The sequence below is a fragment of the Eubalaena glacialis genome, chromosome 12 (genome assembly GCF_028564815.1).
Source record: "Eubalaena glacialis isolate mEubGla1 chromosome 12, mEubGla1.1.hap2.+ XY, whole genome shotgun sequence".
Lineage (NCBI taxonomy): Eukaryota > Metazoa > Chordata > Mammalia > Artiodactyla > Balaenidae > Eubalaena > Eubalaena glacialis.
The window spans coordinates 13,857,068-14,001,246 of record NC_083727.1 but is presented as its reverse complement, the minus strand read 5'-3'; the positions used below and the strand labels follow the sequence as shown (position 1 = coordinate 14,001,246).

The window sequence follows — 144,179 nt, the reverse complement described above, 5'->3', positions numbered from 1 at the left end:
CCAACGTAAGAAAGTGTTGACCTAATTATTTTCTTAGTGGAAAGTATAAATCTAAAACCCCACAGATAATGTAAAAAAGGTAGTTAATACAGTAAAATCGTATAATGGCCACAGAATGTGTAACTGACAAACAGAAGTATGATTTAAATAAAAACACCCTATCAAAAATGTCATGCAAAAAATGCACATGCATTGTAGAACAATATATAGAGAAAAATTATAAGGAAAAACAATTACTTATATGATCTTACCCAGAGACTATAAAGCTATATTCTTCCAAACACTTTTTCTGTGTGAATTTGTGTGATGGAGTTCTATGCACACAGGAACAGGAGAGCATGATTGCCTAAGGGTTCTGAACATAAGCTCTAAAGCCAGACCGCCTGGTTTCAAATCCTGGCTAAACTGGGAACACATTAATAAAAGCCTTCTTTGGGGTTGCTTTAGGGTTGTCGTGAGGTTTCAATAAGATAAACCCATATGAAGCACTTACAACAGTCTCACGTAAGTTTCAATAAATATAGTGTGAGAGAGAGAAGGAAAATGAGACCACAGATAAAATCATATTATACTCTAACTTTTTCTACTTAATTTATCTTGATGTCAATAAATATTAACAGATTCTTGGTTATCCTTACATTTTTAATATAATGGTTAATATAATAATGTAATATTTATATATGCTCACACCCTCTTACATATGCAGAGTACTTCTGGGATGAAAGTGTTACATATGCTTCTGCATCTTCACATTACACCAATACAAATCTTCCTCATTTTTAAAATGGATGCATAATATTTCATCATATGGATACATTTTACTATTTATAAGGAACTCCCTATAGGGAAAATTAGAATTTTTATATTTTTATAAATATATATATAAATATACATCTATATGGATGTTTATATATGTATAAATTAGGATATAGATATATATATATAGCCAAAAATGCTGCAATCAACAATTTTGCAATACAGCTTTGCATACAAGTGCATGTACAATACATCCAAGGGATAAAATCCTAGAAACAAAATTGCTGACTGCATGTTTATACGCATATTTACTTGGATGCCTAAATGCAGATGTTTTCTTATGTCCTTTGTCCATTTTCTACTGGCTGATTTTCTTGTACTGATTTATAAAGACCTTTGCGATTACAAAATTACATAACTTTTGTTATATATCTGACATATTCTTCTCCCATCTTTTCATTTGCTTTTTGTATAGTTATACACTTTGTTATGCAGATATTATTACATACTCAAATGTACAAATCAATCCCTTTTTGGTTCTGAGTTTTTGACAAGAAAGGATTTCCCCAGGACTAGATTATAAAAGAAAAAATTAAACCTCTATAATATCTTTTAAATATGTGGTTTCATGTTTTAAAATGTGAGTTAAACCATGTGAAGTTGCCAGGAATCAAGTGATGTTAGCCTATAAAATGTGAGTTTCAAACAAATGTATTTAAACCTTTGGTCTACTTGAAATTGTGTGTGTGTCTGCGTGTGTGTGTGCGTGTGTGTGTGTGTGCACCCGCGCTTGTGCATGCGTGAGGTGTGAAGACATGAGGAAATAAGTCAACTGGTTCCCTCCCTGTTCCCCATGGTCATCCAACTGTCTCCAAATGATTTAATGAATATCGATCTCTTACATATATGAGCCTATTTTGGACTATATATTCTGCTCCAGGATATATCTGTCTAAATGACTGTGGTTGTTAAATATATTTCAATATCTGGTAGAACTAGTCTTCCTTCATGACTCAATTCTTTCTCAAATTTTTTTCTGGATATTAATATAATGTGTATTTTTTAACGAATATCATTTTTATTAATTCAAATTTTTAAAAAATTATTCCTAATATCTTTCTGGAGAGTGCAATTTGGGGTTAATTTAAGAAGATCTGACATCTTTACAGTTGAGTTTTCCTGTCCAAGAAAGGGTGTATATTTAATTTAGTCAAATTCTCTTTTACATATTCCTCAAAAGGGTGTTCAAATTTTTCCTTATACAATTCTTCCACATTTAAAACCTACTGCTTACTGAATTCTGTTACTGTTTTTAACAGTTTCCAATTGCCTTTGTGCTTTCCAGTCATCCATGCATATTAATGCAACTTATGATGTTTGCCATAACAATTCAAATATTTATCTTTTTTAATTCTTGTTTGATTGAATTGGCTGGTATGTGATTGCTGACTAAAACTTATTAGCCCTGATGCTGGCTATACACACACTATGAAGATATTTTAAAAATCAGAATTAAGTGCCAGTTTTTTATAACTTATTTTGCATTTGGATGAGTATTTGGTTTTTCTTCTTTGAGTTATTACTAAAATAAATTATATTAATAACATTCATAATACTGAATCAGCCCTAAATTCCTACAGAAACCCCATTTGATGGCATATTATTATTTCAATAAACAGCTAAGCTCTAGTTATTATAGGTCAAAGAGAATAAAAGTATCTTTATGGTTTTTTCTTTAACCACCTGATTCTCTGATGTGCTTCAGTGAAGAAACAGGTCTGAATAAGAATGTTCTCCACATCTACAATGGCTTGCCATGCTCAGTCAGGGAATCTTTGTAAAGAATTATTTCAGGACTATGATGCTTCCTTTTTGAGAGGCCCATGCCTTGCTTGAGCTCTGAATAAGTGTGTGTTGGTTCTCAATGTCCTTCTCAATGATCCAAATGTCACTATTATTTGGCAGACATTTTTTTTGGAGGGGGGGAGTTGGGGGTTGGATTTTGACTAGTATTTTCAAGTTTACTAAAGTTAAATTTGTTTCCATTATTTTTACGTTCTTTTTTGTTGCTTTTGTTAAGTCTCAGGGAGAGATATAAAATAAAAAATATCCTTCCTCACAATCTTTTACCAGAACACCTATTATTCTAAAGGCTGTCCAGTGTTCCATTGAACAGCTGTATTTAATTAGATATTTAGGTTGTTCCAAATTTTCACTGTGATAGAAATCATTGAAAAGAAGGAGCATTTCAAAAGACCAGGATCAGAGAAAATCCAGTTCAGTTACACCAAATAATTACTTGCGGAAAAGTAGAGGATGCCTGTAGAATAATGAAAAGGGTGCCAACTAGTACTACTTTTAAGGGGCAAGCTACTCAGGCAGAAAGGAGCATAAAGAGGACAATCTCTTGGGCAAGTTCCTCTTACTTAATATCGTCTCTTTTTTTTCCTTCCCACATCCTCTCTCATACAGGCAATATTGCTGTGAGAGATTAGAATGCCTCTCTCACTCGATGTGTAAGATGCTAAGATACCAGGGTTCCATTAGTAATCACAGAAATGTTTTTTAGGTCAGACTTATTGCCTGGAAGAAATTCCTTTTATGCCACATGGAGCTCATCTACCTTAAATTATGATTATGAGGATATTACATCAACTTAAGAGTCAGGTGGATGGTCACCCTGAATGAAAGAGGCAAGTAGGTACAAACTCCTACCTTGGGTTTGTATGTGCTGTTTTGTTTAGGAATACTGATATCAATATTTTATTGGTCACCTATCTTAAAGACAAATGCCACAGAATTTTTTAAATGTTCCACTTTTCTCCTTTATTTTGAACCTATAGACAACCAATCTATTTGGCTTTTAAGACTCTGTAACTCGAACCACCCATCTACTGCATTAGATACAGATGCCTCAAACCAAACTGAGTGCTAAAGGTAGACAGTAGAGAATCAAATATCAGTGTCAACAACAAAAATCATAGAAACTTTTAAATAACTGCTATGCTGAGGCTCTGTGCTAGGAAATAAAAACAATGAAATGTATGATATGATCTATGCCTCGAAGAGTCTTACACTGTACTGGATTAAATAGATCACTTCCATACAGATGACAATTTACAATATGTAAAATATTCTAAAATTGAAATGATCTGTGATATAGTATCACACAGAAAGGCAGGAAGTATTCTACAGGTTCTTTTGTCCGAATTGTTTTATGGCTTCACTCCCTGAGTAGATATAAATTGGACAGCCAATAAGAGGCTTGACCAGTGGTTGACTGGGTTCTGGTACAAGGAAGGTCAAGAAGCATCTAGTACAAGGAAGGAAGATACATCCTCTCCGAGGGCCATTATGGATGCCGGTGATAACGGAGGAGGGAGGGTGGGTTACAGCAGAGAGACCAGATTACCAGCGGAGCTCTTTGAAAACACACATGCCTAGGCTTCCTCCTCTTGCAGTTCTGGCAAACTTTAGCGGGGTCAGGGGGGAGACGTGCAGGCATGTTTTAAAGAACTCCCTCCCTATTCTGCATCCATATAGGCCTGGGGCAGGGGTGGGTTGGGGGTACTGTCCTGAAAAGATTCATCCAGTTGGCCCCCCGGGAGGGCGCCCAGCACTAACCGCATCTTCCAAGACAGCCGTCTTATCCCTCTACAGCCACGTAGTAAGCAGAGAGTTACTCAGCTAGTAGACAGCAAAAGTAAAACTGGGAAAGCCCAGAGTTTTAAATGTTTCAATTTCAATCCTTCCTTTTAACAGAGATTGGGAGTATCTGATAGCCATTGCATGAGATTATTGAAGAAATATGTAATAAAGCTATGGTCTATTAATAGTTTTGGTTATCTGAAAAAAGTCTACTAGTAATCTCAGAAAACCATTTCCTATCAGGAAATTTAATATGAATCTACTTGATTTTAAGTTCTTATCTTCTGTGAGCTTTAAATAAAAACCAATTAATGTGAAAATTTTTCATCCTCTTACCAGAAAATTAATCACAAAAATGAGTTTGGGTAATAAATGGATCTAAACAGACAGAGGTGTGCAGCATAAATTATAATTTGAAAGGTACAAAAATAGAACTGAATGGGAACCTTTTGTCCGAGAAGTCTGCAGTCAACATTTTATCCATCAATTCACACTGCCATTAATATTTGACAACTTTTGAGTCAAGCAAGAATCATATTACCAATCCTGAGGGATGTCAGGGGACAGCAAAGGGCCATGTGATAGTCTAGTGTGGTTTTCTTAACTAAACATGAAATACAGTTATTCACCTAGAATATTAATTCAAAATGAAATAAAGGATTTAGCAAATCTTAGTTAAATCAATTACTTTTTCTCATACACAGTCTTTCATATTTCACCAGTTTGTTTGTTTTTGCTAGTTTGAATCTATAGTCTTAATATATAAAAGTATATTTCACTTAACAGGGGAATCAGAACTAATAAAATAAATTTTATTTATTTTTTATCACCAATAACTTTGTAAATTGCGTTCATCTTATAAAATAATCACCTGAAGATATAACAAACAAGATCTTAGATTACAAGAACACTTTTAAGAAATTGATGGGGCAAAAATCCATCAATTCCAAATAGGTCATAGCATATTACCTATTCCTACCTGTTAAATAGTTTCATACAGTGTCAAAAAAGACAAAAATAATTAATTATTCTTATAATAATTACAGGTGTAGTTTCTCTTAACCACAAAAAATTACAAAACCCGAAAAACCATAAGCCTCCTATATGTACTGAAGTCATTACTTTTTAAAAAAAATAAATCCTGTATGGTTTCCTGTTACCAGCTGCAAAATAACAGTCATACCTTTGTCAATATGGTCCTGGCTTTCCTAAGTTGTTTGTCATTGACCTCCAGGATGCATCCTTCTCTCTAGCTAAACTAAATTATTAGATATCCCCTGACTTATCTGAAGGTTTCCCACCTCTACCCCATTGCATATGCTGTTTTCGAGATGTGGATATGCCCCCCCTCCATGAACAATCTCACTCACTCATCCTTTGAAACTCATCTCACATTGTTCATGAAGAATGTCAAGGTCTTCCACCTGATCATGCCCTCCCCACCTCCATACAGATCTAGAGGCAAGAGAACTTATTAGTGCCTCTCTTCAGGATCGTCCATCATATTTTGCCTTATACAATTATTTTTATGTGATTTAAAAAAATTTTTATTGATGTATAGTTGACTTACAATGTTGTGGTACTTTCTGCTGTAGAGCAAAGTGACTCAGTTATGCACATATATACATTCTTTTTCATATTCTTTTCTATTATGCTTTATCCCAGGCTATTGAATATAGTTCCCTGGGCTATACATTAGGACCTCATTGTTTATCCATTCTATATGTAATAGTCTGCATAATTATTTGGGTTATCTTTTCCACAGAGCCATCAACCTCTTTGGGTCAGGGATTGAGTTTTTCCCATCTTAGCACCTTCCACAGAGGCTTGAATAGTGTCAGACCCAGAGAAGGTGCTCGACAAAAGAATATAATGAAATATTTTAGAAAATAAAACATCTGACTAGTATAGTACCATGAAGAGCATACCATAATAAAAAGTATAATAGAATGCAATGTGTTAAGAAATGACACATCTTAAAGAACCACAGAAAGAGGAAAACATCCAAGGTGCTCCAAGCCTGTGATCCAAGTACATTGCCAAGTACCCAGGTCAAGTCTAAGAGAGACTCTGAAGTCAGACAGACCTTGACTTTAATGCCAAAGCTGCCACTTTCAAACCAGGTGACTTTGGACAATTTACCCAGAGTTTCTGGGCCTTTATTTCCTCATTTACTAAGCAGAGATTAGAGACGTCTGCTCACAGGGTTGTGAAAATTATACACAACCACTGTGTGAGCATCTGGATGTGTTCTCAGCACATACGTAACATGGGGTCCCACAAACAAGGGATCCGTAATCACGAAGGTCAGGAGAGGACAACAGTGCTGCCTCCTCTAAACCAAACTCTCCACCGAGAAGCACCCACTCACCTTCTCAGTAACTTCTTTTTACCAATATTTTAGATCAGAAATACACTCATTTCCTCCCCACCGCCACACCCCACCTCGCCCATGCTGTTCAATTCCTGTTCATTTGGATTCCAGACAGACTTAAGTGACTGAATAGGAGAGTCATTTTTAGGAAGAGCTGAAGTTCCACAGAGGAAAGCTGCCGGTTATGCCATAGTATGTGGGACCTGGGCCACTGGAAAGGAATGGTTGTCAGACTGGCGAAGGGATCTGAAAGCATATTATACAAAGAGTGGATGGGGGATGGGAGTGCTGGCCTGTAAAAGAGAAGTGCCAAGGATACCAGGGTCACCTTACGTGCAGCAGAAGCCAGACAACCTTTGCGTGGCCCAATGGGTAAAACTAGGACATCCGAATGAAGTTACAAGAAGAGAGATATCTGTTTGGTACACACGAAGAATTTGTGTTTGACTCTGGTCTGTCCAAAGATGCAATGTGCTGCCTTATGGGCAGGGATGTTGGTCTGAGAAGAGGTCAGATTCTTCTTTTTTCTTTAAATTTTTTATAAATTTATTTATTTATTTATTTATTTTTGGCTGTGTTTGGGTCTTCGTTGTGGTACGCGGGCTTCTCATTTCCCTGGCTTCTCTTGTTGCGGAGCACGGGCTCTAGGTGTACAGGCTTCAGTAGTTGTGTTACGCAGCGTCAGTAGTTGTGGCTCGTGGGTTCTAGAGTGCAGGCTCAGTAGTTGTGGCGCACGGACTTAGTTGTTCCGCGGCATGTGGGATCTCCGCAGACCAGGGTTCGAACCCATGTCCCCTGCATTGCACCAGGGAAGTCCAAGGTCAGATTATTCTATCTTTAGGATTTATTTTAAACTTGATGTCCAATAAATTTATGAAAACTTTAGGGAACTTCTTTGTGTCTGATGGTGCACAAGATTCAATTTATAGCAAGCAATGCAAATTATTATATATGGAATGGACAGACAACAAGGTCCTACTGTATAGCACAGAGAACTATATTCAATATCCTGTGATAAACCATAATGGAAAAGAATATGAAAAAGAATGTGTGTGTGTGTGTGTGTGTGTGTGTGTGTGTATATAAATATAAAACTGAATCACTCTGCTGTATGCAACATTGTAAATCAACTATACTTCAACAAAATAAATTTTTAAAATTCTAGCAAACAATGACTATAAAAATCTATAGTCATTTATTTTAAATTATTAAATTTTACGGTAAATTTGTTGAAAAATCTCTTAAAACATTCACTAAATAAATACCTCCCTTTAATGTCATGTCTCCCTCCAGCTACCATCAATTTCCCTACTCTCTTGTACTGAAAAACTCTTCCAAGGAATTTCTAGTACGTCAACTTCCACTTGCTTATTTCCCAGTCTCCCTCAAGCCTAATCCAGTCAGACTTTTATCCAATGAAAACACTCCTGTCAGTGCCACACCTCCGCCTTACCAAATCCCACGCTGAATTCCCAGGTCTCAGAGTACACGACCTCTCAGCACACAAGCATTGCCAGGTACCCCCTTATCCTTGAAACTCTGTCAGACTTGGATTCCAGGTCATCCTCTTCTCTTGTTTGTTTTTTCCCTTACTTTCCTTTCCAGTCTCCACTGTTGTCTCCTCTCTTTTTGCTAAACTTCAAATATTGAAGACAACCAAGTGAGCAGTCATCACTTCCTTTTCCATTGACATTCTACCTTCAGGAGATCTCATCCAGTGAAATGTCACCTATATGCTCCTGAATCGTAAACATCTATCCCCAGCCTTGAATTCTCCCCTGAGCTTCAGCCTGTTTGGTAAAACTGCTTTACAGACATCTCCAGTGGATCTCATAAAATCTCACTGTGAACAGTTCTAAAGCACAGCACTTGATTCCATGCCTCATCTTCTTTTTTTTTCTAATTATTATTTATTACTATTGAACAAGACTATCTGCTGTGCACCAATCCAGTTCGCTGCTATGTATAAAATTGACATGCTCCTGGCCCTGACAGATCAATACCTTCTATTGCAGACTATATATAGAGATGACTTTTGTCCTTTATCTGTCCCCACTCCCCATTTTCACAATGGGAGATGTTTAGAGTAGGACAGAATTTTCAGTTTTTGGGGGGTTTTTTAGATATAACAATTCTTTTCTTTTCTTTTTTTTTTTTTCCTGGACCAGGGATTGAACCCCGGCCCTCAGCAGTGAAAGCACCAAGTTCTAACCACTGGACCACGAGGGAATTCCCCATGCCTCATCTTCTAAACCCCAGATATAGTGGACACATTTGTTCCACGGTGCTTTATGTTTGTTGTTTACATGGCCTAGAATGTCCTCCCCATTTCAAGGCTCCATCCTTCTTGTTCAGGTCTCTGATCAAATGTTATCTCTTACACATGCCTTTGCTGACAACCCTATTTCAAGCAGTGTTGTAGCAGTTTATTAAATGGTTAGTGAGTGAATAAATGAGCAATCACTGATCTCTTTTTTATCATAATACTGAAAAATGCTGCCACTAGCTATATCAAACTGCCTTGCCAGAAATTCTATATTCTTTTCTGAATTTGGAAATACTGGAACAGAAATCTGTTAACAGAGCTGCTGTGGGAAAATGTACTTGGCTCTACATCTGCCCCTAGAGGGAACTCTGGAAACTTTATAAAGGGGGTGTGACAGCAGCAGCTAACACAGAGTCCAGGCTTCGACAAAGCCCGAGACTTCAAGGCCACAGTTGCGTCACCTATAAGATGCCACTGTAGGGTCTATGCTGTTTACGGTCCCACCAGTTCTAAAATTCTACACTCTCATGTTTCAAATACACTATGTCCTAAGTAACTAATTGGGGATGTTGGCCTTATACTTGTACATAGGAATGAGATGAAGGCTGAGCTGGCTGCTTGGATCAAGACCATTGAAGGTGGAGGGCTGAGGTTGACCTTCTTTACTACTCCTTGCACCTCTCTCTCAAAAGGGTGTATCTGGAGCAAACGATGATCTTAAAAAAAAAAAGACAGAAAAGATGGCCCCCTCTGATCCGTGGGGGAAGTTCGCTAGAACTTCCCTAGAGAAGAATGAATTGTCTGTATATACCTAAAGGCCAACTTGGCATGATGAGATATTTTTCAATTATTCTCTTTTAAAAAATCTTACAGTATTGTTTTAACTTGATCCTCTTTCTATAATACTTATTTCTTTAAGCCTTCCACTATATATGGTGACTGGAAGTATTAACTGTTTAGCTCAACTCAAGGCAAATGTTATATGGAAGCAGAGTGGAAGAAAAGGGTACTGGAAGCATTATTTTTATAGGACTGTTTCACTTATATCATCTGAACTATGGGCTGCATAAAACAAAGCTTTTAAAAATTAATTGGAAAAGAGATCTTCATTCCTATTATCTTCCCTTCCTGTTGAATTTAACAACCTTAAGTAAAGTTGGCATTACAGACTAACTTACTGGAGCACTGGTTTATTTCATAAAGCACTGGTTCTCTATAAACGCACAGAGAAAGGCACAGCAAAAACTGTTCGACCTCTGTGCCAGGAACGTGAGTGCTTTCATACGTCCGGGGAAAATGTGGATGTCAAATTGGTAGATAAACTAAAGTCCAATAAAACCATTCTTATCAACTTCTTAAATCACAGATATTTATTTAATGACATGAATGGTTTTTCTTAAATTGAATGTGAAATGGTGGATCTTTGTTTTCATGCATTGTTCTGGGTGATATTTTAGTAAACGAACAGACATTTGAGTTTTTTGCAACATGATGTTCTCCCATTAAGCATATGTAGGCAAATGTGTCCTTATATATTAAATAGACGAGCATCTTACAGTAACTAAAACTCCCTAAAGCGTTTTCCTCTTTGGCTCAAACTTACCACCTTATGAAATGTATGTGGTTTAGCAAGTGCAAGATAAATACCTGCTGAATTGGATTTGATTCACCAGCCCAGGTACCTGTGACTCTAAAGACCATATTATTGACTATCATCCAATTGCAGAGTGCATGTCTAATGAGAAAATAGCCACAGGTGACAAATTCTTTCTTTAGTTGTAAATATTATGAATATATTCATAAGAAAAAAAATCAAAATACATGCTTGAAAATGTAGTACACATTACAGTCAAATGGAAAGTTTTTCTCCTTTAGAAAAACTCCCTTTTTCTTTCATAGTCCCCATGGCAACTATGGTATTAGTATCATTTACTTTTTATATGATGATGATTATTTTATAAGTATATTTATTTCTTCTTTTTTTTCTGAGACTAGGAATTGATCCGTGAACTCCCTCTAATTTAGTAGCAGAATCACTGAGTAGATGAAGCGGAGCAAATACACTTCCCTTTTATTACACTTAAACAAGGTAAGAGAGAGAAAATATTTCCTGGGGTTTAGGGAGAAAAGAGCTTAGGCTTAGAAGCTCAAATTCAGGAATTGAATATACACATTAGAATATTAAAATCATTCTTTTTTAAAGAATTAAATTAACTCACATTTGCCAATTTTTTTTTCACAAGTCCCCATGGTCTCTTAGCAATATCTCCCAAAATAAATATGGTTTCAGCTTCAGGATTTTCAAAATAACATCACGTGGACATAGTATACTCTTAATTTTCAAGATTAAAAGAAAGCTTACCATTTGCAGAACACAAGAGGAAGGGGCAATGTGGCAATTACTCATGACTGTTGAATAATTGAGTAATCCAGTAATTGAGTAATCCAGCCTCTAAGAGTCTGGATAAATCTGCTCTTTTTATGCAGAAAAAGAATCAGGTAATCAGGAGATGCTGATATATATCAGTAATATATACACATACACTCAGTATTTGATCTATATCTGACAGATAAAGATCACTGACCAAAGAGAGTATTTTATGACATGAGTGTTATTTTTCATCTAGCTGCTCTTCCTTGCTAACCAGATGTTTTGTTGCTGTTCATGTGTGTGACAGAGAGAAGCATAAGTAAATTCAAGTGATGTCATTCTCTTTTGCAAGAGATCAGAGGCCTTTTCTATGTCTTCCACAATATTCAAAAAAACAAAATGAGAACAAACATAGGAATTTGATTTTCAACCTTCATATGAGATAAATAAGCAAAACGGTCCAGGAAAGTTTACTGTCCCTTTAATAATTTCAATAATGAAAATTCACAGGAGAGAAAAACTATCACTTTGAATCTATTTAAAGCACTAAGTACAGGCTCTTGTGAGTCTCTCAAATCATCATAAATTTTAGACTGGAGACCCCACTGGCTGATAAATGCTCTACAAGTCTGCCAAGGAAAACATCACTGTGGCTCACTCTAGTAAGTGCTGGGAATACAGAGGAAGGATTTTTTTTTTTTCAATCCTATCTGTATCTTCTTATCTGATGGCAATAGGTTATCACACACCCACATCTTTCCAGAACTCCTCCCACTTCCCTCTCTTGAGATGCTGAGCAATCCCACATAAGTGACACTTTCAGATCAATGAACTAAAAAAACTGTGGTTCCTAAAGAAATGTCATGCAGGACTTTTATTACATTGAATATGAAATGGTGGCTCTCGTTTAAATGCACCCCTCTGGGAGGCTCTAGATATGTTAGTAAACCAACAGACATTTGAGTTTTGAACATGTTTTCCCATTAAGCATAGGGAGGTAAACCTATTTTTAAGCATCAAATAGACATGCATCTTGGAATTAGTGCTCTAGACATTATCCACCACGACCAGATTCATCACTGTTTTTCAATTACTTTACAGATAAAGATGAACAAACTACAGAAAAGTTGCTGAGGCATGGTCAATTCCTTTGGTAAGAATCTACTGATTAAAAAATTGATCATTTACATAACTAAATTTCTACTGCTGGTCTATAGTAAGAATTAAAATTCATTGGTTGGGTTCACTTGAGTCAAGTGTATTCAGGGACATCATTTTATTTATACCACTAGGTCTTCTATTGCTTACTTATGCTAAGAAAGCAATGGCAAGCATTAAATTGTATATTTGCCCTCTAGCCTTGAAGGTTAGACACAAGCACTCTAATCAGATGCTACAAGTCAGCAGATGAGTATTAATACCTGGAATGATATCTGGTAGGTTAAAAGTGAAAGATAAGGTAAGTGGAGACACAAGAACTACCTGGATGATGAAGAGCACTACTTGAGATGAACCTCAAAATAATGTGGGACTTGAAAAGATTCAGTCAATTATTTGAAATGTCTCTCTTTTAGTAGCAACAAGAGTCAGTAAAGCCCAGTAATATTAGTTGGGACTGACCAATATATTAAGTGTAGTAGCAGTTGACAAGCCCTGAAACTGGACATATAGTAACAAAGACGAACAGGTGAACAATAAGAGGACAGCTCTGATGTGGCAAAACCTTAGAAGAGGTGACAAAGCAAGATAACAGATGGCGAGAGGCTACAAGGAGCAGATGCCACCACGCAGGTGACAAGGGACTGACAGTCCAAAGGAATCTCACCTTTGCATAGCTTTCTTTTAGACAAAGTACAATAAAATGTATCATCCAAACAAGATTTTTATTTAAGTGGCTAGTAAATGGTAATAATTGTGTTTTTTAAAAAAAGTTTCCTAATTTAAAAAACAAACAAAAAACACCCCAAACAGAAACCTCTTTTAGGTGTCCTCTTCTCTATCTTCTATGGAAAATAAGAGGCAGAATTTTAGCATTGGTCCTGAGCAGGTAGAAGCTATGGTAACTTTTCTCCCTTGTGGTAGAACTGTTTGTGAGCTGGCAAATAGTTAAAAAAAAAAAAGAAGCAAATGGATCTGTGAAAATCTGCCTCTGTATTTTCCTTCTGACTAATGACAATCTTTTAGCTCCATCTTCTATGATCAGTTTCCTCTTTCTTCTTGGCTTTGACCTCAGGCAGTCTCAATTCTCCTTGATGTTCAGAGAAATTGGGAGATGGGACAGACTTGGAATCACTGGAGGAAAGTTTTCCTCTACATGGCTCTTTACTTCATGAGGGAAAAACGTAATCTATGAAGTTCTTGGACATTCTGGATATGAATCTATGTACCGTGAAATTAAAAAGCTCTTACTTAAATGTAGCTATGCTAACAACAATATTTCAATAAGGAACTAAATGTCCAGTGAGGGTAGGAACAAATAATTTTCCTCTTTTCTTGATGGAAACCATGCTTTCGTTTTCCGATGTCCTAAAGTTGAAAACCTAAAATTAGATAATTTGGGAAGATCACCTTCCAAATCTAAGAAGGCACCGAAGAGAACTTGGGAATGAGAAAAACATTGTTGGTGTGAGGTGAGGAAGCCTCGTTCTCCACTAAGCTAGGGAGCACTTATTTATACCAAAAGCAGGAACGTTGGTAGATGTTCAACAGGGAGTTAAAGCCTTAAAAATAGGAAGAAGAGAAGCATTTGCTGACAGTCAAGAGACGGAATTTATGGATGATGGTGCTAGTTGTAAAGACCTTGAACAACAGAGATCTCTGAACACTCTGATTGGTTCAAGATGGCAGAGTAGAAGGGCTCACTCCATCTTGCGAGAGCACCAGAATCACAACTAACTGCTGAACAATCATCGACAGGAAGACACTGGAACTCAACAAAAAAGACACCCCACATCCAAAGACAAAGGAGAAGCCATAATGAGACAGTAGGAGGGGCTCAATCACAATAAAATCAAATCCCATAACTGCTGGGTGGGTGACTCACAAACTGGAGAAAAATTATACCACAGAGGTCCACCCACTGGAGTGAAGGTTCTGAGCCCCACATCAGGCTTCCCAACCCGGGGTTCTGGCAATGGGAGGAGGAATTCCCAGAGAATCAGACTTTGAAGGCTAGCGGGATTTGACTGCAGGACTTCTACAAAACTACGGGAAACAGAGACTCCACTCTTGGAGGGCATACACAAAGTAGTGTGCATATCAGGACCCCGGGGGAAGGAGCAGTAACCCCATAGAAGACTGAACCAGACCTACCTGCTACTGTTGGAGGGTCTCCTGCAGACGCGTGAGGGGGGGGAAGGGGGTGGCTGTGGCTCACTGCAGGGACAAGGACACTGCCAGCAGAAGTTCTGGGAAGTACTCCTTGGAGTAAGCCGTCCTGGAGTCCGCCATTAGTCCCACCAAAGAGCCTGTACGGTCTAGTGCTGGGTCACCTCAGGCCAAACAACCAACAGGAAAGGAACTCACCCCCACCCATCAGCAGACAAGCAGATTAAAGCTTTACTGAGCTCTGCCCACCAGAGTAACACCCAGGTCTACCCACCACCAGTCCCTCCCATCAGGAAACCTGCACAAGCCTCTTAGATAGCCTCATCCACCAGAGGGCAGACAGCAGAAGCAAGAAGAACTACAATCCTGCAGCCTGTGGAACAAAAACAACATTCACAGAAAGATAGACAAGATGAAAAGGCAGAGGGCTATGTACCAGATGAAGGAACAAGATAAAACCTCAGAAAAACAACTAAATGAAGTGGAGATAGGCAACCTTCCAGAAAAAGAATTCAGAATAATGATACTGAAGATGACCCCGGGCCTCAGAAAAAGAATGGAGGCAAAGATCGAGAAGATGCAAGAAATGTTTAACAAAGAGCTAGAAGAATTAAAGAACAAACAGAGATGAACAATACAATAACTGAAATGAAAAATACACTACAAGGAATCAATAGCAGAATAACTGAGGCAGAAGAACGGATACGTGACCTGGAAGGCAGAATGGTGGAAATCACTGTCACAGAACAGAATAAAGAAAAAAGAATGAAAAGAAATGAAAACAGCCTAAGAAACCTCTGGGACAACATTAAACGCTCCAACATTCGCACTATAGGGGTCCCAGAAGGAGAAGAGAGAAAGGCCCCGAGAAAATATTTGAAGAGATTATAGTCAAAAATTTCCCTAACATGGGAAAGGGAATAGCCACCCAAGTCCAGGAAGCGCAGAGAGTCCCAGGCAGGATAAACCCAAGGAGAAACATGCCAAGACACATAGTAATCTGACTAACAAAAATTAAAGACAAAGAAAAATTATTAAAAGCATCAAGGGAAAAACGACAAATAACATACAAGGGAACTCCCAGAAGGTTAACAGCTGATTTCTCAGCAGAAACTCTGCAAGCCAGAAGGGAGTGGCATGATATATTTAAAGTGATGAAAGGGAGGAACCTACAACCAAGATCACTCTACCCGGCAAGGATCTAATTCAGAATCGGCAGAGAAATCAAAACCTTTACAGACAAGCAAAAGCTAAGAGAATTCAGCACCACCAAACCAGATCTACAATAAATGCTAAAGAAACTCTAAGTGGGAAACACAAGAGAAGAAAAGGACCTACAAAAACAAACCCAAAACAATTAAGAAAATGGTAATAGGAACATACATATCAATAATCACCTTAAATGTAAATGGATTAAATGCTCCAACCAAAAGACACAGGCTCGCTGAATGGATACAAGAACAAGATCCATATATGTGCTGTCTACAAGAAACCCAATTCAGACCTAGGGACACATACAGACTAAAAGTAAGGGGATGGAAAAAGATATTCCATGCAAATGGAAATCAAAAGAAAGCTGGAGTAGCAATACTCATATCAGATAAAATAGACTTTAAAATAAAGAATGTTACAAGAGACAAGGAAGGACACTATATAATGATCAAGGGATCAATCCAAGAAGAAGATATAACAATTACAAATATATATACACCCAACATAGGAGCACCTCAATACATAAGGCAAATGCTAACAGCTATAAAAGAGGAAATCGACAGTAACACAATAATAGTGAGGGACTTTGACACCTCACTTACACCAATGGACAGATCATCCAGGCAGAAAATTAATAAGGAAACACAAGCTTTAAATGACACAATAGACCAGATAGATTTAATTGATATTTATAGGACATTCCATCCAAAAACAGCAGATTACACTTTCTTCTCAAGTGCACATGGAACATTCTCCGGTGTAGATCACATCTTGGGTCATAAATCAAGCCTTGGTAAATTTAAGAAAATTGAAATCATATCAAGCATCTTTTCTGACCACAACACTATGAGATTAGAAATAAATTACAGGGAAAAAAAAACATAAAAAGCACAAACACATGGAGACTAAACAATATGTCACTAAATAACCGAGAGATCACTGAAGAAATCAAAGAGGAAATCAAAAAATACCTAGAAACAAATGACTATGAGAACACGATGATCCAAAACCTATGGGATGCAGGAAAAGCAGTTCTAAGAGGGAAGTTTATAGCAATACAATCCTACCTCAAGAAACAAGAAAAATCTCAAATAAACAATCTATCCTTACACCTAAAGGAACTAGAGAAAGAAGAACAAACAAAACCCAAAGGTAGCAAAGGAAAGAAATCATAAAGGTCAGAGCAGAAATAAATGAAATAGAAACAAAGAAAACAATAGCAAATATCAATAAAACTAAAAGCTGGTTCTTTGAGGAGACAAATAAAACTGATAAACCATTAGCCAGACTCATCAAGAAAAAGAGGGAGAGGACTCAAATCAATAAAATTAGAAATGAAAAAGGAGAAGTTACAACAGACACCGCAGAAATACAAAGCATCATAAGAGACTACTACAAGCAACTCTATGCCAATAAAATGGACAACCTGTAAGAAATGGGCAAATTCTTAGAAAGGTATAACCTTCCAAGACTGAACCAGGAAGAAATAGAAAATATGAACAGACCAATCACAAGTCATGAAATTGAAATGGTGATTAAAAATCTTCCAACAAATAAAAGTCTGGGACCAGATGGCTTCACAGGCGAATTCTATCCAACATTTAGAGAAGAGCTAACACCCATCCTTCTCAAACTCTTCCAAAAAATTGCAGAGGAAGGAACACTCCCAAACTCATTCTACGAGGCCACCATCACCCTAATACCAAAACCAGACAAAGATACTACAAAAAAAGAAAATTACAGATGAATATCACTCATGAATATAGATGCAAAAATCCTCAACAAAATACTAGCAAACAGAATCCAACAACATATTAAAAGGATCATACACCATGATCAAGTGGGATTTATCCTAGGGATGCAAGGATTCTTCAATATATGCAAATCAATCAATGTGATATACCATATTAACAAATTGAAGAATAAAAACCATATGATCATCTCAATAGATGCAGGAAAAGCTTTTGACAAAATTCAACACCCATTTATGATAAAAACGCTCCAGAAAGTGGGCATAGAGGGAAACTACCTCAACATAATAAAGGCCATATACGACAAACCCACAGCAAACATCATTCTCAATGGGGAAAAACTGAAAGCATTTCCTCTAAGATCAGGAACAAGCCAAGGATGTCCACTCTTGCCACTATTATTCAACACGGTTTTGGAAGTCGTAGCCATGGCAATCAGAGAAGAAAAAGAAATAAAAGGAATACAAATTGGAAAAGAAGAAGTAAAACTGTCACTGTTTGCAGATGACATGATACTATACATAGAGAATCCTAAAGAGGCCACCAGAAAACTATTAGAGCTAATCGATGAATTTGGTAAAGTTGCAGGATACAAAATTAATGCACAGAAATCTCTTGCATTCCTATACACTAACGATGAAAGGTCAGAAAGAGAAATTAAGGAAACAATCCCATTCACCATTGCAACAAAAAGAATAAAATACCTAGGCATAAACCTACCTAAGGAGGCAAAAGACCTGTACTCAGAAAACTAAGACACTGATGAAAGAAATCAAAGATGTCACAAACAGATGTTCTTGGATTGGAAAACTCAATATTGTGAAAATGACTATACTACCCAAAGCAATCTACAGATTCAATGCAATCCCTATCAAACTACTAACAGCATCTTTTACAGAACTAGAACAAAAAATCTTAAAATTTGTATGGAGACACAAAAGACCCTGAATAGCCAAAGCAATCTTGAGGGAAAAAAACGGAGCTGGAGGAATCAGACTCCTTAACTTCAGACTATATTACAAAGCTACAGTAATCAAGACAATATGGTACTGGCACAAAAACAGAAATATAGATCAATGTAACAGGATAGAAAGCCCAGAGATAAACCCACGCACCTATGGTCAACTAATCTATGACAAAGGAGGCAAGGATATATAATGGAGAAAAGACAGTCTCTTCGATAAGTGGTGCTGGAAAACTGGACAGATACATGTAAATGAATGAAATTAGAACACTCCCTAACACCATACACAAAAATAAACTCAAAATGTATTAGAGACCTTAATGTAAGACCAGACACTATAAAACTCTTAGAGGAAAACATAGGAAGAACACTCTTTGACATAAATCAGAGCAAGATCTTTTTTTGACCCACTTCCTACAGTAATGGAAATAAAAACAAAAATAAACAAATGGAGCCTAATGAAACTTAAAGCAAAGGAAACTATAAACTAGACAAAAAGACAACCCTCAGAATGGGAGAAAACATTTGCAAACGAATCAACGGACAAAGGATTAATCTCCAAAATATATAAAGAGCAGCTCAATATTAAAAAAACAAAAAACCCAATCAAAAAATGGGCAGAAGACTTAAATAGACATTTCTCCAAAGAAGCCACATAGGTGGTCAAGAGGCACATGAAAACCTGTTCAACATTACTAACTGTTAGAGAAATGCAAATCAAAACTACAATGAGGTATCACCTCACACTGGTCAGAATGGGCATCATCAGAAAATCTACAAACAACAAACTGGGAGATTGGGATTGACATATATACACTAATATGTATAAAATGGATAACTAATAAGAACCTTCTGTATAAAAAAATAAATAAAATAAAATTCAAAAAAAAAAAAGAAAATCTACAAACAACAAATGCTGGAGAGGGTGTGGAGAAAAGGGAACATGCTTGCACTGTTGGTGGGAATGTAAATTGATACAACCACTATGGAGAACAGTATGGAGGTTCCTTAAAAAACTAAAAATAGAATTACCATATGATCCAGCAATCCCACTACTGGGTATATACCCAGAGAAAACCATAATTCAAAAAGACACATACACCCCAATGTTCATTTGCAGCACTATTTACAATAGCCAGGTCATGGAAGCAACCTAAATGCCCAATGGCAGACAAATGGATAAAGAAGTTGTGGTACATATATACAACGGAATATTACTCAGCCATAAAAAGGAACGAAGTTGGGTGATTTGTAGAGATGTGGATGGACCTAGAGACTGTCATCCAGAGTGAAGTAAGTCAGAAAGAGAAAAACAAATGTCATATATTAATGCATATATGCTGAATCCAGAAAAATGGTACAGATGAACCGGTTTGCAGGGCAGAAATAGAGACACAGATGTAGAGAACAAACTTATGGACAACAAGGGGGGAAAGTGGCGGGGGGTGGTGTGATGAATTGGGAGATTGGGATTGACATAAATACACTAATATGTGTAATATGGATAACTAATAAGAACTTGCTGTATAAAAAAGTAAAGAAAATTCTAAAATTCAAAAAAAAATTTCCCTTTAATTAATTAATTAATTAATTAATTAATTTAATTTAATTCAAAAAATAAAAAAGACCATGAACAATAGTAGACCTAGCTGGGCACAGGTTAACTTAATTGAAGAAACTGAGGCTCACCTAATTTGGTATTCATCCTTAACTTGGGCTAATCAATACATTTGAGACAAACCAAAGAAGAGGCAGCAATAGTTTAAGGTCAACTTTCAACCACCAGTGGCACTAAGAAGCAAGTGGTAGGGGTAAATGAAGCAGATGAACGATACAGCCTAAGTCAGATGAGAAAACCACAGCACGATAAGGATGTAAATGCTTTCCTTTCCTGAAGGACAAAGGATCCTGGCAGGATACAGCCCTGCTGAATAGCTAAAGTGTAAAAATGAAGTTCAGGCCGTGGGCAGAGGGCACCTTGGACACCCGTAGACAAGATTACAAATCATGATCTGAAATGATTTGAGAGTCACTAGACTTAGCAACAGTTCCAACAGGAATGAAATCTAAACAGCACTGAGAGAAATGGTTCATATGATGAGGTCTAAGCATTGGGCAATGTGAGACTGTTTAAACAAAGAGTGAGGGTGAGGGTATGTGTTCCCTACTGATTCCATCCTGAGTCCTTTACAATCAGTCACAGGCTGCATGTAGAAGGCTACAAAGGCTTTCGGAATTCATCCCCAGTGTCCCCAGTCACTTTGTTTATCCAAATGTTCCTTGTCCTGGGTTGTCTTGCCCCTTGATGTCCACTCATTTTATGCTCCTTCAATTGATGCCAAAGTCTGGCGCTCAGCAACCTGGAGATAAGACACTGTGCATCTTCTCCACCCTCCACTCCTCCACCATCCTGACCTCTTCATCCCTCAGCTGGAGACAAACTTGGACATTGCACGAAGTGAAGAAGGAAGGCGATGTTAATTAGTACTTTCCATTGGGTATCACTTACTCGCTTCCTCATTTGAAAACAAATTGCATTGGGTTGTGTGTATTTTTGTTATTTTCAATCCTTTCTGGAACAAGTAGAATATAAATAAAAATTTCTCATGATCTGAAACCAGACCCAGAGGTGCTTTATTTTTTGGTTAATACCTGTCGAGTTTTAAGTAGTTACTATTCAGAGAGAGAGAGAAGTCAGGGAGGCAGGGAGGGAGAGACTAAGAGACTGAGTGAGTCCTACCGAAAGAGCTAACCTGGGGGGAGAGGCACCCGCTCTGTGGCCACTAACCTTGAGTTGAGGAACAAAACAGGAGTAACTGTGAGACAGGGCAGAATGCAGAAGCAGGAGCAGGGGCCAGCCAGGGAAGAGGATCTGTGTATTTCACACTGAAGGACCTGCTCGGCAGGGGAAATAATCACTGGCAGGAATACAAGGCAAGATGGTAGCGTCTTGGCCCCTATTATTTTCCTGACTTCTTGCAACTTCTCCCTCCCGCTCACAGCATCAAACTGAGAGCTGAGCCAGTGGTCTGGGTGATTCAAGGAAAAGGAAAATAAAACTCCAGTACCTCAACTGCCTACATATTATTACATCAGGGTTGGAGATTATTTTTTGCCCTGCATTCTTGATTTCAAGATTCTATTCTGCAATATAAGGACTAAATTCAGTGTAATTATAACACAGGTAGTATTGTTTTGCAAAAATGTTTGTGTCATTTTGAATAAAATGCTACTGATGGTGCTGTCCTTCGCTGAATGGGAATCAGTCTGGTCATAGGAAAGGAAGCATCAGCTCCTGACATAAATCTCCTTTCAGAAGTTCCCATTTAAGTCAGATGCAGGTACCAGGAGAGCTACTCTCCTTCTGGATTAGGTAGTTTAACTATATCTGGAGAAAATGTTTGGGAACTTCATGCAAAAATATTCCATAATAATGGGGAACATACCAACTTACATCCAAACTTTTAAGTCACTGATAATTAGATTTTTACCATCTTATTCTTTTGAAAACTTGCTCACTAAAATGATTATACAACTGATTCTTAAAAAGCATAAACTATATCACATTTAGTCTGTTTCTTAATGTAAAATCCAATACAGAAAGAAGAGCATCCTACGTCAAAAGATTATTAATCTTACTTATAATAGTGAAAAGTGAGACCCAAAAGAGGATTAGTTAAACCAACTATGGTGCATATCTAAAATGGAATATTATTTAGCCATTCAATGTCAATGTAGATTTATATTTATTGACGTGTGAAGAAGTGCACTATATATTGCTCCATTAAAAAAAAACTACAGAGAATAAAAGAGTATTCACAGTATATAGCTACCTTTTCTCCTCTATAGGTGTGTGCACTGAAAAACACGTAGAAGGATATCCACCAAAATACTTAGATACATCTATCTGTCATCTATCTATCTGTCATCTATTCATCTACCTCAGTGAATTGGAGACATTATCACTTTGTTGTTTATACTTTTCTATGCTGGTTGAATTTTAAGGAACATATTATTTGTATAATCTGAGAAAATTAAGCTATCTAAATTTTGGAAAAAAATTTAGAAACCTGTCTAATACATTTTTTGGTTAATCTCCCTGATAAAATGCTAAAAACAATTACTATAGTTTATGAAGAATATTTTTGCTTAAAGTATAGCAATCTTACTAGCTTTCCATTTGGACTTATTTCTTTCAGCCCATGTGGCTAAAAAAGTAATGATAAAAATCTCTGTATTTTCTAGACATCTATCTTAAATTACTAAATAGCCAACTAGCAATGGAGACGTTTTTGAAAAATGGACTCATGTTTCCTCTCTCAAACCAGAAACAAAAGCCACTTGGTATTTCAAAGCACTGTTTGTTCTTGAAATGTAAAGGGAGTGTCTAATGTTCTGCATTGATAATCTGACCTACACAGAAGCTATTTTGGATAACAGGAAATAGTTATCTTTATCAAACACATAAAAGCTGTCATTAATGTATAGCTGGTTATGAAGCAACTCTGCCAGGAAGAAATGCATTACAGCGCTTGAGTCCAGTGGTTTGCACTTAAGCCTGATCCAACTTTTCCCTTATAAAACTCCCTTTCTGAAGCATCAATAACGGAGCCAATTAAAACCAATGTCAGGTTAGAACTGCACACAGCTTTCTGGGTAGAAAGGCTTTCTTTATAGTTTGGAGCATAGGAACAATTTTGTTTTTCTAAACACAGATGTTTAAAGATATTTTTATAGTTGCGATCAAGGACTGGGGCTTTTAGTAATTTAAAAATTATTTTAAATTACTCTTACAGCTATATGTGTTCATTAGAGTAATGCTTGGTTTTAAATAAAATGGGCAGAGTATGCCATTCAACTAGTTCATACCTTCCCCAAACCAAAGTTAAAACACGAAGTTCAGGAAAGTAATAATTAACAATTACTATTCTAAAAGTCTTGGACACAGAACAAAAGCCAACTTTTCCTGGTATAATGAAGACTAGGTTAACGTTAAAAATCTGTGGCCTAGATGCACTGTGGATGCACCATGGGGAAGAAAAGGAGCCACAGTTTGTTGTCCACAACCCAGAGGGCCATCTGGAGTGTGGCGAGAAGGGGAGCTCATCGGCAATTCTGTCAGACTGTGGCCTAGTTCCCAAAAGCTGGCATGAGAATTAACAGGAGGAAGGGCCAGTGCCCGAAGCAGAGCATCAGCACAGTGGTAGCCAGGGAGGCTCCTGGGGCCACGGCTGGCGTCAGACCAGGAGGAAAGTCAACCTACTTCCAAAGCATCCTCTGCCCCCTGTCCAGAGTGACCCGTGGCCAAATTCTTCAATTGTGGTTACAAACTGGTTACTAGCTTTGATGTCCCCTAAGGAACAGGACACGACTGTCAGTTTCAGAGTAAGATCCTCTATGCTTAACACAGTATCTGGAACATAGGAGGTGTTCAATTTATATTTGTTGCAGGAATGGAATATCTACTGAATGGCCACTCGTTACTGTATTTCACAAACAAAAGATCACACAAATGCAAAGAAACTAGTCAATTGCATGGCAAAACTTTCAGAAGAAAAAGCATCCTTGAGAATAACATTATTTTTTAAGCTACAGCCTATAGTTAATAATTTCTAGTTCAAGCGACTACAGCAAATAAGTAGTCTCTACAGAGAAATTTTTGCAATAGCCCTATTGAAGCAACAGTTAAAAAGTCAAGTGATGAGCTCTCTCTCTCCCCCTGTCTCCCTCTCTTCTTCCCTCTCTCGCTCTCTCTCTCTCTCTCTCTCTCTTTCTTCAAAGGCACACTGCAGAGGAGGTGAATTTACTAACCTAATATCCATTCAACAAATGTTCAGTGAACGTTTACCATATTTTGCAAAGTTGAGACAGACGTTGGCTATGCCCTCAACAGTTCCAGCTATTTGTAAAAAGTGCTCTAATTAGAGGTAAATACAAAGTGTAAGTTTTTATGTGAACTAAGCACACACTAAAATATCAACGCTTTTCAACTCAGAACAAAGCTGAAAAGGCAATGCTTATTAATGAGCCATATAATTTTATCATGAGGAGAAAATTCCATAATTCTGGAGAAAGTCAGATAATCTAAGGTCCTAGTCCGATTTTGCCTTAACCAAATGCGTGACTTTGTACAAGTTGTTTAATCTTTAGGAATCTCAATTACTCATCTTTAAAAATCAGAGTTAGACAAGATCTTTTAAGAGTTTTCCCTCAAAAATGATAAGATTCTATAAGCCTGGGCTTCCCTGGTGGTGCAGTGGTTGAGAATCTGCCTGCCAACGCAGGGGACACGGGTTCAAGCCCTGGTCTGGGAAGATCCCACATGCCGCGGAGCAACTGGGCCCGTGAGCCACAACTACTGAGCCTGCGCGTCTGGAGCCTGTGCTCCGCAACAAGAGAGGCCGCGATAGTGAGAGGCCCGCGCACCGCGATGAAGAGTGGCCCCCGCTTGCCGCAACTAGAGAAAGCCCTCGCACAGAAACGAAGACCCAACACAACCAAAAAATAAAAAGAAATAAATTTTTAAAAAATTAAAAAAAAAAAAAAGATTCTATAAGCCTTTCAGGACACTTAGATTTCAATCACTGAATGTTACCTAGGGAATCTAAAAAATGCAGATTTTTATGGGTAATGTTAAACAGACAAATGATATTTTTAATATAACTGGCCATCTTCCAAATATTTATAGATACTTGATGGAGTTTTATGTGACCACTGCTATCATCATATTAAACTCAAAAAGTATGTCTAAGACTCAATGGTGTCATGAAACTGTTCTTTTTAAAAGTACAAAGTATCAAAAGAAAAAAATAAACAAGGCTTTAAAATACATCAGAACTACCACTCTTTCTTTGTCTGATTATTGTGGTGGTGAGCTATTTTTTTGAAAAGGTGCCGTTTTATCACAAAGGTGAGACATGTATTTCATAGAAAACAGACATTATAAAACCAAATAGAAAATGTTAAAGAGTGTTATTTGTAAATGGGCAGAAGACCTAAATAGACACTTCTCCAAAGGAGACATACAGATGGCCAGTTGGCAAATGAAAAGATGCTCATCATCACTATTATTAGAGAAATACAAATCAAAACTAAAATGAGGTACCACCTCACACCAGTCAGAATGGCCATCATCGGAAAGTTTACAAATAAATAAATGTTGGAGAAGTGTGGAGAAAAAGGAACCCTCCTACACTGTTGGTGGGAATGAATTGGTACAGCCACTATGGAAAACAATACGGAGGTTCCTCAAAAAACTAAAATCAGAGCTACCATATGATCCAGCAATCCCACTCTTGGGCATATATCTGGACAAAACTATAATTTGAAAAGATACACGCATCCCTATATTCATAGCAGCACTATTTACAATAGCCAAGACATGGAAACAACCTCAATGTCCATCAACAGATGAATGGATAAAGAAGATGTGGGGGGGGTGTGTGTGTGTGTGTGTATATATATATATAATGGAATACAACTCAGCCATAAAAAAGAATGAAATAATGCCATTTGCAGCAACATGGATGGACCTAGAGATTATCATACTAAGTGAAATAAGTCAGAGAAAGACAAATACCATACGATATCACTTATATGTGGAATCTAAACTATGACACAAATGAACTTATCTATGAAAGCGAAACTGACTCACAGATATAGAGAACAGACCTGTGGTTGCCAAGGGGCGGGGGGGAGGGATGGATTGGGAGTCTGGGATTACCAGATGCAAACTATTATATACAGAATGGATAAACAACAAGGTCCTACTATATAGCACAGGGAACTAAATTAAATATCCTATAATTAACCATAATGGAAAAGAATATGAAAAAGAATAAAAAAAGAGTGCTATTTGTATACACGTTTCCAGTCTGATTTAACTATGCTTTATATTAGTTCATTAAATTCCTTAATTATGCATAGGTGTCTACCTAGCATAATTATGAAAATAGAAAAGTATCATAACATTAGAACATGAAATGATCTCAGAATATTTGACACTCACTGTATGAGACCCATGAACTTGGCAATGCTTTCACAACTAAATGATTTCATGCCTTTTGACTTGTAAACACAAAAGCCATGCACTCTTTAGGGATTTTTCACAACTTTACTGAATAAGATGAAGTCAAGAGACAAGAAATTTCCACCAAATCTTTTTATACGGCCTGTATCACGTTTCTTACAAATTTGACTGTAGTGCTACTAATTGTAGAACAGAGATATTAAAGGGATATAATTAGCGTGAATACATCTAGAAATAAGAAAATAATTCCTAGTTTCTCATCATGATTATTCAGTACAACCTAAATGTTTTTGGTAGAAAACTGGATATTAAAATAATTAATAATCAAAATGATCTTTCCTTTTGATGAAATGTATAAGCAAGCTTCAATTCGCTAAGTGGCCATGAATCATTTTTTTGATAAGTTATTTTGAAACCTAGAAAGATAAGATTGTAAGTGATGGGAAGGCTCCCAGGCCCCCGGTATATTTAACCCATGGACCAGCTGATTGATTGCGCTCAAGTGCTCAAGGACTAGCTTTGTGTTCCGGTCAAGGAAGAGTTGAGATGAGGTGAGAGAGACAGTCCTCCTTTTATACAAGACTGTTCCAGATACAATTTTGAGATAGCTAAGGGGTCTCTTTGATGTTTTGCTTCCTCTCCTCTTCACCCTCTTCCACCTCTTAATTTTGCTTTTGCGGTGGCCCTCAGGGTCCGAAGTTCTCCAAAGTCTGATCTCCTACCAGTGCTGGCCTCATGGGTGTGTGACTTGGGTACTGTATGGGGCCCTGCACCCAGATGGGCCCTATACCCAGATTGGCCCTACACATGGTTCAATGTTCTGCTGCATATTAACTGTTCTTAATAACTGTTGAACAAGGGCCCACACTTTTATTTGTACTAAGCCAAAATAAAAAATTCCATAGCTAGTCTTGTCTCCTATCCATAATGATCCAGTCGATCATTAGCAACTATGCAAAATAATCTTGAAGGAATATGCACCAATGTATGAAAAGCAAGTTACCCCTCAATTTTCTCAGAGGTTGGAGTTCCTCATATATCTACTTATGACCTCGGCTTATCACTTCACTGCTCAAGAACTCTGTTACTTCATCTTCAAAATAAGAACATCAAATTATAAACGATACGTCACTTCCAATCTAAACAACCACACCAGTTCTATAAAACTGGGACCTGGGCTTTTAAGAATAAGGTGTTTTCAACTCAGGCAGAGTAAAAGATTACATGAAAATAATTTAGACCATTAAATGGTCTGCTAGCCTGGTCAATTTACTTAATTACATCTGCGTGTTTTGTGCAAATTTCATTTATTCATTCATTTATTCATCAAACATATACTTACACATCATATCTATCACCCAGTTTCTAAATTCCTTGTTAATTATCACGTCACTCTAGTAGACTACAGCCCCACAAGGAGAGAAACCCCATATATCATATTCACATCTGTAGTCAGAGGACTTGGACACAGCAGATGCTCAAAAAATATTTGTTAAATGCAGGCATGCACAATTGGATGAACTGAGTACCTACTACATGTCAAGTTTTGTGCTCAGTACTGGATATTTAAAGGTGACTAAGACAAGACCCCTACCCTCAAGGTTCGAATATTCTAATGGGACATGGAGAGAAAGAAACAAACCATGACAGACTGATATAATCAATACCTTAACAGAAGCATACTGAAAGTAGAGGACAAAGGAGGAGTCATTTCACTTTGGCTGGTGGCATTGGGAGAGTGGAGACAACGTGTTATCTGAGTCTTAAAGCCTGAGTCAAGTCTAGGTAAATAAAAAGAGAAAGGGGACAGAGAGAGAGAGAACATGCAAACACATAGAAGTGAGATGGAAATTAGCTTGAGGAAAACCAGAAGTGGTTCAGGGTGGTGGAAACAACATCATTTACAGAGGGTGATCAGAAACAAAGATAGGAAGTTAAAAGGAGCCACATAGGAAGATCCATTTCGAATAATGAATTTATCTTAAAGGTTATGATGAGTCATTGTAGGCTTTGAAACAGGGGGAAAGACCCAACTGGAGTTGTATTTTGAACAATCTCTTTCATTATATCAGGGGTACTGTTTAGTTTAGCTCCCGGGTTTCTGGGTAAGAATTCTACATTTTTCTCTTCAATATTAGAGCAATGAATGCTCATTTCAACCACAAATGGATAAAAATCTGTGAGAACTCTCAGAAAAGTAAAGGAGCTGAAAAATGTGACCATGAGTATGTAATTAGTGTAATTCTTGGCAACATGAACACTATGGCCCATAAAATCATAAGAGTGTCAGCAACAATAACAAAAAAACCCACAAGATAAGCCCTGGAAATTTCAAAATTCTTCCCAAATCAGTAAACAAGTCATCAGTATAATAAAGAATAAATAGATAAAAGGGATTCAAAATGCCATGTGAACAATGTTGCTGACACGTGAGGAGAAAGGAAGCAAAAGAATGGAGAACAGCTGTATAATTCAAGGTAAATAATTTTTTTAAAACATGGGTGGGGACCAGTGTTTACTAAACATGAAAGATTAGTATCAGCAGAGGAAGGAATTGTTTGTTTTCAATCCAAGAGGTCATTGTGAACAATGAGGAAACAAAAAGAACACAGGTTACCATAGAAACCATTTAAAAAATACTAAAGCAAACTTCACTACATCCAAGGAATTTAAAATCTTACATAAACCATTTCACCTTGACTCTGTTTGAGGCAGCTGTCAATTCCTCCTTCTCCCATTTTCATTCATTTATTTGAGGAAAACAAACAGAAAATTATGATTTGCCTATCCTCAGAATTATGGCAAAGCGGCATATATTCTTACATGATAACTTCCAGCTAAATGAGTACATGATTAACTGAATCCTATGACTGATAATTGCTTAATTACAAAATGTCATGCAAAGATCATGAACTATGTATTTAGGTGTGAATACCACATAAAAAATGTGTCAATATTCTCATTAGCTCCAATTAGAAGGAAAATATAAGAGAAAAATAATAACCTGGGGTGTGAATTGTTTCTATAAGGCTTTTAAGATATATCAGGAATATATCACATGACATTTCAAGTCCAGCACTTTTTCCCTTTATCGGTATCTATTACCTAAATTATACATTCATGAAACTCTAAAGTTCACGGGTACCTGTGTGGCCTTCATTTTCTTACAGAGGCCAACCCACGGCCCCAGGTCTGACTCAACACAGGCGGAGTTAAATAGCTACCAGCACAATGACTGAAAGAGTTCTCCCAAATGCAAACGTAGTTTTCCCAAATTCAGTTACAGCATTTTGGGGAATGGTACCTACCACCCCAGTCTCGATGGAGGGGCAATCCCAAAGTCGTCACAAGGATTCAGATAATCCAAACACCTTGAATGTCATACTTTCATTATGTCCTAGAAGATCTAACTCGACAATGACCAAAGCAGTGAAAAGAGATGACACCGACTCCATAAAGACTTTCTCCAAAACAGGAGAGGAATGCTCTTAGTTTTGTTATGTGGAATGAGTCTAGAAAGATAAAGTCAAGGGGTGCAAATGGAGATTTATGAGGGAAGGAGGTGCACTGAGATGCAAGAGTGACACACAGGTGTCCAAAATGGCATCAGTGGACGCACCATTCTCACGAGGACAATCCTTCAGTTCATAGCAGGGCCCCCAACTCCACAAGGATGGAGAACTGATTAGGGCCTGAGTGAGAGCTATTTTATCCTTAGGATGCATTATTGATTGGGCTCAACATCAATACAGAATTTTATTTATATAATTAATTCCTAAGGAATTGCTCTTATCCAATTAACTTCCAAGAACCTTGCAACTCTTTACAGGCAACACACAGGACCATTCTTTTATTTTTCCAGAAATGATTTTGAAACTATGTGCATCAACTCAGGCCTGATATTTATATATAAAAAACACATAATCTTTTTATGTGCTATAAACACTGAAACCTGCACATGTAAAGAACATTAACGGCATCAACACAATTGATCGCTCCGTCCTTGAACTTTCTCCTTTGGCTGCCAGGGAAGCCTTCTGTCTTCTTTTTTCTGACCACATAGGCTGCAGCTCTCAGTCTCATATGTGGGGCTCTCCTCATCCTCCCGCCCCTGATGTTGGATGTTCTAGTTCTCAAACCTCTTTTCTATCTATTCTTATTCCCTGGGTGGTGTCAGCCCATCCCACAGCTTTAAATACTCTCTGTGTGCTTATGATTTCCAAATGTTTTTTTCCAGCTGTGTCTTCTCCCTTGATCTCTACAGTCACAGACATTCAATTACTATCTTGGATGTCCACCAGGCATCTAAAATGTAACATGTCCCCCCAGAGCTCTTGATTTTCCTTCTCAACCTTATTCCCAACAGTCTTATATATTTCCTCATTTCCAAATGAAAAATGAAGGGGCCAACTTTCACTCCCCTCCCTCACACACCACAGCCAATCCATCAGCAAAATCTTTTGGCTTTACTTTCGAAATATACCTAGATTTTTACCACTTCTGTCTCTATCCACTGTTTAATATCTAGTCGAAGTCACTCTTATCTCTCTTCTGAGTTATCAAAGTTGACCCTCCTAGTCTCCCTGCTTCCACCACTGAAAATCAGTCTGATATTAAGTATTTATATTATATTCACTCAACAAGACTTATGAATTGTCCATATTATGAAATGCACTGTGCTAGTCAATGTATAGGGCACTGACATGCATTTGACCCAATTTCTACCTTCAAGGTAGTTGACATAATTTTAGCATTTGTAAACTTTTGTGAATTTTGATTTAGCAGTTTTCTTTTTCTATTTGAGAGCCAATATTTTTACAGGCCTTTAAAAATCCTGAAGGCTTCAAGCACTTTCTCCATAATGCATAGTGGATAAAAGGCTCTGCAAAAGGAAAGGCTTGGAGGATAGGGCATTATACAAATGTAAATGATTTAATACATTTAATAGTAATGAGAACGTGTAATATATCTTTAGGAAGGAAAAATGTGTTTAAAGCACGACAGTTACAAAAACAACACACATATCTGAGGGGTCAATACAGTCACCCATTCAGACTGGACAGGTGTCCTTAAAATGATTTTATGGTCAAAACCCAATTTTGATTAAAATTCAGATAAAGATTTTTTTTAAAGAAAGCAAATTAAGTAGGAGCCAATTTAACTGGTTTCTTCCTTTGTTTTAACGTATGTTTTGACTTATCTCATCTTCGATTCCTTAATTTAGGGATCATGATTTATCTACTTGTTCATCAAATATTTATTGAACTATGATGTTCCAAAATATCATTGTTTTGTGTTCAGTTTTGTGTTATATTTAAATTTGAGATGCTGTCATATAATGTCTATTATAGGAAGAAAGAGATTAAACCAAAAGGAGAATTTCAGCCTAAATATGATAAATGGATTTTTGACACTACTTTGTAGTTTAATAAGAAGATTCATTAAGTCAAAGCAACAAAACTTAATCTTTAAAGCACTATAAAAAATCAGAATCTTCACAAGATGGTAAATTTTTCCTACCAATGCTTATTTGATGTTAAGCTAAAAGAAAATTAAGTCTTCATTAGTTATAGTTGTTTATTCTACTTTTCAGTAAGCTTTTTTGTTAGTCTGAGGGTTTTTTTTTTTTTTTACAGTAAAATGGATTTATAGGAAATACTATATTTAACCAAAAAAGTTCAATGTTGATCATAAAAACAATTTTAGGGGAAGGTCATGATTATTTTTTTTTGAACAGTTAGCAAATTTCATAGATATATCTCCAAGAGTAAATGTTTACTCCTTTCCTCATTTGTTTCTCTTTGATTTTATTCACAAGGTTTAAAAATCAAAGTTTAACCTTGCAGTCAACAATCCTTCTTTTTTATTAAATTGATCTCTATGTGACACACTAGCCTGCCCATTTGAGTCTTCTCTGGCATTTACCACTTGCTCTGTAAGGTTGCATGGATGCCACCCTGCCTTGAAATAATCAACACTGATACTTTAATTTAAAAATCCTAGTAGATGATCTTCAAATGAAAAAAATGTAATTGATAAAAGTCAGTTAACAAACCCTTTTTAAGCAAACGTTATGTAGAAGCACTATGAAAAATGACAAAAGCCTTAACCTCTTGTCACTATCTTAAATCTGAACAGTTCAACATTTATTTTTTTAGATGTGATTTTAAACTAAAAAGACTCCACAAGCCACCTGTTAAATAGATTCCCTTAGTAAGCCTTTAAAAGCAGAAAATGTATATACTAATCATGTGCATTTAAAATTTAAAGCCCTGTATTATGCCAGTGTCTAATATTTGCTTTTATTTAAATATTTAAATATTAAATTGCTTATATTTAAATGGATGAAAGTTACAGAAACATTCATTCTTCTTAAGAGCAAACAAAACTCTGCATTGCAGTCTGTCTGCTCATCCATAATTCAGGATCCCAGCCTAAAACATTATGCCCAAACAAGTACAAATATTGGCAAAGGTGAAATACTGAACTGCTACAGTAGCAGCTAAATTATGTAGCAATCTATGTGTGTGCCTTAATTTCATAGCACTGGAAATAAAAAGTAAAAGCAGAAAAACAGTCAACAATTATGGTTGTAAACTAAATAAGCAAGAGAAGAAAGCCAAGTTGCCATTATTCAATGTTACATGCTTTTTATTAGTTATGCATGGAGCTGATATGACAATAAAACCCAAGAGGGGGGGAAAAACGTTAGTTACGTGGATTATCTATCCAGGCAAAGAAAAGAGGATTCTAGAAGAATGTTATTATAGATTTGAACTTTGAAAATAGCAACTCTGGTTCTATTTAAGTTAATAAAAATTTCCTGTTCCTCAAATAAATTCCCACACTTGTCTTAATTATCTGGGTAATAATGCCAGCCCTCCGTTTACTAGGACCTTGGTCCCTGGTTTGGAGGTTCTAGCAGGCAAGAAAAGTTACTCAATACCCTTGGCAGAAGACAGGTCTCCTCTGGCCAGCTGACTCTTGTTTGGGTTCAAAGCCTCAGTAGGATGCACAGTGAGAGCTGAGATGAAGAGGAGGCCTTGCCAGCTGAATCGGCAAAATTAACCCAGCAGCTCAATATGTTAACAGACAAATCCGCATATCACCTTTCCTTCCAGCCCTGTCATTTGGCTCTCACTGTTGCAGGCTAGATGTGCTGCATCTTGTACAGACCTTACATTCTGTTGTCACCAATTACCTATTTTATGACATAATTGATGCTAAAAGTTAATGATAAGTATCTAGGGCTCAGGAATTTTCTCTCCTTCTGAATTGTAAGGTTTATTGTTCTAAATTTGTCAAGTACCCTTAGGACATGTTATAACTCTTTCTTATACTAGAAAGGAAAAAAATTATACAGCAAGTATAGTCCCTTCATTATGTAATAAAGTTACCTGCTTTATGCAATACAGAATATATAAAAACGGTTAACATTCCTCCCCAAATCTGCATGACTAGTCCAATTTGCAACAAACTGTCAGGCCTGTGCCTTCTCATCCAATTTTCTTCCGCGACAATCAGAACAGCTGACCATATGACAGTATTTATAGCTTTTAAAGCACCTTTTGTCTATTACGTCACTGAGCTTGACAACAATCTCGAGAGGGCTGAGCAGGGTGAAAACAGTCCACATTTTGCAAGTGGGGTCCCTAAACACATAGATGCTAATTAGGACATTTACCGTCACAGGCCTAGGGTGAGGGGAGGGTGGGACTCCAGGGCTTTCCCCCACTCCACCCACCTCTCAAGCAAAACCATCTGTACATCCACGAAAACAAACAAATGAACAAAGCACTGAGCCATCAGTACCCTTTTCTCTCCTCTCACCCCTAACCATCACCTTAATAAAAAAATTTTTATTGATGTATAGTTGCTATGCAATATTATATCAGTTATTACAGGTATATAATACAGTGATTCACAGTTTTTAAAGGTTATACTCCGTCTATAGTTATCATAAAATATTGGCTATGTTCCCTGTGTTGTACAATATATCCTTGTAGCTTATTTATTTTATACATAGTAGTTTGTACCACTTACTCCCCTACCCCTATATTCCCCTCCCCACTTCCCTCTCCCCACTGGTAACCCCTAATTTGTTCTCGATATCTGTGAGTCTGATTCTTTTTTGTTATATTCACTAGTTTGTTGTATTTTTTAGATTCCACATATAAGCAATATCCTACAGTATTTGTCTTTCTCTCTCTGACTTATTTCACTTAGCATAATGTCCTCCAAGTCCATCCATGCTGCTACACTACAAAAAAATAAAATAAAATAAAACACTGAGGCATCAGTACCCTTCCCTCTCCTCTCACCTCTAACCATTACTTTAATAAAAGAATTTTCATTCAAACCAAAATAAGTATAAAGAGTAGAGTGCTGGTAGGACCATAATCTGATTCTGAATTAAGTGTTTCAAACTTACTTTCTACACCTTTCCTTTGTTGTCAATATGCATCTTATCCACAGAATTTTCACATTTAATCACTCAAAGGAAAATCTGCTTCATTACCTAAGTATCTTCCCACACTTTTGCAAAGGACCCTAAGTTTCCATCCCATCATTTTGAAGCTGAGGTTACTGGGGCACAAAATGGTTCAGTCATTTGTACCCAGGCAAACGGCAAAGACGGGCAAGACAGAGTAAAGAACTCCAAGTTCAGTGTTCCATCCACCCAAGTAAAGATGTACAACTTAAATTGGAGGTCCTTGGCAATGGGGAGACCCAGTCAAAGGTTTTTCAGCCTATGGAGGAGATTTATGCCCACATATTCAGCAAGGATCTGGTCTTTTACCCAGCCAGGTTCTTTCCAGCATGACGAGTGCGATTTTTCAACAATCAATGGGAAACAAATGCCGCTTGCACTGAAGCATCACAAATTAGCCCAGGCAGATGAACAGGGGTGGGGGTCATGTGACTGCAGGAGCTTCAGTCAAATTGGTGGTCTCCGGTCAGACAAAGAAAAACACCCATTCCCACTGATAGCCTGATTTTCTATAAATGGGAGCATGAGCCGGGTCATGAACAGCCAGAGGTAAGAGTTTGGTCTGTATTTAAAAGTGAAAAGTGCTTAACTGGAAATGACTGCTTGTGCGCATATTAAATGCATTATAAGCCAGGAAAGTGGGGCTGTGACAGATTAATATGATGGCTGCGGTGCAAAGCCACATGCTCTAAAGCCAAGCTACAGTATTATGTTCAAGCTCTCTTGACAAAGCCTAGAGCAAAACACTGCTAAGTATGGACAGTTTTATATCCTGAAAATAGCCATTTGAAGCCTGAGAGAAGTAACATGACGACTGTGACAAAAGAAGCAATATTTTCATAGAGGTGTAGATGATGATTTTTTTTTTCTGGTTCAAGGAATACACATATTAAAGAATTTAAAAATTCACACTTAGGAATTCATCTATGTGCTGCCATAACATTTCACCGTCAACTTTCTTGTGTAAAACTATTTGGTGCTGGAGAAAGAACACAGGTGAAGGACGGGGTTCCAGGCCACACAGGGCCACTAGCCATTAATCTCGTCAGGTCGTGACACCCCTCTGGGCCTTTCTGCCTCTTTTTGCTTAAAGACTTTCTAGAGGTCCAAGAGCTTTCTCGCTGGGATAAGTAAACCACTGGTTTACTTATTTGACTGTAGCATATAGTTATTTGTCCACCATGGTCATGATATCCTTATCAGGGCCTTGTCATGGTGCTGTATCGTCATTGTTTATTGAAAGACAGTTTGCCGATGACTCAGTTCTCAGCCAGACACTGAACTGAATAGCCATTAAGGTCACACTAATGCAGACACAAAACCAAAAAAGGAGCTCTGTCTTTCTTCTACTTAAAGAAGACAGCATCTTAAAATAGCATGGACTAGTTTGAAAACACTAGGATAAAAGCCATCATGGTGCTATTCCTTGCTGCAGCTTCATAAAATTGAATAAAAATGCAAGCAAACCGAAGAGAATCTGAGGTAGGTCGGCATTTAAAATTTAAAGCACACGAGAAAACAAAGCAAAAAACCCCTGACGTTTCTGCCCCTTACCTTGCAGCCTTTGCATCACGTTGGCGATGTCCCGAGAAGCCCGCGAGGCTGTCCTGGAGGCTGCCATGGCCTCACCTTGGCATGGAACCACCACTGGAGACTCTTGGCCTGACGCAGTGCAGCCCTAGGCCCCTCCAGAAAACATACTTGAACTTCTTCAGTTCTATCGAGTCATGGACGAATCCCAGGCACTCACAGCAGTCAGCGAAGAGATCTCCCAGAAATCCAACCACTTATTTTTTCTTCTTTTGCTTTAAGACTGTCCTCTTAGATGAACTCAGGAACCTGAAAACCAAACAGAAAAGGTTCAATATTTTTAAAACATCTATATAGGTCACTCGAGTGCAAAAAGTAGAGCTATCTTTATTCAATTTGAAGAGATGATTCATCTCTTATTTCTGAAGTGAAATAACTAATGTAAAAATACTTATAAACTATAAAGTAGTAGGCAAACATGAGGAATTCTCATGGTCCTTGATAAACACATAATCAAAACATACACAGTAAAATTGGTTGCTAAAAGGAGAAATGGTCACTTTTTTCCATGTTTTCTTTTTAAACTAGACCTTTTTCATTGATCTATGAAAGTGAAAGTACCTGTATTCAAAACGCCGGTTCTACTTCCTAATATTCACAGGTTCTCTTATCTGGGCTATTTTAGCCTGCTTTGCACACCTATTTTGCTCTGTTGTGTTTGTACACTTTTCAGGAATGAGATCAGATCTTAGCTCCTAAAATCTGATGAATTGAAACAGGATAAATATAAAACTATTTCATTCTAGAAATTCAAATTTCAAATCTTGTCATTTTAGAAGACAAATGGGTTTGATCTAGCTTTTCCCTCCCCATGGAAAGATTCTAAAGTAAGTTGGAAGGCTGGGGTGGGATGGGGGGCTAACAGAGAGGACATTTTCCTTCTAACCCCTTTCCTTCCTGTATTCTCTGCTTTGGTCAAGTTTAATTCATCATGCTGGACTGGGGGAGGTAAAAAAGAGATAAGAGAGTAGTTGATGAAATCTTGACATGGAGACATGTACTTTGAACACGAATTTCCTAATCCCAGGGTTAGCCGAAGAGGAGGTCTTGCCATGAACAGGACAATTAATGACAGAAAGAAGAGGAGGGTGAGAAATGTACCCAAAGAAAGAAATTTAACCAAGACACCAAACCAAGGGGGCTTATGTGAGCATGATACTTTTACAATTCATACTCATCTCTGGGCTATGATGATGAAGGTGAAGAAAAGAAACAGGGCGGGGGCAGGGGAGGATGGCAAAAGCAAGACTGTAAAGAAAACACAGCGCATCTATGTGTGTGGTCCACCTTCATCTATGGGATGGTCCAACTTCGGCAAGGAAATAAGAGGAGTCTATGAGGGCTATCAAACATTATAACGTGAATGTGTGGTCATAAAACTTGTATTATTTGTGAAGAATTGGTTAAGTAATACAGTGTAATTACAGATTACAACTGATTTTTTAAATGGCATTAACACTAGTATATACTGGTATCTAGTTAGATTCTACGAATAAGCTGATAACATCTTTTTAGACCACTACCTCAAAAAGGATGTAAAACATTGCACACTGCTGCTGCCCTGCACATTTCTGGGGCCAGAAAGGGTGTACTGGCCACTTAGCAAGTTAGGGGTCAGTGGTGCAGTGAATAGCACTGACTGGTAAGAAGGCAAAGACAGACTTCTCCTGGCTGCTTGCAAAGATACAGGAAGTAGGGCCCAGTACTTGGCAGCTTCTAGGCTAGAGAGGTACCTCTCAGTGGGTGGTTCCCCCAGGGATTCTCAGAGGAGAAATAATTACTAATGGCTGGCCCTCATGCCTCAAGGCCTGCAGCCCTACTGGAGCTGTGCACCCATTAGCAGCCTTCATGTCCTGGGGAAAAACATTCCACCAGCCCACATACCAAAGCTACCTGAATTTGAAGACTGACAGACAGTGACAAGTGCCTAAGGGATCTTACAAATGGCTCCCCTAAGCTGTTAGAAAGTTAGGTTCTCCAAATGCAAGAACACAGCTTTCTGAAATCTAGCCAGTAGCTACATATATACTAAGTAGGGATGCGGGAAGAAATTCATTTTAATTTAGCTACCCCATGCCAGGCCCTGCTCAGCACTGGAGTTCACAGATGATTAAGACGTGGCCCCCACCATCAATCAAGAATTAGAGAATTAAAAGAATTAGAGAATTAAAATCAGAGAATGGCCTATGAGCCATTACATTGCAGATCACCACCCTCTTACCTCTCCTAGTTCACATTCATGTTCACAATAGAGTAATCCTGAAATACTTCCCTCTCTCCCTCCCTCTCTTTCTCTCCCTCTTTCTTTTGATGCCGCATTAAACTCAGAATTCCTCTGCCTGTGTCCAACTTTAGCTGATATACCCAGTCTTACTTCCACAGTATAACTAACACATTCTGAGTGTCAGAGTTCAAGGCTGGGGGAACAGGATGAATATGATACACAGCTTACTGCTTGAGGAGCTTAGAACACAGTGGAAGATATAATATAGAAAAGATATTATAACAAAACCATGGGTACAAGCAAATATAGAAATGAAGGATACAAAGGATGGGCACTAAACCAATTTGGAAGTTCTGAGAGTGTCCTGGGAGGGAGCTAGCCCCTGACCTGAGCCGTGGTAAAGGGGTTAGAGGTAGTCAGGTGAAAAATACAAGATGCATTCCAGGCAGGATGGGTAGCTTGAGCAAAGGCATGGACACAAGAAACAGCATGATTTGTAGGTAGAACTGCCAACAGTCAGTGAGGGACTCTACCAGGTGACATTTTGGGGCTGAGGCTGGCAAAGGAGGGAGCAGCCGGATGGCTGAGCCCTGTGTGCTCTGCCCAGAAGCTGGTCCTGAGTCTCCAGGAGGCAACAGGAAACCTTGACGGATTTTGAAGCTGGACGTGACCACGTGTAATTGAGATTATTCTAGCTACATTTTTTTTTTTTAAGTACATTGCTCTTTTTTCTTTTTTTTTTTAATTTTATTTATTTATTTTTGGCTGTGTTGGGTCTCTGTTGCTGCGCGCGGGCTTTCTCTAGTTGCGGTGAGCAGGGGCTACTCTCCCTTGTGGTGCGCGGGCTTCTCATCGCGGTGGCTTCTCTTGTTGCAGAGCACGGGCTCTAGGCACACGGGCTTCAGTAGTTGTGGCACACGGGCTCAGTAGCTGTGGCTCACGAGCTCTAGAGTGCAGGCTCAGTAGTTGTGGCGCACGGGCTTAGTTGCTCCACGGCATGTGGGATCTTCCCGGACCTGGGCTCAAACCCGTGTCCTCTGCATTGACAGGCGGATTCTTAACCACTGCGCCTCCAGGGAAGCCCATTCTAGGTACATTTTTTAAGGGTGTATTGAGGTTGACAGCTCAAAGTTCCAGGAAGATCTGTTAGGAAGGTATCTCAGGTGCCCAGGTGGAAGATGATGAGAGACTGAAACAGGATGGTGAACGGAGGGTAAAATCCAAACAAATCTTGAGGAGGCAAAACGTGCAGGACTTGGTGACTGGGGGGAGACAGGGAGTGGGAGGTGAGATAGTCAGGGGATCGTGAATGACTCTCAAGGCTCTGACTTGAGATTCTGTGGGCCACGGTGCCATAGGCTGCGCTCAGCAGTAGAGGAGCTATGCAGGTTACTATTTCCCCAAACTCTGCAGTTCATACCCTCACATCCTTGCTGAACAGCATCTTAATTATCCCTCCACATGCTCAGCTGAGCAAATCCAAAGGCTCGCTGGACCCAGCCCAGGACCCACACTCTGCGCGAAGCCACCGCTCACACAGCAGCACACTTTCAGCAATTCCCTCCATTCCTCCAGCACCAACAAGCCACACTATGCGAAGTAAGACCTGTCTTATAATCCTTACCAGTTAGTCTTATCTCCCTCTAACCAGACCGTGAACATCTTGCAGGCACAGAGATTATAACTCTTACTGTTTTGACATCCCACCCACTGATATTAACTAGATCCCCGAACACATCCTAGCCCCCAGTACATATTTTTGTTTTCTTGAATCACTTTCACTCTCACTCCCTTGCCGGAGTGAGTCACATAAGTGTCTAATTTTACATTTAATTATTGTTTTCCTCTATTCATCACTAAAGTATGAACGTGTAGTTCTCTACAGGACCACCCTCAGAAAACTCCTTCCTCCCCACTGCAAAAGATGTTGATGCAACATCCTTCCCTTTTTAGACATAACGTTAAATATTTTGCTTTTACCATTCATGTACACACATATTTCCTCTTTTGTGAAATTATGATATTCTTGCTTTTTACTGATAACTTAAATTTAAAGGGCCATGTGATTTGATAAAAATTTCAAATTAATCAGACAAAGATAATAAAATGAGATTTTTACAAGATATGTGTTCTGGATGTTAGAAGATATGAGTTTAGACTTAGCTGTGTTCTGACTAGCTGGATGATTTTGAGCTGGTTCTGCGTACGGAGGTCCTCAACAACCACCTGACACTGGATCGTGGTAACGGGAAATGCACAGACTCTGGACTAAAAAAGACATGGAGCTGAGTCTTAATTCTGCCTCTTTCTGTCCATGTGGGCATGACCTACAGAACTAGGACATGAGAGGAATGCCCAGCACCATCAATGATCTCACTAGTCCCAGGCTAATTAAGAGTTTTTAATCAGGTGCAGGATATTGGGGGGGGGGGAGGAGGAAGAGAGGGTGAGGGATGGGAAGGGAGACTTAGGGAGACACTGATAGGTTGTGTGCCAATTAATAGTCCTTGCACCATCTTCTAATCATTTCCAGAGAAGGAACTAAGATTACAAAGCAGCTAATTATATCCACCACACCTAGCAGAGAGGTAAGATTCCTGTATTTATTATGTCATACAGCAAATGTATTGAGAAACCACGTGTAAAGGACACTGGTACTGAGTTAATAGCAGTGAACAAGACAGATAAGCCCCTCTTAGAGTTTATGTACCAGAGCGGGGGATGATACAAACAATATGACAACAAAGTAGGTTGCGTATCATAATGGAGAAATCCAGGGTACTGTGGGAGCAAAGAGAATACCCAAGCGCTACCATCTGCTGCATTTATCATGCGGGATGCAGAGGGAAGTTACAGTATCTGCTATCTGGGATTCTCCTATCTGAACAATGTACTCTTCTTAACACCAACACCTGTGAAAAGCACGGGAATGAATCATCACAACTTGACTTTTCCAGTCTCTAAGCAGAATGGACAACTGCCTGCTAAAGCAGTTTCCTATCTGTGCTATTAAAAAGGAATGCAGTAGGAAAACACTAGAAGAAACACTGCTAAGCCTCAAGGCTACATCTTCAAGCAATGCAACTCAGGTTTTTAATATTAGGAAACTGAAGCAGAAAGTTCCAGCCCCTGTAACAACCAGAGATGATATGGCTCATTTCTAGCTGAAAAAGATGAACTGAGACCATAAAACGTAAACCGATTCACAACCCTATGAAGTATTACTTCATTACATGTCTAAATATGTCCAATAGCACTCCTATTAAAATCCACTACTGAACAAAAATTTTAAAAGCTAATGAATACATTTCAACCCCCCTTCTATCTAAGTCCTTTGCTGGAGTGAGTCACATAAGTGTCTAATTTTACATTTAATTATTGTTTTTCTCTATTCATCCTTTAGTAATGGTACTAATTAATGAATGCTAAGATGGCTAAATGGTGGGGAAGAAGAGGGACATCCCTGCAGTTAATACAAAAATATTACTGATGCCTGTGTACGGGCTATCAGTGAATAGTGCTGGTAATTATTCACTCATGAATTTTATAGGGTAACAAATAAAAATTGGTCTTTTCCCTGGAAGAACGAGAATATGTAGAAGTAATCAAAAGATGAAGTACAGAGCTGATCAGCATGACAGATATTATGTCATGATTGAACATGTTTTTGTAAGCCTGGAGTATAAATCTTGCCCAAAGATACCTGCTACCTTCCTCCCGTGCTTTGCTAGAGTCTACATTGCACTTTGTGCCAAACGTGAGTTCTCACTGGTTTAGACCACAAGGAAGGACACATTTAACACATTTCAGAGAAGGAGATACGCAGACTTCCTCAAAGGGGAGCCTTGGGTCCTGCACGCCTGTCTTCAGACCACAGGGTGTGACTGCTGTATCTAGCGCTGGTGCCGTCTGCCCTGGGGAGAAATTGCTACCAACCTTGCCCAGTCATGGGTTTCTTACATCCGGTTTCAGTGACACCTCCCTTCATCTCCAAGTAGCTGTGTGGGCTGCATAATTATCAGAGAGCAGGTCCTACTGTAGCACCCTCCCCACTTAGCACAAGCAATTCTTGAACATTTTTAAATGATAAACTACCTTTTCTCAATCCTTACTCCTTTGCACAGAAGAATCAAGTGGAAAGAAATTCTTACGTGGGGGACGAGGACAGAAATAAACCAGTTTGTGAAAAAATCATTAGTTAAGACAGATAAAAGTGAGGCTATAATGTAATAACTGAGCAAATATTTTCAAAGGCTAGCAATATTATTATCTGAGTCAGTCTGAAGATGTGCCTTTATCTTCAGCCTGAAATATATTAAGCTAGTGTTGATCTGGCACATTTTGTTCTAAACTTGCCACAAAGTAATAAACAGACTCAAAAGTGCAAGAAAAAAACAGATATGTTTTTTATTACACTGTTCTGGTGATGTCAGGAACTTTTTATCCATCCTATTAATCTTTTTCATCATGGAGAACAGCAAGCCTCTCAAAGAACAATCCTCATGACTCATGGTTAAATCAGCATTTTACGCAGATGTGGGTCATATTAATAATCTTTGCTTAATTGAAAATTATTATACTTTCTCATCCACAAGTCTGGCTCCTGAATACAAACGCTTTCTTTGGAAAACTAGCTCTCAGATGAAGACAAAAATAGATACCCATTAAAGAAGAGAGACAAAAAAAAAAACAACATTCGTTTTGAACTCTCTTAACATTTACAGAAAATTTTCAGATGCATACAGGTTTTCTACCCCAAACTGAGAAGCTCAGAAATGAACATTCTGGGATGCTAAGACCGGTTTCACAGCTGGTGTCTTTTTCTCCCCAGGGTTGAACCTGACTCTATTTGTGAAAGAGGGCCTGAACTTGCAGCCTTCAAGCTCTGTTATCCCAGGCAGCCCGCTAAACCCCGTTTCCCAGCCGGCTTTCTTCCCTTGATGGCTAACAGCTGCTTTATTTTGCATATTTTCCTGCCCTTTGCCATACACCTGCCGCTCTGTGAACCACCATTTCACAGAACTCCCTCCGGCAGTGATGCAAAATCTGTCTGAAACGTGTCTTTCTGGAGAGGAGATGAAAGTTATCTTGCCCTCTAGCGTAGGGTCCGCCTGCCAGAAATCGCAGGGCGACAGCTGGAGTAGAGTCTGAAGCCCCGGCCTCCGCAGTTCTTCAAGCCCCGGGCCTTGCTACCCATTTCCCCTCCCCCAGCCCTTCCTAAAATAGTCGGCAGTGGAGGAAGGGAGGCTCCTGGAATTTGTTCAACGCCCTACATCTCCCATCTGATAGTAGCAACAGTCTCGACCATCGCAATAAGAGGGTGGCTGCCTTTTTCTTCTGCATCACTGGACCCCAGAAGAAGTGCCACAAGCGGAAATGACAACTCAGAGGGGGGATATTAATAGGGGTATCTACGCACGAGATGCAAGGAGGACGCTCCCCACCTCCGTCTCTCCTCATCCTTTAGTATCACACACGTACACACACCACCGCCACCATCACCATCCTCTCCCTCCCATTAAGCACGCACGACCCCGAGCACGCACGTACAAACTTGCTTACAATTTGTCTGCAATTTGTGCTGCTTGCACCCATATTCTCTCTCTCCTTTCTCTCTCCCTCTCTCCTTCCCTTTACCTTCTCTCTCTCTCGGGCTCGTTCTGGTTCCAGGTAGCGCAGCGAGCGCAGCGGCGGTGCCGGTGCGCGCTCTGGGCCGGCCGCGGTGGCGGGAGGCGGGGCGCGCGGCTGCAGGGCTGCGGGGCGCCGGGCGGCCCTGGTGACCGAGTACAACACGGCGGGCCGGCTCCCCGCCGGCGGCGGATCCGCGGCCGCGCTCCCGGGCCCGCTCGCACACTCACTCACTCCTGCGCCCAGCTGCTCGGCGGCTCTGCCCTCCCTCTGCAAGCGGTCCTCCTTCCGGGTGCACCCTGGGGGTTCAGGCCTCCTCCCACTCCCCCGCCCCCGCACTAAAGCGCCCTTCGGGAAGGTTGGCTAGGCGGGCTCAGCCCCCAGGCAGGTTCCCGGCGCGACCCGTGCGCCGCCACGCCCCTCCGCGCGCCCCGCGCCCGGCTCCAGGATGCGCTGGTCCCCGGCGGAGCCAGGGGCGGGGGCCCGAGCCTTTCTCACCCGCTTCCCTACCTCCCGGAGAAGTACGGCCTCCGGCGTCTCTCCGCAGCTGCAAAGCCTTTCCGTGAGCCTCCCTCTCCGGGAGCCGTTCCACGGGGTCCACCTCCCGGGGGTCGAGGAGGAAAGAAATGGCCGAGAGCGCTGGGAAGGAGATTCGCTGCCCCGGCTTGCTAACTTTGCCTGGGGTTTCCACTGCCCGGCTGACCTTTCTGAGCAGAACCTATCTTGAAAGGCTGGGGAGGTTCCCTGATGGTCCCGGGAAGGAAGTGGTGCGGTTCAATGAGGACATTCCTCTGGCTCCTTTTAAATCAACTTTCAAAAAGATCCTAACGGCTGACCTTTTGGCTGTCAAATCAGTAGCATATAATTTTAGGGAGACTGGTCAGACTATAGATTTTTGTTCTTGTGGTTTATAAGGCTTAGATTTCCTGAGAAGACACCCGACATCTGAATCGTATTTATTCTTGGTTATTCGTTAATGACGCTGGAGAACTACCTTCAGGTTCTTCCCTCACGCTCTCTGTGAGGCTTTCATCACAAGTCCTTCTCATGGTGTAGAGGAAAGTCTGGGGTTGCCTAGTAGCCTTCGGAAGAATTTATCTTGTTGTGGTTTTATGGTTTCCAAGCAAAGTCAAACATAGTCTCTCTTCACCAGCAACGAAGCCCAAGTCCAACAGGATTGTGGCAACTCAAATAATCGAAGCTATGTTGCAAGAATCTTAAAAATAATAATTACCTTCTCGAATTTTCTATCTGAAAATAGTTTTTCCTATTCTCTACATTTGCAGAATGGAAGGATGGGGCTTTAAAGTGGATGAAGTTTTTCTTTGCCTCCTGCCTTTCCCTCACTTGCTGCCAACACTCCACTGATTAGTTTTGCATTTCCTTCAAATTCTCTTCCTTTTGGATTCTATCAAAATAATATCTGACATGAATCTGGTAAGCTCACCTGATGTGTTATCTTTCCTTGTGTTTACATAGTTCAGAGACCAAAGAATGAATCTCTAAGTACAGCACTGGTTGCACTAGGGAGTCGTGCCTGGAGAGGGGATGTTTGGGATCACTCTCAACATATCCTGCCTCTGCCTCAGGGTGACACTCACTGTGGATGCCCAGAGCTCCTTTTGGAGATAACCGGCCAGAGCCTAGTGGGGCCAGTGAGCTCCCTCTGCCTGGGTGGGACCAGACTGAGGTCCAAGCTGCAGGCCTGCCACTCAGGAGGAGAGGATATGACTGAGTTCTTCCCCTCTGTCTGTGCTTTCATCCAACCAACTCAACCCACCAACTGAAACTCCCTCATTAGACTTAGCTGCTCTTCTCCCAGGCACAGACAGGCAGAAGCCTAGGGCTGTCTGGCTGGCATTGGTTGCCTGATGAACTGAATGTCCACTCTCAGCTCAATTTTATCCTCCACAGAAGGACTAAACACATCATCGACTTTTGGAAGAGGCTTGCCTTTTTTTTTTTTTCTTTCTCCATAAACCCCAGGGAAGTGTGTTGTAGCTTCATTTATTCAACAACTATTGTTTGAACACCTACCATATACTGAATATTGTCCTAACCATTGGAGCCACAGTGGTAAGTAAAAGCGGACCTGGTTCCTGCCTTCACAGAGCTTCCAGTATAATCAGGAAGAGAGACATTCATCAAAGAGCCACACAAATTATTATAAAACCTCAGCCTCCAAGAGAAGGAAAAAAAAAATGAGAGCCTTCAGTGAAAGGAATTAATTTAGTTTAGAGATCAGGAAGACTTTGCTAAGGAAGTGACCTTTGAACTGTGATCTGCAGGAAAGGCAACATTAACTAGGAGAAAGACAGGTAGGTTGGGGTCTGGAACAGCGCTCCAGACAGAGGGCACAGTGTGCAAAGGATCAATGGAGGAAAAGTACATGGTGCATTTGAGGAAGTGAAGACCAATGTGGCTGCAGAAGAGAAGGCAAGGAAGGGGACAGGATCTACACGGGGAAATGGGCCCCTTGAGACCCAAAATGAAGCGAAGGGCAGATTGTGCAGGTCTTAAAAACCAGCCCGAAGAGACGGGTCTTTACATAAAGCCTTTACAGTGTTCTCAGTAAGTGGTGCAATATGATTACATTTATGTCTTGAAAATTTCCCTTTGGCTACAATGTGGAAAACAGATTAGAAGTAGGGCCAAAATGGGTAAAGGTGGACCAGTTAGGAAGTTGCTACAGTAATCTTTTAGAAAGATCATAGCCCTAATTATTAGAGTGATGGTGATGGGAAAAGTGCATGGATTTGAGGGATGTTTAATAGATAAAGTGTATGGGACATAAGGTCATGGGTGGCAGAAGGAAGTCAGAAGAGTATAGTGGTTAAAGTCTTGGGTTTTGAAGCGAGAAAGGGCTACGCTTGAGTCTCAGCTCCATCATTAACTACCTGTGTGATTTTTAGCTAGCAATTTAACCTCTCACAAGTTCAGATTTCACAAACCTGTAATCAGGATGATAACAGCATATCTCACTCATAGGGCTGTTTTGGGGACTAAATGAGCTAATAATGGCAAGTACTTCATACTTCAGAGCCTGGCATGTGGTCAGGAAACACAATATAATTAGCATCATTATTATAGTTATAGTTATTATTACTATTATTCTCGATGTTTCTGAATTTGGCACATAAAGGGACTACCGACTCTACTTTGCAACAGGCTGATTGGCCTAGAGCACCAGTTTCTGAGAGCAGCAAAATATAACCAGGGGGCCATCACAGGTTGAGAGACAACGGTCTGGGGAGCAACCTGATTTCCTCCTGCATGGAGCCCAAGGTCTGTCCTCCTCATCTGTCTCCTCTTCATACCCTCTGAGTTTACACAGAATCCTATTCCTATACATCATGGCATCTGGGCCCCCAATACCTCCTCCCTGAGTTAATAGGAAGTGGCAGAGAACAGCAAAAAATGCCAGTTGATTTTAGTTCAGCGTTATCCCAATGGCTGCATCATTGTGTTCTATATATTTGTAAAATAAGTCACAGTGCCCATATGAAATCAGCAAATAATCCTTTATATGTCTATCCTTTCTCTTTTATGTAACTGTGTTAACACCATGGCAGAGATTTACCACATTTAAAAATATGTTGTCGATTTATCAAAAGCAGCAGCCCAGAGTCTTACAGAGGTGCATCTTTATGGGGATGAGCCCACGTGCAATTCAACAAGCAGGTCTCTTCTTCCACCTCTCTCCATTAGTCTTAAGTCCCTTCAAAACAAACTTCTATGCACAGGGCAGGGAAACTAAACAAAATGGCTCCTATGTTTCCAAGGTAAAGGGGCTTTGTATCGTCATGGTCTGGACGCAGTCAGTAATGGTCTGGTTGGGTTAGGCAGCCCCTTACTTGGTAATTGCCTCTGCTGGAGTTCTCACAGTCTGCTAACAAGAGAGGAAAGACAGACAGGGAAGGAGGGGCTTACCTCTCCTGGCCAGGAAAGCTCAGGAGGATTTGGGGTCCAAAGAACTAGGATTCAACCAAATCCTCCAAAATGCCCCTTTTGCAATTCTCAATAAGGGCCATGACTTTCACATGAGAGGTTCAGCAAGGCTCTGAATTCATCTTACATTATAAATTTGCAACCTGCAACAACACACCTTAGGTCTGATTTTTTGGCTCTGTCAACATTGTAGCTGCAAGGGTAAGAGCCCTAGAAGCTGGCTGGGTCTCTGACCATGGCTTGATCCAAGATGGTAAAGTTTCTGAACTTGTCATTTGCTTTTCTTTATGGTCTTCATTGTCAGAAGTAGCTGACACACCCCATAGTTCTTCTAGTTCTCTTTCCTACTGTAAGATTCCACAGCAATAGCCAAATAGGTCTCCTAAATTCTTGTCTTCAGTAGGCCCTTAATTTCAGGTGTTAATTTCTTCTCCACTACTTGCCATGTCTCTTTGGAATTCTGTTTTGCATTGGAATCATATCATCACTGTATGTATGTGTGAACCCAGGCAGGTCAACTAACCAACTTGAGATTCTCATCTTTGAAGGTCTGGACCCAGACATGGCATGAAATATTGTGTCATCTAGGATTCACTAAAGAAATATCAAAACAACTTGAGGATCTGAAACAGGGATTTAGCTGTTCAAAGTTTTTGATAAGGCTAGAGAGGTGACCGTTAGTATGGCTGCTTTTAGCTGTTGTTGCACCTGCCATTGCAGGTGCAATTCAGAACTCAGCAACTCACTGCTGCCACCTAGAGGTCAAGATGCTGCAGCAAATGGCGAGCAGCATCACAGCTGCCTCTGCGCTGACTCCTGCTGGTGGAGCTTGGTGCCAGCCACTGTAGAACTACTGTCATTGCTGCTGGAGGGACAATTTCTCTATGTCCCATTTGCCTTCCAAATCTCATGTGAGAGCATTGGCAGAATGCACATTTCATCCACCCTACCCGGCCCCACCCCCAGGAAAGAGCCTGGGAAAGGTAATCGTCAGACTTCCAGCCCCTGAGATACAGGGAGAGAGAGCATAGCACGGATTGATAGTGAAGATTGTTTGCCAATGAACGGTATACAGTACAAACACAGACTTGGGGAGAAAAGCAAGCATGTATTCAAATTAAAACTCATAGTAACTCCAGTTTAAAACATTAGGTCTTTTTAAGCTATTTTAACTCTCATATTGATATTATTTTAGAATTTTACGTGTTAGGATTTTAAGACTATTTTTTAAAAGAACACACACACAAAACTAGCATTGCCGATAAATTTTATGAAGACATCATTGACTACCCAGTGTAGTCTTCTTGTCACTTTCTCCCTATGGTTCCTTCAGGAGCTGTTCTTAGACCACTATTGTCTCTCCCCTACTTTAACCATGCACTCCCATGATCATGGTCTTGGTCTAGTCATTATCAATAATAACAATTATTTGATACTGATAATCTCAGTCGTTAACACTCCACTCTTCACCTCCTCTTTTGTTTCCAGCCCACTTATTCTTTTGCTTCAATTCCAATAATCCCTCAGCTGAATAGAACCTTATAGCCATTGATAAGCCACTGCCAGCCTTTATGATGCCTTTGTATTAGAGAGGGAGCCTTCCTCAAGATGCTTCAACTCCTTCTTTTGGAGACTATTATAATAGACCATTTCTGAAGAAGTAAAACTGTCACTGTTTGCATATGACATGATGTAACCGAAAGTGGGGTCTGGCTGCCCGCCGCTCAAAAGCCAATAAAGAGGCAAGGTTGGTGGAAAGGAAAGTTTGCTTTATTCTGCATGCCAACAATGGTGGGGGGAGGGCAGACACCTGTCCAAAGGCCAACTCCCCCTGACTGACAATCAGTGGGCAAGAGCTTTTGTAGGTGGAGGGAGGGGGCTGCATACAGAAGCAGCACTATCAGCTCTGACAGTCATCTTGAAATTAATCATGAGGTGGTCTGATCAGCGTCATCTTGATTGTTTTAAGTACAGTTACTCTTCAGTTCCAGGGTCGGTTTGTTTCCATTTCCTTGAGGCCAGTTCTTGGAATTGTGACAGCTTATGTCATGGCTACAGTCTGGTCATCATGTAGTTAATTTCTTCCACCTGGTGGGGGTTTCAGTATCTATAACACAGCTCACAGGATGTGGCTCAGAATATTACCTATAGCCCTTGAGAAGGAACTAAAGGTCCTTGACTATGCTTAATGACTAAATTATTATTTGGTCTCCTTTGACTGTTTTCCTTTGTTTCTGTATTTTCTCGTTTCTCTGATTAAACTTATTCTTTGGCTAAAGTTTTTCCACAGACAAAAGGCAGGCTGAGGGCGTGGGGTAATAGACCGTAGGGCCCTGCTCCGTTTCAATGATACTATATATAGAAAATCCTAAAGACACCACCAAAAAAACTGTTAGAACCCATCAATGAATTCAGTAAAGTTGCAGATACGAAATTAATCGACAGAAATCTGTTGTTTTTCTATACGCTAACAATGAACTATTAGAAAGAGAAATTAAGAAAACAATCCTATTTGCAATTTCACCAAAAAGAATAAATACCTAGGAATAAATCTAACCAAGAAAATAAAAGACCTGTACTCAGAAAACTCTACGACATTGATAAAAGAAATTGAAGATGACAAAAACAGATGGAACGATATACTGTGTTCATGGATTGGAAGACTTAATATTGTTAAAATAACCATACTACCCAAGGCAATCTACAGATTCAGTGCAATCCCTGTCAAAATACCAATGGCATTTTTCACAGAACTAGAACAAATAATCCTAAAATTTGTATGGAGCCACAAAAGATCCAGAATAGCCAAAACAATCTTGAAAAAGAAGAACAAGTCTGGAGATATCACACTCCCTGATTTCAAACTATACTACAAAGCTACAGTAACAAAAGAGGATGGTACTAGCACAAAAACAGACCCATAGGTCAATGGGACAGAATAGAGAGCTCAGAAATAAACCCACACTTATATTGTCAATTAATCTATGACAAAAGAGACAAGGATACACAATTTGGAAAAAGACTCTTCAATAAATGGTTTGAGGAAAACTGGACAGTAACATGCCAAAGAATCAAACTGGACTACTTTTTCACACCATATACAAAAATAAACTCAAAATGGGTTAAAGACTTAAATGTAAGACCTGAAACCATAAAACTCCTAGAAGAAAACAAAAGCAGTAAGCTCTTTGACATTGGCCTTAGCAGTGTTTGGAGGGATATATCTCCTCAGGCAAGAGAAACAAAAGCAAAAATAAAATGGGACTACATCAAACTAAAAAGCTTTTGCACATTGAAGGAAACTATCGACAAAACAAAAAGGTCGTCTACTGAATGGGAGAAGATATTTGCAGCATTATTTACAAGAGCCAAGATATGGAAGCAACCTAAGTGTCTGTGGATGGTTTAATGGATAAAGAAGATGTGGTATATATATACACAATTAGTGGCCATAAAAAAGAATGAAATCCTGCTATTCACAACAACATGAATGGACCTAGAGGGTATTATGCTAAGTGAAATAAGTCAGACAAAGAAAGAAAAATACTGTATGGTTTCACTTATATGTGGGATCTAAAAAACAAAACAAATGAACAAACATAACAAAACAGAACAGACTCATAGATACAGGGGACAAATAAGTAGTTGCCAGAGGAAAGAGAGTTTAGGGGATGAATGAAATAAGTGAGGGAGTTTAAGAGGTACAAACTTCCAGTTACAAAATAAATGAGTCACAAGGATGAAATGTATAGCATGGGGAATATAGTCAATTTTATTGTAATATCGTAGTGTGGGATATAGGGTAACTAGATATATCAAGGTGATCATTTTTAATGCATAGAAATATTGAATCACTATGTTGTGTACCTGGAACTAACATAGTATTGTAGGTCAATTGTACTTCAATTTTAAAAATATGTAGACACTGGGAAGAAATGCATCGAAATGCATCAAAATTCTAATTATGGTTATATGTGGGGAGTAGGGATTACGGGTGATTGTTAATTTTTTTTACTTTATTTTTTATGTATTTGTAGTTATCTGAAATGAACATGTATTGCTTGAAAAATTATAAAGAAAACAACAAATGTCATAAAAGGCCATTTTTTTGGATGAAACAAGAGTTCCATCCACCAAATAATTATTGTAATAAATATACAAATCAAATTTCAAATATGAATGGCACCCACTTAGAAGGGGTACCCTTAGGTGTATATAGTGCATAGCCTACATCAGTCATATGTGGCAGTTCTGTGACTATTGATCCTACCATTTTTTCATTGTCCACCACCCCTTTTATATTTATTCCTCTTAAAATGATTTAGATTTCATATTTACTTTAAAATTCACCTCCTTGCATTTATCCTTAACTACCTTTCCTCTCACTTTCTCCTACTCACTTGGCTAAACCACATACCTTGTTTAAATTCAACTCCGCCTACTTGGTGCATGCACTCACAGTGCCGAGCATGGGTGGAGAAAAATCCAATCATGCTAGCTGTTCTTTGCATTTATGATCACTAAATCAAACGCCCCTGAATACTCTGCATCTCTGATCAATACACTCTCCCACTTTCCTGCACAAATTTCATACATTTCCCCGGTTCCACAAACTTCCAACATCCTTCCCCCAACTAAATTTTCAACTGCCAACTTTTCTTCCGATTTCTTTTGCACGTCTTAAGCAATCAAGAAAATTTCCATAAGCTTCCACTAACATCTGCACTATTTGCATCAGTGCCTTATATAATATTCAAACTTGTCTGCTATTGCTACAAAAGAGCTCTTCAAGCTCCTAGCTAAGGCTAATTCCTCCACTTATATACTCAATCCATCCTTCCTGCCAACAATATTTTCCTCTCTTCCCAGAATCATTTATTTCTTTTCTCTTTACTAGTTTATGCCCAACAGTATGGGAACATTCTGCTATTTATCTCAAACTAAAAAAAAAAAATTTCTCTTGATCACCATCTGAGCACTAAATACCACCCATTTCTTTCCTTCTTTTCAAGCAAACTTCTTGAAAGTGTTGGCTGTACTCACTGTTGGCCATTTCTCTCCTCCCACTTGCTTCTAAGCTCACAGCACCTACCTTATCTGGGTTACCAGTGACTTCTTTGCTAAATTAAATGGTGGTCTTTGTCCCTATCTTGACCTATTAGAACAACTTGACAAATTTTATTTTTTCTCTCCTCTTTAAAGTGCTTTCCTCACTTGCCTTCTGAACCCACCACACACACACTTCCCTTGCTTTAACGCTTCTTCTGGCTACTCCTTCTTGGCTTCTTGGTATTCCTTTTTTTTTCTTCTTTTTTTGGGGGGGAGCTGTGCAGCTGTGGGATCTTAGTTCCCTGACCAGGGATCAAACCCGGGCCCTCGGCAGTGAAAGCCCGGAGTCCTAAACACTGGACCACCAGGGAATTCCCCTTCTTGGTCTTCTCTGCTACTTCCTTCTCATTTCCTCAACCTCTAGTCTTTGGAAGACCACAAGCTCCAACTTTGGAGCTTTTCTGTTTTCCAGCTGCACTAATTCCTAGGTAATCTTACTCGATTTCATAGTGTTAAATATTATGTATATACTATGAACTCCAGAACTGAAATCTTTAGCTCAAACCTCTCTCCTGAACTCCAGACTTGAATATCCAATCGTCTACTTAAGATTTCCACTGGTTCTAAAGTTTAAAACGTATCCCAAATAAAATATGTCCAAAACGAAATTTGCCATCTTTCCATCTTTCCTTTCAAACCTGCCCCTCTTCCTGCCTTCCTCACATTAGTTAATGATAACTCCATCCTTCTCAGTTAGTTGCTCAAGCTAAAGCCTTGGTGTCACACTTAATTCTTTTTCTCATTTCTCACCTTCTGCCAATTAACAAATTATGTCAATTCCTTCTTTAAAATATATCTATAGAATGTCCTTGTTCTTAGTAAATAAGGTCTGAAATATGTAATAGTACTAGAGCATGGCGTATCCAACATACTCTCAAATGGTTCAGAAAAAATAATATGATGAAAGATAAAGAAGAATATTCATAGGAAGTAAATGAGGTAAAATGTAAACAATCGATGAGTCTGGTTGAAAAGTATATGGGAGTTCTATGTAATACTCTTGAAGTTTTCTCTAGGTTACAAAAAATGTACCTAAAATCCATTATTCATCAGCTCCACTGCTACTACCTGGACCATCACCTCTTAACTTCAGGCTAATCTCAATATAACAGCCAGGTAAATCTTATTACAGCACGAATCAGGTACTTCCACGCCTTTGCTCAAAATCCCCCAATAGCGTTCCATCTTACTTAGAATGAAGACTGAAGTGCCTTTATGATCTATAAGGCCCTATGTGATTTGCCCCTAAGACCCTGTTAGCCCTCTAGTCTCAACTACAACTCTTCCCTTCACTCTCTGCCCGGCAGCCACATGCACTTACTCCTTGATGCTCCTGAAGGGGACTAGGCAAGTTGCTGCCCGAGGGCCCTTTCAGGTAACATTCCTTCTGCTGAGAAATTCTACTCTGAAAATTATTCACAGGGCTTACTTCCTAACTTTTTTCAGGTCTTTTATCAAATATCACCTTCTAAGTCTTTCTTGGATGCCCTATATTAGATTTTTAAATCCCCTCCACTCTACTTCAAAATTTCTTTCTTTCCACTTTTTTTTTTTCCTCCAGCACTTAACACCAACATTGTGTATGTATTTACTTACTAATCTAGTTTATTTTCTATCTACCCCTAGAATGTAAGCTCCACAAAGGCAGATATTTTTGTCTGTTTGTTAACTCTTATATTCCTAGCATTTAAAACAGATGTATAGAATGTACTCAGTAAATATTTGTTGAATAAACTAATGAATAATTTATCAATCTCACTATCTATGCCTTATGAAATTGTACAAATCATCAATTATACTGTGACATTATTATCAAACCCACTAGAAAGTGGTTACCCAAATCTCCAGGATATCTGGATCCTCAGTGGGCCATTAACTCAGGATAATCCCATGCTTCATGATGTAAAGGGGTAGAAAATGATGTTTTTCTTTCTTTTCAACTCTTCATTCTATCTTTTCTTTTTGGTTCACAATTTTGCAACTACTCCAAACACTTCTGTCACTGTGCTTTTGGCTCTGTTTGGATATATAGTTTTATGCCTGACATGGCTCCTGATAAGTAGACATCTCTGAAATCCCCTGATAAATTCACTTCGACTTTGTGCTCTTTTCCTATTTCCCTTGGGTTTGTGTCGCAGTCTAGGCATATTGGAGTCTTTTCTTTATTCTTTGTCTTATATTAAAATTATCTATCCTTTCTCTGTCCTTATTTATCTCTTTTTCAGAAGGTATTAACATTTTCTGGATACTTTAAAAATTAATTTCATAGGCCGCCACCATTCTGCCTCACTTTGGATAATGACTTTCCTAAATACTGTTTTGAATTGACCCTTTGTTTACAAAATAACTGTGCCAGTAATGACATCAGGTTGTAGATGGGTTTGCAGTGGGAAGAGATCATGTGGATTGAAGAACTTCTTAATTGGATTCCTACAAAGAGTGTTCCAGACTGGCTGAATGAGCTCAGTGGAACACAGTTTTTTTTTTTTTTTTTTTTTGGAACACAGTTTTATTGGCCACTTGGAAATACTCCAAGAAGCCTCTGAGAAAGGAGAAGAGATAGTTACTTGTGAATGTCTTCTTCCTGGTTTATTTCACTACCCATACCTACTTACAGCTGAAAAATTTGTGGGAAATCATCAAAATCAAGTTTATATGTGACCATGTTTCAGTTCAGAATCATTATGATGCAAGCAGCAGAAAAGCCAGCTGAAACTGGCAAAACTCATAAAGAAGATTTATTAGCTTGTGAAAGTTCGAAAAGTAGGTTTCAGGATTCACCCAAAGTTTCCATCAAGGGTTTGGTTTCTTTCTTTTCCTCTCTTCTGCTGCCCACATGTTGGCTTCACTCTAAAGCTGATTGCCCTAGTGGTTGTAGACTGGCTACCTACGTCTTGGTTCACCGATTAGAAAAGAGAGTACTTGTGTCTAGAAGTTCAATGCAAGGGTTCTAAAACTTACCCCAGATGGACTAGCTTAGGTTATGTGCCCAACATACTCATCCTAACCAACTTCTGTGGCCAAGAAGAATAAAATGTCCTCATTTAGCCAACCAGGACCCATCCTGGGTATTAAACTTGACAAAGTATTTTCCCAAAGCCAATGGTCTTCATGAACAAACTATAGATATTTGTATTCGTCAGAGTCCCCAAAAGAATCAGAAGTCACACTCTAGATTAGGATAATTTGAGGTGAGGTGTATTTGTTTTTGCTTTTGTTTTTGTTTTATTCAAAAGGCCAAATAACAAAGGGGTGTTGTAGAACCATAAGGCCTAGCACAGGAACTTGGAGAGAGCAACAGCAGAGCCATTACTGACCCTGGGACCAAAGGAAGAGGGGAGGGAACCTGGAAGAAGAGCCTTGTGGGAGAGAGTGTGCTGAAAGGAGCAGTGAGCCATTAGGAACACAGGTAACTTCAGAGGAGGTTGAGAAGGATCTAGGGGAACTAGTACTCTGACATCCTTGTTTTCTCCTGTTTCTGCTCGGGCTTCCCATTGTCCAAACCTAAACAGCACTGAGGGTACAGGAGGTCTGTTGATGTGGCCCATACTGGTCAGCCTTCCAGGGCAGGGTGCACAATGGAAAGGGGCAGAGAATAGAGGTGGGAGGACAAATGGCTCATACTCTGCACAGTATCTGAATCAAACTTTGGGTACTGTGAGGAAAGTGGAAGGAGATAATACATCCTGAGGAGACAGCCGGCCAATGTTCCCTACAGACCAGAAGTATTTTACTCACTAATCTTACTAAGGACTCCTAAGATACTTAAGGAAGCACCTGTATTCCAAAAAAACAGACAAAGCCTCTTAAAAATACATACAGTATCACATTATACGCATATGAGAATTCTCCTACCCCAATGACTGGAAGCATGGACCAACTATTTTTCTTAATTAACCATATTTATTGTCATCATATGTATCAACAACTACATCAAGAATATTAGCTAATTGATGAGATATATTGCATGACTTCTAGGAAAGCTTCCTAGACAAAAATACTTTGCACATGAAAGATTATCATGTGGATGAGAGAGACCTCCTATTACCTATCTTTGGTGAACATAAAATAAGAGAAAAGGAAGTTACTTTCAGCATGAAATATTTAGATTAAATACAGGGAGAACTTCTTGACAGTAGGATCTGTTAAATCCCGAAGTTTTTACCCCCTGAATTTTTTTGAGCACAGTTTTGTGATTCCTCTGCTTATGTTCTAAGATAAATCTGGCAACCAACAGGGCCTACAATGGATATAAAAATTAATTTTCCTCTCCAGGCGCAGAACCAGAGCCCTCAGATTCCTCTCCAGCCTTCACGTGGCATGACAGGGACACAAGCATAGAATGATAGTAAAGACCAGAAAAGGCAAGACTCAAAATCCAGGAAGATAAGCAGAGTTAGGGCTCAGAATATTCATTCATTCATTCATTCAATATTTACAGAGTGCCTACTATGTATAGCTCAGGCAATGTTCTTTGTGCTAATTAAAGCAGTGAACAAAACAGGAGACATCTTTGCTTTCATGAAGTTATCTTCTAGAGGGGGAAGAAGACAATATACACGCAAATATAAACTATACTGGATAATGATAGATGCTATGGAGAAAAATATAAAACAGAGAAAAGATAAAAGTTGTGCCCAATAAATGGCTGAAATTTTAGTTAGGGTGGTCAGGAAAAACAGCACTGAGAATGTAACTTCTGAGAAAAGTCCTAAAGGAAGTAAATCAAGAAGCAATAGTATAACTGGGAAAAGCATCCCAGGGGGAGGAGAGAGCAAGTACAAAGGCTCTGAGGTTGAAAACTTGTTGTTCTATCTGAGGAATAGGTAGGAAGCTGGAGTAGCTGGAGTGCAGCGAGTGATGGGGAGAGCCATAGGAGATGAGCTCAGAGAAATGCTGAGCAGTAGTGGAGGACAGATCCTTTAGTCCTGGTTAGTCATTTTGGGACCTTTGTTGTCACTCTGGGTGATAGAGGAATTCACTGGACAGTCCTGAGCATAAGAATGGCATGATGTAACTTGTATTTTAGGAAAACTCTGGCTACTGTGTTGAGAATAGCCTGAATTATCAAAGGCAAAAGCAGAAAAACAAATTAGGAGGCCATTGCAGCAGAACAGGTGAGAGATGATTGTAGCCTGCAGCAGCATGATGACAGTGTGGGTGGTGAGAAGTGATTAGATTCTGAATGTATTTTTTTTTAATTAATTAATTTATTTATTTATTTTTGGCCGTGTTGGGTCTTCATTTCTGTGCGAGGGCTTTCTCTAGTTGCGGCGAGCGGGGGCCACTCTTCATCGCGGTGCGCGGGCCTCTCACTATCGCGGCCTCTCTTGTTGCGGCGCACAGGCTCCAGACGCGCAGGCTCAGTAGTTGTGGCTCACGGGCCTAGTTGCTCCGCGGCATGTGGGATCTTCCCGGACCAGGGCTCGAACCCGTGTCCCCTACATTGGCAGGCGGATTCTCAACCACTGCGTCACCAGGGAAGCCCCTGAATGTATTTTGAAGTGAGAGATTTTAAGATTTATTGACAGACTGGATGTAGCTCATGAAAGAAAAGTCATTAGGACCTTAAGACCAGCAGAGTGTTTCCAAAGGATTCCATGAAAACATGAGTTCTAACAGGTCTGAAATTGGAAGTGGGCCATTCTCCTGGAGCAATTAACAAGTGAAACTCTGGGCCAGTTGGGATGGATAGACTAACAAAGTTTCTTAACCCAGGATAAGATCCAGAGTTTGTTAAGGTGAGGCAAGAATGGCTGAGGAAAAAGTGATTGGCAGATCTATACCAGGTGATCAACACAGTTTTAGTCAGGGAGGCCTCAGGATGCCTAGAAACATGAATCATGATCATTTTGACTCTAGTGGACTTTGAGTATTGGGCAGCAACTTGATCATCATGGAACAAAGAAGCAATTCATTGGTTCTGAAAGAGATCTAGTTACAGAGAATCAGACATGTTGCTAGGACACCCAGGCTGGAGCTGGTGCAGCATCATGACCAATTTGATGCTTAGATATTGAGCTATTGTCCTAATGCTCTTTGTATTGTCTCTGCTAAGCCAGGGCTGATCTCAGAGGTGAGGCTGGGATCAATCCAACTGGAGAGTAAAGCAGATTACATGACTGGAAGCCAAGTAAGTTAAGACCCTGAGGCTTATTGCTCTCAAAGACTCGAGTGCTACCAAGACCTGAAGGTCAACAATAAACTACAGAGGGCGTTTTTGTCCTTCTGGGGCTTCCGCAGCCTCTGCTGCCTTGGCTGCTGCTCCAATGACTTTCTGGCGGTGCATTCAGTCTGGTCACTATGTATATCATGGAGGTGGCTCCCTGGGACTTCTTTGGACAGGGTTTCTCCCACTCCCGTTACTGAAGTTGGAGAAAAGAAGTGCATTCCCAGATAGAGAAGCTCAGACTATGAAAGCCATGGAAGTAAAAAATTATTTCGCATGTGTAGAAACGGTGAGGAGTCATATTTTTTTGAAACATGGGGATGGTGAAAGGTAAATCCAGGAAGAATGCCTTTAAAGACCAGGGTGAGAAATCCCTATGGGGAGTCATTAACACTTTGGGAGGAAGAGACTAACAGTATGAGTGCTGCAGTTTAAAAAGCATTATCAACCATCTTTGTGAAGGTGTCTTAGTCTGCTGAGGCTGCCATAACAAAACACCACAGGCTGTGTGGCTTAAACAACAGAAAAACATTTCCTCATAGCTCTGGAGGCTGGAAATCCAAGATTAAGGTGCCAGCAGGGTTGGTTTCTACTGAAACCTCTTTCCTCGGCTTGCAGACAGCTGCCTTCTTGCTGTGTCTTCACATGCACACTCATCCTTGGTGTCTCCTCCTCTTCTTATAAGGACACCAGTCATATTGGATTAGGGACCCACTCTTATGACCTCATTTAACCTTCACTACCTCTTTAAAGGTTGTATCTCCAAATATAGTCTCATTGTTTAGGGCTTCAACATATGAATTTTGGGGAGATACAATTCAGTCCATAACAGAGGGGTGTGAAAACAGAGGCAAGGATACAATTGTAAGTTTCTAAGTGGGAGGAAATTGGGATCTGAACGAAGGTAATCATAATGGAAAGGAAATGAAGATGGGTATGAAAGACATTTCCTAGGTAAAAGCTACAATGACTGAGCAATTGGTTGAATACAGAGGCCAAGAGAGAGGAATCAATGATAAATCACAAGTATTGAGCCTGAGTGACAAGGAGAATGATATTGTCCTTAAACAAAAATACGGCCTCTTTATATGTATATTTGCCTCTTTCACTTTGTCCTTCATTTATTTTCTCTAGAAACCATCTCCACCCCATTATCTTTCTCTACTTCCCATCTCCAATTTACTACAGCAACAGAAATTCTGACATTCTCTACAAGGTTAATCTTCCTTAAGACAATGCCAGGAAACAAATCTTTCATGTCACTTTTACTGTACCTTTTCTGCCCCTCTTCCTACATTTTCAGGCATTGCAATTGTTTCTTTTGATTGCTTTATTTGTTTACTAATTCATCTGTCTTTCTTGGTTAACCTTCTCCCCTCCCATCTTTGCTGTCACTTCTTATTATTGTCCTTAGAATCATTATGTCCAAGCTATTGCTGGACAGTGTGCATGTAAAGAGATCATTTTAAAAGAGGGAAGCATAATACAAATAAAGAAGTATTCCTTTACAAAGTATGAAATGTGCTTTTGAAACTAAATTTTCCAAAGTGCTACTGACTAAAATATGAATCGGTTAATATAAACTCAGGAATGAGGGAACGAACCCAGGTAGGATATTATAAGAATGAGGGCTTAGATAAATTTGTGCACAATTGTTAGAAAACAGATTATAATGGAAATTGTATTATTTGAGGGTATTTTCCTAAATTTTTGAGATTTATGTAACAGCAATATTTTCCAAATACTATATCTCAATAATCTGGGGATCTTACTAGAAATATGGGGGGGTTTTTTGGACCCCCAACCTCCTACATTTTGATTTTCTAGGTCTGAGATAAGGCATGGAAATCTGTACTTTAAATAGACTCAGGAAGTCTGGACACCTAGCCTGGTTCAGAATCAATTACAGAGAGGGTAACTATACTCCAGTGGCTGACGTAAGAGCCAAATACTGACAATGCTGGTTTTGATCTGACAAGTTTAGAAACTATTGTAATTTCTTCATACTAAAAATGGCTGATGAGATATCCTGCTGACTTTGCTATCTGAAGTTGACAAAATGGAACCATCTATAGGCAACTCTAGGAAAGGAATGTCATGCTAATAGAGTGAAAAATGAGATCCCTGCCCCCAAACAAAAACAAAGCAACAAAAATTAAAAACTGTTGCATCTGGGTAAAAATACCTTCTCATTATATTTAGAAAACTCTGATCATAGAAGACAGACAAAAGTATTTCTTAGTGTACATACTGTTTGTCAGGTGCTGAAGATAAAAAATAAATAAGCTTCAACTTCATTTGTAAGACAATCTAACCACTCCTACCCCTATTATATAGGAATTGACAATTAGAAATTAATATTGACAATAAATCTTACAAAGAATTCTAACATTTTTGAATTGCACAAAAATATATGCCAACGTATTAACACTTAGCAAATTAAAACTTAAGCGTGCAAATGAATATTGTTGTTGTGCTTATTGAAAGAAAATTTGCAGTGTCAAACATCCATAAAGAGTAATTACTATGATACTGCACATGATTCAGCCAGGATATTTGATTCCATCGAATGTGAAAGTAACCACCCAAATCACCCTACAATCTGAAGATACATTTATCTGCTCCTTTGTTACTGAAAGCAAGACAAAAACAAAACTCAAATCCTCAGAAGTATTACTTCCTTTTATTTTTGCCTCCCCAGAGCCATCAAGTTGAAACACTTATAGCTATGTTTAATTTGTATTTATCTTTAAATAACATGCTTATATTGCTAATTCTTGATTTTGATATATTAGGCATTATCTGTTGACTTTTCACCATGGAAGACAAGCTTTTAAACCTATTCCAATACTCCTCTCTACCTCTCTTGTACACACATACACTTCCTGTCCTCTGTGTTCCTAATAGCTTTTAATCATAATTCTACTTTGATATATATCCAGAATTTACGATATCATGGCCAGGTGAGTGAAACTCACAGTTGAACCACAGATTAAGCTGTGACTATTCATCATTCCCTGTACAATTCCTTGGTTTCCCTGGCATTAACAATTTCCTTGTTACTTTGTTAGTGTATTTTTAATGAATTTTTTACAGTCTCAACACCCAGGTTTCCCTGTCAGTAGTCGAAATCTCCTCTCAATATGCACAAATGAATCAAGTATCCCATCGTCTATTGTATCTTTGTGGGGGGAATGACAAGTCAGTCATATTCCTCCAAAACCTAAAATTTTAGCCAGACTCATGTTTTTCATAAAAAGGGCCTGGAGAATAACAGTGGGGAAAAGAAACCTTAGGAAACACAGCTACCACGGCCATGAAACCTAAGTGGTTTCTCTCTGCTGGCACCTCAGCTGGATAGATTTTTGCCTGGTGGGATGACCCAAACCTTCATTCTGAAAAATCTGAGCTCTTGGTGGTATTGTCTTTAATGCATTCCTGCAGTGCTCAATTTAGCACTACTAGGTAAGGGAATACACACGACATCCCAGTAAATCCCCTAGGTTCCAATCATAACTCTTCATGTCTCATTGAATAATAGCAACACAATTGCCCCTGGAATTGGTGCTCAGTAGGGAAACCCTTTTCTTTCTTCCTGTTGCAGAAGCCCAAGGAGCCTGCAATGGCCAGTGGAGAGTATCAATTTCCGATTCGTTGGCATCACAACCATGTTTCCTGGTGGACTCACTCCTCTTCTAGGCCATGGGACCTTCAGACCCACAGTGTGTAAGGTTGTGAGCACTTTAAGCAAAAATTCTTCCAGTGACGATTAGATATACATAATACCCAGTTCAAGGTATGTAACCCAGACGGTGCAGTCACTTGTTGTGTTAGTTTCCTAGAGCTGAATTAACAAAGTACCCACAAACTGGGTGGCTTAAAACAACAGAAATTTATTCTCTCTCAGTCTGGAGGCTAGAAGTTCCAAATCAAGGTGTTGCCAGGGCCATGTTCCCTGAAAACCTTTAGGGAAGAACCTGTTCCATGCCTTTCTCTTAGGTTCTGGGGTTGCTGACAATCCTTGGCATTCCTTGGCTTACACATCACTCCAATTTCTACCTCTGTTGTCACATGGTGTTCTCCCAGTGTGTCTGTTTTTGTGTCTCTTCTCTTTTTATAAGGACATCAGTCATGTTGGGTTAAGGGCCCACCATGCTCCAGAATAACCTCATCTGAACTAATTACATCTACCATGACCCTATTCCTAAATAAGGTCATATTCCGAGGTTCCAGGAATTTTGGGAGACACTAGTCCATCTCGTATACCTCTGGTTCCATGGGCAGGTGTTTAGTTTCTATCAGGACCAAGAAAATTCTTTCCCAGTCAAGAATGGTTGTTGGTAGAAGAGAGCATGACCTTACTCCCAAATCCTAAGGGTCTGCACTGCCATTCTCTTGACTGGGGCTTTTCAGAGGCTCCACACAGAATCTGTGTCTTTCCAGATACTTCTATTACCCACTGCGTCATAAGGGCCAAGGGTCAGGCCGCTGCCACAGCCTGGACCTGCTGCAGAGCCTTTTCTTCCTCTGAGCCCTACTTAAAACAATCAACTTTATGGGTGGCGGTAAATGGGCTGGAGCATCTTGACCAAATGTGGTGCGGATCACCTCTAAAATCCAAGGAGGCTTCTGGAGGGTGAACACATGGAGGTGCTGGGAGGGTGACATTTGCCTGGAGAGGGCAGGGGAGCCCCTCACCCCATACCTTACCCCGTGAGTCTCTAACATTTGGCTGAAGTGGGACCAGTCCTGTGGGGCTGAGCCCTTACCCTGCGGGGTCTGCGCTAACCCTGGGGAAGTCAGTGCCAGCACTGATGCTGGGACACCATCTACTGTCCATGCAGAATCCGAGAAGCTCTCCAGGTGGAAACCACACCCCCTTGGTGTCAGACGCATTGTGACCACAGCAACGAGTGTCTTCTTCGGGGGAGGCTCAGAGAACGGCACCTTTACCCGCACTTATGGGGGACGTAAAGCCCTCAGCCTGCACTCAGAGGAGGAGAGACACAGACACAGAGGAGAAGCCACGTGAAGATGGAGGCAGAGATGGGAGGGATGTGGCCACAAGCCCAGGGATGCCTGGAGCCCCTGGAAGCTGGAAGAGGCAGGAAAGACCCTCCCCTGGAGCCTCTGGAGGAAGCGGGGCCCTGAGACACCTTGATCTCAGACTTCTGGTCTCCAGGACTGGGGGAGGATAAATATCTGTTGTTTAAGCCCCCAGTTTGGGGTATTATGTTACAGCCGCCCCAGGACACTCACCCACTGATAATAGCCCCACATTCATTCCCACGTCCCATCTTTCCATGTGTGTAAATCCTTACTCCAACAGCGAGAAACAAGATTCCCGTCACCCTCATTAAATCCATTCATTAGCTTAAAAAAAACCAAAAATCCAAGGAGACTCACTATTACACAACCTGCCCCATGGTGGGCTGGGCAAGGTACAGCAACACGTCTCTTACTCTGGAAGAGATATTCTGATTGCCTCCTATCACTGGACCTCTAGAAACTTAACCTGTGAGGCAGGTTCTTGAACATCTAGAACACTTATCTGCCATCTTTGAGTAGTTAATATATATTACTAAAGAATTTAGGGTGCTTACTACTTCTTGCTCACCCAGTCCAATTAAAATAATGTCAACAATGTAATGGATCGATGTGATGTTCTGTGGAATATTGAAATGATTGATGCTCCCCTGGACTATATTATGATAGTGAGAGAATGGATATAATCCATTAAAAGTATACTTTGGCCTCTGCCACATAAATGCAAATTGCTTCTAATTTTCCTTGAAAATAGGAACAATTGCCAGGCCAGTAACTTCATACCAAGTACCAAGGGCTGTTTTTATTTGCTCCAGCACACATACCATATCTGGAAATGCAGCCATAGTTGGTTTCACTGCTTGATTAAAGGTGCTATAATCTACTGTTATTCTTTGTAACCCATCTGGCTTTTGCTCAGCTAAAACAGATATGTTAAATGAGAATATGGTAAGAATCACTAGGCTTGCACCTCTCAAGCCTCTGATGGTGGCACTTATCTTGACAGTTACCCAGGTATGTGGCATTGCATATTGTTTACTCTCTTGGAGGAAGGTGGAGGGTAAGGGGGAGCAATTCAATTCCAGGGGTTTCCAGTCTGCCTTTTCTTCCAGAATGGACCTTACTCCATATATCAGGGAGCTAATTTAGAGATCAATCTTGTACTAATTGTATCTGTTTCCCCACTGGACATTTTGGAACTAGGATAATAACTATGGAATAATGTTTGTGGGTTTAAATATGTTATTAGGAAAGGTCTTAAATGTATACAGGAGAGAGAACTACCGTATATCCATCCAATTCTAGAAGACAGACTTGGACAAGACTGTTACAGACTCCACAAGTCTCTACTTTGACAATGGACTAGGTGTTGTGGGGTCTCCCAGAATCAGGACAGAATCCTATCACTTCTTGAAGAACTGAGTATTTCCCTTTTTCCAGTAATCCTGCTAAATAGCCTCAGATTCTCCGAAGAAGCCTCAGGGAAGGATTCACTGTTTTCATCTATGGTCAGTTTACAAGGCCCTTCCTTAAAGAAACCCATTTGCCCCCTCAGTCTAAAGACTCAGAGTTTGCAAAGTGGTTTGGATGTGAAAATTAATTAAGAGGCTGTGAATCCCCATGTTGGCCATTTGAATTCTGTTTCTGCCAAATACACCTAAATTTTTCTTCCTATAGAAAATTGTTCTTCCTATATGTCATTTCCCAGAGGAATTTTGAAATTGATTATCTTACAGGTATTGATGTCATGAAAGAGAAATCTGATAAAGTTGATTCTTAATTTGAGTCTCTTTTGTTTGTAAGTGTTATTTTCTCTTTCAAATAGCATTTAAATTCTTTCCTTTTACCTTAATATTATGAAATTTCATAGGATGATGTATCTAGTTATGGCTAGATTGTTTTTTAAATTGTGTTTTTCTTATAGCTGAGACATTCTCTTCTACTTTTTACTTAAGAATTTCACTTCCACCTTATCTTTGTTCTTTTTCTGGGAGAATATGTATTGAATATTAGACCTTCTAAGTGGCCCTCTGCATCTCTTACCTCAGCTCTCATTTTTTTGAAATCTCTTTTTAATATACATTCTAGAAGATTATATGACAAGTTTTGGTCTTTAATTTTTATTTCAGCAATCATAATTTTAATCTTTAAGCGTTCTTTCTTATATGATGCTTTTTATAGCATTCTGTTTTTATTTATGGATGTAATAATTTCTCAAATCTCTCTCAGAATATTAATCTGGCTTCCTGAATTATCTGTCTCCTCTAAGCACAATTTTGCTTGTTTACTTGTGTTGGCTCTTCTTTTTTTTAATATTTATTTATTTTTATTGGGGTACAGTTGCTTTAGAATGATGTGCTAGCTCCTGCTGCACAGTGAAGTGAACCAGCCATATGTGTACACATCTCCCCTCCCTTTTGGATTTCCCTCCCATCCAGGTCACCACAGAGCACCGAGTAGAGTTCCCCATGCCATACAGCAGGTCCTCGTTAGTTATCTATTTCATACCCAGTGGCATATATATGTCAATTCCGATCTCCAAATTCATCCCACCCTCCCACTTTCCGCCCCCTGGTGTCCACACATTTGTTCTCTACATCTGTGTCTCCACTTCTGCTTTGCAAATAGGTTCATATGTACCATTTTTCCAGATTCCACATATATGCACTAATATATGATATTTGTGTTTCTCTTTCTGGCTTACTTCACTCAAACAACCCAATCAAAAAAAGGGCAGGAGATCTAAATAGACATTTCTCCAAAGAAGATATGCAGATGGCCGAGAGGCACATGAAAAGATGCTCAACGTCACTAATTATTAGAGAGATGCAGACCAAAACTACAATGAGGTATCACCTCACACCGGTCAGAATGGCCATCATCAAAAAATCTACAAACAATAAATGCTGCAGAGGGTGTGGAGAAAAGGGAACCCTCTTGCACTGTTGGTGGGAATGTAAACTGATACAGCCACTATGGAGAACAGTATGGAGGGTCCTTAAAAAACTAAAAATAGAACTACCATATGACTCAGCAATCCCACTACTGGGCATATACCCAGAGAAAACCATAATTCAAAAAGACACATGCACCCCAATGTTCATTGCAGCACTGTTTACAATAGCCAGGACATGGAAGCAACCTAAATGCCCATTGACAGATGAATGGATAAGGAAGATGTGGTACATTTATACAATGGAATATTACTCAGCCATAAAAAGAACAAAATTGGTTCTTCTTTATACTGCCAATTCTTCTCATATAACTGGCAATCCTTGGGTATCAGTTTGCATTTAAGAAAAAGGACAAGGGACTTCCCTGGTGGCACAGTGGTTAAGAATCCGCCTGCCAATGCAGGGGACACGGGTTCAATCCCTGGTCCCAGAAGATCCCACATGCCACAGAGCAACTAAGCCTGTGCGCCACAACGACTGAGCCTGCGCTCTAGAGCCCATGAGCCACAACTACTGAGTCCATGCACTGCAACTACTGAAGCCCGGGTGCCTAGAGCCCATGCTCCGCAACAAGAGAAGCCACCACAATGAGAAGCCCGTGCACTGCATTGAAGAGGAGTCCCCACTCGCCGCAACTAGAGAAAGCCCGCGTGCAGCAACAAAGACACAACGCAGCCAAAAATATAAATAAATAAATAAATTTATTTAAAAAAAGAAAGAGGACAAGATAGTTGGTGTGAGTTTTCTTTCTATTGTATATATATGTCCTTTATTCTTGCTACCATTTTTCCTGATTAATCATTCTGACCGGGAGTTCTGTGTGGGCAGGGTGGGCCATGTATCATCTAACAGGCACTCTTGCTGAGTGATTGCCCACTTGCAAGTTGCTCAATTACCAGATTGAGGAGAATTTTGCTCTCTTGGGCATAACCATTGACACTGGAAGCCTTAGTTTCTTTTGGAAAGTTCATTAAAATTCTTTAGGAAGAGTCATAAACTTTGCTTCTCCTCTTTTCTCCCCTCCCCACATCCCGCCACGTTAGTCCTAGGCAAATTGGGACGGACAGTCACCCTAGTTAGGCTACCTATGTTGGCACATGAGGTGGGATGGAGGTCTAGGAGGGCCTCCTCGTATCTTTGTCCTATATACAGATCTTTAATGAACCTCCCCTTTTCAGCACTACTTCCCATTCCTACTCTGCTTACTTCTCTGACTTTGAGGCAGGAATCCCTATTGGGTACCTTGTTTACAGACATCATCTGCGTAGGACAGTCTCTCGGTTATGGCTTTCTTTGCTGATTTCATTCATCAACATACACCCTTCAGTCTTCCAGAAATGCCTTGGCGCCTCTCTTATACTAAAGATACACTCTCCTATTATCTGTCTCATTTTGTGGTTATTCCTTTTTCATGCTTCTATTTTTTTTATTTCATTGGAATGTCAGATGGATGAGAGGAAAATAAGTGTGCTACTTGCTGTCTTGAACCAGATGCTTCTTCTCATGTCATATTAACAAGATACTATGTGTGGCTTGGTACATTTTGTCATGAAAAAATTTTAAACAAATACAAAAGTAGAGAGGACGCCCAATATACACATGACCTAATTTTAACAATCTTCAAGATTTTGCTTTATCCAAATTTTAATCATGTTTTCCTTTGATAAAGTATTTAAAGGCAAATCTTAGGTATCAAATTATTTGACCCTTACATACTTCAGTATGCATCTCTTTAAAAAATGGTATTTTTTTAACACAACTGTAGTATCGTTATCAGTGACAAAATTAACAATTCTTTGATGCATCTAATATGCAATCTGTAATTAAATGTTCATAATTGGTTGTGAAATGCTTTTTTTACAGTGATTTTCTTTTCTTTTTTTTTTAAACTCAGGATTCAAACAGGGTCCACACAATGCATTTAATTGTTGAATTTCTTAAGTGTATTTATATCTGGAGCCATTGCCCTGCTCCTCCCTCTTGATTCTCCTGCCATTTACTTCTTACTGAAACTGGGTCAATTGTCTTGCATGATGCCTGACATTCTGGATTTATCTCTTTGCTTCTTCATAGTCTTAGTTCATGCAAATGGAAATTGGGTCCAAAGTTCTGATTAAGTTCAGGAACACCTTCATGTTACAAATTTTTCATCTGCGTTGTTGAGTGCTTGACATCACCTCATATAAGGAGACACATGATGTCTGGCTATTCTTTTTGTGAAGTTTAAAATGACTGGTGGGCTCAGATGACAAAACCTGATACTTTTATTGTAATGTTCCCTTTTAACCTATCTTTTGATGGGTTTACTCAATGATGACCGTCGTTTGATTAATTATTTCACTAAGCATTGCAAAATGGTGATTAAAAAAAAAAAAACAAAACTTGATCATTTCTTCTACATTTAGCAGTTGGGAATCTTCTGTAAGAAAGCCTTTGCTTCCTCAGTTGGAGTTACCCAGACATACAGTTTGTTCAGGAAAGACAGAACAAACAGTTATTTTCTCTCAGTTTCCAATTTTCAGAGTAAGAACTTCATGCTCTGGTTAAGTCCAGTGGTAGTTATTGTTTCTGTAAAAACTATTGTTCTCTCAATTTCTGCAGTTGTCACATAGAGTCTTTTCTCTGACAGAATCATTGTTTAAGAGAGTATTCAAATCGTCACATGGAAGGGTACTTTGATTTCTGGTATGTTGTTTATTTCTAGTTTTATTACTTATTGTTTTTTTAAAACTTCCTCGAAATATGATAAACATCACATTTAAAGTGTTCATTTTTATCAGTTTTGACCTATGTCTATGTATATTCTTCTTAACAATCAAGGTAAAAAAATATTTTCATTACCCTGCAGAAATTCCTTGTGCCCCTTGGTAATCCATCTTTCCCTCCCTAGGCAACCATTGTTCTACTTTCAGTCATGATGGATTAGTTTGCATTTTATAGAATCTTGTAGAAATGGAATCATATAATATGTATCCTTTTTATTGCTTGGCTTCTCTTACAAAGCATAGTGATTTTGAGATTCATTCATAGTGTTGCTTATATCAATAAGTTTTTCCTTTTTATTGTTGAGTAGCATGCTATTATATGAATATGAAACAATTTGTTTATCCATTCAGCCACTGATAGACATCTGGGTTGTTTCTAGTTTGAGTAATTACAAATAAAGCTGCTGTGAATATTCTTGTATAAGTCTTTGAGTGGATGGATATTTCCTTTACTCTTGGGTAAATACCTAAGAACAGAATTTTTTTTTTTTTGTCATTTTGTAGGTATATTTTTAACTTTTTAAGAAAACTGTCAGCCAGTAAGTTCTTTTTTAACTACTCTGTGGATCTCAGCCTTTTAATTGGCATGTTTAGAGCTTTTCTGTCCAACACAGTAGCTACTAGCTACATGTTGCTATTGAGCATTTGAAACGTGCCTAATCTGAACTGATATGCCCTTTACGTGTAAAATACAAACTGTATTTAAAGACAGTCCAAAAATGTAATATATTTAATTAATAATTTTTATATTGATTACATGTTGATTCAAATGTAAAATTAGAGGGACTTCCCTGGTGGTCCAGTGGTTAAGACTACACACTTCCACTGCAGGGGGCATGGGTTCAATCCCTGGTCTGGGAACTAAGATCCCGCATACCAGCATGGTTTTTAAAAAATTTTTTAAAAATGCAAATGTAAAGTACAGCTAATTTTGATAAGATGATTCTACTTTATGTTCATACATCTTGCTATGTACATTGTTGAAAATAGAAAAGGATAAGGAGGACCAGGACATGAAAGAGATGTCTTCCTATGGGCCTCCAGATCTGAGATTTTTATAGCACTGGACTTTTTAGCTACCTGGTCATCAATAAAACCTATAAATCTGACAATGCCCATACTGCCCGGTGATCAAAATATACATAGCAGGGGTGGCCCAGTGGATGGTGTCCTGGTGGCGCAGTGGATAAGACTCTGAGCTCCCAATGCAGGGGGCCTGGGTTCGATCCCTGGTCAGGGAACTAGATCCCATATTCTGGACGCAACTAAGAGTTCACATGCCACAACTAAGGAGCCCGCCTGCTGCAACTAAGACTTGGTGCAACCAAATAAATAAATAAATAATTTTTTTAAAAAAAGGACTTGTATCTCAAAACAATGAAACAAGCAAACAACCCAATTAAAAAAAAAACAACAACCAAAAAACAAAAAGCAAAAAGCAAAATATACATAGCATGCCTAATGCACATGACTAACATGAAAAGGATTATTTGCAATGGAGGTGTTTTAGGCTGACTATAAGCAATCTCTAATCTTTTGGCTGCAGCAAATTTAATGGCAGAGAGATATGGAGTTATGTATTGCCATCTTCTGGTGAGTTTCATCTGCTCCTGGCAATACTTAATCAGATGGTGGATAAGGTTTCGCAATAGACCCTTAACATAGCTGACTTTCCTAAATGAATGCCCTTATCAATATGAATATATGTATTTATTAAATTAACAGTGTAAATTATGCCTGAAAAAGAATTACCTAGTTTTATTTTTGTTTTTTTTTTCTTTTATTCTGGCTGTGCCACGTGGCATGTGGGATCTTAGTTCTCCCACCAGGGATCCAACGTGGCCCCTGGCAGTGGAAGTCCTAACCACCAGACCGCCAGGGAAGTCCCATTGAACTACTGACTCCTAGACATAGACTGTTTTTAAGTTTCAAAGGGCTGGGATTATGATTGTTTTGTTCATCATTGCATCCCCAGTACCTAACACTATTTAGGGTCAATCTAGGTATTCAGATACGTATGTTGAATAATAATAATAGGTTTTGTTATTGTCTTTATATTGTCTGACTTTGCTTTTTGAATCAAATGGAAATTGATTCCTGAGTCTGAGGCCTCAGGGCTATCTCACAATTTTCTAAGCTCCTCGCCTTGCTTCTTGTTTTATCCAACATATTTCTATTACTTCTGGGTGTTAAAAAGCCCCAGTTTTCTATGAAAGAGGTGATTTGCTTCCTCTTCCAAACATCCTGTCTCTTCCAATGTCCTGGTTAATTTCAAGCACTTGGTATTTTCCCCATGGAATATACAAACAATGCCCTGAGATCTTTCCCTAGGGATGAAATTTTATCTTGTTGACTCCTTTATTCTCTACCATGGAAGCTTTGGCCACGTTGACTTGTAACAATTCTGTTCTCCATTACTGTGTTATCCTTCACGCATGCTCCTCTGGCAGATGGACCTTGAGTCTTTACTGGGATGCCTCTTTCTGATGAACGACGGTCTCAGAGAATGCACATTTTGGTTGTCAGAGCCAAAGTACTCACCATACGTATTACATACTGAATCTGGAGGGGATAAATATCAACTAGTCCACCGAATGGATTTTGTGTATCACAAAACAGTGGCATATCAGTTTAGAGTGACTTGTTTAAGGTTGTAAAGCACACCAGGAATAGATGTTCTTCAGCAGTTTTGCCACCTTTTTTCTCTTGAATCTCTCTAGCACAAGAAAAATAATTTTATAGGAAAGCTGTTTCCTCATAGTCTTGTAGTGAGAAATGATTTTTCCTTCCTTATTTGATTAGGTCATTATGCTTCACACTCCTCTCTGGTACATTTCCAGGAGGAACTTCATCTGAGATTAGTTTTTCCTTTCCTGCCCTGTATATCTGTATCTTTCTTCTTTTATCATCTCTCCTTTTCCCCTTCATACCAGTTCATTTTCTCATTATCCTCTTCCTGACTCACTGATTCCTTTGTGCTTATATATTTTCCTGTCCTGGCGTGGTCATTTCCTCCCTGTCCTGTGATTACCACGATTCCAAACATTTTTGGTGTTAAGCTTCTGAAATAAACTGAGGCACTTATAAGACACTTTTTCTAGCAAATAAAACCTCACACCTTATTCAAAGGCATGGTTTTTGTGTATAACCATTAACAGCTTTACTCTCTTCCCACTTGTTAATTGACAAAAATGATAACTACCATAATTGAATATCTACTATGTCTCAGGTACTGTAGGAATCACTTTCCATACATTACTTCTAATATTTATAAATTTCTTAGGAGGTAAGCGTTACATTATGTGAATAAATGAACAAAGTCTCAGAAACTAAAAATAATACATCCAAGGTCACTCAGCAGAGGTAGGATTAGAACCCAGAATTATCTGAGACCAAATTTTGTGTTCTTCTCATGAGGTTATATAACCTTTTAAAACTAGGTTTAGTAGAAACCTAAATAGTAGAAGCATATTTCTACTATCTCATCACTACTTTATAAAATTTGAATAACCCCAAAGACATTTAAAAATAATCCAAATTTAATGGAAGCTTTTTCCAAATCTGGTAATTGTAGGACAGCACAGTCCAATAAAGCTTTCTGTGATGATGGAAATCTGTATCCGTGGTGCCTAATATGGCAGCTACTAGCCACATGTAGCTTGAGCACATGAAATGTGGCTAGTGTGACTGATAAACTGAATTTATAATTAAATTTAATCCTAGTTCATTTATTTTTGGTTTTAAATAGACAAATGTGGCTACCACATTGGATAGGGTGGCTATAGAATGTACAAGCATTCCTCTAATTTTTTCCTATTGTAGTAGTTTTACAGCGTTGCTTGCCTACTTTTAGGTCTTTCTGTTCCATTTAGCCACTCTGAAATCACTGTGAGAAGGGCAAAATAAATTATTTGAGTCTTTGATTATGATCATGGTAATGGGTGTCAGTGGAAATTATTTTTAAATATTAATTTCTAAGAGCAATATTATGGCATCACCATATATCTTTGCTCTTGCTTAGCTTCTTTTCAATGAATGTTAAAAACTTAACACTTTTTTCTTTAATGGGACTTAATTAGCTTCAATGTGTAATGTAAAGGTTTTCTTTTAACACCACTAATTCACAGCATATTTTTTTTCTTTACTCCATAGCATCATTTATTGCTCTCTATATGCTTTGTACGCATGCATTTAGTATTCAAGATACAAAGAGGATGAGGTTACCTACTCTACATTGTGGGTATCATCCCTGTGTCATATAATTTATGTATCAAAACATTTAAAAAAAACCTCTCAAAATGAACTGGGGATGTTATTCACATAAATTTTTTTAAAGATATTCTTCACAAAGTATATCTTTTTAACAAACTAAAATATACAATGAAATCTGTTTGAAATAAATAAAAACAAAATTATGTAAAGATAAAATGTGGACCCACATAATACATATCTACCTTGTTTTTAAAATATCATTTATTGTTTGTTTCTTTTGCATTATAAAATGAATCACCATTTTACCAAAAATAATCCTCTAAAGTTTCCTTTAATAAATGAACTCTTTTATTAAAAAGAGATTATAATTATCTTTTGGGGAGTATATCTATTGCCTACATATAATACATCTAAAATTATTTTGATAAGGGCCAATTCAGGTTATAGTAATGAATAAACCAGAGTTGTTTCAAGGAAAAGTTTGTACTTTGTAGTGTATAACACAATTTCAGTTACAAAATGAAAGTATTTGGGCACTGAGAACTTTGAATGTATAGGCATTTGGTATCCACTAGTGTAAACTGTGTGTGATTAAAAAAAAAAAATCATTCACAGGGGAATACAATTCCACTGATTATACATAGATTTTCAAGGACATTTCTCTACTGTCTCTTCCCCTGGAATTCTTCTGTTAGGGTGTGAACTAAGTAAGAGGAAATGAGCGCTTAATAAAACTTAAAAACAACTACTCCAGTGTTAGCCTGCTTTTTGTTTTCAAAATTTTAATGACCTGTAAGAGATAAGGAAAAAAGCTGGTGGAAGCAAAAGTTAGAGAAAAAAAAATTAGTTATTTAGAGTATTGTATTTCTCTTAATATAATAACACCATTTCAAAGCTTAGACACATTTTATTTATAACCAAAAAGTACTTTTGGTGGAGAACACTGTTGAGAATATTTTTATATCTGGACAATTCATTTGAGCTGGTTAGCCATAAGCTTCTGTGTCATGAATTCCCTTGAAACAAATAAATGTGACGGAGGTATTTTTTCCACCTATGGGATAACACAAACTATCTTTCTCGTTTATTGTTTAAGTACACTTCTTCAAGGTTAAATTTATTTTAAGTTATTCAAAATCATAAAATCATGCTGTTACGTGTAAGAAACAACAATAAATTATGTTCAAGATTTAATATTCACCAAAAAATACTACCGTTGTTTTACTGTTTTCCTTTTCCATTTCTACTAGTCATTTATTTTTTGTTATTTTATGTAAATATAATTTCTACTAAAATATATATTTAGATATTGAATAGACCCATTTTAGTCCTGTCGAAGTCCACTACTACTGTTTCAGTTTAACTTTATTTTATATCTTCTCGATTAATAGCATGACATTTAAAAAATGAGAACTTATAATAATGTCACTATAATTAGGAAATTATCACCATAAAATTAGCTAAAATAAAACCTAGAATAGCTCTTAGAGATTTTCTAATCCAAGTCATTTTTTAAGACATTAGGAATAGGGTTTGTATAGGTCAGGCACTATAGTTACCATAGATTGACCTCGGGATCTAAATGCTTTATAAGAGTCCTTTCATTAACTCATTTGTTAGTTTTGGGATGAGTATTATAATCACCTCAATTAACACATGAAAAAATTTAAGTTCAGAGACCTAGGAAAGAGTGGAAGAAATGAAAGAAAGAAATCAATAGTCAAACAACCGAAGAGGTAAAACACCTGCTATACATGATAGGAAAGAGGAAATTAAATTTCTAATCTATCAAGTTAGAAATGATTTGAAAGATAAAATTGAAGCTCTCTTGTTTTCTGAGTATTCCATTGTGCAACCCTTTTGGCCTCGGACAACTGACTGTCATGTAAAATAAGCTTTTAGAGCAAACAGAGTTTAAGTATGTGGACTTCCGGGTTAAATTGTTGAATCTCATTTTACACGTTAGGGAAAAACCTCATTGTAGTTAAATGACTTGGCCAAGGTCATAAAGTGATTCCTTTAAGTACCTGAATGTTGACAAAAAGTCTAGACCAGGGCCTGGGGGCTGGGAGGAGGAGATTATAGAAGGGGAAAAGAAAAGGGAATTCTTACCTCCTTCCCTCCATAGAGCCATTTTCCATGTTCCAATTATTTGAGAGTAGGAATGAGCTTCCTGGCTGTAACTTTAGCAACTGCCTTGATGTCATGGCAGACAGGAACAGAAGGAATTTGGGCAGCTGATCTTCTGACTGTGGGTCCCAGTGGAATGTAAACCACCGAATGCTTTGTGACGAAGCTAAAACTTGAACCAGGGCAGAAAGGGCAAAGGGTGGGGCTTGGCTGGGAAGACGAACCTGCAGCAAGTAGTGTGTTAATTATCTCTACACCACACCCCACTCCCACCCACAGTCTTCAGCCTTGCTCTCCATTTTGTTCTTTCCTCCTTAGATTTGTTAAAAGAGAAACTGAGGCATATTAAACTTTTTAAGAGCTAGTTGAGGAAAAATCTGTTGGAATTGGGCGGGGCCAAACCAGAGAGGTTGGGAGACCTCCGCCCCACCCATAAGGGCTAGGGGAAAGATTTTACCGAGAAGAGGTGGAAGCCAAGCAAGGAAATTATTCCATTGGCTAAGCTTAAACATTTACCTTATTTGGCTGTTCGTGATTGGCTGTTCTTAGGTTCTGATTTCTTAACCTTGAGACATTTCAAGCTTAGGTTTTGGTTTGCTTGTATAGGTTACTATGGCATTAAAGCCCCCTCAGTCTAACGGCGTCCTTGTTAAGTTAATTTAACAGATTTAACACTATTATTATTAACCAAACCTTGCCAAATTTTTATTTGCCAAAACTTGCATAGTCTATCACACTTTGTAAAGTTATGTTTTTTTTTTTATTAACCCAACTTTTTGTAGCCTATCACATTTTGTGAAGTTATGTTCATATCCATTCTCTTATTTAATTTTTACCATAACTGGACGTGCCTGATATTAGAATCTCCATTTTACAGATAGGGCCTTTGCTTGACTATGAGTAGATGGGGAGATTGTAAGCAGACAGGGTAGGGGGTCCCCGGAGAAAGAGAAACAGGTATGGTCTTCTTGACAGAAGAAGAAGCCAGTTTTAGCCTAAGCCGTTTTGTGATCTCAGCCTGGCCACAATCCTTGCCCTTGAACAGATCTCAGTAATTAATGATCTTAAGGGATCAAAAGAATGCAGAATCAAATGACTAATATCAGGCAAGAGAAGTAACTATAGCAAAGATAATATATCAGTTTTAAAGGCTCCCAGTTCTGTTTCAGTGGTAATGATTAGCCTGAAGCGCTCAGCCACCAGATCAACTAGAACCTAAGGGATGATGTTGTTGACCTTTTCTAACCCTCATGACTTCAACTAAAGCTTGGGCTCTGTCCACGGCCCAAGCCCTTTCATGAATATGTATGTACTCAGCTTAAAACTTCCCCAATTTTGCTGTTTGGGGAGACACTGCTTTGGGAAAGATCCCCGGTGTTCTCCTTACTTGCTGCAAGTAATAAATCCTTCCTTCTCCTGCTCTTTGGCTTGGTTGTGTCTTTTTGCCTGACACCCACAAGAGGCGAACCCTGTTTTCGGGTAACAGGATGGCTGTAGTTCTGTGACATCCCGTAAATGCTAGAGTTCACGTGCTTTGCTCTGGAACATGAACTACTAGACTAAGTGCTCTAGTTTTCCCCAGAAACTTCATAGAATCTCTTTAGAAAGAAAACCACTTTTGGCAGAAGGGAGGAGGGGGGAGTGGTGATGGAGGAGTGGGAGTTGGGAGGTGCTATGGAGAATACCTGGTTATCTGGCTGTCAGGTGTCATTTGGGGGGAAATGGGCAGTGGACTGCACAATAAACGTATTTACAGTCAATCAACTTATTTTCATTCCCACATCTCTCATACTTTTACTCAACCCTGGCATTTTCATGTCCCAAGATTCTCTGAGGTTTGGCGGGATAGACTTGATCCCTAGAGACCTCGTCCTGTGTCTCCTGTCCTATTTCATTAGTCGCCACTCCATAGCTCATTTCAATCTTTCACAAAGTTTTTTCTAAATCCAACTGTGTATTCCTCTTTGTTGTATGTATGCTCCATTCCTTTTCCTATACTCCCTTCCTTTTCCTTCTTTCCTTTTTTAAAAAATTTTCATTTTGGTATCATTGTAGACTCACATGCAGTTGTAAGAAATCATAAAGAGGGATCCCTTGTACCCTTTACCAAGTATCTGCCAATGGAAACATCTTGCAAAGCTGTGGTACAACATCACCACCAGGATACTGACATTGGTACAATCCATTGATCTTATTTAGATGTCCCCAGTTTTACATGCATTCGTGTGTGTGTGTGCGTGTGTGGGTGTGCTTATGTCCTTGCAATTCCCTCAAGATTCATCCAACTTGCAGGTAACAATGATTTGTTCCACCTTTTTGCTGGATTCTAGCATAATGGGAATTTGAATATCAACTTATCAAATGTAGCTTTAGAGAGCCATAGAGAATACGAAAGTTTTTATTTTTAAAAAGAAAGAAATTGGTTCCAAAATTTTTAAATATTTGCCATCACTCCTGATAGGTTTTCGAATGAGCTTTTGAATGAGTGACTTGGGGAGTGCTCAAGAATGAACACTGATCATTGGAGGAGCCTGTAATATTGCGATAAAAGCAAGTCATGCCATGTGAAATTAGTTTTCTTATTAAAATATGTCTAGGCTGTAGGACCCTCACTATTAACAATGATCGTATCAAACAAAGTGAACTATCCCTGTGGGTGAGATAAAATCAGTGAAGCATCACTGACTCAGCTGTACTGCATCCTTCAGACCCCACTGGGTTTCTTCTCAACGTGACAGGCATGCAGAGATTTGAATGTGCTGTTCATGTAAAAATGCAGGTAGGTGATGCAGGCTGTATGGTAGCTCCAGTTATGAGAGATGCAGGTCCTTTTCTTGGGTTCACATTCCTGACTGTGTCGTTCATCTCCTGGTCCTGGGTGTCTGCTCCAGCAACTTCCATATCCTCTGCATTCCAGCAAGAAGAAAGGAAAAATGGGGAAACAGAGGGCACTTACCCCTAACAACAGGGTTGAGAAGTGACCCTTCTCACTTCCATTCACACCTAATTGGTCAGCACTTAATCACCTACACATACCCAGTTACATAGCATACTGGGACTTTATTTCACCCAATAAAATAATACACAGAAGAGTAAATGTATAAGAATGTACAAAAGAATACATATGTAGACACATGAACTTCTCTTTAAAATCCACTTCCTAGGGTTTCCCTGGTGGTGCAGTGGTTGAGAATCTGCCTGCTAATGCAGGGGACACGGGTTCGAGCCCTGGTCTGGGAAGATCCCACATGCCGCGGAGCAACTGGGCCCGTGAGCCACAATTACTGAGCCTGCGCTTCTGGAGCCTGTGCTCCACAACAAGAGAGGCCGCGATAATGAGAGGCCCGCGCACCGCGATGAAGAGTGGCCCCCACTTGCCACAACTAGAGAAAGCCCTCACACAGAAACGAAGACCCAACACAGCCATAAATAAATAAATAAATAACAAAAGTGATTGTTAAAAAAAAAAAAAAATCCACTTCCTAGAAATATATCTACAGTTCACTGCAGCATAGATTGTGTCCATAAAATGCAATATTTTTGTTGAAAAAATTTTTGAATTAGCAAAAAACTTGGGAACAGCCTAAATGTCCTTAATAAGATCAGTTAAATAATTCCATTTATTTTATTGGATCCAAATCCAATAAAATAAAGGCAATAAAATAAATCTTGTTAATAAGATCTTTTAAAGTAGATATTGCAAATGAATCTTTGGTATAGTATAGAATGTACTGGAAGATGCTGATATCTTTACGTTTCATGGTCTTCCTACTCCAAGAGTGTGGTGTTTCTTTCCAAATATTTCTTTTCTTTTATGAACAAATTTGATTTTATAGTTTTCTTGATATAGATATTGTACATTTCCTGTTAGTGTATCCTTAACTATTTTATAGTTTTTCTCATTAAGATGACTATATTCTACTACATTTTCTATTGTTTATTTAAGATATATAAGAAAATCGCTGATTGTTAGTGTGTTGGTGTTTTATTCAGTAAAATTACCAAACTCTTATTGCTTTTCATAGTTTAACAGTTAATTCTCTTGGCTGATAGCTGCTGTTGAAAAATCACAATCCCTCTCTCAGATTCCAGACCTGAGCCAGTCTTAGACCCAGAGTCTATCAAATACAGTGGAGTCTATGACCTCTTGAGGATAGAAACTATAATGCCATGGGAAGAGTTATGTAGCAGCAATTTCTTTCAATCTTCCCACAGAGTGACCTATGGCTGGGATATTCCTTCGAAGGGATAGGAAGAGTTATTGCATCTTGCACCTGACATGTAACATTCTATCATATACTACAATGTCTTTGGAAATAAAAAATAAAACTATAATTATTTGTAGATAGAGTGATTGTCTATTTGCAAAATTCTCAAATCTATTGACAAATTATTGAAATAATAAGAACCTTACAAAAGTTTGCTGGATCAATATACAAAATATACAAATATACAAAATTGATTAAGTTTCTACACCAGTTTGTGGTTTGTATTTTCATTTTCTTTCTGACTTTTCTTAATGGACATAAATTCTTGATTCTAACATATTCCATTTAGTCAACCTTTTCTCTTAGGTTTGTGTTTTTGTTTAACAAGTCCTACTTTGTTTTCTAAAAGTATCTATCTGGAACTCTTATTTTTGTATGGTACAAATTTGGGATTCATTTTCTTCCTATGTGGTTATTCAATTGTATGACAGCACAGTTTTCTGAACAAACCATCTTTCTCTACTGTTGCTGTCATACATCAAGGATCCATTTCTGGATTCTCTATTTACCTGGGATCCATTTATGGAGTCTCTATTTATCCCGAATCCATTTCTGGATTCTCTATGCTGCATAATTGGTCTGCTATTTGAGTCAAAACTATACTGTAGGGCTTCCCTGGTGGCGCAGTGGTTGAGAATCTGCCTGCCATTGCAGAGGACACAGATTCGAGCCCTGGTCTGGGAAGATCCCACATGCCGCGGAGCAACTAGGCCCGTGAGCCACAACTACCGAGCCTGCGCGTCTGGAGCCTGTGCTCCGCCAACAAGAGAGGCCGCGATAATGAGAGGCCCGCGCACCGCGATGAAGAGTGGCCCCCACTTGCCGCAACTAGAGAAAGCCCTCGCACAGAAACGAAGACCCAACACAGGCATAAATAAATAAATAAACCCAAAAGTTTAAAAAAAAAAAAAAAAAAGAAATACTAGGGATGTGGTCCCACCTAAGCCCAGGTAGCAAATGCTCCTGGTGCCCCACCCAGAGTCCCTTCACCAGGTTGGTGCCCTCATCCCCCAGCTGCCACCAGTGGCTCTCAAAAAACAAAAAAAACACAAAACTATACTGTACTGGATACAATACATTATAATAAGTCACAATATGTTTATAAGTCTCCTAAGCTAATTCTTCTTCTTAAGTGTCTCGGCTAGTTTTGGCCCTTTGGTCTTTCATATATATTTTAGAATCAGCTTGCTAAATTTATTAAAGAATGCTCTTAGGATTTTTTAGGAATTAAAAAACAATATGTCTGAAAAATATATGTATGTTGAAAAGAATTGATATCTTTTCAGTATTGAGTGTTCCTATCCATGAATATATCACATTTTAAAAGTCTTCCTTCATGTCCTTCAATAAATGTTATCATTTTCCATGTGAATCTTGCACAATTTGTTATATTTTTCTTCTTTTCTGTATTTTGTTGCTATTAATAACTTCTTTCTTTTGTACGATTTATATTGTTTGTGGTAATATAGACAATCATACATAGATTGTAAGAAAAATTGTAATTTCATTTCTATCTTCCCATTGTATATTTATTTCTTTTTCTTATTGTACTGGCAAGGCTGTGCAGTCCCATGTTGAATGGAAATTATAATAGTGGTCAGATTTGTGTTGTTTCTTAAGGGAATGTTTTAAAGGAATTATAAAGGGAATGGTTTAATATTTCTTCATGTTTATAATGTTTACTGAATTTGTTTTTAATTCATACTACATTTCAGGTTAAGAAAGTTTCATTCTTTTCTTTAGACTATAATTAATCATCAGTATCTTTATCCCTTTTTCGGACAATTAAGGCACCTGAATATTTTAGCTCATTTTGTACCTTTTACTTATAGGCTGTACTTTCCTACAGGATTTTAGTTCTGTCTTGATCTTTTTAGTCCAACAATTTAGAATTTATTGTTATCGTTTTCATAATATAAACTTTTGGATTGACCCACACACTTGCCAGTTTTTTTACATCCAATTTGCTCTCTAAAATAATTTTCCTTCTTTCTGACCTTAAGTCTTTGGTAATTCTTAGGATAATAAAAATCACTCAATTATTGTTTTCCTGAAAATGTGTGTATTTTACTTTTATCTTTGAAAAATGGCTTCATTGTATTCTCAGTTGCCTAGGTACACAGGTTAATTTTTTCTCTCAGAACTTTCAAGATATGATTGCATTGTCTCTGGTTTCCACTGTTACCACTGCAGTTCAGCTTTTAGAGGAATTGACTTACTTTGGAAATAATCTGTTTTCTTGGGTCGGAAATCTGGCCACAGTGTGGTTTAGCTAATTTCTCTGCTCCAGGTCTTATAAGACTAAAATCAAGATGTCAGAAGACCTGCATCCCTAACAGAAGGCTTTGGGGGAGAATCTCCTTTCAAGCTCATTCAGGTTGTTGGCTGAATTCAGTCCTTTGAGATTGTAGGACTGAGCTCCCCATTTCTTTGCTGGCTGTCAGCGGAGCGCTGCCCTTGTCTCCTAGAAGCCTCTCTGGTTCCTGACGCCTACATTTTAGAACGAGCAGCACCGTGATAAATCCGTATTAGTCTGGGATCTCTCTGACTTCCTCTTGGCTGCATCTCTACTGCCTCTTTTCCATCACATCTCTCTGACTCTAGGCAGAGAAAGTTCTCTGCTTATAAGAGTTTATGTGATCACATGGGGCCCACTCACATGATACAAGATAATCTTAATTTATCCTCCAAGTTACTTTTTAAAAACTTGATTTTTTTTCGATAGATATAAAATTTCAGTTTTTGTGGGTAATTCATGTATGTTCTGAAAATACTCTCAATTTAGCTAAATTGTTTGGATCAATTTAATATGGAGAAGGCAAAACCCATGATAGTTTTAAAAGATAAAGCTAAAAAAGGAAGTTTAAAGTCAAATGTGTATTTAAAGTCAAATGTGTTTTATGTAATGTGACAATTTTCTTTGTATCACTTGACTCTGTATCAAGTTATAAGTCAAACTTTCAATATACTGAATGCCCATTAATAAAGATTTCTAATTTGGGTTTTTGAGCAGTGACATTTTTATTAACCTGACTTGGGATGTCCAAAATACTTTTGAAACTGGGGATTAGATCCATTAAACTATACCTTGCTTGTCTAATCAAGAGTAAATTGTAACTTGCCTTCACTGATCAAGCTCACTTTAATTGTTCTTGCAAACTGCATACCCTCCAAGCTTAGACATGTCACTAGACTCCTTTAACTACTCATTTAGATTACACCTCTGATAGTGGACCCACCGTTGAGTTTCAACAGATGACCTTTCCACGTAAACTTTGACCAAAAGCTCCACCCTCAGATCACGCTAATGCTGCCATTTTCTGGACATGTGTCCCGTGAAGAAGCATGTAACTCAGATATGCTTGCACAAAGCAGCAATGACCTCACCTTTTTCCTGCCTCCAATCACCTTCCCCTGAACCCCTGACCTATTCTCTTCACCCATAAATATCCGGAGCTCGTCACCTTCGGGGAGGTGGATTTGAGATTTGTTCTCCCATCTACTTGCTTGGCTGCTTCGTGAATAAGCCTTTTCTCTGCTGCAGATGTCAGCATCTGGCTTGCTGCAGGTGAAACAAGCCTGGTTCAGTAACATTTTCACCTTCAGATCCCTTAGAATTATTTCATTCCCTTATTAACTAAATGTTTATTATGAGCCCGTTATTAAGAGCCTGTAGCATTATTATTAGTAACATTAGCAAGCGTTATTAAGAGCACTATATTGGCCACAGGATTGACAGATATGAGCAAGATCCATAAAGTTCCTGTCCTCATGGAACTAAACTTCTGGTGGAAGAGACCAAAAACAACCAGAAAAGCAAAAGCATGCATAGCATAATGTCAGGGAGTGATAAGTGCTCTGAAGACAGTGATGATGCCGAGTCAAGGGAGAGAGTGGCTCAAGTGGAAACGCTTTAGACAAGGTGAGTAGGGAATGCCTGGCGAAGATGCAGAGACCTGAATGAAGGGAGGGAGTGAGCCGTGTGATTGCCTCTACAGGGAAGAACAAACCTCCAGAAGTATTTTATGACTACTGGAGAATCCAGATCTAAAGACCTAACTTGTGAAATAACCAACAGTAGAAGAACAAACCTAACATTTTTGAAAGATAAAAGTCAACTTCCTGTTTTGGCATTACAAATCATGGGATTTGAAAATCACACAGACATAAACACCCTCTTCTATGGATCTCTGCCAGGAAAAATATGCATCCTTTACCAAGCAAATTACATACACAGATAAGAACAAATGCTACCAACAAGATGTTCACAGAAAAGAAAAATATTCCTAGGTCACAAAGTGCTAGAAAACAAATTTTCTTCAAGGTTTTGACAGGCTTCTGGACATCTGCAAAAGTGAAAACTGGGAGAAAATCTGCATGATTAAACACTAAACAATGAAAGGAAGTCTCAGCCTGTATCCCAGCCCTGAGATGGAGTGAGCCCTGCTTCTGCACAGAAGGCATTTCCACCAAACTAGACTCATCCACTCCACTCATCTGGTTTGTGGTTTTAGGCCAAATGCACTCTATATAACTCTTTATAAAAATATATCCATTTTTGAAATTAGTGTTTATTGGATCAGGTAGCCTACAGTACAAAATGTGTACTTAAAAATACATGTAATAATTGACAAATCCCACAAGAATTTAGAAGTATGACAATATATTTTCATCCAGATTATGTTTTTCCAGAAATAAGATAGTCTTTTAATTTTCTATTTTTATAAATTCTGTCAAAAATATTGAAAAGTAAAGATAACTATTAAAATATGAGTCTCTTTTTTGTTTTTCTTAAGCAAAAAGATAAGTATTTTATTTACTCAATTACATGGAAATAAACCTTAGCAAGAATATTATAGAGATAAGTTTTCATATGTGCTCAGTGAAATCTCTAAATTTTTTATAATATTCCACTATTCTCCTTCAGGTGTCTCTATTCTAATTTCCAATGAATTTAAAGTTAATGTAAATATATCAAAATTAAGAAAATGAGCAGAAACAACCTAATATTTAGAGAATTAGGAAGGCAAAAAATTTATATGTGATCAACTTCATATTATGTTTTTTTTCAGATTTTCCTAGATCTACTCAGGAATATATTACAGACTTCATGAAGATGATTACTGCTTCACACTAAATCATATTGTGATGACAATTAGGATGAATGCAAGTTACACAAGAGTTAATGCTAGAGTTAATCAAAGATGGAGGAAACCAGATTCTTGAATGCAGTTTAGTGCATTTATTAACTATGGGTGGGCACTGTTACTCCTACTTCCAATGGCTTCCCAATGCTCAGAGGATCCAGGCTAAGCTTGTTAAGCTTGCAGACAAAGACTCTTGAAATTTTAACTAATCTATGTCTCCTGAGAAGTCTCATGTAATTCTTTCCCATAGCGTACTTTCCGCTATAGTCATCCAGAATACCCACAATATGAATTGTCATGATTCCTCTCTCTTTTTTTTTAACGTCTTTATTGGAGTATAATTGCTTTACAATGGTGTGTTAGTTTCTGCTTTATAACATAGTGAATCAGCTATACATATACATATATCCCCATATCTCCTCCCTCTTACATCTCCCTCCCACCCTCCCTATCCCACCCCTCTAGGTGGTCACAAAGGACCGAGCTGATCTCCCTGTGCTATGCGGCTGCTGCTTCCCACCAGCTATCTATTTTACATTTGGTAGTGTATATATGTCCATGCCACTCTCTCACTTCGTTCCAGCTTACCCTTACCCTTCCCCGTGTCCTCAAGTCCATTCTCTACATTTGGTGATGTTGTTCTTTCTACCTTATTACTCTTTCTCCACTTGGTAAAATTATTTTCATACTGTCATACACAGTACCAAAGTCATCACTCCTCCATGAAGAAGAACATACTGTTATCATTGTACTGCTTACTATAAGGCTTACCATTCTGTCGTAATTGAATATTTGCATTTAGGTTGCCCCTAATTAGTTTTAAGTAGGGCCCTTCAGCGTAGAAACTGTTTTTTCTCATATTTACCTACCAATTTTCATAAAAAATTAAATATAAATTACATTTTAGAGGTATTTATGAAATAAAGAAATGACTTTTCAAAATCAACATCCCAAATAGAGCAAGAGACATTAAGAATTTTAGTAAGTAACTGAGTTATAGAATAGGTATTAGATAAAATTAATTGTACTGGAACAGAATATGGATTTCTGAAGAGCTTCCCCCCCGACTTACTACATAAGTATAGCTTTCAAACATTGGAAAGCAGTCTATTTCTTTATCCGATATAAGTTTAACCCCAGTTAGATTTATATCTCAGCTGTAGCTGAGGGTTTGGAATCTTCCTCTGTATCAGTAGGAGAAGAGGAAAGAACAAGAAAAGGAGCCTCTTATCCCAAAAGCAGTTTGGAGATGGTGGAAAGGAGAGTACTTAGTAATTCAGCTGAGGAAATGACGAGAAGGAAATTGTTTTGTGTCTCAGGAACCGTGTGGAATTCCAAGATAAGAAAAACAGTTGCTAATTTGAGTATAAAAGCAGGAAACATGATCTACTTATTTCCTTTTATGCAAACACTAGTATATGAGGGGTTGTGTGAAAATTATTTTTCTCCTGCTGAACCACAAAGACATAAAATCAAAGTGCTTCTTTTGGACATACTGGTTTTTCTTCTTGCTCTTCTCTTCCTTGTGGATATTATGGCTAATAACACAACAAGTTTAGGGAGTCCATGGCCAGAAAACTTTTGGGGTAAGATTTTCTTTAACTGTTTTTAATTTAAAATTAGGATGCAGAGAAATGTACTGCCTAAAAGTTATTGAAACATTGGAAATCTCTGAGCCATTTTCTTTATGGTAAATTGATTACCTAAGGTTTTCATAGATTTATTACAAAAAATTTGTTCATATAAAATGTCCATAAAGTGGGCTATGAAGTCATTCAAGGAGAATCTGGGCAACACATATAGATTATGGCTGGTGTTACAAAATAATAGGAAATGCTAATTAGAAAACAGTAAGAATAAAACTGAGAAAAAATTTGTAAGTCATTGCTGTTTGGAAATTGATAATTGATTTGTTGGAAAATTAAGTTTTATTTGTCTTACGGTTATATAGATTATATATCTTGTTTAATGAAACTGAGAATTTCTATAGAGATTATTTTAACTTACATTGTCAATGTTATATTCTTTAATTTCCAAAGTGAATCTAAATAATAAATCTGTACTGAAAGAGTGTGATGACATGATTAAATAAGAAATCATATTATGAAATTAGACGAAAAAACTGTAATAGAACAAGTGGAAATAACACCACAAATAACATTATAAAGAAAGCCTATCAAGGGGAAAAAAGGAACAATACAAAAGTAGCTTTTGGCTGGGTTCAGACACAGCTTCTAGTCAGTTAGCAGCAGCAGGATGGAGCTGAGGTCAAAACCACGAGTCTTCCAAGGCTGGAGACACAGGGAGAAGGGCTGAGACATGAAATTGACACGGATGCTTGGGTTCAGGGAAATTTTAAAAATAAAGGGGGCAAGTTGAGTTAAATCCAGAAAAAAACTTTAAAGGAGGTAATGGAGTTTATGAAGAGATCGATAGCCCTATTTATTGGCCCAGAACAAATGTTTCATCTCCACAGAGAACTATTTCAGACTTTCCGTTGTGATTCCAAGGTACGTTTTGGGAGCTATCAGGTGAAAAATGAGCAGTGATGCTGCCTGCTCCTAACAACCTACCTGGTCGTCCACCATCACAGAAATCTGCATGGAAGGAATTAATTAATTCTTTTTTACCATCAACATTTATGTTTGTTTCAAGTCTGAAAATGAGGGATATTAATAAACATCATAATGTAATTATTAAAAAATTAAGAAAAAGAAAGTAAATTATACTTGCATATTGTAAAGAATGGCTTTGGTAATAAGTTATTCTATGTAGAAACCAATAGACAATAAATCTTTGAATTGTGGGAGTCTTACTTATATAGGTTTCTTACAATACAGTTTGCTGTCCTCCTTTACAGAGAAAGTGAATGTGCTAAACACACACTAAAAAATAGCTAGAGTGTGTTTACCCTAAATTCATCATTGCAAAAATAAGTAACTATATAGATTATTCAAAAGTAAAGTAATTCTTACTGCAAAAAATAATCTGTAAAAGCCAAATCAATTTTTTTCAGACCATTCAAAGTTAAATTTCAGGTTTACTTAAAGACTTAAGGAAAAAAAATCATTATCTACTGATTAAAACATGGATAATAATCATAAAATAAACCTCAATTAAAAACAGAATGTTTAATTGGAGTCTATTTACCAATCCTGAAAATTTTTTTTTAATACAGAAATCTATGCTTAAGAAAGAATTCAAACGTATTGTTCCAAAGATAGTTCCTAGTGTTTCTTTATCTTACTTTGTGAATTCAACAGAAAATAGATGGAAATAATGAAAACCAGGAAGGGGAGTGTTACCTTGATAAGCATTAACAAAGCCAAACAAATATGTTGAGTAGACAGAATGTTATAACGTTTGATGATATGGGGAAAATATATAAAAGATCACATTAATTCTTCTGGGGTTCAAGAAAATATCAAGTGTAAAATGCAAAAATGTAAATGTGAATATATGAAATGTAAAAATTTCCTAAAATATAAATGTTGATCTTTTAAATTTTTATTTCCTTTTTGATTCTAAATTGATATCTACATGACTGTCTCCGCCAAAATATTATTTGAAAATCTTATAAAGTACAGTGCAATACATTGCCTATTGCTTCCAAAATCAATTGTCTGCTTGGCACTTTGAATTCAGAGAATAGAGAAAGAACAGTTTAGAAAAGCAAAACTTGTACATTTAACCATATGAATTTCCCAAACTTAGGCTGCATAAAAGTTGTTTTCCAAATATAATCTTCCTGATTTACTTTAATGAATGTTGAAAAATAAGATAATGATACCAGGTTATTACCAATAGTGATAGCTTGAATTTTTTTGGTGATCACCCATTAAAACTTATTAAATGTTGTGCAAACATTACAGTAATTAGTGCGAAGGTGGGCAATAAAGTTGGCCTGAGAGTGACAACACAGCTGAAGACCACCACCTTGCATTTCTCACTTTTGCTTTCTTTGATGCATTTCCCTTCCCTACAAACATCCCCCATGAAAGCAGCAGGAAACATAACCTGTGAAAGTTTGCTGCGCTCTGCTTTAATGAAATAGACAAGTGTTGTTAAACTTGGTTAATTTTTTGGTATTCAGAATCTTAAAGAAAACCATTTGGGTATACTTCTTGCCTTACCACTTGTGTTTTTCCCTTTTGGCTAGCATTGTGAAAAATTGGGGAATTTATTGGTTTAGGAACTTGTATTTATTCACCTCATTTAATCCTCACCAAAACTATAATGTCTGTCCTCAAGAAGATTACACTCTTGGAGGAGATTATGTGTCCATAAATATGCAAATATATGCCTATACTGTCATGGAATAATACAAGATAATGTACATTAAAATGGCAATGATTGTTATGAGTTAGAAAGACAAATATGGCAGAAATGGTCCCTAAATCCTCCTTAGAAAAAAAAAAATGAGACTTTATCTGTTCCTATAAATCAGATGAGTTTCAAATAGGGAGACAATTGTAGGAAGAACATTGTAGTCATTCATTTTTCCTACATTAACTTATTAACTCATCCTTTCATCCGTTTATCTATCCAGTTCATTAGTTTACTCAGAAGCATTGACTGACCACTCCTTATATATTAGTCAATGTGTCAGGTGTTAGTGAGATAAATAAGGCATAGTTGGAGAATTTCAGGGAGTTCAGGAGAAGTGTTATCAGCAAATATGCAGAAGTAAAAACACACAAGTGGTATTTGTGGAAAAGTGTGAATGACTTGAGAAAGATTTGTGTAGTTTTGAAAGTCACTGTAAAAGTTTGACCTGATTTAACATAATTATTTTCAATTTACTTACTTCAAGTCTCCCCACTTTCCTCTTCCTTAGGACTTTTCTCTAAAGTTTTAAAGGGACAGTGGTGGTAGCTATACACTATCAAGGTTATTGGAAGGAGAGGGCCATTGGTTCTTGATCAAGTTCTGGTCTCTGCTGACTACTGATGTGTATTTCTCACCTGCTTTAGGGGAATTGCCCTTTTTTCTTGCCTCCGCTGCTGAGGGCTCTTACCATAAAATTTGACTCGCATGGTGTCTGTGCAACATTTGCTAATGTCATGATTTTTCCTTTCTGGTCTACTGGCTCTTATTCAGGTACTTTTCCTTCTGTCTCAGTGGCACAGAACAATGTTGAATGCTCTCCCATAACCCTGGAGCTGTGGGAATTTGGACTGTATATCAGACCCCTAGACCTGGATATACTAATGTCCACACTTCCTCATTCCTCCTCTGCTTTTCAGGGACCCAGAGTTTCTCAGAGGGGATTGTCATCTTTCCCATCTGGATCCCTCTAAGAAGCTGGGAATGGATACCAATTTCTCTGGCATTCCCTAAATCAATCTGTAGCTCATCACAGGCAGAGATGGAGTGATGGCCCCTTCTCCAGAACTCTTACTGGTCACATAGTTTATGGCCCTTCTTCTCTCTCCAAAACATCTCCTCTTTACACTGCTTCTGAAAGTTTACTTGTTATGGGCGGAATGTTTATGTCTCCTCCACCGTTCATACGTTGAAGCCTTAATCCCCAGTGCAGTGTTATCTGGAGGTAAGACCTTTGGGTGTAATTTGGGTTAAATTAGAGGGTGGGGACGCCATGATGGGGTTAATGGCCTTAAAAGAAGAGGAAGAGATGGTGCTCTTTCTCTCTCTGTCTGCGTGTATGCACTGAGGCAAGGACGTGGGCTCTCTCCAGAACCTGATCATGCTGGCACCTGGATCTTGGATTTCCTAGACCCCAGAACTGTGAGAAATAAACATCTGTTGTTTAAGCCACCCAGTCTATGGTATTTAAAGGGCAGCCCAAACTGACAAGGGCATGACTCGTAGACCATGGTTTATTTTTCCCAATATAGTTCATTATAGTAAAAAAGTATGTTTTTGAGTCCTTTAGGCTCTTAGCATTTTGAAACTGCAACAAACAAACAAAAAAAACCAAAACACTTTTCTCTGTCTCACATTGTCTAGTGATTGCAGTAAAACAATTGGTTTTCAAGACTATCATCTATTCTATGTATTTAATAATCCTATTACCAATTCTAAACATTAACTTTTTCTTTATTCTGGGTATCCTTGATAACAGCCCTAATCCTCTACCAGATAATTGAGATGGAGGATTGTTAGTTGATTTGTTGGGCAATCAAGTGCAGTCAAGGGCAGAAAACCTTGGTTAATAGCTGAAAATTTTATTCCTTAACCTGTGGAAAAATATGTCACTTAGAGACCTACCTCAGCAGATGGGAGTAGGTTGTTTCCAGAGAGGTTGAGGAGGGAGAAAGCTTTGCTGGGCACGCATCCCAATGATGTTCTTTCTGTTCCCTCTTCCCAAATAGTAAACAAATACTGACTATATTTCAAATTCATATCTTTAATTTCCACTTTAAAAACTCTTGGACATTTCATATTAACAGCCTTCTAATTACTTCCTTTATATCAGTTACCTAGGAAGTTTGAATAACAAATACTTTTCTTTAAAACTGCTGTATCTCAGTTCCATAGAGAGAAGTTTGAAGATTCATCTCTCACTGAACTCCATGCTCAGAGATTATGATTCAGTAGGTATGGAGCAGAGCCTAGAAGAATGTATTTTTGGATAGGTTCCTGACTTTAGAACTTCTGCATCTACATTAAGGAGAGAAATTTGCCTATAGTAGTCTTTTCTTATAATAGCCTTGTCAGGTTTTGGTATCAGTGTTATGCAGGTTTCCTAAAACAGGATAGGAATTGTTTTCTATTATCTGGAAACATTTGTGTAAGAGTGGCATTGTTTATTGTTTAAATGTTTGAAAAAATTCACCAGTGTCATTATCGGTAGTATTTTTAATAGGAAGGTTTTAAATGAAAAGTCAATTTGTTTAACAATATTGGACTACTCAGATATTCTACTGCTTCTTTGATTGCTTTAGGGCAGGAATCGTATTTTCTAGTAATTTGCCTGTTTGAAGTAATTTCTAAATGTGTTAACTTAAAGTTGTTCATGGTCTTCTCTCATATGTTTTTCTAAAATTTATTATGAAAGTGTTCAAATATACAGAAAAATTTGAAGAATTTTACAGGGAATATCCATATACCTACCGCCTGGATTCTACTATTAACATTTTTATAATATTCATTCTATCTACCAATCTATTAGTTTATATTTCCAAGTAAATTTCAGATATCAGTACACTTCCCCCTAATTAATTCAGCATGTATATTATTAACAGGAATTCAATATTTTTAAGTTTTTTTTTCTTTTTAAGGTCAAATGTACATACAATAAAATGTGTAAAATGATCAAAAATGAAGTGCACAGATCATAACTGAACATTTGCTGAATTTTGACAAATACATACACACCTGAGTAGCCCAAACCCCGATCAAGATACAGAACATTATCTCCAACCCAAAAGTTCCCTAATGACACTTCCTAGTCAATCCCTGTCTACATCATCCCCAGAGGAAACCACTAATATGTATTTATTGAAAAAAAATCCATGTATAAGTGGACCTGTGCAGTTCAAACCTGTGTTGTTCAAGGGTCAGCTGTGTTTCTATCTTTGTGAGGTCTACTTTTTTTCCTATTCGCTATTTACTCTTAGGGAATAGCTCTTTGGAAGCCCAACTCAGAGTCTAGAATATTTCCCAGAGTCTATCCTCCTTGGTATCACCTGAAATCCAGTCTTTGTTTTCTAAGCCTACTGACATTGCACAGAGTTCTACTCAGATTTTTTGCCTCTTTTGCCTCACTTTACAGATTACTGTACGAGAGATTTTCTTTTCTCTTAGAATTTGCTCCCTCAAGTCAGCAGTTTGGGTAGGTCTCTGATGGCTTCAACCAGATTTAAAAAAATATTTTTGATCTGTATTTTATAATTGGTCCCAGTGGTTTGATACATGTTAGTTTATCACACACAGAAAGTGATGGTCTACCCTGTTCCTTCTGAACATAATTTAACTTACCTTCTACTCTAACAATACTGTTGACTAATTATATTCAGAGTATGACTTATGCCTTGTGACTTTGGTCAAAACTACTTCCAGATCTCCCAGATTTTCCCTTACTTGTCCTACAATTGAGTCTAGTTTCCAGTAAGCCAGAAAGAAAAAAGAAAATCAAGGGTGGCAGTTAGGCATCAGAAGTGGGACAGGATAAAATTTAAATAGGGTGGTCAGGGTAAGCCTCAATGAGAAGGTGACATGTGAGCAAAGACCTGAAGTCACCCTTGTAGATGGCTGATAAAAGAGTTTCAGGAATAGGTTACCGCAAGCACAAGGCCCTAAATTGGGAGCACAGCTGATGTGTTTAAGGAATGGCAAACAGGGCAGTGTGGTTGGAGCTGAATGAGCCGGGGAAGAGTAGTGACGAGCACAGATAATTGAGAACAGATCAAATTGGAGCTTTAAGGCCATTTGGGAGAGTTTACATTTACTCTGGGAGTAATGAAGGGTTTAGAACAGAAGAGTGATGTGATTTGACTAATACTTTCAAAGGTTCACTCTGGCTACTGTATTGAGAATTGAGCAAGGAGAGAAGCAGGAACCAGATAGAAGGCTATAGTAAGAGTCCAGGTCACAGATGATGCTGACTTGGATCAGGGAGGTAGCAGAGTAGATAATGAGAAGTTGAATTGTGGATATATTCTGAAAACAGACCCAATAGGATTTTCCGGGAGATGAGATACACATAGGAAATACTTACTCTTTGTTTAAAGTATTGTAATTAAAAGTTTTCTGAACCTTAAGTATAGTTCTTCCTAAAAACGATTTTTGCCGAAGTCTTATTGTCTGAACCATCCTCCTATATACTCTAGGGTACCAAGAACAGCATAGCTTACTTCAGTAATAGCTAAGCTTAATGATTCTTACAATTGGAAAAGATTTTGTGAATGTTCTGTTGTCAAAGATAAAATCACTTTTCAGATATCAGAACGATTCAACTCAAGGCCACTAGATGGTGACCTCTACTAAATTTTGACACTAATGGACAGAATTCGAGGTATGGGTAAGATTTATTGAAAACCAGATTCAATATTAGAATCTTAGAATTGGAAGGGACTATAGTGACCATTATCATTAGGCCAGGAAGGGTCAAATGACTTGGGAAAGTTATATAACCATTAGTAATAATAGCTGTCATTTATTGAGGACTTATGTGCCAGCCCCTTGGTAGTTGTATAGACACAGGTTACAAAATAGGATAACAACACTTAATTTATACGCTATGTCCTGCTGATGTTAGAGTTTGTTCCTTTTTTCCTTTAAAGGGAGATCTACCTTTTCTAAGGCAATCATTTGGTCTTTTTAGTTGCATTATATTGTAATTACATGAAGTAAAATTATTTCCCCTTGATTCTACATTTTTAAAGTTTCTATTTTCTTTTTTTTCTTGAAATGAACCTTATGCTACTTTTCTCTATAGATTAACCTTTTGGAACATTTTATTTGTCAGAAGAGACTGTGGTAGAGAGGCTCAAAGGGCATATACACTGAGACCATGTATAGGAACGCTTGTAAACTTTAAATCGAAATAGTCGAAATAAAGTAAATATGTCTCTTTAATCTTATCTATTATACCTGCTTATATCCTGAGATATTTAGAATCTTCCATCAGACCCTAGTGGTTACATTGGTTTATACACAAAAGCAAGGACATGTACTTTGCAAACTTGAGTATTTGTCTTTTCACTTTATGTCGTACCTGAGTGAAAGCCCCCCTGACCAGTGCTAGTTGTCAATATTCAATTATTAAAATAAATTGTGTTAGTTCTACAACATAAACCTTATACTCTGTTTCAGTATCAATAAAATTAGGAGACTGTGGGACTTCCCTGGCGGTCCAGTGGTTAAGACACCACGCTTCCACTGCAGGGGCACGGGTTCGATCCCTGGTCGGGGAACTAATATCCTGCCCACCGTTCAGTGCAGCCAAAAAAAAAGTAAGAAATAAAAAATAAAATTAGGAGTGTGAGCTGAAACATTTTTAAGAGTTTGTTTTAATTGAAACCTTGTATCTCTGATTCTATATCTGAAGTTGTTGATATTTAAAATTCTCCAGTGGAGGCTGTTGATTTAGGGAAGTATAACTGTAGAATACATAATACTGCCTTACCATATTTTCCCCAAGTATCTCTGTCTGTAACAGGCTACTAAATCTGGTATTAAATTGATACAATTTTTATGCATTTTCACTTTCATTTTAGATTAATATTTTCTTAGAACACACCAAAGAAATAAAGCATTTCCCTAATTGGGTTGTTTGACAGTTAAGTGATATAGTACACTTAAAATAGTGCCCGAGACCTATAAATTAAATTAATCAAATTAGAAATGCGTATTACTGTTTACCACAATAATAAAATAAAAATAGGTTTGCATTTTATAAACTATATTCCTCCAAACGTCAAAATTTTCCTAATCACAGTTTTAGTGAAACCTTTCTAACTTGGAATAATAGAAGTTCAAATTTAAAAGGAGCTTACAGTTTACCAATGAAGTGTCTACCTAATGCATTATTTTCCTACTCAAAGGCATAATAACATTAAGATGGATCATAATATATCTTTCATTCATCTATTCTAAATAGGAAGACAGAATATCTGAATGAGTTTATTCATATTCTTTGATTAAAGTTTCCCATGGTAATCAACTCATGGATTCTCTGGAGTATAAACTAATGAATAAACTCTTTCAGGGACAACTGATGACAATGTACAATAATAAATTATTCAAATTATGTGCAGTATGCCTCACAAAAACAAAGATTGCCAAAAACTCACTGAAATAAGGTAAAATTAGGTATTTTTCTTAACCAAAGAACCAAATTTAGCAAAATGCCTGGACTCACGTACTTATTTGGAAAGAAGACAAAAGGACTGGGTTTTATGAAGTATTTGAGCAGTTCATGATTTTTATTTAGTTCTTTTCTAAGAGCAACTAAAACATTTTTTTCAGTGAAATCCAGAATTTAGGTAGCCATTATAAGCAACACAAAACTTAAAAGAACTTTATAATGATTATACTAATAATTAAAATTTGATCCAGCAAATCTGTTCTCTGATAAACTATTATGGCATAAAATGGCAAAGACAAGTAAGTATAATAAAGTAAGCAGATGCTAAAACTTCTAAAACATAATTTAATCTGATTATTAAATTACTGCTAGAAAATAACATTATCATTTACATCATGGGAGCAAGAGTATCTAAGCCTCAGTTTATCACCACTACCCCCCTCAATGTCTTATTTCTAGGACATTAAGTGGTATGATACTTTGGAATAATTTTTACATTCTTTTCACTTTGGGTCTCTCATGACCAGGTTCTTTCCTATTCTTACTACAACTTCCCAGATTAAACCATTATTACTGCATGTTTGAACAATTGCTTCACTATCCCCCCTGTTTCTCTGCTTTCAGTCTACCACAGATATCACTACCTGCTCCATCTTCATCCTTCCTAATGGGTAATTTTGCTCAAGCCTCTTCTTTGCCCACAGTGGAGAGGTTGAACTTCTTGGAGAAGTACTCATGGTCTTCCATCATCTGACCCCCAACTTATTGCAGGTAAAGTGGCCAATGACCCACTCATTGCCACATCTAAAGGACATTTTTCTTATTTTAAGTCTTCTAGAATGTTAACTCTACTAGGGCTGAGACTTTATTTTCTTCCCTGCTCTCTCTGTACTTAGCAGTACTTGGTATCTAGTGGGTGCTTTATGTGTTAACAAATGAATAGTAAATATCTCTGAGGCATCTGGTTGCTAATCAGTACTACCTAAAATTCCCTCCTCACTTTGATTCAGTGCTAGTAATCTCTCTTGTCTCCGTGGACCACCCTAATTAGCCCTTCTTTGTTTCCCTGGTGTTGACTTCCACCACCGGTTAAATTCTGGTTTTCCTGGAAGTTTGTTCTCAACTCGCTTCTATAAACATATTCCTTTCCTTTAGTAGAAATGCTTTCCATGGATGGTTGAACTCTTGTAGCATGAAGATTCCCAGTTTTGCTTCTCTTTAAGCTCCGTATTTATTTAACCCTGAATTCCAAATATATATCCCAGGGACACACAAATTCAACATTTTTCTAATATCAGCTTCAGCCCCAGTTCTACATTCTCACATTTCTTCCCTGTTTGGATGAATGATACTAGTATCAACCTATCCACCCTCGCCTGCCCACGCCAGAACCTGAGAGTCATTCTAGGTTCATCCTTTCCTCAGTGTAGCAAAGCGTGGTTTTTTTACTGGTTGACTTTGTGTGTGTGTGTGCATGTATGTGTGTGTTTGGTTGGTTTTTACTGGTTCATTTTTATTTTTAGAAGATGAAGGTGGGGAGGGATTGTATGGCCTTTGTTTTAAATTTTCTTTTGTTTTGAAGGATCCCCAAGTTTCCCCTCAATCTTACCTCCTTTCTCCTTCATTGTGTGGCTCCCCAAAAGCACCTATCCTTTTCTTTCTTTCTTTTTTTAAACAGCTTTATTGAGATATATTTCACAGACTATGTAATTCACCCACTTAAAGTATACAATTAAATGTTTTTTTTTTATAGTTACAGAGTTGTGTGACCACCACCACAATCTGATTTAAGAACATTTCATCCTTCAAAAAGAAACCTGTCCCCATTAGAGGTCCCTCCCATTCCCTTCCATCTCACCCCTTGCCCTAGACCATCACTAAGCTACTCTCCGTCTATATAGTTTGTGTGTTCTGGACATTTCATGTAAGTAGAATATAAAATATGTGATCTTTTGTGCTTGGATTCTTTTCTTCCCTACAGGAAGATTACTTTCCAAGACTGCCTCTTCCCATACCTATATTCACTTGTAAGTCTGTTTCCTATAGTCAGCGTGCTCATGGACCAGTTCACCTTTTCATTATTTTTACAGTATTTCCAGAATTGCCCTTCTTCTCCATGATAGCTTGTGGTAGAAGTATGGGAGATAATTTACTGGTTTCTGTTTTCCATCATTTATTTTTAATTTACTGGTTTCTATTTTCCATTGCTTATTTTATTTTTTAAATTAATTAATTAATTAATTAATTTTTAAATTTTTGGCTGCATTGGGTCTTCGTTGCTGCCCACGGACTTTCTCTAATTGTGGAGAGCGTGGGCTACTCTTCTTGCGGTGCGCGGGCTTCGCATTGCGGTGGCTTCTCTTGTTGCGGAGCACAGGCTCTTGGTGCACAGGCTTCAGTAGTTGTGGCTCGCAGGCTCTAGAATGCAGGCTCAGTAGTTGTGGCGCACGGGCTTAGTTGCTCCGAGGCATGTGGGATCTTCCCGGACCAGGGCTCGAAACGGTGTCCCCTGCACTGGCAGGCAGATTCTTAACCACTGTGCCACCAGAGAAGTCCCCCACTGTTTATTTTTCAGGTAAATTGAAGTTTGAATTTTTTTTCCGTCTTCTAATTATGCTGAAGGCATGGTTTTGTATATTTTTATTTGGTCATCTTGTTTTTCTCTATTGTTTTTTAGAAGAAATTTTGGAAAATTCTGATTTACATGGTTTCACTGCCTTGGCAGCCCAGATTTTCTATAATTCCTTTTTTAGGTTCCAAATTTTGGGGCACTGATAAGTACAAGTTAATGTGGAATTTTACTGTATTATCAATAAGGCTAATTTTAGGTTCTGACTGTGTTTATTGCTTTTTCCAGAGCAAGCCTAACTCTATGAAATCCCAGTCTCAAGAGATTGCACTTTAAGGCTATGACTCAATATTATTTTGATGAGAGACATTTTTGAAGAACAATACTGGGTCTAGAAGATCTGTCATAAATCATCTTGTATTTCAGAAGTCATCTTCTTAGTATAAAGAATTTATTGCTTAGATTTGACATAAATAGTTGTTTTAGAGGATTTTGATATAAGCATTTGTGATAATTGTGAAAATAGGACATAACAAATATAGTCTTACCACGGGAGATAAATGTGACAATATAAGGTGGAAAGACACTAAAATATATCCAAAAATTAAGGAGCAATGATTATTCTTTTGTATTTGTTAATATTGGTTTGTTTTGTTATTTCTGCATCATAGATTTTGTGTATACCATCATAGATTGCAACGATAAACTGGAGAGAACTTTGGCAATCATAAAATCTAACCCCTTCATTTGAAGAAAGTAATAAAATAAGTGAGTCTAAATAAATTTTATAAAAATCACACAGTATGTTAGGAATAGAGCTGAGTTTGGCACCCTAAATCAGTCATCTTTTGCTGTGTAACAATCCACCCCAAAACATAGTGACTTAAAACAACCATTTACTTAGCTCACAATTCTGTGGGCTGGCAACTTGGGCTGGGGTCAGCTTGACGGATTTTCTGCTGGTCTTCTTTCATGGACCACACTCAGTTGTTGGGTTGTCTGTATTCAAAATTCAATGCATACTGAGTTTTCCAAACAGAAATTTTAAAATTATATCCAGGTATCAGGAAAAATATGTTGAAATGCACAGAATTTGAGAGAGAAAGACAGGCTTTGGGATAGTGGGAAAATCAACATGGCTTGTGGGTTAGATCACGGGGTAGAGGGTCGGTAAGTGTGGTGGGTGATAAGGCCAGAAGGGTCTTCTAATATCCAGCATGTCTTTCGATTCAATGCAGGGTCTCTGCTACCCAGTTTTATTCAAGAATATGTTTTTAGTTCACAAGAAGAAGCGATAAGGTAGAATTTCCATTTGGGAATGGCATTTTTCCCTCCTCGCAACAGGAAATCTGGACAAATACAAGTTCTGTGAGTTGGAGGAGACTGGCGTTATAGCAGAGATTCCCTGGGGAATCAGGGGACAGGAATTTCATATCACAAGGGCATGATAACAGCATGAACCAGGTTGGGAACCAAGAAAGAGCACAGTAGTCTGCATAGGTCATGTCATCAATGAGTCAAAGATATAGGTGACAGTCCAGGAGTTCCGGAAATATGACATAAATCAGTCAGCCCCCCAGGTGGTTCTAGCCCAGCACTTCCTGTCTCAGAATGAGAACAGGAAGTGAGGCATCATGCAGCCTGCAGGTGGAAGACATTGGTGGGGATGATGAAAGCAGACAGAGGAAAAGGCAAAGTCAATGTGACTATGAAATTTTTTATCAATTTTTGGCACATTAGTTGCTACTGTAACTCTAAAGGAAATAATCTCTGGACTATATTTGCAACTCTATAAAATTTATGAGCTAAAGAACAGGCTTTTTTAAAAAATGAGACTTTTTAATTACTAATTTCTTAAAGATAATAAAATAGCATAAGCAATGTGGAACGCTAGAGTTAAAAAATCTCACTTTGTATCCTTTATTCTTTTGCTTTGATAAACGGAAGCATATCAGCTTCATTTATTCATATCCACCTAGCACCATTTCTATTTCCCAAATCCAAAAAAATCTAAGTTAATCATGTAATCCATAGTAACCATTTGTATTTTGCCTGTGTATTTAGTTGGACACCTATTTACAAGGCAAATTGCCTCTTTGTTTTCTTTGTTTCAGAGGGTGTTATAATGTCCTTCACAGTGTCCATGGCAACTGTACTTGTAATTGGAGGATTTATTTGGGCTTTGTTTGTTTGTTTGTCTCGAAGAAGAGCCAGTGCCCCCATCTCACAGTGGAGTTCAAGCCGGAGATCTAGATCTTCTTACACCCATGGCCTCAACAGAACTGGATTTTACCGCCACAGTGGCTGTGAACGTCGAAGCAACCTCAGCCTGGCGAGCCTCACTTTCCAGCGCCAAGCTTCCCTGGAACAAGCCAATTCCTTTCCAAGAAAATCAAGCTTCAGGGGCTCAACTTTCCATCCGTTTCTGCAAAGTCCACCACTTCCCGTGGAAACTGAGAGTCAGCTGGTGACTTTCCCTTCATCCAATACCTCCTCCACCATCAACACTTCCCACAGTCTGGGCCGTCCTGATTTCCACTGGTCCAATCACAGTCTTCGGATTGGCCTTTCAACACCAGCCCCACCTGCCTATGAGTCAATCATAAAGGCTTTCCCGGATTCCTGAGTAGGGTGCTTTTGTTTCTGTTTCTCTCTTTTCTTGTCTTTTATTGAAAGGAAATGACAAATAGGCTAAACAGAATTTTGAGGACATGGCCCAAATGCCTAATGAGTTTCTAACCTGAAACGAGCACACGCAAGTTGGACATTACAATGTAAAACACATTTTCTTTGAACACATCTTTTTTCTTTGTCTCACAAAAGAATAATATTTTCCCAAATCGTTGTATATTTATGTATTTTGTATTCGATGTGAGAATTATTAAAGATAGTGATTCTTACCTAAGAATCAGCTGGATACAGTATATATATTTTAGACTAAAATAAAAACTTTAGATATTTGTGGTTTACAATCCTCATTTGCTGTCCAATGTGACTATAAAGGGGAAAAAATCACTTAAAAGTGTATAACTTTTTAAAAAAAAATTTCTATCCTAAGGAATTTTAATTTAATTTTCTTTAGAAAGACAAGTGAACCACATTACCATCTTGGATTTTTAATGGATTATATGGACACAAAATGACAGAACATAGGAGATTCTAAAGTTCCTTGATTCCACTCATTTATGAGAAGTGAGGGAATCAAGCAAAGGAAGCTGAACTCAGTGGGTGTTGCAGAATACTATAATAATTCTGACACTTATTTTTCCCCCAGACTCCTTTTGTGCTTTCCCCAAGAATAGTTATCCACATCACTGAGGCAAAATCCTTGTTTTTACTCACATGGTGATTTAACATTTCTTTACTGTTGTGGTTATATTGTTATAAAAACAACAACAGCAAATCCAATTCATTTGATCTAAAAACAAACTTTAACACTGAGCTTACATTTTTTTTTTTAAGGGATAAATTTTATTTCTTACATTTAAAGCTAGCAACTGGGAAAGCACGTTATCTAGGGATCTTCTGCAACTTCACACACAAATAAGGAAGGGTTAGTGGGGAGAAAGTCTTTCAGCCAAATAGGTGTTACAACCATGAAGAATCCTCCTTCCTGGATGGACGCATTGGTCATCATCTTTTATTTGCTTCTCTATGAATTTCAACTTCAGCTTCTGTGAAGAGTCTTTGCACAAAGGTTAAACTATGTCAAATGGTCCTTGGTGCAGATAGTTATTTAAGGAGTCCACCTCCACAGGTAGCCACCCTCCTAAAGGAAGAGAGCTTCAGTGGCCAGATGCCTGTGGCTACCCTTTTTCATTTAAGGACACGAGTTCACAGGATTATTACTCAAAAGACCTGTGGTTTGTTTCTGATATAATGAATATTTAGCTTATGTTGCTGTTTGTTTCTCTGAACATTGGAATTTTCCGTGAAGAAAAATGTACTCTCATTTTAGTTTCTGCAATGCAGCTGTCCCAGCTAATAGTGTCTGAATATGGCTCAAGAATGGAATAATTTTTACTTAATAAAAGATTCTGTATAGCATTTTCTTTCTTGTTTTTTATTTAGCTTACATTTTCCATTGTTCTTCAAGGACAATTATGCTAAAAGATGTCTATAGTAAATGTCTATAAATAGATGCTCTCTAATGCAATATACCTGAAAGAAGAAAGAAAGAAGGAGGGAAGGAAGGAAGGGCGGAAGGAAGGAAGAAAAGAAAAAAAAGCTCGCAGGATAACGAATTTGTTGTAAGTTGTTTTTGGACAAACTTGGCAGTTACCATATAGCCACGTAAGGTTTTAAGAGATCATTAATTTAGTAACAAGTCTATCTGTTGCTTGTGAGTCATCCTTAATGTTTAACATGAGAAGTAAGCAAAGTGTATGGTTTTTGTCTAGAATTTATGTTGGGAGTAAAAACTGCTTTATGTCTCTCAAATGAGGAAAATGAGAGCAGAAATCCCCTGGGTATTTAACCATCTGGCAGAATTATTGCCTCCTCTCTCCCCAAGTTATGAAACAATCAAAATGGGTATCTTGTAAAAATTGTGCAATGTATGAAATGTGAAATTAAAGCAAAAATTGGAGACATTTTTTAGTTGTATTTGTTTTATTTGAAATATTCAGTTGATTACAGAATAAAATTAAACTGGTGTCAATTTTGATTCAGAGTTTATTTATTGAATAGCCTGTGACTATTTCCTATTTATTTGGTATTTTAACTCAGTTAAGACCATTCTCTATAAACTATTCCAGAGACACAAACCTTACTTTACCTAATAACGTATAACAGAAAAAGGGTAACATCACAAATAAAAGAAACAGAATTTTCAATGTATTAATACAGATGTAAAAATAAGTAAGTTATTTGTTAAAACATTAGATTCTTACCTCGCTAGATAAACAATTCCAAAATTATTTAACTTTTTTAGAGAATAAACTTTTTTATCAAGATATAGTTGGCATATAACATTATATTGGTTTTAAGTGTACAACATAAAGATTTGATATACTTATATATTGCAAAATGATCACCACAGTCCAATCTAATTAACATCCATAACCACACATAGTTACTTGTGATGAGAACTTTGAAGATCTACTCTCAGAAACTTTTAAATATACAATATGGTATTATTAACTATAGTCACCATGCTGTACATTACATCTCCGGGGTTTATTTATTTCATAACTGGAAGTTTATACCTTTTTTGATGACCTTCACCCATTTGATCTCCTCTCCCTTCCCCTGCCTCCCATGTCTGGCAATCTGTTCTCTGATATCAGTAGAAAGTCCCATTTATTCATTTGGAATTTTGCCTAATATATTCATGTCTTGAAGCAACTAGGAATAAACTTTTTGAAACTAAGAAAAAGAACCCTAGTAATACATGAAAACCACAAGCAAAAGCTGAAGAGCTATAGAAGTGTCTAGTTTTATTGCAAGTGGTGGCTGACTTACAGATAAGGAAGAAAAAAATCAAGCCAGAAATTTCCAAAATTAATTAGCTTCTGGATAACGGGAGCAAAAGACGGACAGTTTGCTTATCTTTCATAGTGTGAGAGTACAGGACACACTCTTTTGTCTGCCAAACCCTCTGCTAGTCTGAAAACCATATTCCTTTCCCTGACTATCCACATGATTATGGCAGGGACAATCACTGCGTCAAATGTAACCTCATTAATTGATCTAGGAAAAGGCATCTGACCAAGCAAATCCAGTGGTCCTTTGCAAAGGATTTTGTGGTAGGGATCCCAAGAGAGGCCAATATCTCTCAGATGCTTAAAACTGTAAGAAGTAAAATTTAAAAGCATTTTTCCTGCCACATGGTAGGAAAGAAATCAAACTGATTCACAGAGAGAAATAGAAAAAAAAAATGGAATTGCCAATGGATTTGAAATTCTTAGTCCCTGTAGCTCCTGAAGCCTGGCTGTATACATCCCTTGCCTTCCTAAGGCATGGCTAATGAACTCTTTCTTGGATTCGACTGAATATCACAACAGCTTTCTAGCAAATTCTCATTTTTCTATAAACCAAATTGGGTTAGACTACAATAACTTGCCAAAAAGGTTTCTAACTAAACAGATATTTAATATATACTGCTTTCTCTCTGAAGCTGATAAATTGCCAAATATGGGCATAAGCATATTATGAGAAATTATATTAGCAACTGCTAGTAAAATTAGAGTATCTATCTTAGGAAAATAGGTATGTAGACAAAAAACAGATTATATAGCACATGGTAGAAAAGAAAGGAAATAATGAAAACTAAAAAGTGAAAGCATAAGATCAGAATTAAAATAAAATCAATTACATTCTTTACAAAATTAATTCAGACGAGATAAACACAACACAAAATAACAGCTTCTATTGGATGAAAATAATTCCAGCTGCAAGCCAATTGTAAATCTTGCCTAAAATGAAGTGATTCAGAAAAGTTGAAAGTATAGGCAAAGATATATTAAAGTATACCTATTATGAATATAAGAAAAAGTTGAATTCAAGATGAAATATGTGAATAGAACAAAGAGTATTTCTTTATAATATTAAAGACCATAATCCCAATGAAAATATAAATTATCTTGAGTCTTAGGTAGCAAGTAGCAAAGCACAAGAAATGTCTTTTTTTAAAAAATTAATTTCTTTTATTTATTTATTTTTTGGCTGCGTTGGGTCTTCGTTGCTGCGTGCGAGCTTTCTCTAGTTGCTGCTAGCGGGGGCTACTCTTCGTTGCAGTGCGTCATTGCGGTGGCTTCTCTTGTGGATCACGTGCTCTAGGCGTGCGGGCTTCAGTAGTTGTGTCACATGGGCTCAGTAGTTGTGGCTCACAGGCTTAGTTGCTCCGCAGCATGTGGGATCTTCCCGGACCAGGGCTTGAACCCATATCCCCTGCCTTGGCAAGCGGATTCTTAACCACTGTGCCACCAGGGGAGTCCCCAGAAACGTCTTCATAAAACAAACTACAGACACAGTGAGGGATATAAAGAAATATTTGAGTATATATGGGGGACATGCCTTAATTTTTAAGATATTTTATGCCTAAATTAATTTATACATTATTTGAAGATATACATAATTAATTTAGTATATTAATTCTATTGAGAAATAGAAAAAAGAAATGGAATTGCCAGTGGATTTGAAATTCTTAGCCCTTGCAGCTCCTGAAGGCTGGCTGTATACATCCCTTGCCTCAATATTTTAAGATATTTTATACCTAAATTAATTTATACATTCAATCTATTTCAGTCAGAATCCTTCCATAAAAGCTTATGTTTTGTTTTTGTATCTGTTTTTTTTTGTCTTTTAACTTAGATGAAGATAGAAAGTCATGTTGGAAATAAAACTTAAGAGACAAAGTCATCAAAATTCTGAGAAAGAAGAGTAATAAGAAGAGACTTGGCCTATTAGATATCAAAATATTCTTAAAGCTAAAGTAGTCATTCAACAAAAAAATCAAAAGAAAATAATGTACAAATCAACCGAACAGAATAAACAACATAGAAATAGAACAAAGTATGTGCGGAAAATTAGTTATGATGAGGGTAGAATTTCTAATAAATGAAAAAATTGATTAACAAATGTTTTGGGGAAAACTGGATGACCATAGAGAAAAATCTCTCACTTATCTTAAAATAAGTTCAAAATGAATAAGAAAAATAAAACATTAAAATAAAATAAAGCCATATCATAAAAATAGAAAAATATTTTAAAAATAAATACTTAGAAATAACTTTTCTAAGTGAGTTTGGATGGTGGGAGATCAGATTTTTTTAACTCTGAAGGTTAATTTTTTTTAATGAATAAATCTTACTATTTAAAATCTATATTTGAAACCAACTTTATGAGACTTAATTCATATGCAATTAGATGCAGAGCATTTTAGGTGTTGAATTTGATCCATTTTGACATAGGTACACACCCATGTTACCATCATCATACTCAAGATACATAACACTTGCATCACCACAAAATGTTCTCTTATACTCCTTTCCCAGTCAATCCTCATTTTCTACCTCCAGGTTGAAGCAAACATGGATGTACTTCCTATCATTATAGATTAGGTTTATTCATCCTGGAGTTCTGTACAAATGAAACCACACAATATATGCTATTTTGTGTCTGGCTTCTTTCCCTCAAGATAAGTATTTGAAATTCATCCATGTTGTTGCATGTTTCAAAGAGTCATTTTTTTAACAGACAAATAATATTCCATCGAATGCATATATGATGACTTCTTTATTTGTTGGGCATTTCTTTCCCAGTTTTTGGCTATTATGAATAAAATTTCTGTGAACATCTGTGTCCAAATCTTTGTATGGATCTATAGTAAGCTGAGGAATAGCCTCCAAAAAAATCAGGTCCTAATCCCTGGAACCCATAAACGTTACCTTTTATGGGAAAAGGGTTTACACAGATATGATTAAGTTAAACATTTTGAGATGGGGAGATTAGCCTGAATTATGCAGGTGGGTTCTAAATGCCATCACAAGTGTCCTTAGAAGACAGGCAGAGGGAGATTAGACACACAGAGGAGAGAAGGTGATGTGAAGACAGAGCAGAGAGAGATTTGAAGATGCTGGCTGTGAATATTGGGGTAATGCTGTCACAAGCCAAGGAATGTCCTCAGCCACCAGCACCTGGAAGAGACAAGGAACAGATTCTCCCCTAGGACTCCTGAAGGAAAAGCAGGCCTGCCAACACCTTGTGCTAAGATTTCAAACTTTTGGTGTCCTGATCTGTGGGAGAATACATTTCTGTTATAGCAAACTACCGTATTTGTGGTAATTTTTTACAGCAGCCATAGGAAACTAACACACGAACTACATTTTGAGTTTTCTTTTTTTTTAATTTTGATTTTTATCAAGTAAATACCTAGGAATATCATTGCTAGATTGTGTAGTAAGTATATGTTTAACTTGATAAGAAACCACTAAATTCTTTTCCAAAATGGCTGCACCATTTTCAGTGTTCACTAGCAATAAATGAGTTTCATGTATTCCATATTCTCATCGACACTTCTTATTTTCTGTTTTCCTTTGTTTGTTTAGTTTTAACCATTCTAGTAGGTATATAATGTTACCTCAATATAGTCTTAATTTGCATTTTTCTGATGACTAAAGATCATAGCAACTTTTATGGTGCTTTTTGTCCATTTGTATAGTTTCTTTTGTGAAGTACTTTCTCAGATATTGTGCCCCTTTAAAAAAAACTGAATTGTCTTCTTGTGAAGATCTGAGAGTTCTTTATGTAGTTAGGTAAAAGTCCTTTATCAGATATGTGTATTAAAAAATGTTTTCTCCCAAGTTTGGCTTGCCTTTTATGTTGTTAATGTGTATTTCAAAGAACACAAGTTCTTAATTTTGATGAAATCAATTTTATCAATTTTTAATGTTTTATGATATCTATCTGCCCCAGAGTCAGAAGGATTTTGGAACTAGTTTGTTCCTGATGTATAATAACTGTGTAGCAACTTGTAGCTACCTCAGCCCTCCTGAACTGTGAACTCCCTCCTCAACTTGGTAAGACCAATGCGCTGTGCTTGGGATCCTTCTCCCTGCTCTGTAATGTGTCTCCCAAAAATGAAATGTGATGTGCTTGTAGGGCTGACCTCATTTGCTTTCATTTTTTCAGGAATCAAACTCATGTGTTGCCTGTTGCCTAATATGCTCAATTTTACAGTGTGTTTGTGGTCAGAAGGTAAATCTTGTCCCTTTTATCTATTGTGGCTGGAGGTGGAAGTCTCTGAAAAGCTATTTTTTAAGAATAAAGAAATTATTAAACATTGCCTGGGCAGGGGATGCTATTCAACCTTATTAAAAGACAAATTATGAACTGTGGGTAATATTTGCCATATACATGTCAATAAGTTAACAACCTTAGTATGGATTAAATGTTCTACTGTTTAATATAGAAAAATATCTCAATAGGAGATGCACAATGGATCAGGTAATTTGCAAAGTAAAAATATAAAAGTGGCCAGTATGGCCTTGACAGTTACTTTTCTGAAGTGTACTTTGGCCATATAAATGTAAAATATAAATACTCCTTGAGGCTTACAAGCATTTGCTCTGGGAAAGTAATTCTAGCTAGCTGTTTTAAATTTTATATTATGACTTACTTCCTCAGGTGCCTGATGATTATTAAACCAAAGCCTCCACTGAATAGACAGCGCACAAAACAATCCTCTTCCCCAAACCCAAACCCAAACCCACTTACATCTCCACTGGACTAAGAATGCACTCTTTTTTTTTTTTTTTCAAAACTTGGGTTTATTTATTTATTTATTTATTTATTTATTTATGGCTGTGTTGGGTCCTCGCCTCTGTGCGAGGGCTTTCTCCAGTTGCGGCAAGCGGGGGCCACTCTTCACCGCAGTGCGCGGGCCTCTCACTATCGCGGCCTCTCCCGCTGTGGAGAACAGGCTCCAGACGCGCAGGCCCAGCAATCGTGGCTCACGGGCCCAGCCGCTCCGCGGCATGCGGGATCCCCCCAGACCAGGGCTCGAACCCGTGTCCCCTGCATTGGCAGGCAGATTGTCAACCACTGCGCCACCAGGGAAGCCCCAAGAATGCACTCTTGACTTAGAGGTTGCTCAGTCATCATCTGGTTGATGAGATGAGCTGGGATTTGACTTTATAGTCAGAGAGGGGACGAGTGCAAATTTAAAGGTCTCACTGTACTCCACGCAAAATAACCCAAACTCTCTGATCTCAGACAACTGTCACGTTCTGCAAATGCTCAAGTAGAAAAGTCTGGTGGCCTACAACAAAGTAGGTATTAAGCAGGAGTTACAAGTAAATGGCAGGAGCTAGAACCAGAAGTCGTGGAGACATAAAAGACGAAGTGGGTAGTACAAATTCAGCCAGGGTGAATAAACAAAGCAGGAGGAGAGAAAGAGAAGCAGATTACCAGAGAAAGATTCCTGGAGTGGGAAGACAGAGAAAGAGAGAATCTTCCCTGCTTTCCCCACAGTGACCGAGCTCTCTGGTTTCCAGCCTTTTCTGAGATTTATTCTGTGCTCCTGAGTTCCACTTGTAGTGGACAAGCATTTCATTTGCTTGCCTAGCACACCTGTCTATTTTTGCTTACTTAATTTTCTCAGGGAAACTATTCTTCCATTCGACACGATCTTATGGTAACTCTCAGCCACCATTTCGCACCTGTCCCTATGCTTACCACCCTGCTTATCAAAAGGGAGAAAACGTCCCTCTTTCAATCAATATTCCACTAGTGCTTTTAGTTTCATTCCCTCTTTCCTTCTTAACGATCTTACTGTTTCACATACCCCTTCTCTCTCTGGTATTAACAATACTTCCATCTTAAATTGAGATCATTGGAAACAGACTCTGAAACAGTGATGTGTATGAAAAATATAGACGGGGGCGGGGCAGTCTCAGGAAGAATATCTATAAATGAGCAAGGGAAACAGGACTTGGCAGAAGGAAAATGAGTGGCTTTTCCAATAGAGGTCTCAGCCAGTCCTGTGGAGATATAGCATGGTCCCTCCGAGTTGTCCCTAATTAAAGCAAAGGGCTGGACAATGGTTAGGCTTAGGGTTAGGGTTAGAGTTGAGTGAGCTCTGAATGAGGCAACACGAAGACATGCCCTATAAATGGGGTTTTCAGGGAGCTAGCTGCCAGTCAGGTCAAATTGTGACTATTCTGTGAACATGGGGCTTTCTCAGGAACTCTAAACTGACAAAGATTCTCTCCTTGCTGAAATTCTACTCGGGCTCCCCTCAACTCTCTTCTCAACTAGACTTTGACTTTTGAGCTTCCATTTTCATCTCTGCCTTGTCCAAATTTAGCAAGAATCCTACTAAGTCAGTTTAGCCATATTCCTCCATTCTCCATATCTGATCACTCTTGGTATCTCATTGGGTTCCCCCTCCTCTACCATCCCCCAGGTGATGTGTGGTCACCCTGGCCTGCCTTTGGTAAGAATCTCATTAGGCCAATTTAGCCAGAATCCCCTCTTCACTGCGATGTTTCCTCTTAGTAATTTTCTATCCACTGACCCCCACCTTGCTCCCTGACTGTAAATTGTGAATTTTCCTTATTGTGTTCAGAATTGAGCCCAGTTCTCTATACTGAGGTCTCTTTTCCCTTATGTTAATAGTTTTTCTGAATAAAATCTGTTTTTACCACTTTACTGTCCAGCTCTGTTTATTCTTTGACAAAACCTACTTTGACTTCTCCAGTGACTGTTAAGCTGTTGGGTTTCATTGGTACTGTGGTTGCAAGGCTGCTGATTTTCAAGCTACGATGGAACTGGCAAGAAGGAGCTGGGAATAGGCAAGTTAAAAATGCCACATAGCTCACTGTTCTTACCAAGACTGTGTTGTTTTTTTTGAATAAATGCTCCTTGAGTTGTTGCAAGTCTTTGGTTAATTTCCAGAGTACTGAAAAAGTTCATAATTTTGGCCAATGTCCTCATTGTTTTTATGAAGAAGAAAGTTTTCAGAGGTCCTCATTCCATCACTCCAGAAGTGCTTCTGTTTATCTTGGAATTTAGACAATCGTGCTGTAAAAATCTACTGGCATAAAGTGCATAGGTTCTAAAAATTAGAAACAGAGATGTACTGTAGTGATTCCCCCTGGCTCTGCTTTTCTTATGATATGAAATGACAGGTGAGCGTTAACCATCCTTTGGGAGGAGCTGGCTGACTTTAACGGCATAGCCCTCCTCCACCATGAATCTCTTGTGAGTTAAAACAGAGTGTGGAATGCCTACTGTTGGCTAAAAGACTGCTACATTGTATCTCAGTTTCAGAATCTGGACCATTTTTCCAAGCCTTTCAGTCCTCCAACTCTCCTGTTAATTCCACAATTTCATTTAACCTATTTCTTCTGGACAAGTGTAGAATTTTATAGTTCAAATCCTTTCCCCAAAGGTCTTGGAGTGAAGAGATGCTCATGTGTGATAAACATCAAGATCAAAGGTGTTGCTTGAGATAATTTCAATCAAAAGGGAGAAAACGTCCCTCTTTCAATCAATATTCCAATATAATTTTTTTTTAATTTATTTATTTTACTTATTTATCTTCGGCTGTGTTGCTCAGGCTTTCTCTAGTTGCAGATTGCAGGGGCTACTCCTTGTTGCGGTGCGCAGGCTTCTTGTTGCGGTGGCTTCTCTTGTTGTGGAGCACAGGCTCTGCATACGGGCTTCAGTAGCTGTGGCTCGCAGGCTTAGTTGCTCTGCGGCATGTGGCATCTTCCCGGACCAGGGCTCGAACCCATGTCCCCTGCATTGGCAAGCAGATTCTTAACCACTGCGCCACCAGGGAAGTCCCAATCTTTATGTTTAGACACTACCGTTCACCTCACTGGAGGGAAATACAGCCATAGGTGGCAGAAACAGGTGATGAGACTTGTGTGCAGGGACTTTTTGTCCTCGGCTCTACCTCTAAGGGTGTGCTTTTCCATAGTTTTTTCCACACTGAAATTCTCATCAGAGGAGACACTTTAGCAACATTTCCCACATGCTTTGACTTTTTTTTTTTTTTTTGAGGAAAATGTTTCATTCTATTAGGTTAATTCCACCCCAAGGTATTTGCATAAGTGGTGTGGGTCTGGCCTTTGACGTTATCTTCCTGAATGTTCTCTGATTGCTCACTCAGGCGTATTGTAGACGCAGGGTCTGGTCTCATTGAATCTTGTGCTATCTTTACCAAATCAAATCTGTAAAGTTCACTTGCAATTTAACGTATTGTTTCTGAGTCATCTTGGCATTTTGACTTCATAAGTGTAAACTGAAAACTGCATTTACTGGAAATTTGTTTTTAAAAATAAAACAACATAGGCCAGATCCCTGATCTACAGATGCATTATAAAATTAGGCAATGCTTATGAGATAATGCTTCTGAAAGAAATTTTTAAAAAGAAATTTATATCTGTTTTTAAAGCACATAAAAGTGTAAGACTGTGTTCAATAGGAGCAGAAAATACGCAAGCAATAGTGTAAATTATTAGGATGGAATCTAGTTTTTTAAAAGGTGGGGGGGAGGGGTTCCCTGGTGGCCTAGTGGTTAGGATTCCGGGCTTTCACTGCCATGGCCCGGGTTCAGTCCTAGATTGGGGAACTGAGATTCCACAAACCGTGTGGGGCGGCCAAAAAAATAAAATAAAATAAAAGGGAGGCAGAGAGCATAGTCAAATGTTAAAAGTGACGATGTTTAGCATTGTTAAAAGAACTGACCGGGAAGTTTCTCTTTATTTCAAAGTTATAAATATTATAAATAAGTAAGATTTTTGGCATAGAGAGCCTATATTTGAAAATCAGTGCATAATGGTTTTTATTAATAGAACCTTTGCATAATTCATAATAAATGACTCTAGTAATATTGAAATTTTCCTGGAGGATAATTTTTATTAGTGACTTAAAGAGTCTAGAGTTATTTCTTGCTGCTGAATGGGATCACAATATGATCAATTCCATCACTTTATTTTTCTTAACCATTTAGAGATACCCAGGCATGTTGGCATTTAGAGGTAAACAAAATGGCTAAGCGGAGGTGAAGAGGAACTTTGAGTATACTTACCTCATATATTCTAAGGTTAAGAATTTTGGGCAGTTATAAAAGGTTTTTTTTTGTGGGGGGGTAGGATACCTGTGAAATTTGAATATAGACTAAGCATTAGGTGACATTAGGAGATTATAATAAATTTTGTCAGGTGTGAAAATGTCGCTGTGATTATGTAGAAATAGATGTTTACTTTTCAGGGGTGAACACTAAAATATACAGAGGTAAGATATTGTAACACCTGAGGGAAGCGAAGAGGAGGAGGTGGTGAAGTGACTTCTGAGTGGAGCCCGATAAGTTCGGTTCTAACGAGTTCAAGCTGAACCACCCACTGAGGATTATGTCTCCTTGGCGAAAATCAGCCCCAACACCTCCCAGTTCCTGCTGGTCTCCTCCTGAGATGTGGCGGTGCATCTCTACCATGTGCCAGCCATTCAGCTCAAGTACCCGCATCCAGCGCTGTCTTGGATGTGCGTCTAACGGTCCAACACATGCCTGGAGTGGGGGATCAAACCCTCGACTGAAAACACATGATTCCAACACTGATCAGGAAGATCTCGTTGGAACCCATGATGCACCTATCAGATGTGTTGAATACTGTTCAGAAGTGAATGTGGTAGTTACTGGGCCTTGGGATCAGACAGTTAAATTGTGGCATCCCAGAACGCCTTGTAATGCTGGGAACTTCTGTCTGTGAGTAATACCCTCTCTGTCTGGAGATCAACTGATTGTGGGCAAGGTGGGCAGTAAAGTGTTAATGTGGGAATTACAGAACATGGGTTACATGCAGCAGTGCCGGGTGTCCAACTTGAAGTACCAGGCTCACTGCCTTTGAACATTTTCAAACAAGCAGTTATGTATTAAGCTCAGTTGAAGGCCAAGTGGCAGTTGAGTACTTGCTCCCAAGCTCTGAGGTACAGAGGAAGCATGTCTTTCAAGTGTCAAAGAAAATAATATTGAGCAGATTTATCCTGTCAATGCCATTTCTTTTAACAACATCTACGGTACGTTTGCTATGGGTGCTTCTGAAGGATTTGTAAGTATTTGGGGTCCAGTTAACAAGAAACGACGACACTGGTTCTATAGATACCCCACCAGCATCACATCACTTGTCTTCAGTAATGATGGGACTACTCTTGCAATAGCATCATTATATATGTATAAAACGGATGACATGGGACATCCTGAAGATGGCATCTTCTCATTTGCCAAGTGACAGATGCAGAAAAAAAACCTAAGTCCACCTAATCATCTCCTGAGAGTAGTTTCTCTACGGAAAGCTTTTCTGCTTCCTACAAATCATACTTACCCCCTGGATGTGTTAGAGCCATTGTTGTTACATTATTAAGTATGGATTTCTCTGTTTTCTGTCTTAGGAAAACCTTGTCTGTGTGCCTTTTCATACTGACTTTGTGTAGAACGAGGATTCTTTGTGTCTTTTGTATTTGTTATTTACTCTAAAATACTTTGACAGAAGAAAACTAAAAGAAGCAAATATGGCAAAATTTTAAAATCTAGGAGATGGATACATAAAGGAGTGTTCATGATACCCTTTTCTCAACTCTTCTATATATTTGAAAGTTTCAATAATAAACAATTTTTAAAATGTTTTGTAGCTAATAAAAATGTTTTGGCAACTGAGATTTTGCAACATGTGGATTAGCAAAATTTTTATTACCTTTTTCTGTTTTATTTTTCTAAATTTTCTAAAGCCTTATAAAACTTTAAAATATAAATCAGAATCAAATATTTGATTAATTGCTTGCTTTGAAAGAAATTGAATATAAAGGAATATAACAGTTCATCTAAAAACTGTTTTTCATCTTTTTCTTTATTCTTTTTTTCCTCCTTCTTTGCAATGTGATACAATTTCTATAAAAGGTTTCTAAATGAGATAACATAAATAAGAAGTAAACAGTAAAGTCAGGGCCACGAAGAAGTAAAGTAGAGCCAGTAGAGCCAGTAATGAGACTAGTGCTCGAAAAAGAGAGTCTTACATCCTAAACATTTACCAGCAAAGGGCCACAGATTTGGTTCTTAGCTTTCTAGCTATAAATTTAAAAACAGGAATATGAACAGTTATATCATTCAGAGTGCTCATAAAATAAAGGCAAATTATTCACCCAGGAGGAGCACAAAAATTTCTGATTTGAAGTTTATCCTAAATAGGATCTGTGTGATATAATGAACAAAGCTCTAAACAATATGCTTAAGATAACTACAGCAAGGAGTTTTTTGGGGGTGTGTCTTAATGTAGGCAGTTGTCATTATGACAAAAAAATAATCACTGAAAATAAACCTATCGGGGCAAATACCATGGTATCATCCAGGTAAGCAGCAACTCAGAGGTCTTGAGAGATTTTTGGAGTATCTTGAACTAACCTTCTTCACCAGTTTCAAAAACCCAAAGGGAATTGCTAGATAAACATTAAAAGAATTTTAGGGAGCCTGTAAGTTGTGTCTGTTAGTGGGCATGAATGGGCATGAACACATTTTTCTGAGGACAGGTTTTTTAGCTTTTATCAGAAGGATCTTTGCTTCAGAAAAGATTGAGAACCACTAATTTATAGAAATAAAGAGGCCACGCATCCATTAGGGATGTCTTTTTCTTGATGAGCTTTTCAAAAATATATATGATAATGAGTTTTGAGATTGTGCTCTCTGCCTGCTTCTCAGAATGAAAAAATTCTGCATGTCCACTAAAAAAGGAAAACATATATCCCATGAGTCAGCTCACCAGAGCAGGCTGGACCACCTATAAAAGCTGAGGCACTGATTTAGGACTGATTGGTAGAGAAACCTGCTTCATATATGCTTGGAGGTAAGGCCAGTGTGTATTTTCAGGAAAGATGAAGGTTTTTATAAAAAATAATTTTATGTATACTCCAAATGAAATGAAAAAAATTCATGTACTGCATTGATAAGTTTAACATGAATATTTTTAAAGCTGGTGTAATCAGAAGCTTATCTTAAACATTACAAAATAAAAGTTGAATAAATCACCCATAGACAGTCTGGCTTTGAGTGATGCAATTTCCTGGAACAATATACTAACATAAATTGCTTTGCAAAATGTATTCCTCTGTAACTGAATGAGATACCTTGCCGAATGGTGTTTTAGCTGTAAATAAATTAAAAGTTTTCTTTCTGGCAGTAATGAGTCAGGCCAGAAGTTTCTTGAGTTCTTGGCTAGATCATAAGTATAAAAATTTATTATGCATCTTGTGTGTGTGAGTACAAATTAAGATTTCATATATATTTTATATATTAAGAAAATACATATTGACTATATATATAAGTATATTATATTTACATATATAGCCTTAATATATTTTTCTTAATATATAAAATATATACTATATGAAATCTTAGTTTATACATACATACGTACATATATACATACATGTGTATATATATTCTTAATATATAAAATATACAAAATATGTCTATGTATTTATATATCCATATATCTATATCTATAGCTATCCCAGAGAGATTGAATAACTTGCTTAAGGTTTTACACTGTATGTAAATGGTGCAGTGGGATTCAAACCAAGGCAGTATATCTCCAGAGTGTACACTTTGGCCATTAAGCTAGACCCTCCATGTGCAATAATACAGTCATGCTATTTGCTTATAAAAGAATATGCCTTTCCACTGTTTGTGTCTGGTCTAGGAGCGATGCATCTATTGCACTCAAAATGCTATTCAATTATTAAAGAACAAGTTAATATGAAAGAAGGAGTATCTAGCCCTATTATTTTCACCTGGAAACAACTAACTGCTCTGTCAAGAGCATTTGTATAGTGAATATTTTATTTAAGGTTTCACAGCTGAGAGAAGTCTGGAGCAGCTAATACAGTAGCTGGATGTTTCCTTTTAGGCAGCTACTGTTTAAGTGTAGGAAGTATTGTTTCATTTGTATGAATTAAGAGCGTCCACTAAAATGGTTTATTCTTCATTCTTTCAAATTTCTCCAGCCAGCTTTATGACTGTTTACACCAGAATTGACACAGCAATTCTACTCTAAGGGTTTATCCCAATGAAATTACTTAGGGAGAGCAAAAAAGCTATATTCATGAAGATATCCAGTATGTCTTTATTTGTAAGAGAATATAAGAAAATATTGGGAAGAAAATACCCCAGAGACCTTATATTAAGGGGGATAAAGACAGCTATATCAACACAATGCAATATTATAAAAATATTATGTATAATTATAAAAATTTGTAAAATCATGGAAAACGTCTGGCTAAGCATCAAGAAAGGATAGCAAAATACTAATTTATAAACATTACTTAACAACCTTTATAATTTCAACAACTAAAATTATATACTTGTAAAAGGAAATGTGAAAGAAATGGAAATAGTCATACTGTGTTGGGATTATAAACATTTGTCATTCTTTCCTTAATCTTGCGATTTTTATTTCATAAATATTTCAAAAATTCATTGACAAGTTCCTGAATTTTCATTAGAGTTTTTCAGGATTTCATTAGTCATTAATGGACTTCCTCCTTTTTAAATACCAGCTCCTCCACTCACTAGTGGACAAGAGTGTGCCAATTAATTAACTTCTCTAGACTGCATTATTTTTTCCCCTGCTGAAGATGGAGAAAATAACACAGCTCATAGGATTGTTTAGGTCAAATGAGATGGTGTTTAATACAGTGTTTCCTACTACATAGTATGTGCTTTAAAAAACAAAAAGAGCCCAAATGGATAAGGAAACTCAGCTACCATTTTGTTGAGTGTTCAGAATTTCACACTAATGTGTGGGACATTACCATTTTATGGTGAGAGAAAGAACATCATTAATAGGTCAGAATGAAAGTTACTCTGTTTTTAACCCTGTCTTGGGATAAATAATGAATCATAAAATACCAAGTATCAGACACAGCTTCATTTTTTTTTTTTTTATCTTTTAAGGAAAAACAGTTATTTCAATTAAAAGAAGCTAAAACTCATGAATAAAAATTTGAAAAATTGAGAAAAAGAGGAAAGAGATAAAACATGGTTTTATGGCTCCCTCCAAAAATAAAGCTCCTATTAACATTTGGGGACGGGGAGGGTTTATTCTCAGCTTTTTGTTTCCTATACATAGGATATTTTTCCAAAAGTAATACAGTTATATTTGCAATTTTGTATTTCTCTTTCCACCAGAAATGGTTTTCTTTGTTGCTAGATAGTTTCTTTAAACAGAATAGTAAAATGGCAACATAATATTATATTGATTGGGTAGTATAATTTATTAAAATGTTTTACAATAGTGTACCTTGTTTTTCACTATTAAAAAATAAAGCTATAATGAACTTTTTTTGCATAAACCTTTTTTGGTTTTTCGGATTATTTCATTATTATTTTAGAATAGTTTTCTAGAGGTAGAATATTGGTTTAAATCATGAATATTTGTAATGATTTTGATATAGAATGATACACTACATTGCTGGCAAAGAATGAATAAAGAATAAGACAAAAAAACAAAAACTAGATATTTTGGAAAATGAGAGTGTCTATTATTTAAACTTGTCTCTTTTATCTTCCATAACCATATGATAGAATTTTTTACTGTATTTATTGATCATTTTAGTTTTTCTGTGTGGATTATCTATTCATATTGCTTACACACTTATTTTTAGGCACTTCATATTTCTTTACCAATTTATATGAATGCTTACATTTAGAAAATTATTACCTTTTAGCATGCTTTCTTCAGGTATTTTTCCAGTGTCTTTCCATTTTAAATTCGATATTTTTAAACAAACAAAAAATTTAAACGTATGTTTTCAAAGGTGTCTATGATTTCTTTTGTAATTTTAAAATTTCGCTTCAAACTTTACATCTTTCAATGTTATAAACTTGATAAATATTCAACTCTGTATTTTTAAAAATGTTACACCATCATTCAGTTTCTTTTACTTGTCTCTATTTTGGTGAAAACTGAATTCAGTTGCTTCTTCATGTTCATCTCCTATCAGAGGAAGGTGTTTTCACTTTTTTAATAAATGTATGTATGTATGTATGTATTTATTTATTTATTTATTTATTTATTTATTTATGGCTGCGTTGGGTCTTTGCTGTTGCATGCGGGCTTTCTGTAGTTGCAGCGAGCAGGGGCTACTCTTCGTTGTGGTGAGCGGGCTTCTCATTGTGGTGGCTTCTCTTGTTGCGGAGCATGGGCTCTAGGCATGCAGGCTTCAGTAGTTGTGGCTCGCGGGCTCTAGAGCACAGGCTCAGTAGATGTGGCGCACGGGCTTAGTTGCTCCGCGACATGTGGAATCTTCCCGGATCAGGCCTCAAACCCGTGTCCCCTGTATTGGCAGGAGGATTCTTAAACACTGAGCCACCAAGGAAGTCCTGTTTTCACTTCTAAGTTCTTTTCCCTTTAGAATTCTTGACTTCCTAAAAGTAAAAAGAAAAAAAAATTAAAGAAGAAATGACTCATTCTGAAATGTTATAATTATTATTTCCCTTATCTTTTATTAAAAAAAAACCTTTCATTTGAGTAACTGGGAGAAAGTTCTCGAATGTCCTTATTTTCTGATAAATGCTTAAAAATTTGCTTCTTTTCTTACTGTTTAGTCAGAAAGAATCTTAGGCAAATTGACAAAAGAGCCCTAAATAATCAAAAGTAGATGTAATATGGAAATAGAAAATTAAACTTGAAAAATAAACAAAAAGAAATTAAGTACAAACATACCTCATTTTACTGTAGTTTGCAGGTATTGTGTCCTTTATAAATTGAAGGTTTGTGGCAACCTTATGTTGACCAAATCTACTGGTGCCATTTTTCCAACAGCATTTAATTTGCTCACTTTGTGTCTCTGTGTCATATTTTGGAAATTTTCAAAGTATTTTTAACTTTTTCATTATTATTATATTTTTATGGTGATCTGTGATCAGTGATCTTGGGTATTACTGTTGTAAGTTTTTTGTTTTGTATTATTTAATTAATGTGTACACTTTTTAAAAGATATAGTGCTATTGCACATTTAGTAGACTATAGTATAGTGTAAACATAGCTTTTATATGCACTAAGAAACCAAAAAATCTTTGTGACTCACTTTATTGTGATATTTGCTTTATTGTAGTGGTCTAGAACGGAACCCACAATATCTCTGAAGTATGCTTGCAATTCTAACTTTTACGAAATGATGTAAAATTTATAAGTACAAATTTGAAGTAAATGCATAATAAATTGATTTCATTTTAGTAAATTACTCTGCTTCAAAAGAGGCTGAAGTTCATTTTAAACAAGTGGGCTTCTCTCAGAGGAAATCATTTTTGGATTGAGGTGTCTTACTGGGAAAGAAGAACAAAAAGATGAATATTCTTCACATTTGAAAAACGAATATTGTATATAAAAATTAAAGGATATTTAGTCATATCTGATTTATAGATATATTTTTCCTTTAGCTATAAGCACATTCTTTAGAAGAATAGTTTTAGGGATACAAAGTTAATTTTGAAAGATCTTTATAGGTTAAGATTGTAAGGACAGGTTAAAAAAAAGTTTTCTCTTTTCTAGATCTTTCCATTCTGACAAGCCATCAGCCACCTTCATCTTCGTCTCACCTACCCCAGAAAAGGAGACTAGCAAGCAGGCAATCATCCTACAACTCTGAGGCACTAGCTTTAGACTGTCCAATATGGTGTAGCTTTTGTAATACAGTTTATGATTCTCCATATTTAGTGACTATCTTGTTTAATCTATTATAATTATTTATCTTGTTATTCATTTATTTACTATTTTTCAAGCTATTGACATTCTCTAGGTCCTTCAAATGGTTTCTAAGAATTAGGGAAAATATTCAAAATTAAAACTATTTAGGGACAGCTAAGATATATTTTTCTCAGTTTGGCTTTATAAAGCATATGGCTTCTCCATGTCTGTATTAGTTTAGTACCTTAAGAAGTCAGCTAATTACCTGATGACTCTTGGGTTAACAAAGTTGAGAGGGAGGTTTTAGGAACACCCTGGCCATTTTTTCTTGCTGTGATAAATGTATATCAGGAGTGGAAATGGAAATGGGCAGAATAAGTATACCAATTCTGAAGCCCAAATTAAATAATATTTTCCTAGTTTGGTGCATTAACTTGAAGCTATATCAGAGGGCAAAGAAAAAAAAATCCCAGCACTGGTAGTGTTTCTAATCTAGGTAAAGTGACTAAGTAGTTTTGACATTCAATACGTTCACTTATCCTAAGGAAAACTCTTAGTTTAAATAGACCCCCACTATGGAAGATTTTAGATCCTGGAATAATCTTGATCCTTTACACTCTAAATCACAATTCATAGATGAATTGACTTCGGGGGATTTTTGTAAAGACACAAAAATCCTCATGCATTTGAAACCTGCTATTTCTTTCTTTTTAAAAAAAAAAAAAAAATCTGTATTGGAGTATAACTGTTTTACAATGGTGTGTTAGTTTCTGCTTTATAACCTAGTGAATCAGCTATACATTTACATATATCCCCATATCTCCTCCCTCTTGCATCTCCCTCCCACCCTCCCTATCACACCCCTTTAGGGGGACACAAAGCATCGAGCTGATCTCCCTGTGCTATGCAGCTGCTTCCCACTAGCTATTCATTTTACGTTTGGTAGTGTATATATGTCCATGCCACTCTCTCACTTTGTCCCAGCTTATCCTTCCTCCTCCATGTGTCCTCAAGTCCATTCTCTACGTCTGCGTCTTTATTCCTGTTCTACCCCTAGGTTCTTCAGAACCTTTTTTTTTTTTTTAGATTCCGTATATATATGTTAGCATGTGGTATTTGTTTTTCGCTTTCTGACTTACTTCACTCTGTATGACAGGCTCTAGGTCCATCCACCTCACTACAAATAACTCAATTTCATTTCTTTTTATGGCTGAGTAATATACCATTGTATATATGTGCCACATCTTCTTTATCCATTCATCTGTCGATGGACACGTAGGTTGCTTGCATGTCCTGGTTATTGTAAACAGAACTGCAACGAACATTGTGGTACATGACTCTTTTTGAATTATGGTATTTTCAGGGTATATGCCCAGTAGTGGGATTGCTGGCTCATATGGTAGTTCTATTTTTAGTTTTTTAAGGAACCTCCATACTGTTCTCCATAGTGGCTGTACAAATTTACATTCCCACCAACAGTGCAAGAGGGTTCCCTTTTCTTCATACCCTCTCCAGAATTTATCGTTTGTAGATTTTTTGGTGATGGCCATTCTGACTGGTGTGAGGTGATACCTCATTGTAGTTTTGATTTGCATTTCTCTAATGATTAGTGATGTTGAGCATTCTTTCATGTTTTTGTTGGCAATCTGTATATCTTCTTTGGAGAAACGTCTATTTAGGTCTTCTGCCCATTTTTGGATTGGGTTGTTTGTTTTTTTGATATTGAGCTGCCTGAGCTGCTTGTAAATTTTGGAGATTAATCCTTTGTCAGTTGCTTCATTTGCAAATATTTTCTCCCATTCTGAGGGTTATCTTTTCATCTTGTTTATGGTTTCCTTTGCTGTGCAAAAGCTTTTAAGTTTCACTGGGTTCTATTTGTTTATTTTTGTTTTTATTTCCATTTCTCTAGGAAGTGGGTCAAAAAGGATCTTGCTGTGATTTATGTCATAGAGTGTTCTGCCTATGTTTTCCTCTAAGAGTTTTATAGTGTCTGGCCTTACATTTAGGTCTTTAATCCATTTTGAGTTTATTTTTGTGTATGGTGTTAGGGAGTGTTCTAATTTCATTCTTTTACATGTAGCTGTCCAGTTTTCCCAGCACCACTTATTGAAGAGACTGTCTTTTCTCCATTGTATATTCTTGCCTCCTTTATCAAAAATAAGGTGACCATAGGTGCATGGGTTTATCTCTGGGCTTTCTATCCTGTTTCATTGATCTATATTTCTGTTTTTGTGCCAGTACCATATTGTCTTGATTACTGTAGCTTTGTAGTATAGTCTGAAGTCAGGGAGCCTGATTCCTCCAGCTCCGTTTTTCTTTCTCAAGATTGCTTTGGCTATTTGGGGTCTTTTGTGTTTCCATATGAATTGTGAAATTTTTTGTTCCAGTTCTGTGAAAAATGCCATTGGTAGTTTGATAGGGATTGCATTGAATCTGTAGATTGCTTTGGGTAATATAGTCATTCTCACAATGTTGATTCTTCCAATCCAAGAACATGGTATATCTCTCCATCTGTTTGTATCATCTTTAATTTCTTTCATCAGTGTCTTATAGTTTTCTGCATAAAGGTCTTTTGTCTCCTTAAGTAGGTTTATTCCTAGGTATTTTATTCTTTTTGTTGCAATGGTAAATGGGAGTGTTTCCTTAATTTCAGATTTTTCATCATTAGTGTATAGGAATGCAAGAAATTTCTGTGCACTAATTTTGTATCCTGCTATGTTACCAAATTCATTGATTAGCTCTAGTAGTTTTCTGGTAGCATCTTGAGGATTCTTTATGTACAGTATCATGTCATCTGCAAAGAGTGACAGCTTTACTTCGTCTTTTCTGATTTGGATTCCTTTTATCTCTTTTTCTTCTCTGATTGCTGTGGCTAAAACTTCCAAAACTATGTTGAATAATAGTGGTGAGAGTGGGCAACCTTGTCTTGCTCCTGATCTTAGTGGAAATGGTTTCAGTTTTTCACCATTGAGAACGATGTTGGCTGTGGGTTTGTCATATATGGCCTTTATTATGTTGAGGGAAATTCCTTCTATGCCTACTTTCTGGAGGGTTTTATCATAAATGGGTGTTGAATTTTGTCAAAAGTTTTTCTGCATCCATTGAGAAGATCATATGGTTTTTACCTTTCAATTTGTTAATATGGTGTATCACATTGATTGATTTGTGTATATTGAAGAATCCTTGCATTCTTGGGATAAACCCCACTTGATCATGGTGTATGATCCTTTTAATGTGCTCTTGGATTCTGTTTGCTAGTATTTTGTTGAGGAATTTTGCACCTATTTTCATCAGTGATATTGGCCTGTAGTTTTCTTTCTTTGTGACATCTTTGTCTGCTTTCGGTGTCAGGGTGATGGTGGCCTCACAGAATGAGTTTGGGAGTGTTCCTCCCTCTGCTATATTTTGGAAGAGTTTGAGAAGGATAGGTGTTAGCTCTTCTCTAAATATTTGATAGAATTCGCCTGTGAAACCATCTGGTCCTGGGCTTTTGTTTGTTGGAAGATTTTAAATCACAGTTTCAATTTCAGTGCTTGTGATTAGTCTGTTTATATTTTCTATTTCTTCCTGGTTCAGTCTCAGAAGGTTGTGCTTTTCTAAGAATTTGTCCATTTCTTCCAGGTTGTCCATTTCATTGGCATATAGTTGCTTGTAGTAATCTCTCATGATCCTTTGTATTTCTGCAGTGTCAGTTGTTACTTCACCTTTTTCATTTCTAATTCTATTGATTTGAGTCTTCTCCCTTTTTTCTTGATGAGTCTGGCTAATGGTTTATCAATTTTGTTTATTTTCTCAAAGAACCAGCTTTTAGTTTTATTGATCTTTGCTATTGTTTCCTTCATTCCTTTTTCATTTATTTCTGATCTGATCTTTATGATTTCTTTCCTTCTGCTAACTTTGGGGTTTTTGTTCTTCTTTCTCTAATTGCTTTAGGTGTAAGGTTTGGTTGTTTATTTGAGATGTTTCTTGTTTCTTGAGGTAGAATTGTATGGCTATAAACTTCTCTCTTAGAACTGCTTTTGCTGTATCCCATAGGTTTTGGGTCGTCATGTTTTCATTGTCATTTGTTTCTAGGTATTTTTTGATTTCCTCTTTGATTTCTTCAGTGATCTCTTGGTTATTTAGTAGTGTATTGTTTAGCCTCCATGTGTTTGTATTTTTTACGGATTTTTTTCCTGTAATTGATATCTAGTCTCATAGTGTTGTGGTCGGAAAAGGTACTTGATATGATTTCAATTTTCTTAAATTTACCAAGGCTTGCTTTGTGACCCAAGATATGATCTATCCTGGAGAATGTTCCTTGAGCACTTGAGAAGAAAGTGTATTCTGTTATTTTTGGATGGAATGTCCTGTAAATATCAATTAAGTCTATCTTGTTTAATGTATCATTTAAAGCTTGTGTTTCCTTATTTATTTTCATTTTGGATGATCCGTCCATTGGTGAAAGTGGGGTGTTAAAGTCCCCTGCTATGATTGTGTTACTGTTGATTTCCCCTTTTATGGCTGTTAGCATTTGCCTTATGTATTGAGGTGCTCCTATGTTGGGTGCATAAATATTTACAGTTGTTATAGCTTCTTCTTGAATTGATCCCTTGATCATTATGTAGTGTCCTTCTTTGTCTCTTGTAATAGTCTTTATTTTAAAGTCTATTTTGTCTGATATGAGAATTGCTACTCCAGCTTTCTTTTGATTTCCACTTGCATGGAATATCTTTTTCCATCCCCTCACTTTCAGTCTGTATGTGTTCCTAGGTCTGAAGTGGGTCTCTTGTAGACAGCATATGTATGGGTCTTGTTTTTGTATCCATTCAGCCAGTCTATGTCTTTTGGTTGGAGCATTTAATCCATTTACATTTAAGGTAATTATTGGTATGTATGTTCCTATTACCATTTTCTTAATTGTTTTGGGTTTGTTATTGTAGGTCTTTTCCATCTCTTGTGTTTCCTGCCTAGAGGAGTTCCTTTAGCATTTGTTGTAAAGCTGGTTTGGTGGTGCTGAATTCTCTTAGCTTTTGCTTGTCTGTAAAGGTTTTAATTTCTCCATCGAATCTAAATGAGATCCTTGCTGGGTAGAGTAATGTTGGTTGTATGAAACCTGTTATTTCTTAGAAGAAGTTACAATTGATGAGAGCATCCAATTCCTAACACTTCTATTTGTTGAACTGATTGAAGCAGTATCTCTCCATACTAGATCCCAAGGACTCTTTTGGTCTTAGGCACATCACTCAAAGAGTTATCTTTAAAACGTATTTTGTACTATTTGAATACTATGAATTAGAAGTCACATTTCCCATGTTTTTTCTCACTATCATTCACTATATTGTTCTTGTATGTCAAATTTTGTTGATATTAGTATTTTATAATATCTACCAGTTTATTTTTATCTTTTCCCCCAGCACTCCCATGTACACAATGTGGGTATCTTCCATTCTGGAGAGAACTAGTTAGAACAGTGCTTCTCAAACTATCTACATTGAAGGACCAGCTTTTTGATGTTTGTTTTTATTCTCAATCTATTTCAAATCAATTCCATTATACAACAATGGAAATGAATTTCTGGCAAAATGAAATTAATACAAGAAAAGTGTATAGATATAAGTTGCATTTTCATTATTAAATTCAATTGCTATATTGTTCTGTCAAGTTGCTATAAAAGTTTTTTTTAATATCTTTATTGGAGTATAATTGCTTTACAATGTTGTGTTAGTTTCTGCTGTACAACAAAGTGAATCAGCTATATGTATACATATATCCCCATATCCTCTCCCTCTTGAGCCTCCCTCCCACCCTCACTATAAAAGTTTTTAAATGTTGAAAATATATCTATATATAGTACTATTCAACTCTTCATGGATACCTCTTTACAATTTTATGTATCTCTTAAAAATAGTCCATATTAATTGCAGGTATATTAAAAGCAGGTTGAAGAGAAAGCGGTTAGTAACACTTCCTCCTGCCCCAACTCACAGAGATAATTACTATTATGTATCGATTTGTATCCTTAAAGAACGTTTATGTGTACACTTACAATATATACCCCAAATGGGGATCATATTCTTTTTTTTTTAACATCTTTATTGGAGTATAATTGCTTTACAATGGTGTGTTAGTTTCTGCTTTATAACGAAGTGAATCAGCTATACATATACATATATCCCCATATCTCCTCCCTCTTGCGTCTCCCTCCCACCCTCCCTATCCCACCCCTCTAGGTGGTCACAAAGCACCGAGCTGATCTCCCTGTGCTATGCGACTGCTTCCCACTAGCTATCTATTTGTAGTGGGGATCATATTCTACAGAACATTTTGTCAGGTTTTTTTTTTTTAATTAACTGGTGTTAACATATCTCTATTTCAATAAACAAACTTTTTTGAGTACACAGTACTCCGTTTATGCATATACCATAACTTATTTTACCAAATGTAAATTCAAAAAATTCTTATTGGCCACATAATGCATGGTAGACACATAATGCATGGTAGACACGGTAGTAGATGCTGGGGAAAGAGCGATGAAAACAAAACAGGCACAGCCCTTTTTTGGGGGGAACTTATATTCTGCTGAGGGAAAAAGACCTGTAGGTTATTTCCATATTTTGCTACCAGTCATTGCTTTCTTCAGAAAAACAGTTGGGCTCCTAACTAGTTATTCGTCCAACCCAAATTCCTAGAATTAGAATTTTTGTGTCAATAATAGAGCACATGTTTAAATATTTCTAACATCTGTAATATATTGTACATATTTTTCCAAATTGACCTCCAGAATATCTACATAATTTATAGTTCCATTTGCTAAACCATCTTCAATAAAAGTACTATAATTTTAAAATTTGTGACATATTGATACACCAAATTTTATCTCAATATTTTAGCGTGAATTGCTTTTTCACCTATTAAAATTGAGTAGTTTTTCATGTGTTCATTGGCCTTGTGTATTTCTTTTTCATATAAATTACCTATAGAAGTATGCTTCTTGGTTTTTTTTTTTAATTGGTGGGTTCATTTCATTTTTAGAAAAGAAATCTGCAATAACTTTATATATTACATATTAAACATAAGAACCTCTCCTATGTTTTAATGATTTTTCTCTATTTTAATTTCCTTTTGTGCAAAAACATGGGGCGGGGTTTCACTCTGTAACATCACTTAGTCAAGTGCAAATATAGTGATCTCATCTGGGTAAGGGGGGCTGTCCTTGCCACTTCCACCTGTCTCGAATCAGCGCAGTGGACAAAGCCTCCTATGGCCAAGCTAATCAGCTCTGACTATGTCATGCAGCAAGTGACATAAGTGCCTCATAAGGATTGAGCAGCCCATAGCTGTCCTGCTAGTACCCAAGTGCAAGCCCAGTGTGCACAATTTCCCCCCTCCACTCCTTCCTTCCAGTAAATGTGATGAAAGCAAGAGGCTGTCTAGCTTTCTAATTGGCGGTGTCTGCATTTTTTTTTTTTTTTTAAGTGCACAAGACTTCCCCTCAGAATTAGTGAAGATGGACTTTCCGATTAAGGAATGGCAGCTGTTTCTCTCTTCCCTTTGAAACTTGGGGTGGTCTCTATGTTGAAGGTCAGGATCTGGGGAAAACTGACTCTGAGATGAAGATTCGAGTGCAGGAAGTTTATTGAGAAGTGTACTAAGAGACAAAACCTGTGGAGAAGTGAAGAGAATGGGACTGGACAGCAGGAGAAGGTGAACCACAGTTCCGTTCTCCCAAAGGTCTCAGCTGAGGCCACAGGGAACTCATACCCCACATCGGTCAGTCATTGTAAGTGGGTGGGCTACCCGCTGCGAAAGCAGCACGGCCTTGCACAAGGTCAATCTCTTCAGCAAAGGGCAACTGCCAAGCCTGTCAGACAAGGGCTGGTGTAAACTACCAAAACGCCCAGTACCTGAGGGCTTCGGTCTTGGGGCAGCGGAGGAATCTGCTCGACACATCACAGCATTCACTACAGTCCTCTCCTTATGCTTATGTAGTACATTCTGGAAGGAGCTCTTCCAGGAATTTGATGGGTCTCTTTTCCCAAGGAAATTTATAAAAGGATAGTGGAACAAAATACCACCCCTGCTGCTGGTGGTCTATAATTCACAATTGAGACTGATACTCATATTCTGTACTACTGCCCAGTCTAGATTTCCCTCAGTCTGGAGGAGCACACCTGAAGGCCTCTATAGCACACTTGTAGGGTAAGATGGCATAGACCCTCATCCATAAGACATCTGAGTTTCTGGCCACTAGATGTGACTTCTGTATTTCTCTATTATACAGAGTGGAAGATAGAGCACCAAAAGATAGCATGACTTCAACGTGAAAGGAACTCCTGCAGTATCCCTAGATGGTAGCTAAAAAGATGTAAGGACTGTTTATTTATTGATTTTTTTTTTCAGTAACTTGTGTTGAGCAGAAATAAATAACAGAAAACACAGTTCATTTCTTATAATATTTTGGTACAATTACTGTCATCTAGGAACAACTTATAATTTTGTTTTCATTTACTAATCATAATTCTTTAAGGAAAATTTCTCCTAGCTTCTCTTCAATTTGGCTTCTTTTATTTAACTCTTAGAAACTTTATTCCTGAAGGCACATGTGGCTCTGTCACTCAGTGGCCATGCAAAAGGTCCTAGAGGATAAATAATTCTTCTGAGGACCTGACCCTTTGCATTAACAAGATTAGGCCAACATTCTTACTTATCAAGCAGGGAGGGGCCAGCTGTCTTCAATGGAACCAGTGAGGACAGTGGACAGGTCACATTTAGGTCCCCACCTCTGACCTCCCCAATGCCCCTCAGAAGGTTTGATGACGTCCAGGGAAAAGAGGAGAGGTAGTGGAAGAGCCTAAACCCCAAGGTAACTACATATTCATCCAATATGTTTTTTTGTTTGTTTTGTAACCTAGAAATGTTTGTTAGCTAGAATTGGCAGGTTTGGACTATTCATTATCAGCAGAAATAAGGACTCCTAGAGCTAACTGAAATTTTACAGAAACAAAGTTACATTCCTTCCCACCTGAGTTTGGGACTGTCCATTTAAAACTGCTGTGAAAAATGCTCAGATTTCCCCATATTAAGAAATAAACTCTATTCTCATTTCTCTTGAGCTGTTGTCACAAATCGCTTCTTCAGGACAAAACTGAGCTCCTTCAAATCCTCCCCTTTTCCTTCTCATTTCAATTTCCCCCCTTCCTCACCTCCCACAAGCTATTGTGGTCTGACTTCTGCCCCTACTCCCCAGTGAAATGACTCTTGGCAAAGACACTCCATATTTGTCAAATCCAGGGGGAACTTTTCAGTCCTGCTCTTTCTGTTGCCCCAGAGACCTGACTGGAATTTCTCCCCTCCCTTAATTTCTCCCCTTTGCTTTCTCATGACCACCCTGCTCTTCTCCTGCTTCTGTGCTGTTCTTTCTCAATCGCATTCAAGGACTTTCCCTCTGTCCATTCCTCAAATATTGGTTTTCCCTTCAAAGGTCTGCTCGGGCCTTTCTTGTCTCTCTACACTCTCTCTTCCTGGTCAAGCTCATCTACTCCTCTGACATTGACTGTAATATCTATGCTAGTGACTCATTATCTCCACCCCAGATTATATCCCTGGACTTCAGGCCCCCATAAATAACTGTCTTTTCAATATCTACATTGGAATGGCTCATACATAACTCAAATTCAATCTCTCCAAAACAGAATGAAGCATCATCCCTTTAAAATCTATTCCCCATCCTGGAATTCTCACTTCTCATTTGGGCAAATAGCATCAACCGACTCAAAATATTTTCTGTTTTCTAATATTCTCAGTCACCATTCTCACTACTGAAAACTAACTCACTGAAGAACAAATGATTAAAAAACTAATCCATTGAGCTTCTCAACATTGTCTAAATATTCAACTGTGTATCTCTAGTTACATCATCATCATCACCATCATCATTATTGTAATGATTAGTTTCAACCCTCCTTTGCCATAAAACTGTTTCTTTGGCATAAAAATATTATACTTCTGCCTGCCCCCTAACTAGATCACACCTTTTATTTTCCATAAAAGCCATAAGATGGAATTTGCTTGGTTTCCTACCAATAAATTCTCATATCTACTTGCATCTGTATCAAATCTTTTCTTCTTTCTCCAGGTGCCATGGAGTTAATAGGCCTTACTGACTACTCAGAAAACTTGCACCATTGATTAATCCACTTTCTGGGTCTTGCATCTTCAACATCTTCCCACTGGTTTCTTTCCATCTTTACTAAAACATGCTGAAGCCCCTTTCATCATGTAAAGCCTCTTCTTTCCAGTTGCTCTATTGTCTTCTTTCTCCTTCTTCACAGTCAGAATTTTCAGCAGAGTTTCTGGCTTCCTTTATTTACTTTCTGCTGAAACCCCAACATGTTTGGATCTGGACTGTTTTCTTCACCATCTTACCAGTATTGCTTTTGCTGAAAGTCCCATGTAAAAAAAATTTTTGTGTAAAGTTTTCAATTAGCCTCTTATTTGGACTCAGAAGGATTCAGCACTACTGAGCACCTTGAAAAAAAGTAGCTTCCATTTACTTTTAAAACCCATATTCTTTGGTTTTTGTCCAGGCTTCTTTTCACTTGTCTTTCTCCACCTAGTGATAAATCATGAAGTGCCTTAGGGTTCTGTTCTGACCCCTCTTCTCTCTCTACACTACCTTGCTAGGCAATCCAACCTAGTCCTATGGTTTCCTTTACCTTACTCAAGTTGATAAATCTATCTCCTACCCATACGTTTCTTTTGAACTCCCAAGTCACACATCCCTCTAACTACCCTCCGTTATTCTGGGTGACTGACATAGCTCCTTCAACTCAATGTGTCCAAGATTTAACTTATCCTCATCCTCTTCACCCAACCTGATGAAGGGTCAGTCTGTTTCTTCTTCTTTATCTCCTATTCTGCTAGAGGCTACAAGCACCCACCTCGTTCAAGCTAGAAATCTGGAAAACCTCCTTGACTTTTCTCCCACATACCTCATACCTCAACAGTCCCCAAGTAACCCATCCACTGCTACCACCTAAACGAAGCCACTTTTATATTTTCGCTTGTACTACCTCCTAACTCATTGCTTTAATAGAAATTGCTGGGAAAAAAACTCACCTTGGGGTTTATGCTCTTTTAAGCAACCCCCATCCACACATACAACCACTGAATACTGTTGTCTTGAAATGTTCTTTCATGATTTTATAAGACTGGTGGATAAAGTATTCAAATCCTACAATCATTAGCTATAAAAGCTACTAACAAAGTTTGACTGAAAGAGAGCAGCTTGAATGTGGGCAGCAGTGCCATGGCTTTGGAATGTGAGCGTGTTGACTGACATGGTAGACATGTGCTAGAGGATGGTGAATTGTTCTTGCCCTGGTGTTCCAGACCCTGAACTCCTGGCCAGTCTAACCACTTAATGTCCAATCACCTTCAAATCAATCAGCTCTCCAACACACACACAAAGCCTCAGCAGATTCTGTTGTACATCTTAAAAATGTTTTCCACCAGACAAAGGATCCAATTTTCTGGTTATTAAGAGAATGCCCACCCACTCAACTCTGCCCTGTCGCTGTACCCTTACCGCATACTGAACTCAGCCTGCATCTTTTTTTTTTGAACTCAGCCTGCATCTTAATCCCCTTTTTGACTAAACTGTGTCTCCTTTTATTCCTTCTGTGTATTGTGAGGTAGCATTGTTTGCTTGTATTTCCCTCATATTCTGTAAATCAAAGTGTCTATAAAAGATGGACATTCTGAGAGACAAAATCTGCTTTAGTATCCTCTGGAACTAGGACACTAGTCTTGGCAGACTGACATTCTGGTTTTTCTGCACCCAGTACTTTACCTGTTCTCCATATAGCAGCCAGAGTGATCTTTCTGAAAAACAAACACAGACTCATATCATACCCCTACTTATTGGCTCTCCTTTCCCTTAAGATAAAGTTCCATATTAATTTCTCGTTTATGCCATACTTCCAGGTCTTCTAAAATATTTTTTTGTTATACCTAGAATGTTCTTCCCTCTTTCTCTTTTTTATTTTTTAAGTGAAGGTTCATGCACTCAATAAATCTCAACTTTGCTATAACTTCCTCAGAAATACCTGCTCTACCTCTCATAATACATCATACTTCTTAGGCCAACTCACCTTATAATTATGAATTCAATGTCTGTACTGATTTTACTCTCCTTGAGAGCTGAGACAGTGTTTGGCTTTTCAACTCTGTGTCCCTAAATGAAATAGAAAACGATGCCTCTTTTGGATATTGAATCCCTATAATCTCTCAAAACAAACAGACAGGACTACATTATCTTTCTAGCTAAAAATTATGGTTTTATGAGTCAGAAATTAGAACATTAGTCGCTCAGCCTGGGAAATACAGTGAAATGACTACAGATACATGATATTAGAATGATGATTAACTAAAAAACCAAATTTATCAAATAGCCACATCTCCTGCTTCCTAGACAGTGAGAGTTTATTTCCTGAGGATGAGACGCCAGGAGCCCTGGAGAGGTGGAGGCCATGTTGGTCTCAGATCTCCTTCCCAGGGCCATTGTGCTGCTCCCCACAGAGACCCCCATCGGGGTTTGGTGTTTGGCTGCTGGTAGTACACTGACCTTTCCTCCTGACATGTGTTACAATAGATCCAGCCTCTTTTCCTGGGGGGACTTGAGTAACAACAAGGGTCTGAAAGGGCTTCTCGTTTATTTGTGTTTTACCACATTTAAAAACCAGTTGCTCACCAATCCAACAGATGTGCTCAGGGCTAGAGTGACCTTCCTACAAGATTCCACACTGATTATTCTAAGGATTCTCTCAACTTAAATTTAAAATATTAAAACTTTAAAAATGAGCATGCCTTCTAAAGCTATTGAATCCTAAAATTAAATGTCTCCAGTTATTCTTAGAAGTGTGAGGTTGGGTTTGGGAGTGGGAGTGTATGAGGTATGGTCTGGGCAGGACACACATGGCTCTCTCCAGACGTTAATTGAGCAGAGTTTAATAAAGATATAGGAGAGTTTAATAAGGATTGAGGAGAGTTTAATAAAGATATAGGAGAGTTTAATAAGGATTGAGGAGAGTTTAATAAATATGTTGAGAACCAATGAGGTGGCAAAGGACTCATGCAATAGGCTCAGCACCTAAGCTTTCAGCATCTCTAGGGCTGCAGGAGAGGGGCCACCGTACATATTCTGGGTCTTGGGGGAGGAATGTAGTCTCTTCCAAACCACGGCCTATGGAGAATAAATATTCAGAACATTTTTTCTTCTAATCTTTGGTCCCTTTATTTTCCTACCAGTGACTCAACTTTGGCTAAACCCAACCAGAGACCAGCGGACCACAGACCATGGATGAATCTGGAGGTCTACCTTCAAGGGCACAAAAAAGCAGAGTGGAGAGGAGCAGAGAGCAGATCCAAAGCAGCAACTGGAGAATATTCAGCAGAGGGGGGTACCTGGGTTTGTAACCTGTGGGATCAGATCTGTCCTGAGAGCAGTCAAAACTCAGGCTTCCCAGGGGGTCATATAGGACTGAGGCAAAATGAAAGAAACAGACTGAGAGCGTGAAGGCCACGAAGTGGGCTGGGGAAGCCTAGAAAGGGAACCAGATGTCAAAGCTGGGGACCAGCCAGAACGACTGAAGGACAAGGGGTTGGAGGAAGACCCGAGGGAAGGGCTCATTACTCCAGGATGGGTCTCAACATTGCCAGGCTTCTGTCTCATAGTCTTTTTATTCTTTATTCTATTTATTTATTTTTATTGGGGTACAGTTGCTTTACAATGTTGTGCTAGCTCCTGCTGCACAGTGAAGTGAACCAGCCATATGTACACACATCTCCCCTCCTTTTTGGATTTCCTTCCTATTTAGGTCACCACAGAGCACCGAGTAGAGTTCCCCGTGCTATACAGCAGGTCCTCATTAGTTATCTATTTTATACCTAGTGGTGTATATATGTCAATCCCAATCTCCCAATTCATCCCACCCCCATCTGTACCATTTTTCTAGATTCCACATACATGCGTTAATATACAATATTTGTTTTTCTCTTTCTGGCTTACTTCACTCTGTTGGACAGTCTCTAGGTCCATCCACGTCTCTACATATGACCTGATTTCATTCCTTTTTATGGCTGAGTAATATTTCATTGTATATATATGTATCACATCTTCAATCAATGTGATACACCATATGAACAAGTTGGAGAATAAAAACCATATGATCATCTCAAGAGATGCTTTTGACAAAATTCAACACCCATTTATGATAAAAACCCTCCAGAAAGTGGGCGTAGAGGGAACCTACCTCAACATAATAAAGGCCATATACGACCAACCCACAGCAAACATCATTCTCAATGGTGAAAAGCTGAAAGCATTTCCTCTAAGATCAGGAACAAGACAAAGATGTCCACTTTCGCCACTATTATTCAGCATAGTTTTGGAAGTCCTAGCCAAGGCAATCATAGTCTTTTTAAAGTTAATGTTGATACTAAGTAGGATAAAGGGCCCTGTGCAGTCTTCTCCTAGTCAAAGCGTGATCATACAAACTCAAGATCATTCTTAGAGTAAGAGCAACTACAAATATTCACAGGCCACACAGCATCATGTGCAAAAACTTTAGCTCTAAAATGTTTTCTCTAACTCAACTTCTATTTTATTCCTCCAGTCCACAGAAAATGTATTCTTAGTCATTTCTGGGTAAACACAGTAATTTTAAGATTTAACATTCTGTCAGTTCAGGATTTGCTCTCTCCCTCTTTTTCCTCACAGTAGCATCTAAGTTTGTGAGCGTGTGTACATAACAACATGAAATTCCAGGAGGCTGCCTCTGGGTCCTTGGGGGATGCTCTGTGCCTTGCTGTTGTCCACTGAGATGTGCGGTCCCCTCTGGTCTCTGGGTATGGCCTGGCCCTTGGTTAAAGATTGGTAGGCCCTTTCCACTTTTTACCACCTGGAAGGCACTTAGGGTCTTCCCAAGCAGGAAGTGGGGGACTTTCTTTGTCATACAGGTCTATCTGCTTCCTCTACCATTGCGGAGTGTTTCTCCATTGTTTGCTGTGGCAATCAGATGAGAAATGAAGACAAGTTAGCCTCTACTACTTAGTCCCCGAGCTTAATAGGGCAGGGTTCTGTCATGCATCCCTTCACTCCTACCATAAACCTGCTACTACCAACAAGGGGCAGAAGGTTGCCTCTCCATCTCTAATCATTTCTTCTCTTCCCCATCTCAGAGGCTCTTTCCTGGTCTGGGGAGAATGGGTGTTGTGGTGCAGAGACTGTGCGAACTCACTCAGTAAATATTCTTGCCAAATCTTTCATTCTAACATATAGACTTCAGAGTTCTTAAAGTCAAGAGCCAGGGGTTAGACATCATTGTTTCCCATTCCCTCCACTGGTAACACCTCCTCTCTTTGTGGACTCATATATTCTGATCTCTAAGTCAAGGGGGCGGGGTCACTGAGTTAAAGGCTGGTTACATGGAATGTGTGTATGGTAGAGGGAGGGGCATATGTATGATCATGACATTGTGAAGTAGATGAAATTTGTTCTTAAATCTTTAATACATTTATGTATTTTATGATATAAGTTACAGGTGTACAGCATTATAATTCAACTACTGGGTACACTACAAAGTGATCACCAGCACAGGTCTAGTCACCATCTATTACCATACAGTTGACCCTCTTCACCCATTTCACCTACCCTCCCAACCCCCTTACCCTCTGGCAACTACTAACCTGATCTCTGGATCTATGAGTCTGTTTTTGTGTTATTTTGTTTATTAGTTTCATTTTTTTTAAATTCCACATATGAGTGAAATCATACAGTGTTTGTCTTTCTCCATCTGACTTATTTCAGTTCGCATGATATCTTCAGGTTTCATCCATGTTGTCACAAATGAATTTCATTTCAAAAAAGGATTTCATTCTTTTGTATGGCTGAATAGTATTCCACTGTGTATGTATATACTACATCTTCTTTACTCATTCATCCATCTATGGACACTTAGGTTGTTTCCATATCTTGGCTATTATGAACAATGCTACAATGAAGGGGTGCTTTAGATATATGTATACATTATGTATATTACACATATGTATATACATACATGGATATTATACATAGTATATATTAAAAGTATATGTGTATATATATATATATATACACATAAATATATATACACACATATATATTTCCTAATACAAGCTGTTGAAAACTAAAGACTTAAGAATATTAAGGTAAACATGACTTCTTAAATATCTTCCTAAATGGGAAGCTCTAGACCGGATGTCTACAGCTTTTCTGTGGCCCTTCTTTTCTGTGAAGGACCAAATAGTAAACATTTTAGGTTTTGCAGGCTCTACGGTCTCTGTCACAACTACTCAGCTTGGCCATTGTAGCACAAAAGCAGCCATAGACAATACATATGTAGTAAGCATTTTCATGGTCCAATAAAACTTCATTTATGAGCCCTGAAATTTTACGTTTCATATAACTTTCAAACAAAGTATTTTCCTTCTATTAACATTTTTCAGCCTTTTAAAAATGTAAACATCATTCCTAGCTTGAGTGACAAAACCCAGAGAGTTGAGCCAGATGTGGCTCACAGCCAGTGGTTTGCAAAACTCTCATGTAGACCCTCAGGATGACCCTGGCAAATAGTGGACAGGTCTCAGGGCTGAGTGTGAGTTTGGCTGAGTTAGGCAGGCAAAGCTGTCACATCAAGAAGCAGAAGAGCACAGCTTTAGCTTATCATCTTTAATAAGGACCCTCTATTAGCTCTTTTCACTAAGGAAAAAAGGGTGACTCTGGCTTTCTGCCTATTTTCTGAGCCTGAAAACCCCTTCCATCTGATTTTCCTACATTCAGTATGTTTTAGTTTAGAATGTGAATTTTCTTTCTCTGCCTTTGGTCCAGTTGGTGAAAAAAGGAGAAGAAGATGCCAATGTTTTTATGAGGTTTTTTTTTTTTTTCCTTATCTGACCTGTTAGCATCAGTAATGGTGGTAACAACAGTTACAGAAAACCACCAGTCCTTAATGGAAAGAAAGCTTAATCTAGATCAGAAGACCTAGGTTTCATCCCCTATTTGTACCTACCACCTGAAAATTACTTAAACTCTCTGGACATCAGTTTACTTACTTGTAAAAAAAGGGTCTTGGAGATCTGCTCTAGTTGTATGAACAACTGGTTCTTGTTTTTATAAATATCATTTTAATGAGAAGGCTTAAGGTAGGAAATAAGTTCTGCTAGAGATGTGGGAACATTATGGAAAGATATGCCAAAGTAGGGGAAAAAGCAGATTTAAACAGTAAATTCACATTTCTTTTTTTGTATTTACTGAGTTTTATAGTAACAAAGTATTCAGAATAAACTCAGCTATAGTAGTTTTTAACATGTTTCTTTCTCTGGAAGATTCCATAATTTATCTGGATAAAGAGCCTCTGGTTTACATCCATTTCCTTGAAAGAAAAGAGAAGAAACACATTTTTAAAAAAAATGTCTGAATTAAGGCTTTTCAACCTGAAGATGGTGCTATGATCCCATTTTGAAATTCAGTTTTGATTTCTAATTTAAATTCATAGGAAAAAACGCAGTTCTTTGATTTAGTTTATTTTTATTCAGAGGTAATAAGTTTGAATTATTTCTCTTTATTTTTGTGTTTTATTATTATAATGGGAGAAACTGTCATCACCATTGGAAAACCTACTGTAGTTACTCTGTGTGAATGCTAAGTACTTGCTTAGACCAAATAATAATCAACTTCATGTCTTTTTTCTTTTAGATTTTTCTGCTTACCTTCAGCACTGGGTTCCCTGTGACTCTCAATCAACTTATTTTGCTGTTGCTGTTCTCAGATAAAATTGCTTCACTGGGAATTAGGTGATGAAGAACTAAGGATAAAAAAAATTCCATATGAGAATGATTTCAACCTCTAGTTTGTAATTATCAGGTAAAAAAAGATTTCCTGGAATTAAGCCACAGGAACTCTGGCTTAAGTCAGAGCTGTCAACTGGGAAACAAATTTCCAGACGTTTTGAAATTTAATTCATTGAATTTTTCTTGTAACTGGATTAGAAAATATGATTAAGCAAAGCAGGATATTCTTTTGCTGGATCAGTCTGACTTTGAATGAAGGAAATAGATACTGAAATCTTAAAGCAGAAGAAAGAAAGGGGGCTTTAGAGCTGTTACCTCTTGAGGGACTTACAAAGAAAAATATAAAAGAATACACACCCTGGCCATTTTTTTTTTTGTAAACAAAAGGGAGGGTAACATTTTACTTTGTTGTCCATGAAGTTGTTCAGGTAGCTGCATTTTTACCTTAAACTCTGATGCTAGGCTACTTTGAATTAAAAACCCACAAATAGAAATTAAGTGTTTATCAAAGTACTCCATAAATGCTTGCTAACTAGTTCTTTGTAATCACCTGTCAAGTGACTGAGCTGGAAATGTTAAAAGCTGGTATACATGTGGTGTGTGTTCAGGGATATATATAATTTCACACAGTGCAAGACTTAAAAAAACGGATGAATTTAATGTTCAAAAATAAAGAAAAAAATGAACCTTTGGGACTATCCAGTATGATAATTTTTTTTTTTTGGATCATTTGAGGTCATGTATGTGAAAATGCATTAGGAATTATGACATTTTTATGCTAATGTGAAACAGCAGTACTGCTACTATTCTAAGCAACAGTGTGTATATTACAGTATCTTAGAGGCTTTTTGAAAATTTATCCAGGGACTTGTTTCAATATAAAGAAAAAGTAGTAATAGAAAGAATATGGAAAATTATTTCTGGATGCTTTTAAAATTAGGATAGATCTCAAGAAAGATTAAGTCAGGATCTACATGAATAGTATAAAAATAAAAAGGCTTTAGGGCAATTGATGCCTTATAATAAAGGAGAATTATAATATGTCTGTAAGCATATGAGCCTAAGTATTTGTTGCTTTCTGCATCTGTTCCTGCACATAAAATTCTTATTTTCTGAAGGAATTCCAGTGGCCTTGGCCATAACACTAATCAGTCTTTTATTTCATTGCTACTCATTAGAGATTAAAATATTTCACATTAAGCTTGGTACCTTTTTTTGTTTAAAGAAAAGTAAATTTCCTCTTTATAGCTTACATCTTGAAGTTACTCACTATAAATTTATAAAAATCAGGCATAATGACAATTTAATAAGAACTTCAAGTCCTATTCATCCCATGAGAGTACTACTGTGACGTCTTTCAGAGAGCTTTGTGATTGCTCAGCCCTACGCCTAAGCCCTATAAAATGATGGGCTTTGAAATGCTGGTCAGGGTAGAGTGAAAAGCAGTTGCTGGCAATAGTAGCCAACCCTCAGCCAGTACCAAGTTCTGGTTCAGCTCTAAGGGCAAGAGCACCAGTGGAGACTTTGTCGGCCTCACGGGACTTCAGCACCTGAGACAGCTCTAATATTCTCCTTGGAACAGAAAGCTCCCAAGGAACACTACTCAACAAGGTAAGTGAAAACTTTACCTTTCTTCTTTTTTTCTCCCCCTGCCTCTGGAACTTTTCTCAGGATATATTGAGTTTTTCTTTCTCTTGAAAAAGAATTTTACAGTGTTCCTCCTTTACAACAACAAAAATGCAGGTTTCTAAGTCACCTGGTAAGTATAGAAATGCCTCAACTTCCCACATATGAATGGGTTTTCTGAATTCTTTAGTCGGAAAATGCTTTACCCTGCTTTATCTTTTACTCAATGCCCCTTTAAAAATAATGTGTTAAAGTAGGGTTGTTTTGTTTTGTTTTTGGCTTGTATATAAATTTTTGACTGAAGGTTGAGTGGGTACATTTGTTTTGGAAGTTTCAACTTGTTTTTTAGTGCTGTTCTTTCTATTTCTTATGTTAGTTATGTGAACTTAAAAAGCATTTATTTTCCTCTTTAAATTTAAATGCTGTGAGTTTTACAGACAGCACAAGAAACAGACATCAAACTCCTAAATTTCTATTTAGAAACCATTTAGAAATGAAATGTGTAAGTGTATTAGATGTAAAAATATACAGGCTTTGTATTTAATATATTTTTCCTTTTATGGCAAAAATTATTTCAGTGGTAATATGTGGTTCAATGATTTTTTTTGTATTAATTTTCACTACTAATTGAGTTAGTTTGTTCAAAACCAAACTCTTTAAGGAGATTAAGCTCCATGTTAATTGTAACATCTACAATTAAAAGAGGAAAAAATGTATATACAAAATAATTTTATAAGGATATGTATATACATATATACATACATTATTAAATAGATGACACTCCAGTTTTATATTAATCAGATACTAAAAACTTAGAGTAAAAGAAGAAACTTTAGTTTCTTGAAGTTGTTTCCTTAGTTAGAAAAAATACTAAACATGGATGTTACAACTCTGTTATAAGAAAATTGTCCCTATAGTTACTTCCAGTACTATAAAAGTATTGCATTCAATATAGGCTTGTGCCTAGTGAGAGATAGGCAGCAGTTGAAAAAGATCCTAATTTTTATTCAAACAAACACCATTCACACACACAAAACCCTTTTTGATTTAAAAAGTAATCATATTGCAGTTTAACTCTTTCTGATGAAAATTACTTTTTCTAAACTCTGCAAGAGCCTTAAGATATTACTGCTAGACACTCAGAATTACCTTACTGGAACATCTGTGGTTGGAAAAGCTGATGTGATTCTCTCCCTTTTGAGGTACAGAGATGGAAACGAGAAGCAAGCCCCAGCTCCTCGTGTTCCTGACACTTTTCAGCGTGCTTTTCTCGCAGACCTTGGCATGGCCTCTTTTTGGAGCACCTTCTGCGCTAAGGTAGGTTCTCTTTCAATTCAGACAGTTGAACATTCCTTCTCCATGTAAATGGGAATTTCCTATGTGTTATTTTGGACAGCTCAACTTAAAAAATTATGTATTAGTTATTTAAATCTGTTGGTTGACATGTTAAGCAAGTTTTTTCAACTTCAGGTCAACATGATTATTCTGAGTCTTGGAATTCACTCTCAGGGCCAGAGAGACAGTGTCAATGACTAGTTTTATGGGTAGGGTGGATCACACTTCCGATCAAGGCAGAAGGAGGGTTTGACTTTCCTTTCATTCAAAACCAGTTTTAGATGAGTAATGAGCTATTCTCCATTGTCATCTCAGTTCAGTTCAGTTTCTGTTGGAAAAACAGGTGTCTAGTTGCCTACCTCATTTTAGTTCATTTTCAAGATCAGTCAGCAAATAATCATAAGATGAGTAGTTGATTAGTGGAATATGCATAAAATCATGTTGGACAGACTAGGCAGAATCAATTTGTCAATATTAAAAATTGTGGGATAATTGATCTACTGAGACACCCTCCCCCAATGAATGAATTTTAAGGGACTTGGTTTTTATCACAATTCCTTAGTTTTACTGCTCTCTATGTTGTGTTTCATATTTCAAGTTCATACAGTATAATACAACTCATCTTTAAAGCTTTATCTGAAATAAGTTTATGCTAAGGAAGGAAACAGTAAATGGAAACTTCCTTCCAGTTTACAGGGACTACTATATCTAAGGACAAATAATCACTTCTTTGCTTATTTTCTTATTCCTAATTCTTTGTTCAAGGTAGGCTTATGCTCGATAGAGTAAATAATCTCCTAGCTGTTAGTGGTTCTCTGTGAAATCTGTTTAAAGCCAGATCATATGTTGCTTTGATAATTAAATAGAATGAGTCTATCTGAATGGTTATATCACAAGAGATGAATAATCTCAAGAATGCCGAAGTTTGCATTGATTGCTAGGCTTCATACTCAAAGAGGGCTGCTTGCTACTGTCTACCAGCTACTGCCTCACCAAAAAATACACAAGTGCCCGGCAGGCGACACACTCCTTAGAAGTTTACCCAACAGTGAAAATATGCACACAGATAATTTTAACAGTGTGCTGGTGTTCAAATTGTACATGCATTCACAAGTATGGTCATATTCCATGTATAGGCATGTCTATGCTTAGTCTTCCAGTAAAGCATTGTATATCCCTTATTAAATTTGTGTTACTACATAAGATTTGAAACAAAAAAGCTCGACAGAATTCATTGAATTTGAGTAACTATTCAGAGATGGAGAAAGTCTTCGGACTTGGTCAATACATAGAAATACATCACACCAAGGTGAATCTTTGAAGCAAAGTTTAGGGACTTAGAGAAAGAAAAATAGTTAATACTCAGCTCTTGAGAGATGTTGAGACAAGTAATACTGACCATCAACAAATACATGAATTACTCCCAATTTTCATATTG

General features: G+C 37.8%; 3 protein-coding genes and 1 pseudogene across 4 annotated transcripts in view; 3 read left to right on the top strand and 1 right to left on the bottom strand.

The window, feature by feature from the left end:
* The window catches only part of SYNE1 (spectrin repeat containing nuclear envelope protein 1), a 448,877-nt gene extending 411,853 nt beyond the window's left edge, over window positions 1-37,024 (bottom strand). The window contains exon 1 of the mRNA XM_061207647.1: window positions 36,744-37,024. Coding sequence (XP_061063630.1) covers window positions 36,744-36,810 — 67 coding nt within the window. The 5' untranslated portion in view covers window positions 36,811-37,024. The remainder of the gene's footprint in view (window positions 1-36,743) is intronic.
* Window positions 37,025-87,781: 50,757 nt separating this feature from the next.
* On the top strand, window positions 87,782-104,373 carry MYCT1 (MYC target 1). 2 transcript variants are annotated; one of them, XM_061207262.1, is made up of 2 exons: window positions 87,782-87,965; window positions 101,837-104,373. In XM_061207262.1, the coding sequence occupies exons 1-2, from the start codon at window positions 87,782-87,784 to the stop codon at window positions 102,346-102,348; spliced, it is 696 nt and encodes a 231-aa protein (XP_061063245.1). In that variant the 3' UTR covers window positions 102,349-104,373. The 2 variants fall into 2 exon arrangements, with proteins under 2 accessions (XP_061063245.1, XP_061063246.1); XM_061207263.1 differs by having other exon boundaries at window positions 87,887-87,965; window positions 101,928-104,373.
* A 5,288-nt stretch (window positions 104,374-109,661) lies between these two features.
* Window positions 109,662-115,494, top strand: LOC133102181 (mitotic checkpoint protein BUB3-like; annotated as a pseudogene).
* A 27,122-nt stretch (window positions 115,495-142,616) lies between these two features.
* Window positions 142,617-144,179, top strand: part of VIP (vasoactive intestinal peptide) — a 4,863-nt gene continuing 3,300 nt past the window's right edge. The window contains exon 1 of the mRNA XM_061207480.1: window positions 142,617-142,723. Within this exon, the coding sequence (XP_061063463.1) occupies window positions 142,617-142,723 (107 nt within the window). The remainder of the gene's footprint in view (window positions 142,724-144,179) is intronic.

Bases quoted from the DNA above. Each gene is read 5' to 3' on its own strand.
- MYCT1 (XM_061207262.1), top strand. From the start codon at position 87,782: ATGCAAACACTAGTATATGAGGGGTTGTGTGAAAATTATTTTTCTCCT. The intron at 87,966-101,836 runs GTAAGATTTTCT...TCTTTGTTTCAG, and splicing joins ATGGCCAGAAAACTTTTGGG to AGGGTGTTATAATGTCCTTC.